This window comes from the organism of the source record quoted next, unplaced genomic scaffold, assembly GCF_019419815.1.
Source record: "Pyrus x bretschneideri cultivar Hongxiangsu unplaced genomic scaffold, Pyrus_bretschneideri_v1 Contig3, whole genome shotgun sequence".
NCBI classification, from domain to species: domain Eukaryota; kingdom Viridiplantae; phylum Streptophyta; class Magnoliopsida; order Rosales; family Rosaceae; genus Pyrus; species Pyrus x bretschneideri.
In genome coordinates this window covers 9,778,240-9,888,363 of record NW_025999612.1, presented here as the reverse complement: position 1 = coordinate 9,888,363, position 110,124 = coordinate 9,778,240, and the positions used below count along the sequence as shown (strand labels likewise).

General features: G+C 36.8%; 13 protein-coding genes, 1 non-coding gene and 1 pseudogene across 19 annotated transcripts; 11 read left to right on the top strand and 4 right to left on the bottom strand.

The window, feature by feature from the left end:
• Nucleotides 1-5,928: 5,928 nt before the first annotated feature.
• Nucleotides 5,929-12,579, bottom strand: LOC125479653 (transcription factor bHLH162-like). Its single transcript, XM_048589279.1, has 3 exons — nucleotides 10,748-12,579; nucleotides 6,295-6,651; nucleotides 5,929-6,161 (listed from the first exon to the last, which is right to left on the bottom strand). Exons 1-3 carry the CDS (start codon nucleotides 10,883-10,885, stop codon nucleotides 6,093-6,095), a joined length of 564 nt encoding a protein of 187 aa, XP_048445236.1. The 5' UTR covers nucleotides 10,886-12,579; the 3' UTR covers nucleotides 5,929-6,092.
• Nucleotides 12,580-28,966: 16,387 nt separating this feature from the next.
• On the bottom strand, nucleotides 28,967-31,213 carry LOC125479844 (annotated as a pseudogene).
• Nucleotides 31,123-48,590, top strand: LOC125479843 (protein EXECUTER 2, chloroplastic-like). Its single transcript, XM_048589928.1, has 12 exons — nucleotides 31,123-31,147; nucleotides 42,840-43,206; nucleotides 44,085-44,201; nucleotides 44,287-44,352; nucleotides 45,207-45,313; nucleotides 45,384-45,465; nucleotides 45,674-46,372; nucleotides 46,858-46,984; nucleotides 47,067-47,233; nucleotides 47,316-47,390; nucleotides 47,908-48,000; nucleotides 48,135-48,590. The coding sequence occupies exons 2-12, from the start codon at nucleotides 42,859-42,861 to the stop codon at nucleotides 48,234-48,236; spliced, it is 1,983 nt and encodes a 660-aa protein (XP_048445885.1). The 5' UTR covers nucleotides 31,123-31,147; nucleotides 42,840-42,858; the 3' UTR covers nucleotides 48,237-48,590.
• Nucleotides 35,191-36,496, top strand: LOC125479708. Its single transcript, XM_048589431.1, has 3 exons — nucleotides 35,191-35,297; nucleotides 35,696-35,935; nucleotides 36,382-36,496. The coding sequence occupies exons 1-3, from the start codon at nucleotides 35,191-35,193 to the stop codon at nucleotides 36,494-36,496; spliced, it is 462 nt and encodes a 153-aa protein (XP_048445388.1).
• LOC103953039 (E3 ubiquitin-protein ligase SIS3) lies at nucleotides 37,495-40,772 on the top strand. Its single transcript, XM_009364760.3, has 10 exons — nucleotides 37,495-37,723; nucleotides 37,825-37,863; nucleotides 37,958-38,024; nucleotides 38,114-38,187; nucleotides 38,296-38,434; nucleotides 38,528-38,620; nucleotides 38,716-38,781; nucleotides 39,122-39,241; nucleotides 39,768-39,881; nucleotides 40,200-40,772. Exons 1-10 carry the CDS (start codon nucleotides 37,695-37,697, stop codon nucleotides 40,608-40,610), a joined length of 1,152 nt encoding a protein of 383 aa, XP_009363035.2. The 5' UTR covers nucleotides 37,495-37,694; the 3' UTR covers nucleotides 40,611-40,772.
• Nucleotides 48,591-50,127: 1,537 nt separating the features above from the next.
• LOC125479872 (CASP-like protein 4A3) lies at nucleotides 50,128-52,128 on the top strand. Its single transcript, XM_048590006.1, has 3 exons — nucleotides 50,128-50,871; nucleotides 51,122-51,257; nucleotides 51,676-52,128. The coding sequence occupies exons 1-3, from the start codon at nucleotides 50,279-50,281 to the stop codon at nucleotides 51,868-51,870; spliced, it is 924 nt and encodes a 307-aa protein (XP_048445963.1). The 5' UTR covers nucleotides 50,128-50,278; the 3' UTR covers nucleotides 51,871-52,128.
• Nucleotides 52,129-59,447: 7,319 nt separating this feature from the next.
• LOC103953036 (serine/threonine/tyrosine-protein kinase HT1-like) lies at nucleotides 59,448-63,413 on the top strand. Of its 2 annotated transcripts, none has more exons than XM_048589799.1 (3): nucleotides 59,448-60,536; nucleotides 61,078-61,533; nucleotides 62,199-62,453. In XM_048589799.1, exons 1-3 carry the CDS (start codon nucleotides 60,180-60,182, stop codon nucleotides 62,247-62,249), a joined length of 864 nt encoding a protein of 287 aa, XP_048445756.1. In that variant the 5' UTR covers nucleotides 59,448-60,179; the 3' UTR covers nucleotides 62,250-62,453. The 2 variants fall into 2 exon arrangements, with proteins under 2 accessions (XP_048445756.1, XP_048445755.1); XM_048589798.1 differs by lacking the exon at nucleotides 62,199-62,453 and adding an exon at nucleotides 62,983-63,413 and having other exon boundaries at nucleotides 59,491-60,536.
• An 865-nt stretch (nucleotides 63,414-64,278) lies between these two features.
• Nucleotides 64,279-64,358, top strand: TRNAL-UAG. The gene has a single exon. It is a non-coding gene; the product is annotated as a tRNA-Leu (tRNA).
• Nucleotides 64,359-70,261: 5,903 nt separating this feature from the next.
• Nucleotides 70,262-74,423, top strand: LOC125479689 (protein KINESIN LIGHT CHAIN-RELATED 3-like). The gene is made up of 3 exons (XM_048589404.1): nucleotides 70,262-70,586; nucleotides 71,451-73,474; nucleotides 73,862-74,423. The coding sequence occupies exons 2-3, from the start codon at nucleotides 71,496-71,498 to the stop codon at nucleotides 74,073-74,075; spliced, it is 2,193 nt and encodes a 730-aa protein (XP_048445361.1). The 5' UTR covers nucleotides 70,262-70,586; nucleotides 71,451-71,495; the 3' UTR covers nucleotides 74,076-74,423.
• Nucleotides 74,424-75,744: 1,321 nt separating this feature from the next.
• On the bottom strand, nucleotides 75,745-78,524 carry LOC125479742 (pentatricopeptide repeat-containing protein At4g21065-like). 3 transcript variants are annotated; one of them, XM_048589528.1, is made up of 4 exons: nucleotides 76,886-78,524; nucleotides 76,605-76,802; nucleotides 76,289-76,448; nucleotides 75,745-76,129 (listed from the first exon to the last, which is right to left on the bottom strand). In XM_048589528.1, exons 1-2 carry the CDS (start codon nucleotides 77,990-77,992, stop codon nucleotides 76,794-76,796), a joined length of 1,116 nt encoding a protein of 371 aa, XP_048445485.1. In that variant the 5' UTR covers nucleotides 77,993-78,524; the 3' UTR covers nucleotides 75,745-76,129; nucleotides 76,289-76,448; nucleotides 76,605-76,793. The 3 variants fall into 3 exon arrangements, with proteins under 3 accessions (XP_048445485.1, XP_048445483.1, XP_048445484.1); XM_048589526.1 differs by having other exon boundaries at nucleotides 76,605-78,524; XM_048589527.1 differs by having other exon boundaries at nucleotides 75,745-76,124; nucleotides 76,605-78,524.
• On the bottom strand, nucleotides 78,094-79,305 carry LOC125479707 (pentatricopeptide repeat-containing protein At4g35130, chloroplastic-like). The gene has a single exon (XM_048589430.1). The coding sequence runs from the start codon at nucleotides 79,303-79,305 to the stop codon at nucleotides 78,094-78,096; it is 1,212 nt and encodes a 403-aa protein (XP_048445387.1).
• Nucleotides 79,306-79,486: 181 nt separating this feature from the next.
• LOC103953055 (putative exosome complex component rrp40) lies at nucleotides 79,487-82,617 on the top strand. Its single transcript, XM_048589530.1, has 10 exons — nucleotides 79,487-79,648; nucleotides 79,748-79,822; nucleotides 79,920-80,006; nucleotides 80,102-80,158; nucleotides 80,258-80,350; nucleotides 81,219-81,291; nucleotides 81,434-81,509; nucleotides 81,656-81,746; nucleotides 82,032-82,155; nucleotides 82,257-82,617. The coding sequence occupies exons 1-10, from the start codon at nucleotides 79,598-79,600 to the stop codon at nucleotides 82,259-82,261; spliced, it is 732 nt and encodes a 243-aa protein (XP_048445487.1). The 5' UTR covers nucleotides 79,487-79,597; the 3' UTR covers nucleotides 82,262-82,617.
• Nucleotides 82,618-86,279: 3,662 nt separating this feature from the next.
• On the top strand, nucleotides 86,280-88,418 carry LOC125479625 (transcription factor WER-like). The gene is made up of 3 exons (XM_048589170.1): nucleotides 86,280-86,738; nucleotides 86,810-86,939; nucleotides 87,909-88,418. The coding sequence occupies exons 1-3, from the start codon at nucleotides 86,618-86,620 to the stop codon at nucleotides 88,342-88,344; spliced, it is 687 nt and encodes a 228-aa protein (XP_048445127.1). The 5' UTR covers nucleotides 86,280-86,617; the 3' UTR covers nucleotides 88,345-88,418.
• Nucleotides 88,419-96,714: 8,296 nt separating this feature from the next.
• On the top strand, nucleotides 96,715-101,408 carry LOC103953030 (peroxisomal membrane protein PEX14). 3 transcript variants are annotated; one of them, XM_009364752.3, is made up of 14 exons: nucleotides 96,715-96,866; nucleotides 97,006-97,037; nucleotides 97,393-97,631; nucleotides 97,716-97,755; nucleotides 97,853-98,049; nucleotides 98,204-98,393; nucleotides 98,536-98,625; nucleotides 98,785-98,855; nucleotides 98,966-99,008; nucleotides 99,106-99,173; nucleotides 99,713-99,757; nucleotides 99,852-99,920; nucleotides 100,392-100,945; nucleotides 101,104-101,408. In XM_009364752.3, the coding sequence occupies exons 2-13, from the start codon at nucleotides 97,013-97,015 to the stop codon at nucleotides 100,905-100,907; spliced, it is 1,593 nt and encodes a 530-aa protein (XP_009363027.2). In that variant the 5' UTR covers nucleotides 96,715-96,866; nucleotides 97,006-97,012; the 3' UTR covers nucleotides 100,908-100,945; nucleotides 101,104-101,408. The 3 variants fall into 3 exon arrangements, with proteins under 3 accessions (XP_009363027.2, XP_009363026.2, XP_009363025.2); XM_009364751.3 differs by having other exon boundaries at nucleotides 96,716-96,866; nucleotides 97,390-97,631; nucleotides 97,856-98,049; XM_009364750.3 differs by having other exon boundaries at nucleotides 96,716-96,866; nucleotides 97,390-97,631.
• Nucleotides 101,409-105,020: 3,612 nt separating this feature from the next.
• LOC103953028 (1-deoxy-D-xylulose 5-phosphate reductoisomerase, chloroplastic) lies at nucleotides 105,021-109,584 on the top strand. The gene is made up of 12 exons (XM_009364747.3): nucleotides 105,021-105,275; nucleotides 105,667-105,848; nucleotides 106,166-106,252; nucleotides 106,425-106,550; nucleotides 106,631-106,693; nucleotides 106,954-107,103; nucleotides 107,288-107,355; nucleotides 107,811-107,922; nucleotides 108,037-108,141; nucleotides 108,267-108,388; nucleotides 108,734-108,880; nucleotides 109,063-109,584. Exons 1-12 carry the CDS (start codon nucleotides 105,185-105,187, stop codon nucleotides 109,229-109,231), a joined length of 1,422 nt encoding a protein of 473 aa, XP_009363022.2. The 5' UTR covers nucleotides 105,021-105,184; the 3' UTR covers nucleotides 109,232-109,584.
• The last annotated feature ends 540 nt before the right edge of the window (nucleotides 109,585-110,124 follow it).

Below are 110,124 nucleotides of genomic sequence, written 5' to 3'. Positions count from 1 at the left end.
ATAGCCTTTTGCTAAACTGGATCCTTGGAAGCAACTTTATAAGTTTTTGGCTCATCACCATCTGTGATAGTTGCTAATAGGTTTATCTAGAAAAACTAACATCATGTTCATTAATAAACAAAGATGCAAATTCAGAAGGACACTTAATAGAAGGGGTAGGCACTAAGGTATCAGACACATAAGCAGAATAATCTTGCCTAGGCATAACTCCAGACCTTAATTTGGTTTGCATTGGATGAATATGTGATGCATTAATCTCAGAAGCATTAGATGCAACAATAGATGAAGTAGATGATGATTCAAATGGTAAGAGTGCCTGGAGTTGATCTGAATCTAGGACAGGTAACAAGGAAGGAGACTATGAAGAAGTAGAATTGAAATGAGCTATTGTGTTGACAGAAGCCTGTGAAGGATTTGAAGAGATAGATTGAAGTGAGGGAGTCGAAGACACTGCAGGAGCCACTGTAACTAGAACTTGAGGATTCAACCTGGTAGATGTACTTGGAGGACAATATCGATATTTGGTTGCAGAAGTAACAGGCTAGTTGTTGGATATTCTTGGAGTTGGATATGATGATCTTTATGCTCAATTAACTTATAGATTATAGAAACCCATCATGCTTAATTTGGTCAAACTCGTCATACTTAATTATGAGACATAAAGTTGTTGCTGAAAAGTTTTAGGCAGAAATCACGATGCTTATAGACTAAAGGCGAATTGTGTCGGATTCGATTTATCCAGATTAGGAAACAGTGTTGGCTGTGCATGTTTTTTAAATACTAATTACTGCCCTACGTGATTCACATTGATACATACAACATGCATGCCGGAACAACATAAAACTATTAGAGCTAGCTTTCCAAATGATGTGAACAAGGAAGCTACATCGAATATTTGCTATATATTGCTGATCGATTTGGGCTCCAAATGCAGCACGGCTCTGCTTTGTTACTTACACTTTACACCAAACCAAATAACAGAGAAGAGCATCACACGGCTATTCTCTATTGGCCGCCATCAAAGAAGCAGCAAACAATAAAGGATAATACTTAAGTGCTCATTATTTTATGTAATTCATTTTTTTTTATTTCGCCTATGTCATCACTTAACGGCAAACTTAACAAATTTTCTAACGGTTTTATGAAATTGAAATAAAATTATACTAAATGCATGAGACTGAAATGTTTTGAAGAAGTTGTATGAGGTTACAATTACAATTAAACCTGATGGGACCCTCAAATATGTGTTAAAATATTATTAGACAAAATCAAAATGTGCGTACTTGCTAATGAGTGCCCATGTATTTTCCAACAATAAATACACTATCTAATATTAGTAGACCAACTGCCACTTAGCCCCTCATGTTCAGTGTTATATCTTCTAATAACTTTGAATAATACTAGGTAGATCAAAATTTTAAACTAAATTTATAAGTAGTATGATGTGTCACCAATATAAATTAAACACATTAATCAACACTTCAATAATAATCCAGTCATTAACAATCGCATCATATAATTTACAAAATTTAATTTAAAAAATTAATCTCCCTAGCATTATCCATTAATATTTTATCAACAACAAACACTAATTAAGGTCTTACCAGACATGATTTGGCTGGATGTGTTACTTGAGTCAAGCTAGACTTTATAAATAAGCCTTTAATTAAACGTTAATAAAGGCTTTTAATCATGAGCCTTATTCATGATATCATGGCTTCCAGATGCAGCCCTTGCAGCAAACTTCTCTCTCACGATAATTTGCTTTTGTAACACAATTCGTTAATGGGTCCACCTGTTGAATTTGAATGTCAATATTGTGTGTTATAGAAAAGTAATGTCATGTATCTTATGGATCAAAGTGTTGCCAGCAACAGGTTTACGGGGATAAGACCACGACAGATGCTAACCTAAATTCTGTGCACTTGACTATTTAGTATTAGTCCATTCTGGGTTTCACTATATAACTGAGATTTTTTTGAACTGAGACATATTTTCACAAAAATATATGGTCAGATGGTCCCTCCCAATTATTATTCTTTATTTGACAAATTAGTTCTCTCCATCCGAAGACTCGGCCTTGATTTTGAAATATTAAAAATGTTATAAAAAGGTGGAATAACCTTTTTAATGGTAGGTGCAAGGTAGATGTAAAATGCCACACTAAAACTATAGCACAGACAGATAACAAATAAAAGCAGAGAAAATAGATGATGTTACTGATATTTTTCTCTTGTTCACTTCTTTTTTTCTTTCCTTGTAACTTAAAAACATGCGGAGTGCTCTATTTATAGAGCAACTCCAAACTGATGCAGTTAATGCATTTTGAAATTTTACGACACTTCGTCTGACTATACAATCTCTATGTATTCAACTTTCACTTTGCATGGGCATTGAAAATTTCTGCCCATGCTGAAGACTTTTGCTAACATACTGTGTGGGCATTCATTGCCATCAGACTTTTCAACAAAAAAATAATTGTAGGGAAATTTTTTGTTATATGAGTATATATTTAAAGAATTCTTTTTGAAAATATTTTTAAAATGATTAAAATCGTTTTTAGAAAAAAAAATGTGTTTGCGTTTTTACTAAGGATTTAGTTCTAAAAACATTTTCACCAAAAATGTTTTTATTTATTTTAAAAGTGTTGAATTCCACATCGGCTAGAGGAAAAGGAGAAGAGCAATTGAAATAAAATTACCACACTCTAACTAACACCGAGGCATTTTGTGATAAAACTTCACACTTGACGGATTCTGCAGGTGGTGATTACCAAGTTAGGAGATATTTTTCAGTGTGACCGGGGTGGTACACCACGTGTCATTGTACAAATTGTGGGATATGTGTGTTAAAATGTTAATAACTTAAATATTAAAATTCTTCACTACTTATATAAAAACACGTGATGTACCACTCATATTCCGGTCGCATTGAAAATTTCTCCTATGTTGAGTACAATATCGATGTTGTTGAAAGTGGCCCATTGGCCTGTTTCTCTAATAATTCTACATGGTATCAGAGTCAGGGAGGGGGCCCTTAATATCTTAACTCCATTTTAACTAACACCGAGACATTTTGTGATAAAACTTCACACCTGACGGATTGTGCAGGTGGTAATTACCAAGTTGGGGACATTATCGGTGTTGTTGGAAGTGGACATTTGACCCGTCTCTCTGATAATTCTACATGGTATCAGAGTCAGGTAGTGGCCCTGTACTACCACGTGATGGGTGGGTCCCTTTGGCCCCGCGCGATGATGGTGGGTCCCTTGGCCCTGTGTGTAGGGTAAGTTCATTTGGCTCCACGTGGTTGCTGATGTGTGGATCTTCACATATCTTTATTTCAATAGCATGAGACGCCACAATGGTGTACCAGTACCATGTAATTAATTGTTCTTCTATTAGTGACTCTTATCTGCTATTATTCGTAGATGAATCATTGGAGATTGATCTTCTTCATATTCGTCATTATTCAACAAGTTCTTCTTGCCTAGATCTAGCGTTTAAAATATCAACAGAATTGTCGATATTTTCGTCGAAATATCTGAAAGTCAGGGATTGATATGGAAAGGGGGATGAAAATTGGGTGAAATGCAAATTTCACCCTATATCGGCGATATAGAAAAATCAATGAATATCGATGATATTTACCGATTCAATACACAAAATGTTGCTTGAATCATTGTAGATTCCAAACTTGTAAATTTTTTTGAGAAATTTTTCTCTAATTTTGTCTAAATCTGAACGAATTGGTATACCCATTGCAAATTTCCAAATTTTTTGTTAAAGGTAACGGATATCGATATATCCATTGATAATTCTAAAAATTTGCATATCACTATTTCAACCTATTTGCTATTTTAAACACTGCCTTAGATCCGGTGGAATCTATGGTGGTGTACTTTTGATTCATGGTGGTAGTTATAGTGTAGGGCTATGATTCAATATGGTGTTTTGGGCTGTGTTGATTTGAACATGAGTTATGCTAAATTTTGGGCTATTTCAACCTATATTGCCATTTTAAACACTGCCTTAAATCGTGAATAAGATAACCCGTGTAAGCAATCCCCTATATCATTAATAATTGGTCCCAGAGGAGAGAAATCTTCCTCCTTCTTTTGCATGGCTGCCATGGCCATGGTAGAGTATCCCTCAATATGCACCCCCCATCTCCTGCAATATGGTCTTTCACAAACATCACTGCTTGCGCAGCCAACAACTCTGTGTGCAACGGTGATGACACCCCAACAGTCTGACCGGAATATGTAGCCAAAAATTCACCACTACAGTTTCTGATAATCACACCCACACCACCTCTTTTCGTTCTTTCCTCCCACGCTCCATCAAAATTACATTTAACCCATCCTAATTCTGGTTTCTGCCACGACTGCTTCCTTCGACTTTGTTTCACTGCCCGTGCATTCTGCCACTTCTGAAACTCTATCAACCAAGCTTCAGCACGAACTCCAATTTAAAATTTAGGAAAAATTATAATTTCTTACAGTTTTTTTATATCATTTAGATTAAATATCTGTATCTTTTTAAAATTTGATTAAAGTATGTTGACCAATAGTCACATCTATTTTTTTAAATTTAAATACTTTTTAAATTTATCCTTTTATCTGCATGATGCACTTTTTCTTATTTAGTGGAGATATTAGTAATTAAACTATATTTTCTCTTCTTCCAAAATATGCTTTTTCGATCCCAGTTTTTTTTTTTGTTATGCAAACATTTAATATTATTTCTTTTTCCAAATGGTTTTTTCTTTTTCAAATAGTTGGTGATCAACATAAAACCTCCGTGTAATTTTTTCAATTTTTTTGTGAAATTATATATATATATATATATATTTTTTTTTTTTGCTGTTTTTTTAAGTATAGTTGTTGACGAATTATTATTAGGTACAATACATTACGTATATATTATTTGCGAGTACATTTGAATTTACAAAAATCATTAATTGGTACGTTTATTGGCAATTTTTGTACGTTTGATTTGATACATATTGTTAATATTAGTAAATTATTTTTATTTTGGTACGTTTATATTATTCTCAATCCTATTTTCTTTTAACGTACTAAAAAAAACTTATTTCGGTACGTTTGATTTTGGGGGATTTAAAATATTTTAAACTATTTTGGAAAGAAAATATCTTAAATCGTAGATAATTATTGCTAAAATATCTTAAATATCTAACAGAGGAGAGTGTAATCAAAAGGCTAGATTATAGGAAATTTGTTACAATATAATGTGCATATAGCACCAAAATTATGACAAAAAAAAGCTTAATCAAATCACTAAAAGGCATGAATTTTCTAGATCAAACATCCATGCCTTTTAATAAGCAATATTATCTACACTATGCTATGAGGGTGGGGGAGTAGGCTAAGCCTCACAATGGGCTAGCAATAATATGGTTCAAATTCGCCTTTGGCTAACTCTTTTTAATACAATTGCAATTTTTGAATTCTTGAGGGACAATTTATGGTATTTGAATGCTTCACCATTTTAGGTGCTCCCTTTGTATATAGATAATGGACGTTTGCACTGTGGTTACACAGTTCTACGTGGTATAGGTTTGCCTCTCTGCTGCACAAACCCAAAACCCTAGCTTTCCTTTCTTCTCTCCAACCACGTTCCTCCTCTCAAAACCCTAAACTTCACTTCCTCTATTAATGTAAGGCAATGACTATATATAGATGCGAGTTTGAAACTTGTTTATGATCATTAATTAATCCTTATTCCATGAGGAAGAATATTATGCTGTTGTAGCATCATTAAGGATTCAACACCCTCTATGTGTAATCTTGTGTGTAAACATGAAATTATCTAATTATTTTCTAAAAAGATGGTTAAGAATCAATACTTTGAGACCAATTTAGAAAAAGGACAATAAACAAAAAATTAACACTAGATCACATCTATATATATTAATAGATTCATTGATTATTAACTCAATGGCTCGCCCAGGAAACAGGGAACATCAATTTCTGTATCCAAATTACGCCTCTCCTTCCGGAGCTCTTTCATGATGCAGTTGCTAAAACATTATCTATAAATCTTCAGTTTTCAAGAGCTAAAGCTAGCTACTCAGTATAACAAATTCTGTAGTCTCTGCCATACCATTGAAATCTCTACTCCAACTCTAGAAATTTTGACCTACAAAGAAGCATAAAAAATAAAATTGATAAGTCCGTTTCATAATGACCTTAATTAATTGTTTTGGTACATTTTTTTAAGATTAAAATAAAGGATTGGACGATATTAGCTTCTCGGATGATTATTTTAGTACCTGAGCATGCACCGAGTGGAAAACTTTATCGCCTACAGTGGAAAAGCTAGCGCTGACAACTTCAGCTCCTTGTTCCTGAAGAACACGGATGACTTCATAAAACATGAAGTTCTTATTCAACCCACTAATCAGCATAACTTCTATGCAGGAACCCGATTCTCGTAATACAAGAACTGGTAATCTTGATCCCGTCATTACAGCATTTTCGGCAGCAATAGCACCAATGTCAGAATTAGAACTGCCTAATTGTGACCTCATTGCTTTCTCCTTCCGCTCCTTCAAATTCTCTATTCTCTCTCTCAGTTGCTTTATATAGGATGCTGTAGTATCAAGCTGATTTTGCATTGACACAGTATCCTGATAAATGGGAGAAAGGCATATTGCAATTAATAAAGCCGATAATGAAATTTGATTTTTATTGAAATATATTTAGTTAAGGAGTAGCGTTCTCTTGTCCTAAATGTTTGATATGTTACGTTACTAGATTATTGAATGGGTTCTTTAGATATAGGTCATTGAAACTCCTATTTTTCAAACACAAATCTACTTAATTTTAAACATTCAAATAAAACTCAAATTTCAAATAGACTGCCATGTAGACAAATATATAACCAACTATTACAACACATTTACAATTTATGCACAAAATCCTAATTTGGTCAATAAATGTTATTACTCATCCTAATTATGATGAGCAATTAAATCCATATGGATATTTTACCTTTCTTGTATCATAAACATTAGTAACATATATAAATTAATTTACCGTATTAAAAAAAAATATACATATCTTGTACAGAAAAAAATACGGTAAATTACATAAAATTATCTCAACTATGGGTCGAACTATAATCTCATACCTAATGTTTTAAAAATGACAATGTCATACCTCATCTTACGAATTTGTTACAATGTCATACATATGTCAGTTTGTCTGTTAATTTTTCTGTTAAGTGCTGACGTGGCCTGAAACATGATCCACTCTCTAGCTAAGTAGATAAAAATATTAATTAAATATTAATAAATTTAAGATAAATTATTTTAATATTTTTATTTAAAAACATGTGGAACCCACCCCTATAATTTTCTCCTTTTCTTCCCTTTTTCCTAATCCGTTCCAACTCTCCCTTTCTCCCCCATACCTTCGCATAAACCCTAGGTTCATCTCACCCACCGCTGCCAAATCCATGGACCCAAAAGCCGTGAAATTGGAGCTGGTCCTGATTCTCGACTATGGCTCCCAATACACCTACCTCATCACCCGTCGAATTTGATCCATTTCCGTCTTCTGCCTCTGCATCTCCGACACAAGCCCTCTCAAATCCATCATCGACCTCAACCCCCACGTCGTAATCTTCTCTGGTGGGCCCCACTTAGTCCACACCCTAGACTCCCCCAGCTTCCCGGCCGAGTTCACCGAGTGGGTTGAAGCCAGCGGCGTGTTCGCGCTCGGCGTTTGCTACGGGCTTTAGTTGATTGTGCAGAGGCTCGGTGGCTGCAATCGAGAGCCCATCCATGAGGTTCTATGGGTTGCAGACTTGCAGTACCAGCCAGAGGTAATTGGGTTTGGTTTGAATTTTTGGTTTAATTGGATCAGGAAAAAAAGGAGAAAGTGAGAGAATTATCGGGGTGGGTTCCACATGTTTTTAAATAAAAATATTAAAATAATTTATTTTTAATTTATTAATATTTTTATCCACTGGGCTGGGGAATGGATCATGTCTCAGGTTACGTCAGAATTTAATAGAAAAATTAACAAACAAAATGATAGAGGTATGACATTGTAACAAATTTATAAGGTAAGGTATAATATTGTCATTTTTAACTCATAAGGTATGATATTGTAGTTCGACCCATAGTTGAGGTAATTTTATGTAATTTACCTAAAAAAATAATATTGTTTGAATCATGTAATTACCTACATATAAATTAATTTACCTACTTATAAAATATTATACCAATTTACCTGCATTTAAATTAATTTACCAACTTATAAATTAATTTACCTATTCCAAAAAAAAAAAATAGTGATATTGGATAATGTGTGAATGTTGTGGGTTTGTGCTTTTAGGCAATTAAAAAACCTTGAAATCTAATGCACGTAAATCATGTAGGTAAATTAGACCATTTTGGAAGTAAATTAGATCCTTTAAATTTTGGTTTGATGGAATAGGTAAATTAGACTATATTGTAGGTAAAAATTGTGTGGAACATATAGCTTTTGTTTTGTGCATTAGGGATTGGAGTATATATGCAATAGTGGAAGCTGTTTTAGGTTAATTTATTGTTGTAAGATCTCACATAGCCTAGGGGTGAGGATCTTGTAAGTCTTATATGTATATTCTCATTTCTACCTAGCACGAGGCATTTTGAGAACTCACTAGCTTTGGATTCCATCGGAACTCCGAAGTTAAGCGAGTTCGCGTGAGAGCAATCTCAGGATAGGTGACCCACTAGGAAGTTCTGCTCGCGTCAGAATTATTAAACAATGAACTTAAGCTATTTTTTTTTTCTTAAATTAATTTAAAAATAAATAAATATGTAGACTATCGTAAATTAATTTTATGACCATTTTAATCTAAAAAAATTTAAATTTCGATAAATATTGAAAAATCACTAAATTTTCCACAAAGCAAGCCTTCAACTTTTACCAATCTTTCAACCCTGGGCTAACTTTCAATTCACCAACCATTCAACAATTTGGAAATGGAAAGAAATGGTAGAAAGATAAATTGGAAGAATTGTAAGAGAAAATTGAGTTTTGTATGGATGTTTGAACAAATACATACGTATTTATAGAGTATTTGGGTGAATTTTGAGTTAAATAATTTTTTTAATTATTTTAGCCGTTGGATTTAAATTTGGACCGTTATATCTTTTTTTTACCGTTAGATTTGATTATATTCGATATCAGCCGTTGGATTCAATGTATTTTAAAATAACATATTCTAAAAAAATTTAATTTGAATATGGACCGTTGGATCAATCAACGGTCCTTAAAGCCCAGCCATAGGATCAAAATAATAGTCGTTGGGTTTTTGTGGATGGCCGACACACGCCTGACAGCGGGGCCCACCCCTGTCGGGAAACCTTTGCAAGCGTACCGTATGGGGCACGCTAGAGCGTGGGCGGTCCAAGACTGGCCCAACAACCCACGAGTCCACTTGCATGGGGAGGGAATTTGGGGGGGTATTTGGCCCAGCTTTAGCATTGGGCATTTAGCCCAAAGTTTTAGCGTGGGTTGGAGAGTGTTTGGGAGGGGAAATTTGGGGGGAAATTTAGCATTTAACCCACCATTGGAGATGGTCTAAGGGTTTGAGCTTCTGGTTTAAAACCTAAATTTTCTGGGCTAAAAATTTTAGGTTTTAGGCTAATGGTTGAAGATGGTCTTAGTCAAGAAAACTAGAGAATATGGGTTTTAGTTAAGGAAAATATAGTTTGAAAGGAGGAAAAGGATCCTCATTGGATCTTTTTCCTGGGGATCCTAGGGTCGTAACCATTCATCGTACATTTTGCGGTCAATTTTCGTTAGGTACTATTTATATTTAATTTTAAAATTTAAATTTTGAAATGATTTTTGACCGCATGATGTACGATGAATGGTCACGATCACAGGATGCCTAGGATCCCTAAGAAAAGGATTTGGCGATGATCCTTTTCCTTCAAATGGTAATGTCAAATTTAAACTTCAAACTCACAAACTAACATGTCCTAAATGATATAGGGAAATTTTATTCGAACCTATGTTTTGTATCTCTACTCTCAACTTACTTTCTACGCATAAATTCTTGGTGATTTTTCTATCATTATCTTTTTACACCTAATATTAATTCATAAATTATCCTCACTTATGAAAACCCAATCCAATATAATTTCTGTTTACACCCCAACAAAATCAATTATTCAAAAAATAAAAAACTAAGAAGCAGTCCCTCCATTGATGGTCCCTCTAGAACAATATGAAGAAAACCGAAAATAGGGTAAAACTCTTGAGAGAACGACGGAAATCGAAAGCTCCAATATTCGTATGTTTCACCAGATCTATCAATTATATAGAGAGCTCAAGTATATTTATACAACTGAATCTAAGTAAGTTGGACTAGGAATATGAATTTGACTTACTTAACTAATACATACGTTCTGGAAATTAAAAAACCTAATACATACATGTTGCTTCTGCTCTCTCTCTCTGACACACACAATTCATTTCCTTGAAACTAATCTTGTCACAATACACAATATTCATTTTCATTTCCGTCCCGTTTATGGTTATGCCTTTATATATATATTATTAACTGTTTCTGATCTCTACCTCCTTTTACAATAACCAAACCCTAATTTGTAACCAAAATTACAGAGACTAAAATAGACAATTTATATCTAAAATTTAAGCTAGGTGTAGAGATAAAAAGAAAAGGGGTTCTAATAAAATTTTCCAATGATCTATATGTACCTTGGAGTTGGTGGTTTTGAAGTGTTGGGGAGGGACAAGTGAAGCAAGCCTGAAGCAGAGACTTTTCATTTGAATTCTTCTGTTTCTCTCCACTGTCTTCCTGTCCGGTTTGGAAGAAGACTCACTGCTACACTTCATCCTCTCTCTCTCTCTCTCTCTAAAAAGAAACAAAGCTCACAAAACCCAAAATCCAAGCAAGCATGAAAAGCAAGAAATAGAGAGCAATTTAATGGAGAGGGTTTGGAAAGGAGGAGGAGCTTGACTGAAACTTTTACGCTGATATATAGTTGAAGCTTCGTGCCCAGCCGAAATGAATACAGGCGAAATAAGCAAAAAACGGGGGCCCGCCCTAGCATATATTCATGTGAAGCCGTTGGATTATTTGCTGAATCTTGACCTTATGATCTGTTTGCATCTCTTAGAAACCATCGCTTTCACCGTCTACTTTTCATGTTATGCACATTTTTAAAATGCCTGTGTCTCTGTTCAAGTTCATATTGGAAACAACTTTGGATTTTGCATTCACAAACAAAATACCTTAGATTATTGTATTTTGCTTCCAAATTATGTTTTTGATTGTCTTTTCTAACACCGTAGCTTAGAAATTGGGTTATTTTATCAATAAATTAAACAAACGAAGTGGCAATCAATAAAAAAAAATAAAAAATAAAAAAGTGATTGGAGAGATAGGTAATTCACCCATTAATATGTTATGTAGTAAAGCCCATAAAGCTGGGAGCAAACAAATTTTATGATTTTGGAGAGGTTATTACAGAAATAGGTGTAGTTTAAAAATATTTTTTACTAACTTAGTTATTCCTTCATGAAAGCTGGATATTCTAAATAGAACTTCGTAGGTACCCAAGTATTTTATTTCTTACACATATGTACTTTATTTACTTGTACTCCTTGGAGTTGTTCTTTAATGCCCAATGTCCCATTGTGTATATAAAGGGTGTTGAATACATTTCATTTTTTCTCTATCAAATCAGTCATGTCCACCCAAGGTCAATATGAAAATCAGTTAACTAAAATTGTTAGTGTTGATTGTGCAAAAAAGAAAGCATCAAACCCCAACTGGAAGCAAAAATTATAGCTATGTGGATGTGTGTTTCCTTAGATGGAATCAAGAAAAATTATATCTTATTATAGTATGGAGTTTATTTCTATACATAACTAGTCCCAACTTAGGACCATAATTTGTTATGACTTGAGGTTATTTCTTATATATTATTTCTTTAGAGAGGTTTTAATGTATATTTGTTGCTGCCATATTCTGAAAGTTGATGTTTTGGACTTTTCAAATTGTTCAAAATTAACGTAGTTTTAGTTTTGCGTTACAATTTTAGGCCCATAATATATAGATTCGAAGAAAACTACAAAATTTACAAGGCTCCTTGCTTAAAAGAAAGGATTTACCAAATAACTTTCAAGGTTAATAAAAAATTGAAAACAAAATGATTATAGACTCTAAATTTCTATACTATAAGAAGGGAACTTAAATGGAGAGCAAAATACGCATTTCTCTAGCCAATTTTATTAAGCCCATATTCTGCAAACCTTGTTTTTGATTATCAATTCATGCAAAAAGTTTTAACTTTGTTATGATCGAGAAGTTAGTTTTGTTATGATCTAGAAGTGGTCTTGTTATGATCTAGAAGTTGGTTTTGTTATGATCCCACTCAATTTCAATTTGGACGACATAGTATATATGGTGTTATATGATTAGTTTAACATTCACATATATCAGTTTCAACTCCACTAGAAATAAAATATTTAAGATTGACTTCCTCAACAAGCTTGGCTTAAAAATATATATTCTGACTTACCTTTCAAATGACGAAGTGCAAGGATGAAATTAGTGTCTTAAATAACATTGAGTTTAGTTACTGTCAAGGATCGTACTTCGGGGAGGATGTTTTTGCGGGGACAGGTTAGAGATGGTTTCTATCCATTGCAAAGTTCTAGTCACTCTCCTCCTTCTTTGCATTCTGCTTACCTGTCCCCGCAAAAGCATCATCCCCGAAGTACGATCCTTGACAGTGGATCCATAAGGGTCAAGTGTCAATGAACAATCATTATCCTTAAGAAATTGATAAGCAAACAAAAGATTATGTGCCATGGAAGGAACATGAAGAACATTCCGCAGCTTAAAAGAATGATGAAGAGTATGTAGAGAAAAAGAACCAACATTATGAATGGACAAACCTTTACCATTTCCAATATACACTTTGTCCTCTCCAGTGTAGGGAGTGGGAGAAGAGATATTTGCAACACCATTGGTGATGTGAGATGTTGCACTAGAATCAATTAACCAAGGCTGAGATGATTTAGCAGAGTGATGCACACACATTGCAGCAAGTTTAGCTGGAGGAATACGACCACAGATATTCGGATTCATACGATCGAAACAGTCAATAGCCTCATGACTTGTAGAACCACAAATTTGACAAGGGACTTTGAAGGTGGAAGAACCTTGGTGATTTCGCGAGCCTTGATAGGTCCGATTGCCACGATTTGAAGTGAAGTTGCCACGATGAGGTTGAAAATTGCGATTGCCCCGATTAGAAAAGAAGTGACCCCGAGGAGACTTGCCACGATTGGAGTTGTATCGAGAGGCAGATTGAAGAGGTGAAGACTGAGCAGCAAAGGCAGAAGGAGTAGAAAGTAGTGAAGGCTGAGATTGCACCGAGAAAGCCTGAAATGGTTCAACAGCAGAGGTTGAGGTGACAGTCTTCCGTCGAGCCATAAAAAGTTCCTTGGTGAGTAAGAGACCGTGGAGCTCATCAAGAGACGTAGAAGACAAGCGAAGCATGATAGAGTCAATGAATGACTCAAACTCATTAGGCAAACCATGTAAAGTAGCAACAATAAGATCACGATCGGAGACGGAAGCACCTGCAGCATGTAATGAATCTGCAATTTCCTTGATTTACTGAAGATATACAGAGATAGAATTGGAGCCTTTCTGAACCGATTGAAGGCGCGAGTGCAATTGATGAATGTTAGCCTCCGAAACACCACCGAAACGCTGTTCAAGCTTCACCCAAAGCTCGCGAGTGGACGAAACCCCAACCGTGAACGAAATTATCTCTTCAGAAAGTGTGGAATTTAACCAAATCAGGAGATTTTGATCTTTTTCATACCATTCCTCAAAAGCAGGATTCAGCGAACGATCAGGCAAGAGAGGCGGTGGACAGATCTAAGATCCATCAATTATGCTCAAAAGCTTGTAGCACCTAAAAATGGGAGCAAACAACTCTCACCATGGAAGATAGTTGGAGCTTTTCAGTTTAATCGGCACCATACTTCCAATTTTGTGAATCGTAAGAGCAGTATATGAAGTCAGAGAAAGGGGATTAGAAGAAAAATTAGGGTTTTGAATCGGAGAAGACGATCCAATCAGAGGCGATTCAGAGGGAGAAGCCATGACCCAAACAAGAACAAATCAACGAACAGAAGTGAGATCGGAGAAGAAAAAAAAAAGCTGAAGAATCAAAGTTGAAACAACAAGAAACGATCAAGAGAAGATCGATCAAAGCGGAAGGTGGAAACGATGCTATGAAGCGAAATGGCGAGATACCATAAAGAAAAGTAAAACTTCTTCTACAAGATTGTATTTCATTGAATGAATAAACAATTACATGGATGTAAATATATATAGCTTTTGGCTCTTTACATTTATACCCTTAACTGCCTTAACTAAACTTTAACCATTCTAACTAATCACAACAAATAACAAAACTAAGCACATTTAGTTTTTACCAAACTATTTTTCATTAACAGAAATGGATGACTTATCATCTTCCTCAATAATTTCGTCTTTAATCTCATTTGCGGAGCTAGAGGAGAAGGAGCTCGAGGCTTGCCGGTGGATGGGTACTTCGTTACTTATGATAGCTGGGGGAATAAAGAAGAGGTATGATTTCTCAGACACATTTGAATTGATATGTTTTTACAAATGAATTCCTAGTCTTTGTCAGACACATCGATTTCTCAGTCTTTGTCAGTAAGACATTCTTCTTTGAATTGTTAGGTAGTTGTCTCTAAATCTGGGCTAGGATATTTATTTTCTTTTATTGAATCATACTTTATTCCAGTACAATGAAGTTTTATCTGGTCATAGAACTGACATTTTGAATAACAAATGAGTGATGCTATTTGGATTCCTAATAAACATTTTTTCCGTTTCCTAAAGACATTGAATGTGCTTGCAGAGGCTTTCGAAAAGATTGATAATACTTTAGTGATTGCGAGCTTTGGGGCTGATTGTTCAAGCTTGTTATGTTCGGAGCTATCGAAGCAGCTGCAGTGAATCTGAGGGAAATAGCAGCTGTGGGAAAGGGCCTTAAGATCTTAATTTAATCCTCTGGAATTTATTTATACTCCACTGGAACATGTATTACAAAATGGCTGCAAGCTTTGTTTTCTTAAAGATTTTTTTTGCTATTGAAGAAAAAAAAAAAAAAAAAAAAAACCAAACCGAAAAAAATCGAATTTTTTTTTAACTGAGCTGAAATTTCAGTTTGGTTTCGGTTTTGGTAAAAAACCGAACTATTTTGAACCGAACCCAGCCCTAGCACTAAGTGACATCACTGTTTATATGTTAGAGATACTTAGATTTAGCCGACCAAATTCTATTTTTTAAATTTTATTTAGACTGTTTGGTTTTTAAAGTTTTTAGACCAATTTTTTTTATTGAATTGTGAGTGCAAAAAGGACGATAATATTTAAAAAAAAAAATGACTGTGATATTTTAAACGTATCAATGTATTAAAAAAAAATGAATTGTGAATTAGTCGGGGCTTAGACTTTTAAACGCGTTGAATATTGTTTGAAAAACACCTTAAACTAATTCCCGACAGTTCCAACATCGTATTTGGAAAATCAAATTTCGGTTACGACCATATTGAATGTGTTATCAAAATTGTACCAGCTGCCTGTGTCAAACTGAGAGTTTCTAGACATTCGTGCTCTTCAATCTCCCAATCTCCCTTCAACCTATCTTCAACCAAATACATAGGTATTATAAATTGATGGCTTTTTAGTTAAAATGATCATTGAAATTGATATAACTCCTCACATTGGTTTCTGAGATTTGAATTCGATAGAAGTGGTCCCTAAGTTTGTCCACCATTAATTATTTTGGTCATTTCATGAAAATTTTCCATTAATAAGGACCAAAATGATAAAATACTCTCAATTTTTTGTCAATTATTTTGGCTCATTGTTTATTAAATTGAGGGTATTTTTGTTATTTTCATCATTTTGATCTTTATTTAACAAAAAATTTCACGGAATAACCAAAATGATTGATGATTGACAAACTCATGGACCACTTATATTGATTTCAAATATTAGAGACCAAAGTGAGGAATATTGCCAATCCCATGGACCATTTTGGCTAAATTTAGACCCTTTGATCGACTTGATGTTGGTAGGGATTATGTATTTGTACTCAAGAGTGGAGCTAGAAAAAAATTTATAACTCCACCCTTTCTGTACTTGTTGCTGGTATTATGTATAGCTTCAATGGCAATACATTACCAGAATGATATATGATGCTATGTATGAAGTTGGGAGATATTAGGTGGTCTTTATTTTCCTCATCAGCTGTGTAGCAGATTCATTGGTTTAATAATGGTGGCTCACTTCGAAGTGCTTTTATAATGAATGAAAGCACTTTTAGAGAAAATATTTTTGGGTTTCAAAAGTACTTTTAAGTTTTTTCTGCAAGAAGCATCAGTTATGTGCTTTTTCAAGGAGCATTTTAAGTGATTTTACAAGATTTACTTGTATTTTTACTAAGGATCAATTCAAAAACAGTTTCAACTATTTTAAAAATACAAAGACCACTCATTATCTCCCAACTTCAAACATAGCTTCGTATCTCATTCTGGTTAATGTATTGCCATTGAAGCTATACATAATACCAGTAAAAAGTACTAAAAGGGTGGAGTTATATAAAAATTTCTAGCTCCACTACTCTTGAGTACAAATACATAATCCCTACCAATAATGTATGGATAATAAGATTCAATTTGGAGGACAATATCGATATTTGGTTGAAGAAGTAACAGGCTAGTTGTTGGATATTCTTGGAGTTGGATATAATGATCTTAATGCTCAATTAACTTATAGATTATAGAAACCCATCATGCTTAATTTGGTCAACTCGTCATACTAAATTATGAGACATAAATTTGTTGCCGAAAAGTTTTAGGCAGAAATCACGATGCTTATAGACTAAAGAAGGAGATTTGTGTCGGATTCGATGTATCCAGATTAGGAAACATTGTTGGATGTTTTTTCAATACTCGATTTATCCAGAGTAGGAAACATTGTGGCTGTGCATGTTTTTTCAATACTAATTACGGCCCTAAGTGATTCACATTGATACGTACAACATGCATGCAGGAACAACATAAAACTATTACAGGTAGCTTCCCAAATGATGTGAACAAGGGAGCAACATCGAATATCTTTATATATAAAGTCAACAACTCATTTTGGGGTCACAAGCTTCTCTAAAAATATTTAGACAAAAATGCCCTCAAAACCAAAAAAAAAAAAAAACAACCTAAAAGAATGCACAAATAATGCAAGGGTATTTTTGTCATTTTAACAGTGTTTTTTTAATAATTAATTCTTTTGTACAATTTTTTTATTTTTATTTTTAATTAGTACCTCACACTAGGTTAGCAATAATGTGATTCAATCAGTTGTTCATTAAATATTATTTTCTCTATTTTTAAACACGTTCAAAACATCTTAAGCGGCGTGTAATGCCGGTTATAAAAAAAATCTTTCACAGGCGCATTGTGACATCCCACATCGTCCAGGGGAGTGATCCTTATATGTATATTCTCATCCCTACCTAGCATGGGGCCTTTTGGGAGCTCATTGACTTCGGGTTCCGTAGGAACTCCGAAGTTAAGCGAGAAGGGGGCTAGAGCAATCCCATGATGGGTGACCCACTGAGAAGTTGCTCGTGAGTTCCCAAAAACAAAACTGTGAGGGAATGGTAAGCTCAAAGCGGACAATATCGTGCTACGGTGGTGGAGTGGGCCCGGGAAGTGGTCTCGCCCGGGCCAGGATGTGACAAATTGGTATCAGAGCCTAACCCTGGCCGCGTGTGTGCCGACGAGGATGTCGAGCCCCTAAGGGGGGTGGATTGTAACATCCCACATCGCCCAGGGGAGTGATCCTTATATGTATATTCTCATCCTTACCTAGTACGAGGCCTTTTGGGAGCTCACTGGCTTCGGGTTCTATGGGAACTCCGAAGTTAAGCGAGTAGTGCGCGAGAGCATTTCCAGGATGGGTGACCCATTGGGAAGTTCTCGTGTGAGTTCCTAAAAACAAAACCATGAGGGCGTGGTCGGGGCCCAAAGCGGACAATATCGTGCTACGGTGGTGGAGCAAGCCCGGGAAGTAATCCGCCCCGGGCCGGGATGTGACAATTTGTTATCAGAGCCTAACCCTGCCCGTGGTGTGTCGACCAGAACGTCAGGCCCCTAAGGGGGGTGGATTGTAACATCCCACATCGTTCAGGGGAGTGATCCTTATATGTATATTCTCATCCTTACCTAGCACGAAGCCTTTTAGGAGCTCACTGGCTTCGGGTTCCGTATGAACTTCGAAGTTAAGCGAGAAGGGGGCTAGAGCAATCCCATGATAGGTGACCCACTGGGAAGTTGCTCATGAGTTCCCAAAAATAAAACCGTAAGAGAATGGTAAGCCCAAAGCGGACAATATGGTGCTACGGTGGTAGAGCGGGTCCGGGAAGTGATCCGCCCCGGGCCGGGATGTGACACGCATAATAATGTGATCAAATTAATTGTCAAATGATTGTTTTTTTTTTTTTTTTGAACAAACGATATTATCTACATTAAGGGGGAGGGGTTGGGCTTAGCCTCACAATGGGTTAGCAATAAAGTGATTCAATCAGTTGTTTATTAAATATTATTTTCTCTATTCTTAATATAAATTCAATAAAATGTAGATGGAAATTGAAAGACCGATTTTGTTATGTGAATTCAACTGTTTTCATTGGTTCGTGAGATTTTTTTTAGCATGATCTAAGATTATTTATTTACTTCAAATATTTGAATTTCCTTTTGTCAATTCACGCATATAAATACATTTAAAACGTGTCAGTTACGCGTAACACGCCATAATTCAAAAAATATCTCCTACATGTGCTTGAGCACGTGCATGAAAGCTAGTTTTCTATATATTGGTGATCGATTTGGGCTCCAAATGCGGCACGGCTCTGCTGTGTTACTTGCACTTTACACCAAACCAAATAACAAAGAAAAGTATCACACGGCTATTCTCAATTGGCCCCCATCAAAGAAGCAGCAAATAAAGGATAATAGTTAAATACTCACTATTTTTTGTAGTTCCTTTTCTTATTTCGTCTACATCATCATTTAACGATAAACTTAACAAATTTTTTAACAGTTTTATGAAATTGACATAAAATTGTACTAAATGTATGAGAATAAAATATTTTGAAGATGTTGTATAAGGTTACAATTACACTCAAACCTGATGGGATCCTCAAATATGTGTTAAAATATCATTAGACAAAATCAAGATGTGCATACTTGCTAATGAGTGCCCACGTATTTTCCAATAATAAATACACTATCTAATATTATAGTAGACCAGCTGCCAGTTAGCCCTCATGTTCAATGATATATCTTCTATTAACTTTGAATAATGCTAGGTAGACCAAATTTTTAGGCTAAAATAAACACGTTAATCAACATTTGAATAATAATTCAGTCATTAACAATCGCATCATATAATTTACATAATTTAATTTTAAAAGTTAATCTCCTTAGCATTACCCATTAACATTTTATCAACAACAAACACTAATTAAGGTCTTACCAGACATGATTTGGCTGGATGTGTTACTTGAGTCAAGCTAGACTTTATAAATAAGCCATTAATTAAACGTTAATAAAGGCTTTTAATCATGAGCCTTATTCATGATATCATGGCTTCCGGATGCAGCCCTTGCAGCAATCTTCTCTGTCACGATAATTTGCTTTTGTATCACAATTCGTTAATGGGTCCCCCTGTTGAATTTGAATGCGAATATTGTGTGTTATAGTACAGTAATGCCATGTATTATGGAGCAAAGTGTTGCCAGCAACAGGTCTACGGGGATAAGACCACGACAGATACCAACCTAAATTCTGTGCACTTGACTATTTAGCATTAGTTCATTCTGGGTTTCACTATATAACTGAGACTTTTTTGTACTGAGACATATTTTCACAAAAAATATGGAGGGAAGTTTTTTGTTATATAAGTATATATTTAAAGAATTCTTGAAAGTACTCTTAAAATGATTAAAATCGTTTTTAGAAAAAAATGTGTTTAGGTTCCAAAAGCTATTGAAGTGCTTACTAGAGAAGCACGCAGTTTGAGTGCTTCTCCAATACTCATTTGCATTTTTACTAAAGATTTAGTTCTAAAAACATTTTTACCAAAATTGTTTTCAGTTGTTTTAAAAGTGTTGAATCCCACATCGGCTAGAGAGAAAGGAGAAAAGCAATTTAAATAGAATTATCACACTATAACTAACACCGAGACCTTTTGTGATTAAACCTCACACCTGACGGATTGTGTAGGTGGTAATTACCAAGTTGGGACAATATCGATGTTGTTGAAAGTGGGCTCTTGGCCTGTCTCTCTAATAATTCTACATGTTATCAGAGCCAGGGAGCGGACCCGTATTGTACTACCACGTGATGGATGGGTCCCCTTGGGCCCGCGCTATAATGATGGGCCCCTTGACCCCGTCTATATGGTGAGTCTCCCTTGGCTTCACATGGTTGCCGATGTGTAGACCTCCCACATTGACGGTACTAAAAGATAAGTAATAGTTTAAATATCTTAACTTCACTCAAACTAACACCGAGGTCTTTTGTGATAAAACCTCACACCTAACGGATTGTGCAGGTGGTAATTACCAAGTTAGAACAGTATCAATGTTGTTGGAAGTGGGCATTTGGCCCATCTCTCTAATTATTCTACATGGTATCAGAGCTAGGAAGCGATCCCGTACTACCATGTGATGCGTGGGTCCACTTGACCCTGGCCCTGTGTGTAAGGTGAGTCCCTTTGGCTCTACGTGGTTACCGATGTGTGGATCTCCACGTGTGACCCACAAAATGGGATCTCACGTGCTGGGGCGTGTTGAATCCCACATCGGCTAAAGGGAAAGGAGAAAAGCAATTTAAATAGAATTACCCCACTCTAGCTAACACCGAGATCTTTTGTGGTAAAACCTTACATCTAACGGATTGGGCGGTGGTAATTACCAAGTTGAGGACAATATCAGTGTTGTTAGAAGTGAGCCCTCGGCTCGTCTCTCTGATAATTCTACAAAAAGTACTTTCAAACGAACCCTAAATTGCTCTTCAGCTATAGCAACATACTATTTGACTAATTGTAGAGATTTTTGTTATATATGTGTATTCAATCATTATTATTCATGAGATTTAAATTCGGAATATTTCTTCTAACAAATTAATAAAGTTTAGAGGGAGATTGGTTGCTCTCACTGTCAGCTGCTACCGGTATGAATTTATGTAGGAACATATAGATCACACACTAATAGAAATTGGTGGCAACGTGATTGGAATCTTGGTAGGGCGACACACAAGACATAAACCTTTCGAAGTAAGCCACAAAGTATATATAACTTGTTTTACTATCATTAGCTAGCTATTAAAATAATGGGTAAATTACATTTTACCCCCTTAGGTTTGAGATCGATTGCAACCTCATACAATATCTTTAAAACATTTCAATTTTATACATTTACTTATCATTTTATTTCAATTTTATACATCCGTTAGAAAATCCGTTAAGTGATGACGTGGCAAATATGGGATCTACATTTGTGTTGACGTAGCTGCCAAATTTGTGCCACGTGACAAAAAATATATATGCATTTAAAAAAATAATTAATTAAAGAATTTATAAATAAAAAATAAAAAAACCCTAAAACCCATGTCTTCCCCGACCCACCTTCTCCCTCTCCTCCACTTTCTTCACCTCCTCTCCCTTCTCTCTCCCCAGAGACCCACTACTTCCTTTTCACCTCCCCGAACCACCTTCTCCCTCTCCTCCACTAGTCACCTCCTCTTCCTTCTCTCTCCCTAGATCAACCTGCACCCAACCTTAATCCCAAAAAAAATTAAAAAATCAAAAAAATTAAAAAATGGACAAAGATCGGCCATTTTTGGGGATGAAGGTGAAGGCTAGACAAAGCCCATCACCTTCTCTTCTCCTCCCACTGCAACATATTTTACCTTTGGTAACCCGCTCGCACGCTGCCCCCTCCCCATCACCATTGTAGAGCTCTTTCGTTTCCAGTTTTCAATACTGGAAATAATCAATAAACCAAATTAAAAATTTGAAAATGAAAGAAAAATATGTAAAAAGCAAAAGGTAGATTTGTAATTGCAGATCTTCAATTATAGCCTTCAACCTACCCTTCCACCTAACATCTTGTACCCTTCCCCATTTCCTTCTGTTCCCTCCGATCTCAATGAGCTCTACCATCAAACGGATATGTAGCTGGTCGCGCCATCGCTTACGCCGGAGCCGCCAGAGAGGAGGTTGTGGAATCTAAGGACAAAGAGGGCTCCAGTGGGCGACGGCGGTGGTGCTAAGGAGGTGAGAATCGAGGAGAAGAAGGCAAATTAGTCCTCGTTAAGGCGTGAGCATAACAATGGCGTGAAGTCGCCAAAGCTGGTGAGAGAGGCTTCGGGTCCGAAGAAGAAAAAGGAGAAGGAAATGCCCTAAGTTCTCATTGACGCTCACCAAAAAAGAGATTGAGGAAGATTAGAAGAAAGATGATCGGACGTTGCAAGCTGAGAGATGGCGTTGATGAAGGGGAGAAGGTGGTTTCACGTCGACGGGGAACATCGGTTTGTCTGAGTCGTCTGGGTGGGTCGGGAAAATCGTCAGAGAATACTATGAACAGTGGCAACAACCACTGCATTTAGGGCTATGCGAGATGGTGAATTTTAGAGAGAGAAAGGAGGGAGAGAGATAAGTTGGGTGATTTTGTTTTGGGGTTTTTTTTTCCTTAAAAACTATGCTTTAATTAATTATTTTAGGGTAAATTATTATTTTTTAAATGCATAGAATTGCAACGTGGTACAAATTTGGTAGTCACGTCAGCACAAATACGGATTTCATATTTACCACGACATCACTTAACGGTTTACATAATGGATTTTTTAACAGATATATGAAATTGAAATAAAATGATAAGTAAATGTATGAAATTGAAATGTTTTAATGATGTTGTATGAGGTTGCAATCGACCCAAAACCTGGGGGGGTAAAATGTAATTTACCCTAAAATAATAGTCGACATACAAAGAACCCCAACATGATTCTTTCTGGATTCTTTTGGTGAGGATTATAGGGATCTGTGAATCGTATCCGTTCATCGTACATCGTGCGGTCAGTTTTTGTCAAGTATTGTTTGTGTTTAGTTTTAAATAAAAATATTTAAAATATTTTTTAACTACACGATTTACGATAAATGAATACAATTGATAAATCTTTAAAATCCTCACAAAAAAGATCTAGCGAGAATCCGGATTCCAAAGACTCAATTTCATCACAGAATAAAATATACTATACAATTTTTAGCACATCAACACATTAATCAACAGGTACTGGCAATGATGATATCCAAAATGCATGCTATGCTAGTACAAAATAGATATGTGTCAAATCATGTTCATACGTTCTACAAGTTCAGATTTCAGAACGATTCTCTCCATCTCATATCTTTTTCTTCCCTTCAACGCAAAGTTCAAAATTTTGTTCTCTTTGGCGGAACATATAGCAGTATCAAATAGACTAATCCTCATTAATCCATAACACCTAATTAATTTGCTAAACCTTCAGAAGTGGGGCGGCAGCCAAGATAGAATTATAATCATGATCAACCTTCACAATCATGCTAAACCTTACTATGATTCATAAAACAATTTATTAAAATCAGTTCTCGATGACTTTTTATAGTCTGCGATCTTCTCATAATCACATCATTATTAATGTTATAGAAGATGAATTGATGAAGGCTGTATTGTTTGTCAATTTAGAAAATTGTAAATTTAATGTTATGAATTACCTAATTGACTCGTTGATTCAAAAAAGAATTCCAAAGATGAACCGATTAAAGTTGTATTGTTGTTGTTACTGTCTTGGAGTTGGAGACGCAAGGAAAAACTCTGAATGTTTAATGATAATTTATTTATTTAGCTTTTAGGTTTGGTAATTATAGTAGTTTTTTAAATATTATAAATATTTTAAATAATGAAAAAGGACAAAAAGTAAGAAATAATTCTATCATTCTAGGATTCCACGAGTCAACTAACAAGTAGGGTTGAAGTTTTAGTGGAGCCACAAGGATAAAAATAGGAACCGGATTTCCTCCAGATTCAAATAAATTAAGTTTAAGGATCAAAGGATTCGAACGGTTAAAATTTAATTCAACGGTTATAATTATTATAACTTTTAGAGGACCCTCATATTTATAGCCGTTTGATCAAATTTCAACGGTCCAGATCCTTTACTCAGGAAGTTCAGTTTATTTAGGTTCAAAGGGGATCCGGTTCCATAAAAATATAGACATATTGTATATAACTAATAAATTATTATATAACATGTATTATCTTAATGAGAAATATAAAAAGATCCTCTTCAAATTTCTATGTCTGGAACTAACGGACCTGAAAATTTGGATCGTTCAAGAGAGAGAGATTCGGACCTTTCAAGGGGTTGGTTTTGTGTGGGAAAATCCAGTAGAATGGGCTAATAAGGACTGTAAAATTTAAAATTAGTGATCTGAATTTTCGAGTCCATCGACTCTAGACATAAATTCGAAAAAGATCTCAATTCTGTCAGATGACCATTGTGAGCCCATATTAACTCTACCTCTAAATGACTTGTTTGTTAATGGATGACTAGCTAACGGGTCCACCCGTTTTAACCCTAACTCATTAAGGGTTAAACTCAAACATTTAAATTTTTTTATCCTTTCATGTTATGTTAATGAATGATGTAGGATATTGCCATATCTGGTTAGTGGGCCTGGTCGGTCCCGACATTGGCTTCTTATCATGCCACAAAGGCCAAACTGTGCCACGGCCACCAGCAGCAGCTAGCACTTTGAGTATTTGATGCAAATGCATGATGGTGCAGTTTTTTTTCTTTCGGTGCACACTCGAAGGCCAAAAAAAAGCTGCAAAAGTTTGCATGCGAGGACAGCGTATATATCTGCTTTTATTTTTTATTGCATCGCATGCACACTCAAATGTTCTCAACACGCGCAATAGTAGCAGTCTTAGAGTGTCTAGACTGCTACCTAGCTCCTTCAGCTGTCTTAGCAAACTTTGAACCGTCACTAGCTTGGAGAGTTCTAGAGTGATGGGGTAGAGATTTGTCAGTAGACTGGGAATACAGCTCAGTACACTAAGGTTATTTCTAATCGAAAGTTGGTTAGAAGGTTCGTTTTAGTCATTTGGGAGGCATTTGTTTGCCCTCACTAAGTTGGACTGGACTGGACTGGACTAACTATTAGTCCAATACTGTGTTTGTTCCATGCTGAGACTAACATTAATGAGACTAAAGGGGACTAGCATGGACAAAACCCTTCACTAAGAGGTCTTAGCGAGACCCCCCAATAACCATGGGACTAGCTAAGACTATCATCTCCGGTCACCTAGATCAATCATTAACTTTCCGACTCTCTTTCAGATCCATTTCACAACCAACTTTCATACAAAATATACCAAATTGAAGCTGGGAGTGACAAGATTACGATTTTACCTAGATCGAGGCCAAAATGTGGTCGAATGTGGCTGGAAAATGGCCTGGAAGTCTCGGCCTGTTTGGGCTTCTTCAAATCCATGACAGATTCGAGCATTCAAAGCTAAGATCTCGGTCCAGGGATGGTGATGAATTTTTTGGCGGTGCTAACTTCATCCAATTTAACGAGGGTTGGCCGGAAAACACATTGGGAAACCTGCAACTCGTCGAGAAAATTGGAGCCGTGAGGTCCCATTCGAACAACGCATAGCTAGAGAGGGAGGGAGGACAGAGAAATAGAGACTGGAATCAATAAGGAGTTTGACCAGGAATGAGAAAGAGACATGAATTGAGAGGTCTAAGAGGAAAAAAAGAGGGAGAGGGTGGGACGATGAGAGAAGAGGAAAAGAATGGGACGGAAATGGTAGGAAAAAATGAAGAAAAAGATAAGATCATAATAAAATATTAATAATTTATATATTAAATAATATAATATTATAATTTGTTATTATCCAGCTTCTTAGTCCAATACTGCACCAAACGCTTCACTAAGTTAGTCCAGTTTAGTCTAGTCTAAGCCAGTCCAGCTTAGTCCTTGAAGCTAATCCAGTCTGAGATAGTCCGACGCAACAAACGCCCCCTGGTTCTCCAATAAATTAATATTTTAATGAATAGTACAGAGTCATATTTCTTACCATCTGCAACCGAGGGTCAAAAGGCCATAGGGCTCGTTTTAACACAGTCACAAAAAACCTTCTTCAACCGAGAGCCAAACATAATTTATTATTTAAATTTAAAAACTACAACTTATATTTAAAAACTACAACAACTTAAATTTAAAAACTACAACAATTTAAATTTAATATCTAAAATCATCATTATCTTCATCATCCGCTATTGTAGGAGTATAGTAGGAGGTAAACAACTGCCGCCAAGTCATAATTTCTTCTTTTTTTTTTCTATCAAAATAGGCCTTACTCATTGGAGTGTAATTCGAAGTGTTCCTTTCCATATTCTTATCATCCATCTATTCTTTTATTTGTTTGGCCCGTTCATCATGCCTACAGTTCCTTTCTTCTGCAACAAAGGCATTTTACTCCACCATTAATCACAATGAGGCCTGCCACTTCCTGTTGAGCGGTGTAATCATATGTTGCCTTGCCCTTTTCCTTCAACCTTCGAGCCTTGTTTCGTCTCATAACCCTAGGTATAGAACCTTCACTCGAAGACAGATTTTCTACCTTTGTTTGTTGAATGGTAGGAGATCCATATTCATCCATATCTACAACTGAGGATGTAGTTCCTATCACCGGCGTAGGACCTACTCTATGTTGAGGTGGATCTTTAAATAACACCCACCCTTTACAAATTTCCCAACAACTGTGAAACTGAAAGGGTTTCGAGCTGCCTTCCATATACAATTCTTTCGCTTGTCATAGCTAGAATATATAATTACAAAAATTAAAGGAAATTAATTTACGAAATTAAATGTAATATAATTAAATATTTAAAATAAATTGTGAAAACACTTACTTCGTCGTAGCAATTAGCACCGCTTTCATGTCTACTTACGGCTGCTAACAGTGCTTGATGCCATTTGTTCAAACTTGGCTGAAGATGTTTCTTCCATCTTGATGAACAACTCTCATGGTTTCGAGTATTCGGTGGAGTGGTGTCTTTGTATAACTCTAAGTATTTTTTGGACACATGAGTCCAAACACCTTCACTTGTTTCAGAACTCCCCCTCACACTATCTTCTGACACCCATCTATAAGCCCCGCAAAGAGCTTCATCTTCTTTTCGGGTCCAAGCCCTACCTTTCATTGCAGATGAGGCCATTTAAAAATTATTGAAAAAATTGAAGGAAATATTATTGGAAGAGGTAAGAAAATATGAGAATTGAAATAGTGAAAAATTTGTGACGAATGGTGTAGGAATGGTTTAAGTATTTATAGGAAAAAATGAGAATTTTTTAGAATTTTTTAAAAATATTTTGGCCAAAATAAAAATAGTAATAAAAAACCAACGGTAACAGACGTCAACTAGCCGTTGGGGTTTGAATGGGAGCCCGGCCCGGGGACGGTTGGCCCTTTTTTCCAATGGAGCCCACAAGCCCTTTGGTTTGGCTCTCGGTTGGAGATGATTTTCGAGCTATTTTCGACCCTCTGGACCCTTAGGTTAGAGATGATCTAAGTACTCCAACTAATTATATTATTATATTTAATATGCTAGGCTGTGTTCCTGACGCACTTAAAAAATTTCTCGTGATGATACGTAGAATGTGGCACATATATACCCAGCAAAGATTTTGTTCCTTCCTTCCTTGAGATCATATTGATCTTCATTCTTCTATATATCTTTTGATTTAGTATCTCAATCTCTTCTTTATAAATATCTGTCTACCTCCTTTATTTATCTCACCCCCTTTTCGCTCCTTTTTCTTGTTGCAACTCTCTTTTTCCTTTGTGTTTGCACATGGCTTGTTTATATTACTTTTTATTATGTAATGTCAAGGTGTCGAAAAATTTTTAGGTGTACCGGGTACACCAAATTTTTTTGGTGTACCCTCACTCATTAGAATTTTTTTGGTGTACAAAAAGTGAGGGTGCACCAAATTTTTTTGGTGCACCCTCACCATTATGAGTGAGGGTACACCAAAAAAAATTGGTGTGCCGGGTACACCGAAAAATTACTCCAAGGTGTCCTAGCTCAGAATGCATATAAAATAATTAGGCAACATGATATGTTATGAGATTTGAGTATAAATACAAAGTAAAACATCTCTAATGCACATGAACTTTAAAATTTAAATATGAGTTCTGAGATAAGTGAGACCCAAATTTGAGTTTTAAATGAGATTTGAGTTCAAGCTGGCGCTCATACTAACTAGGAAAATGTTATTCAACCAAAAAATTGAGATTTGAGTTTTAAGTCCAATAAGCTCCAATGCACATAACCAAATTGTTAAATCCAAATATGAGTTTTGAGTCCAGCATTTTCTCCTCTAATGCAAAGACCCAAATTTAGGTCTCACTTTTACCTCAAAACCCAAACATGAGTTTTAAGTCCCATATGCATTGGAGGTGTTTTGCCTTATGCTCTTATTCGTAATACACACACTCAATTTTACCTATCACACACTCCCTTCAATTTTCAACTGATCAAATGATTTAAAGAAAATCAATGAACAAAAATCAATTATCTATCTATGATTGCCCGGTTTGGATGAAAGCATGAATTCAAACTCAATTAAGTATTAAGATTTAAGAGCCAAACCTAGCTAGCTAACTCGATCGATGATTCGTGTGAAATCAAAGCATTTGTCTGTTAAAAATTAAAAGCAAAAGAAAAGCAGACATTGAACCAACAAACTCCCAAACTTTAACCATATATAAAACAAAGAAATCACCGAACCAAAAAGCTTCTTAATTACCACAATAAATCTCAGTGTAACATGGAAGACAAAACAGTGTCATCAGTCCTTAATCCGCAATTGTCCATGTCATATCGTTCTCGAATATCCAGTGGCAGACTTCAATTTTTCCCGGACTGGACCCCAGTGCCACGAATGCACCATGTCCCGGACTCCACGATGACGTGTCAATGTGACAAATGGCAACACCGTGGTTGATCTTGCTCTTACTCTCCACATCAAGGATATCAGCCTCATAAACCCTAACCCTAGGCACGGAGTGGCAGTAATACAGTAAGTAGGGATACAAACTTTGATGACACGAAACCGATTTGGTTATATTTCCGCCGTTGATTCTACTGACTGCTCCGATCATCACCTTCCGCTTTGATCCGCTCACATTTTCAGTGGTCCGAACCACCACATTGCGGTCGAGGATCGAGACTGCAAAGTCAATCATGTCCTCGACCGATCCCACGCACCGCTTGGTTTCGCCCGGGCTCGGATCCCTCTCACATTCGGCCAGCGCGTTAGTAAGCACGCGCTCCATGGCGGAGTTCTCCGGTGCGTGAAATATCTCCTTAATCTCCGACATCCTCAACGTCGAAAAAGGTAATTTCGACAAAATCCCCCGGGGTAAAAACGACCTTTCCGGCATTCGGTCCCTAATGTCGGGCATCACCATTACATTCCCCTGCCTCAACATTGATTCCCTGAAGAACTTGCCGGGCTCAACCCACTTATTTACAGCACTGCCACTAGACTCCTTTTCAGTCGAATGGGCTCCCACCCTGCTCAAATCGTTATACTCTGCAAAAGTGACGCCGTTTTTGGCATACTCTTTGAAACTCCGACCCAAACCGTACGTTTTGAACCCGACGGTGGTCCGACCCTTCGACCCGGCTCCGTACTCTTTGAATGAGTCGTTTCCAGGGTTGAACGATTTCCCGTAATTCGAGAATCTCACTTTCCCGGAATTCGATTTTCTCGCATACGACTGAAACGTATCGTCGCCGACATTCGCCGAGCTCCGGTAATTGGAGAACCCATCGAGCCCGGCATTCCCGCCGGCGCCGTAGCTCTTGAAATTGTTATGTGGGTTATTACCGGATTGTCCCATACCCTGTAAACGAATCGTTTTGGCCGTTCCCGGACTCTCCGTAACCCGTGAAACCCGACCCTATTATGTTCGAACCTTCGGCGTACCTGGTGAACTGGTTCGGGTTAGAATTGCCGGATTTTCCGTAGCTGGCGAAAGATTCAGAGCCCGAGTTGGTGTCGTGGCCGTACCCGGTGAAGGAGAGACGGTGGCCGTTGGTGTTCGAGTCGTAGGATGTGAATCCGAGCCTAGGGACGTTGACTCGGTCGTCGTAGCTGGTGAACTCGCCCGAACCACCGCCCGAGTCGGCGCCGTAGCTGGTGAAGTTGGCGTTTGCGACGTTGGCATCGTGGGCGTAGGACGTGAACTTCTCCGAGTGCGAATGGGAGCCCTTGCTGTACTTCTTGAACGAGTCTCGGGGCGAGTTCAACTCTTCCGAGTAGTTCTTGAACGAGTCGACTCCACCGAGTTTGGAGGAGCCGTAGTTGGCGAAGTTCTTGTCGGCGTAGACGGCAAAGTTTGCGTTTTTGGGGTGGCGGGTGGCGATGTCTTGTTGGTGGGTTTCGGCGGAGGAGTCGAAGGAGCAGCAGAGGTTGGCTAGGGAGCAGAAGGAGGTGAAATGGGAGGAGAGTGAGTTTTGAGCGGCGAGTTTGGTGAGAATCGTTGAGTTGACTGGGTCGAGTTTGGACGCTTTGGCGAAGAGGAAGGCGGGTTTTGGGAGGTTGTTGGAAATGTGGGTGTCCCAATAGCGGTTGAGTGAGGCTTTGGGAGTGAAAGGGTTGTTTGTAGTTTCATTGCTTGTGCTCGCTACTGAGACCTGCATGCACATGCAAAAATGAAGTTAATTAGGGTTTGGAAGATGTATGTATGTGTGTATATAAATTTGCATAAACATGCATTATAAACTGTAAGTGAAATATGAATTTTGTTGTTTGCAATAGTTTTCTTACCTGGAAAAGTGAGAATAATAAGAAGAAGAACAAGAGGAAGATTTTCATGTTGTGGAGGGAAGAGAGAGAGAGAGAGGAGTGAGAAATAGGGTTTTTCAGTGAATATATATAGCTGAAGAGGTACTACAGTGGCTTGCTTTTTCTGAGTGCTATATGCTTTGCTGTGGGCAAACGTTTGCTTTATTACAAAAGCACTTATGCATATAGAACTGGACACATATCCAGCAATGTATAAGTCTGCACTCTGCAGATAAAAGTGCAGATAAAGAAACGGTAGATGTGACATTACTAATTTGAAATTTTGAATATGCATATTATATGGAAAAGTACAAGCACATATGAAGTAGAAGTGTTGGTTTTTCTTTTGGGAACAGTTCTCAAATATCACTAGGGGAGTGATTCCCAATTTCTCATTTTTCGTACTCACTTTCTTTATTTTTGTCTATTGCTTTATTAATGTTAGAAAAATAAAATTGAATGAAAAAAGAGAAGAAAAATTCAAGAGGAAGAGGGGAGGAGAAAACCCCTCATTGTTCTTGTTCATATTTTTCGTAATAATAACTAGTCTCTCGTGGGACTTGATCTGAGTCTTTGCCAGTTTTCAATTCACAATCACTTCTTTTTTGTTCTGACCTAAAAAAAAAAAAAATGGGTCACCTCCCTGCTCATCCCTCATTTTCATCATTCTCCAAAAACGCTTTCTCTAAATTTCCACCTCAAAGTTGAAGGACTTCATTATGATTTGCCTTTGTGATTTTGGCCAACCTTGTTTGATGATGACTCTTAGCTGCTATTAGCGGAGGACGCACTTATATGACACAAGTATATCGTCATGTAACATTCCATGCAAAATGAAACACATACTGGACAAATTAAAGTTAACAACTTACACATGTCTTTATTTCATTAGCATGGGACGCCATAATGGTGTACCTGTGCCATGTAATTAATTGTTCTTCTATTAGTGACTCTTATCTACTATTATGCGTAGCTAAATCATTGGAGATTGATCTTCTTCATATCCTTCATTATTCAACAAGTTCTTCTTGCCTAGATCCAGTGTTTAAAATATCAACAAAATTGTCGATATTTTCGTCGAATTAAATATCTGAAAGTCAAGGATCGTTATATGGAAATTGAAAATTGGGTGAAATGCAAATTTCACCCTATATCAGCGAGATATAGCAATGAATATCGATGATATTTACCGATTCACTACACAAAATTTTGCCTGAACCCATTGCGGATTCCAAACTTCTAAATTTTTTTGAGAAATTTTTCTCTAATTTCGTCTAAATCTGAATGAATTGATATACTCATTACAAATTTCCAGTATTTTCGTTAAAGGCAACTGATTCGATATATCCATTGATAATTCTAAAAATTTGCATATCACTATTTCAACCTATATTGGTATTTTAAACACTGCCTTAGATCCGGTGGAATCTATGGTGGTGTACTTTTGATTCATGGTGATAGTTATAGTTTAGGGCTATGATTCAATTTAGTGTTTTGGTTGTTTTGGGCTGTGTTGGTTTGAATATGAGTTGTGCTAAATTTTGGTGTAGTGAATTTTTTAGTTGCTTGTGCTGGTGTTGTACGAATTAGTTTAGTCTTTTGAGGTTATTAATTTTGCAGTCATGTTAAAATATTTGTCTTGTGTATGACTTTGATGTGCTTTTCGAGCTTTATTAATCAAAATATTAGAAAGAAAAAAAAAATGAAAGAGCGCTAAGTGAAAAAAGAGACGACGACAGTCACTTTTTATATCACCACCAGTATAACAACAACATATTGATTATTTTATTTGAGACTATTTGCTATCAATAAAATAAGACACTATTAACAACTTTTGAGTTGAAATCGATAAGACTATTTTTCATTCAAATAGTAATATTTGAAGATTACGTAGTGTTATTTACATATTTTTTTTATTTCTAAAATGTTATTGTTAATTTTTATTCATTTAATCGAACTGTCAAAAAATAAAAAAAATATGTAAAAAATATAAATAAATGTGTGAACATCACCATCCTATCTAAAAACACTCTCCCTTTCATGTTTTCCTAAATTGAAGAGTGAAACCTGGAAAAAGGTGTAGCCTAGTTCATATAGAGTTTTAGGAAAGCAAGAGCATATACATTTAATCTTGTGCATGTGGACAGGAGCAACTGGCTCGTTTCAGATAACCATATCATTGTAGTGAGATTTTGTGATCGAAATACAGAGTGGTACATCATGTGTTACTATACAATTAGTGGAATATTTGTGTTAAAAATTTAATAATTTAAAAAATAAAAATTCTCACCACTCAAAAAATACATGATGTACCACTTATATTTCGGTCACAATAAAAAATTTCTTATCATTTTGTCTTCACGCTCGACAGATCTCAGCTATGGAAAACAGGAGTGAGATTTATATAACCATATTCAAAGGGAGAGGGACTCAAACATCGAAAGGATAGCTGCAGCCTGGAGCTAGCTGAACTAGATAATGTTTAAGTATGGGTTTGGTAAAATCCCAGAGCTTCGAGTTTATAATACTACCAAGGCAAAGATGCTTCATATTTTTGGCCTCTGTAGCCCCACTAATTTTGTGCAGCGTGCATTTCAGTTCCTAGTCCCAGATATCTAGGAACTCATTTGCTGGCACTATGTATATATAAAACATCAATAGCCAACAAATATATCTAGTTAATTAGAAGCTGCAGCTACAAATTCTTATTATTTTTCTTGTTGGATTAAGAGGCCAGTACTTTGTTTTTTGTTATAAACAAAGGGGTTATTCACTTGGCAATTTCTATGAGATCATTTCTAAAAAGTTGTAAGCAACAAGTAGCCACTTTTTTAGTACATTCAATCTGTGTTTTTATAATTAGAGAATGAAAGTTTTCTTTTATTACGAAGTTCGAGCTAACAGAAGATTTGGCGCAAAATTGTTCGCAATGATATTTTAGAATTCATATACACTTCACTTAGTAGGATAAAGCTTAGTTGTTGTTGTCGAGTTTGATGGGAAAATGTTGACTAGATGCACTTTGTTTGCTAGGAGTTCAAATATTCTACACTTATTTTGTGTGTAGTTTCTCTTTGGCTTCTATCATTAGATGGAAAAATGTTGACTAGATGCACTTGGTTTGCTAGCGGCGCTCATTCATGTGGTGGTGGTTTTTAGGTTTTAATTAGGATGTTTTAAGTTGTGTACGCTGATAAGAGATTAAACTTGATTATTGTCATGTAGGTTTTATAATTGTTAATGCAATTTTTGTTTATGTTAATTTTTCCCTTGTGAATTTGTTGTTTTTATTTGCCATCGTCTTGTACACATGTTTGGTGTACTTTCACAAGTTAGTTAATAACATTTGTATCTTTTGATTAAAAAGACTTTAAATCCGAACAAATGGAAACAGATGTCACAGATTAACATGACACGAACCTTTAGATTAACAGGTCCAAACGTTATCAATAAGACTTGATAAATCCTGACTTATACACCAAAGAGTTCATGCAATTTCGTATCGTGTTAACGACTTATGTACAATATCGCATAGATCTACATGTTCGAGGGAGACAAAGGCAGTAGTGGGCTGAGCTGGAGACTTGGATGTTTAGGACCTGGGTTTTTAAGGCTTGGTGCTGACAAAATATTGGGCTTGGATGTAAACTACATGTCGTACCAGATCCAATTGGTCGCGCATATGGGCTTGGATTTGGTTGGACGAAGTGAAAACTGTCAGAGAAATAGAGCAAAAGAGAAAATTTTCATTACGATGGGAAGAATGATGGTATATCACATGTTTTACGTAAGTGATGAAAAATTTTATTTTTTAACTTATTAATTTTTTAACACACATATTCCACTATTTATATAATAACAAGTGGTATACCATTCCGATTCCAATCATACTGAAAAATCTCTCGGAACAGAAGTGGCTGTTAATTTAGTTGAGACTCACTTTGGTCCGCCCCCAATATACCCGCCAAAAATGCTAGCAACATCTTCCTCCATTAACCCCCGCCCTCCTCCTACTCCTCAAAATCCATCGTCAACAACTCAAAACCCATCAAATGATTCCACCCATCAGCCGCTGCAGCCTCCTCGCCGCCCTCACCGTATCCATGGCCGCAACCCCTTTTGCACACAATTTTCTCAGCCCCATGTCAGCACAAGAAGCAGCCTTTGCTCGCGGCCTCTTCCAGATGCCCCCAGTTCGGCTCACCAACCAGTATTCAGCAACCCATGTTTTGTTTGTACTTGAATTGCTGTTCGGTTTCTGAGAAAATTCAAAAAGTTGATGGAAAACAAGTACTGTGGGTTGTATTGCTATTTGTTTCTAAAAAGCTGAAAACTTTGACCCCATTTTAGCCTTACTAGTGATGCATCGTACATGATGCTAAGGGTAGTGATTTTCATGCTTCCGTTTTCTCTTTTTGCACTTGTTCATTTGTTTCTCTTTTTATTTATTAAATAATTAAGGCTTGATAATAAAGAGAAAGCGCATGAGAAGCAATAGGGTGTGCGAAAAACATATCCCGTGATGCTAATATATAGCCATGGTACTATTGAGTTATTTGTTCGTTGATTGCTTTTTACTCTTGTTTTTTGTGTGTATGAAACCGGAAGGTATTTTCTGGTGAGGGCATGGGAGTTTGAGTATGAGAGCATAGGAGTAATCAACAAGAACCCGGTTGCAAAAACTTCTGTGGATAACGGGTTGTCGGAGAAGGGGAAGAAGCAGGCAGTGAGGTCGGCTTTCGATTTGAATGAAATGGGGGCCTGTGACAAGAACTGTTGGATATGGCCTTCTATCACTCAGAGAGCTTACCCGGCGGCAGAGATCATCGCTAATGGGTTCAGTCGAAGGTGTGCAAGTTAGTATTAATAACTGCGAAATCTAGTGCTTCATGTGGCAGTACTAAATTTACTTGAATGCTGTATAAAACCGCTTTTTGGCAACCAAAAGTGCTTATGAACATGTTTGGTAGAATAAAACAAAAGGGCTTTGTGAGGTGCTACTTCAGAAAACACTTGGGATTTTTAATAAAGTTTTCGACTAGTTGTTAATTCTAGTAAAAGCGCTTATGCCAGTTGCATTGTTTCCTTTTCTTATTGAGCTATCAGGATGAGGCCTTCCCAATCAAACTCATTCTCTCTAAGCATTTTAACCCGAATTAGTACCATGATTGTCGAATTTTCAAAGCCAATTCAGAATTATACAGCCATTTGCCAAACCTACTGATTAAGTATACCTTCATAAACCTGTCCAAAGATGTTAGCTTGCTGCAATCATCATGTATTTTTGTATGCAGTTATATCGTCCCAGAGTATAGCTTTCTCGACGCCCGTGGATTGGGAGCTCATGAAGGAAAGAACCTGGAAGCTGTTTCAGAAGTAAACATTTCCAATTTACAACCATATCTTTAAGTCATCAAGATTTGTTTTCTTTTCCACCAAGTAGCAAAGTATGATCATGTCTTCTGCTAATGCACATCAGGTATATGCATCAGATACTCTTTCTCCAAACGAAAGCGTCTCAGACGTGTTCGTTCGGGTGATACAACTCATATCCATACTCAAAACTTAGTACTCTGAATACACTCTGATCATTGTCTCACCACGCTGGACAATTTGACAGTCCTGCAAGCTGGTATAATTGGACTCGATTATCGTATCGAAGGAAGCATTGTAAGCGCTAAGGTGTTGGTAATTCTTTTGAGTTTCAGGCACAGGGAACTTTCTTTTGCACCAGAAGTCAGATTTGTTGATACCAATAGTGTCCCCACTTACAAGCAACCTGCGTCAGCTGTATACAAGTGCCTAAGGCCACCAAATTGTAACTAACATAATCATCTTTACAAACACAAGATACTAAAACGTGCTATTTTATCCAATACGGGATAAATCTTGCACGATAGTTGTAGAATGTGAGTGGTCGGTCGGTGGACTGATCCTTCAAGATTTGCCCCCACATTGGAGTATTTTTTACTCAATGTTATGTTGTGTTATGTTCAAAGACAACAAATCTTTAATAAAATAAGGATGAACATGGCAACAACTAGAAAACAAAAGGGTTTATTCAATTTAATAGCTTGAACTTTACAGCATTTGAAAGAAACTTGTATCTTATTTGGTTAAGAATATTCACTTCTGCATAGTAACATTCGAAGTCATTGGTCCGATTCTCCTCTCCTTAATTTTTTTTTTTTTTTTTTTTTTCAAATCGCACATAGCGTCGGTGTTAAAAAATACATTGCGCATGGAAAAAGACTAAAAATAATAAAAGAAATAAATTAAAATTAACAAAAAGTAAACGGTAGTAAACTCACGCCCGTCATAACGCCGTCAAGTAATTGGGAAGAAGGGAGATTGCCAGTCAGCAAAAGTTCACAGTAAGTCCTTGTCAGTCTCTTACTCTCTCTCCTTCTCTCTCTGTCTGTCTGTCTCTCTCCCTCTCATCAGTCTCTTTCTTGCTCGCCAGCTTTGTTCTCTCCGGAATCTCCCTCCTCTCAATCTCTGCGTACGAGAGATTGCAAGAATTTATCTCTTCAAATGAGCATCGTAGGGTCTTGGAATTCGCCGTCGTCTTCTGCGTAGGGTTCTTCTGCACAGCTCGCCGTCCGTCATGGCCATCCGAGGCGTCGATTTCAAGTGGTAAGTCATCTTTCTTTCTTTTCTTTCAATCCGCCTCTCGATTTCTGTGTGTGGGTTTTAGGGATTTTGATGTCGAATTTTCCACGATTTTGCATTTGTAGGTACGATGGGTTCTTCTTGTCGATGCTCGCGACGAGCGTGTATCCTTTAATTTCTTGTAAATTAGGGTTTTTATTTTCTTGCTGGAATCCCAATTTTCCCAATTGTTCGTTTCTTTAACGGGTATGGTGACAGAGTGATTGTTGGAATTAATTGGAAGCGGTACCATACTTGTGCATACCCGTTGCACATATGGATCGTGGTAGGTTTATAGATATTTATATAAATTCTCTGAATTCCAAGCAATTTTGATATGGGATTATTTTGAAATATGTTTGCCTTTAATCTCAGGTTGATTACACTACTGTGTTTGTTTTTCGGATGTTGATGTTTGTGGATAATGGGCTTGCCTCTGGAATGGGTTTGTAAGGCCATTTCTTTAGTTAATCTTTCTCTGCTACATAGTTTGTTCAATTTGTAGTTGAATGGTTCATAAACCCTTGTCGTTTCCCTTCGAATGGTTGTGGTTTTAGGGATTTTGGGTGGCAGCAAAGATATGCTCGTTTCTGCGGAAGAGTAGTGGTCCTTTCAATTCTTTCTCTGCTGCTTTATCCATTTCTTTGGACTTGGACACTGCTTGGTACACTGTGGTTTCACAAATCGAAGGACTGTGTAAGTTATATTTCTTAGTTCATTGGCAGAACAGTGGTGTTTTAAAGTTTAAACAATCTTAGTGGCGGTGCTAATGCATTTTAATGCTTGCAGTTGCCTGAAAGTGGTCAGAAGTGGGGTTTTCTCATTTGGTTACTTTTTAGCTACAGTGCTCTACTTTGCATTGCTTGCATGTCAATTGGGAAGGTTAGTGGCGCTTTGTCCATTTTCTAGATTCAACCAGGACATTTTATTTCGAAGTTTGATGTTCTTATCCTAATTTTCAAACCCCTTTTTTTCAGTGGTTGACACGAAGGGAGGCACACTTACTGCGAGCTCAGCAAGGGATTCCTGTGTCAGAATATGGGGTAAACACTGAAACGTCTTTTTTTGTTTTCCCATTATGAAAGTGTCCTTTATTGTAATATTTATTAACGTATATTAACTTGTAGTAGTACAAATATAATATGATTGCTATGGTTGCACACTATTAAGCCTCTCATTGGTGACCCGTAGTGTTTTTATTCCTCATTTTAGCGCATGCCAGTATTGCTATTGTACCAGATAGACATTATATGATAATGCTGTTTTGACTATGTAACACGCCCACTTTCTGTTGATTGCCAATTAAGTGTTCAAAGTTCTTTTCTTCTGTGTTGATCCAGTTCTTCCTATCATTCATAGTAATGATTTCTCCTCATTGTTAAGGTTTTGGTTGATATGATTCGGGTGCCAGATTGGGCATTTGAAGCTGCCGGTCAAGAAACAAGAGGGATGGCCCAAGATGCTGCTGCATTCCAACCTGGACTTTACTTGACTCAAGCACAGGTAACATCCACCCCAAAATTCTCCTGTTGAGGGAACTGCTTGCCCTTAGATTCACACATTTGTTCAGTTTTGTGTCTAATTGTTATCTCACTCTTTTTACAACATATTATGTATAATAATAATAAAGTTCTATGCAGATGTTTGAAATCATGATAGTAGTTACTCAAGCTATTTAAGCAGTATCATTTTGGATGAATTCTATGCTTAAACTAGCATTGGCAAAAGCAATGCCTAGAAAATAGAGATAACGGATTCTACTGGGTGTTGCGGACACATATGCCTGCATGTATGTGAACTCATTACTCTGTCTCAGACTCTCTCAAGCATGCTTGAACTTTAGAGGCCTAGTATGAAAGTGTATTAATTGCTGTGCTTAACTGGTAACAAGAGGATATACTAAAAAGAAATATTAACCTCTTCAATGACAGTTCCTTTTTCCTTGTGAATTATTTGTTGTCTATCAATTCACTATTGATATTTTAATTGTTGGGTTCTGATGGTTGACGTTCTTGTGTGGGTGTTACAGAGAGAAGCAGTTGAAGCACTCATTCAGGAGCTTCCAAAGTTCAGACTGAAGGCTGTTCCAACTGATTGCAGCGAATGTCCAATCTGCTTGGAAGAGTTTCATGTAGGCAATGAGGTAAATTTTCTATGAATATCTATCCTACTTTAAACACCGCATCGATCTTAATTATTCCATGTCTCTCGGGTAGAAGTCAAATCTATGTTTCACTACCAAATTGTTTATCTAAGAATTGGATCAATGGACCCCTTTGGTTGCTCTCTGTAAAATGTTGAGAGAATTTTAAGAAAATAGGAATCAAGTGCATAGCTTATCAGTAAGCAATGCAGACTACCTCTCCCAATTTCACGAACAATTCCCGTACATATTTGACCTTCTGATAGTGGCTCAGTTATTGCAAAGTTCAACAACAGATTCTTACTGGAAGTTCTGCAGGTTCGCGGCCTGCCTTGTGCTCACAATTTCCATGTAGAATGCATCGATGAGTGGCTTCGACTGAATGTGAAATGTCCCAGATGCCGTTGCTCAGTCTTCCCAAATCTCGACCTCAGTGCTATATCCAATCTCCGTCCTGACTCTGAGCGTTCACCTCTCAGTGTGTTGACAACCAACCGGTATGTGAGAACCCAACCTGATAGTCAGAGGCATTTGTTGAGGTTGCAGGGAGCATTCCGTCCAGTCTGTACAGAAAATGCAGGTGCAGGCAATGAGGCAGACGCTGCTTTGGAAACTGCTGAGGAAGGGGGTATTGCTCATTCATCTACTCGGGATCTTTCAAGCCCAGGGGCGGGACCTTCCATTGAACATATCGTCGTGGTCGAATCCGCCTCCCGGCAACAACAATAGACTCTTTTCCTGGTTTACATTACCCAAAATCTAACTCAATTTTCTAACCCACATGCTGAGGGAAGGTTGCTTACTAAAAGTCTAAAGCTTTTTGCCATGGTTTCTGCTTGTAACGATGGATATACATATTCATGGATATGAGAACTGGATGTTATCGGTTAACCAATGCAGATCAGATTGTGTCTCATGAAATGTACCTCGTCTTGAGGACTTACATGAAACAAGGACGCTAAGTTGCCGGTGTCCAAAACCAGTCATGCTATCCTAATGTAAGAAAGTTCAAACTCACGGCAACGCATGATAGATTTACGACACTGCAACCTTAGCATTCTCCGTTTCATACAAGTATTTTCCTTCTCATCTGAAAGATCGATTAATATGAAGTGGGGTCCTTGGTCCCCGGGCCAACAGGATCCTCTCCGAATCCTCTTTTGGTGAGGATCTGTGAATTGTGTTCATTCATCGTATATCGTGCTGTCAGTTTTTATCAAGTATTGTTTATGTTTATTTTTAAATAAAAATATTTAAAATGATTTATGATCACACAATGAACGGACACGAGTCATCTTCGAGATCTTTACAAAGACGATCCGGCGAGAATCTTGACTCGTCTCCAGGCAGGTTTCAAGCCAAGTGGCAATACACGTGGCATATTTACAGCCTTTATCGAAAGCGTGTAAGCCTAATTTTGTAGTCCACTCATCCAATTTTGCCAAACTGTCATGCTGTATTTTTCTTGCTCGCAGCTGTGACACATGGCGACCAGCGGAGAGAAGTGGTGGGTCAAACACTCATCCTTTAGCTGCGTATTTGGTTGAAAGAGGCATATTCTTATCTCATATAACACATCGCTATTACGCGTGTTTAACTTATCTAATAACAGCCTTACAAACGAGAACTTTTTTAATATTTCGAAAATGCTGTTTGGTACAAGCGGTTGAATATTTTTAAATATTCAACTACTTGTATTATGATACTGAATGTATCAGATCGTGTATTTCGCACGTTAAAATTTTCTTTTTACAAACTACTCATACTTTGGTTAGGGTTACATACTCGTCTTTTTACACTTAAGTTTGAATTTTCCAACAAAAGTGACAAGTTTATACATCACTCTCGCTTTGTACGTAAAACTAAAGTAAGAGTCGCTATTGATATTGTTCGACTTCTTACTGTTTATCAACAATCACACAAATAACACATATAAGTAAATAACTTATTAAAATTATACTAATGCACGCACATCAAATTGCAAGTAATGTTTATACGTGTCAAGTACCTACCGGAAAGGAATTGAAGTTGAATCGAATTGGGAGAATCAAATGCCACCAAATCTAAATGAAAATTTAATCCAATTTGTAAGAATAATACAATATTGCTTCTTAAAAAATGAGCAGGGTGTGCTACTCAAAATTGTTTGTTACCGATTCATAGAATTTTGTGTTTATAATCATAATCGTTCATATTATAAATCATTTTTTAAATATCTCATCTGTAAAAAATAATTAAAACTAAGGTTGTTTAGTTTTACCAACCGCAATATTATAAATCAAATTGTATAAAAACAGATGAACGGAAATTGTAAAAGCATTACGAACCATCTATGTATTTACTACAACAAATTAACTAAACGGCTTTACTTTTTAATTCAATTTTTTTTTAATTTTTTTATTTTTTTGCAGAAATGATCTTTACAGAATGATTCAGACTACGAACGATTATGATCATAAACACAAAACTTTATAATTCAAACACAAAAAATTTTACGTGCGAATTTATGATTATCCTTGAACAGCCAAACAATGTGCGATTAGTAATTTGATAATGTAAGAAAAAAGGAGGCAGATTCTCTGCCATCCCACTTTCCGTGTCCTCTCGTGCCTTCTGTTTTGTGTGGTCACGGTTAAATCACGTCAATATTTTATAGAGATAATAAGATAAAAAGAAATAGTAATATAAAATATTGACGTGGCTTAACCATGACCACACAAAACAAGAAGGTACGGAAAATGAGAGGGTAGACAATCTGCCCCCAAGAAAAAAAGGGGACCCATAAATCTAGTGGGCCTGGTTTACCTGGAATTGTAACAGTTACCCGGGCGATTCTATCCATATCTCTTCCAGTCTTCATTTTCGTCTCCAATTGCACCATTATAAACACAGAAAACTCGTATAATATTGATTTCTCAAATTCCCCACAAAATCCAACACACAGAGAATTGCGGGGAGGAGAGAGAGAGAGAGAGAGATGGCGGTGGCCAATGGATGGGGCGTGGGACAAGCAATCCCACTGCCCCAATTCGGACCCAATTGCTGCTCCGGCTTCTTGCCCAACACCAAGTCCAAATTCAACACTTCCAATAAAAATCTGAGCGTTGTTCTCAGTTGGGGCTGCTCCGCTCAGGCCAAGCTTTCATCTTCTTCGTCTTCGAGTAGTAGCAGGAGTCGGAAGAGCTCGAATTTGTGCTGCCGGTGCAGTGAGAGCGACAGTTACGGTGAGGACTGTGTCGGGTCGTCGTTGGAATGGGATTGGAATCGGTGGAGTCGCCATTTCTCCGAGGTCGAACAGGCTGAGAGCTTCGCCTCTGTTCTCAAGGTATGTGGGTTTTCTGTTTTTTTTTTTTTTTTTTTTTTTTGCCCAGTTGCTGAATTTTAACAAAGTTTAAATTTTTGTCTACTTGATTCAGTAAGAGAGCGTTAGTTTTTGGGAAATGATATGATTTGTACAAAGCACTTTTGCTCATAAGTGCTTTTGGTTATATCGCTTAACTTATTTGGATGGTTACTTCTGAATTTATTTGGAATTCTGTTGGTTTTCAATGTAGAGTTCCCAGTTGCTGAAATATTACTTTATGTTTAGTACTCTATTAGTTGAACTGCAAAGTTCATAAATCCAAAAGTAAGCTGAATTTACTTGAAGTTCGTAGCTTGTGATGATTATATATCATTGATCAAGCTCATCAATTTTTCTTTACTTTGAGCTTTATAATTGTTTAAATCCGTGCGCCTTTTGCTACCATTTCTCATGGTTTTATAGAACATAATTCACCCGTTCGGATCCTTTTCTAAGACAGCTGTGAAACGTAAAACAAATTTTGGAACTTGGTTCTTGAGAATTTTGAGATTTACTTTGCGTTGTTTGAATTGCATGAGAAATTTGGGAAGATGTGGAGAGTTTGTTACCCTGTTCTCCGGCAGATTAGCAAGTTTCACGGAATTCTTAAAGTTGCTAAATTGTCAAATGGCGGTGAACATTGACGTTACAAAAGTTGCTCCATCGGCCTTTTCTTACTTTCACCTGAACCATGTACCAGTGCAAAGATTGATGTTTTTTCTGTAGTCTTGGTTGCTTAGGGCGGTTCACCGTTGGTAGAGCTTGTTTACGTATAAAGAATAAAGCTCAACTGAACTTAACCAAAAATAAAGAATTACAAGTGCTTTTGATTATTTTTAAAAACTTGCTGCTACGTGCAGTTTCAACTTGAAGATGCAATTGAGAAGGAAGATTTCGAGGAAGCTGCAAAACTGAAAATGTCTATTTCAGAAGCTACATCAAAGGACACTGTTGCTGAGATCATGTCTCAATTGAAGGTTAGTTGAGCATTTATACTATTATAATTGTGTACTTGCTCACATCAAAATTTGTTTCTTTACCTGGTCTGTTGTATGTTTGCAGAATGCAATTGAGGAAGAGCGTTACCATGATGCTTCGAGATTGTGTAGATACACAGGAAGTGGACTGGTAAGCTTCCCACATGCTACTGGCTTATATATTCAGATTCTTCCAATTTTGAACAACACGTCTTGTCAGTTCAGTTATCTTTCTTGGCTGGAACAGGCAGCCTTTACTCTTCTTTTCTTTTCACACTTATTTAAAATACTACAAGTAGATTCCGTTCAAAAATTAGATATATTATGGTTTCCTTTGTACGTGAATTTTAATGGCAGTCATGGCAGTTTTTGTCTGCCTCCAAAGTGTCGAGGGGAGGAAGTGATTACATTTATCATATATTAGACCTTTGTGTCTGTACCATCACCCATATGCCACTGCCTTCCCTGTTTTGCCCTACACATAATAAATCCTTGTGCTTTTCTCTGCAAAAGTCGAAACATTCCATTTCCATTTGGTCCACACAAATATAGACTTTTGTGTCTGGAGATTATTTGGACTGCAATGACATTGAGTTCTTTTATGTTTATTATTTATGACATGAATGTCACTTATATATAGTGTTTAATTAGCCTTTTCAATACATTTACTGTAATATAATGGATTAGCATGTGGTTAAGATGGTTTCTGAAGCTGATGTAATTCTAATGCTCGTCTCCTGCTTGGTTGAGTCAGGTTCATACGAAGCTATTTTTATCATTTCTGATTTATGGATCATTAATTATATGAGTCCTTGATTGTAAATGGATAACTTGATAGATTATATTGCCTATGGTTCATGAAACACGAGTCAGAAAAGTGCCTAGTTTTCCATTTCCTGGCATCTTTAAGATGTTTTTATGAATTTGATTGTTAGGCCTTATTAATTAGGCCTGCTTTGTGTTTGATTTTCGCTGTGTCCTCAATGATTCTGTCTGTATCTACAGGTAGGTTGGTGGGTTGGCTACCCAAAAGATTCAGATGATCCTTTTGGAAGACTAATACGAATAACTCCTGGCGTGGGCAGATTCGTTGGGAGGAGTTACAGTCCAAGGTAAGATCGTTTAGGTTTTGAATTATTTTTTATCCACTGGAGAAAATTACTGATTTGTTATTTGTTGCAGACAGTTGGTTGCATCATCGCCAGGAAGTCCCCTATTTGAAATTTTTGTGGTAAAAAATGCTGATGGGACATACGTTATGCAGGTGAGTACAGATGCGTGTAGTAGATAATAATAATAATATTTCATCTGATATATGTGCTTGCCATTTAAATTTTGTAAGTGTTGAAGATTGCCTTGTGGACCAGATCTTTCAATTGAACTATCTTTCACCTGTCTAATGCAGTTTGTGTGAAATTCTCTCTCTCTCTCTCTCTCTCTCTCTGGTCTTCTGATATCATATCTGTTAGCAGGTAGTGTACTTACACCAACCCAAAGGCAGTTCAACAAACTCCGGTGTTACACCGTCCAAACCTGAAAAAGGCTCATCCACTTCCGAACTTGAGAATGCAACCCTAGTAGATGTTCAGAAAAATGAAGGTAAGGCCGAGAGCAGCGAGGAAAAGGGCCTTAATATTGAGGGAGCAACTGAGGAGGGAATAAAAAGTGTGTTAAATTTTCTTAAGAAAAAAATTCCTGGACTGAAAGTTAAAGTCATGGATGTTGATATTGCTAAGGAAGTGATAGAGGATGACAATTCTGCAAACCAATTGATGCAAGAAAATAGTGTCTCGTCAGATTCTGATGAGAATTCTGAAGACGAAGTGGATAATTTGGATGAAATTCAGCCTGATGAGGTCACTCTAGGAGAAGGTAGCGATAATATAGAAGATGAAAAGGATTTGGATATGAAACTTTTTATTGGTGGGGTTGTACATAATAATGAGGATGCTCCTAGCAAGGATGAGTATGTGCGTCGGCCTGCTGAAATCAAAGATGTGGAGAAAGATTCTTTTGTGCTGCATATTCCGGGGAGAAGCCTAGATCATGACACTAGAGAAAGTAAAGCATCTAAGTTCAAGGTGGCAGCTCTAGCACCTAAAAGTGCCGCTGAGCTCATGCCTTCTGAGGTTGCCAAGGCATTTTTTAATTCTGACAAGCTTTCTTCAAAGGTCAGTTGAATGTGGAATTTACACAGTAAAAACCTAACTCTTTCAATTGGTATAAAAGTAATTGGGTTCATGAATAAAATCATTTGAGTTGGATACTTTTGTTGTACGTGGTAGACTCATGGCATATGAGGGTTTTAGCATCAGGAATTTCCAAGGACTACCCTTTCTTGATGTCTACCTCTTTCCTTTTTCTATTGTTTTACTTTTATAGATGTAGTAATTCTAGGAAACTTGCATCATGGCCAGAGTTTGGCTCAGCTATAAATTATGTGGGCAATACCAAAGGTTTGGGTTTATATTTTAATTCACATAACTGGTGGAAGGTTTTGCAGTTTTAGATCTATATTTTAGAACAGACTGATACTAACGAGTTACGGTTGAAAAATCTATCAAAATCCTCATTACCTCTGGGCGCAATGTTATGTTTTTCCTGACAGTGATGTGATTTGCTTATAGTTCGTAGTTTTTCGTTAAATTATAAACAGATGACAAGGAATATGCGTGAAATAGTCAAGTTTGCTGTTAGTCAAGCTCAGAAGCGGAATAGATTATCTGAGTATACAAATTTTAGTCGGCTCAACACCTCAAGAGGAGATCTGGATCCATTTGAAGGTCAGTTTTCTTATCCTCCACTTTTTACTTTTTACTTAGAAAAGGGACAATCTTCTGAGGAATTCTTCTGTTTGAAGTATAGGCCTGTATGTTGGTGCATTTGGCCCTTATGGCAATGAGGTAGTGCAACTTAGGCGTAAGTATGGACACTGGAATAGTTCAGAAGGCAATGACTCTTCAGATGTGGAGTTCTTCGAATATGTTGAAGCAGTTAAGCTAACTGGGGACCTGAATGTTCCTGCTGGCCAGGTTTATAGCTTTCTAAATTTCGTGATAGTTATGCTACTACATGCTAGGTGATGTTGTACTAAACCAATTTTTGCATATCCAGGTGACATTTCGTGCTAAAATTGGGAAAGGGAACCGCCAATCTAACCGTGGATTGTATCCAGATGAGTTAGGAGTGGTAATAATACTATGAAGTTTCTCTACGTATGTGCATGTGTTGGTTCGTTGTTATTATTTTTTCCTCTCTTTCTAGAGTTCTAAGACCAAAAACTCAAGGAAGCATGTTCTGCTTAGTACCATGGAAACTAGGAGATGAACACATGCCTAACAGTTATAGAAAACCCTTTCTGCTCGTTTTGCATAAAACATCAAGAAAATTTTTGCTGTTCTTAATAAAAAATATTTACTGGCGTGTACAATTGTTAATACCCTTTTTTCTACTAGGGGCCTTTCTAAAGTACCGTATAAATACTATAGGATCATGAACTGCGCGCCCGTGCCTCATGTTTCGTGAAGAAACACGATGATTTATCTTGATATCATTTCAACCCACACAAGGAATAGTGTGAAGTAAAAGTTGCATATACCCTTTTTTGGCATCATAATCATAACGGATTGAATTAAAGAATGTCTTTTAGGCTGCATCGAAATAAAACTCTGGATATATGCTGCTGATTAGGTGTTCATTTATCCAGGTAGCAAGTTACAAGGGACAAGGAAGAATAGCGGAATTTGGGTTCCAGAATCCACAGTGGGTTGAAGGAGAACTTCTCCAGCTCAGTAACAAGGTGAATAGACTGGTTCAGTATACCTACTAGCTTTACTTTATACAATCTGATTAGCCAGAAAACTCTCAAAGAACCGGCGTTGTATCTTCCAACATTTTCCTTCTTTTGCTTCATGTTTGCAACTTCGTGTGCAGGGCATTGGACCATACATCAAAAGTGCAGATCTTGGTTTTCTTTACATCATCCCCGAGCAAAGTTTCCTTGTACTGTTCAACCGCCTGAAACTACCAGAATGAACCAATGATTCCTAATCTTTTCGAGTTCTTACAACTTCGATATGGCAGACAGATGTCAGAGAAGAGTTCTTCAAGTGTACCGTATCTGAGCAAAGAAGTTAGCGCCGCCTACTTAAGTACGCACTCTGGAGTTATTGGTTTCTAGTTTTTTGTTTTCCTCCCATGTTCAACTTCCATCTGCTACCCCCATGTAACTCCATGAGCTTTATATCATTTTTGCTGACCAAATATATATATATACACGACCGGTACTGAAACTACGATGATGCTCCAGGTCGTGAACATTTCCGGATACTGCCCGGTTTCTCTGTGTTGACTGTTAATGTTTTATCGTACAAACATGGTTTATTATCATGACTGGTTGATGGATTAGACGATGGTAACTCATCAAAACTTGATGGAGAAATATCTTGTGGTTGCTTAAAGGGAAAAAAAGCAAACTTCTTGGTGGTGCTTTCTTTTTGTTAATTTAAACCGTAAAGCCAACGTGATCAATAAACATGATACACAGACCGAAGTGATTAAAAGAGATGCTTTTCTTGGTCGTTTTGCGCATAAAATTTCTTCGAAAAAGTGTTTTGCCTAACTATTGACCATGATCTTTGTTTGACGATTTGATTCACGGTGATTAACATAACACGTCAGACTATCTTGTAAGAGAGTATTATCAAATATTTTTCGTACAACTGTGTTTTATTATCGAATTGTCTTCACAATTTTACATGAGGCTGAGGCGGATGTACATTGGGATCAAGGTGGTCCCATGACCACCCGGAGTATAGGAAACGATCTTTCGGGGATCATCTAAATGTTTGATGGTTTCCTATTGTGCTTATCAAGTGTTTTATGTAATATTTGTTATGCATATTTTAACGAGTACGTCAACATCACTCAACAAATTTTCTGAAAACATATGTCGATATATGTTGACATATGTGCAACATAGTTTGGCTGACGACAACAAACCAACCAAGTATTTTACGAAATCCCTTAGTGGGCGAATTGAAAATTTTTTGTGCCGTTCACGCTCTGTTTCTCTCTGAAAATCTTGTACTTTTAACACTAAAATTTCTCAAAATCCTGAATTCCCGAGGAGGAATCTTGGATGGAAGCAAGATGGAAAAGTTGGGGAAGGAATTTATGGCTTTAGGTGACGAAAGATAGCGCACTAGTGAATTAAAGAAAACTTTACATAAAGAAAGCTTTTACACTTAAAAGCTACCTTGCTTGGATTTTCTACCATTTTATTTGTTTTTCTTGCCTTTTACCTTTGCCATGCAAGTCTTCCTCTTCAGCCTCTTAAAGCTCTTGCCTTTTTCTTTTTCTTTTTCTTCCACCACTATTAGCACTTAGTTTTTAGCTATAATTTTGATATATTTTTTGTTACAAATATAAATCAACACGATAATCATACACTTATGAAAATATCATGTTTGTAAAATTCACCGAAGTTGAAAAACAATTAATCATGTCACCGTAATTAAATAAATAAGCAAACAAATCAATGCCAATAAAACGATAAGATGTTCATGATAACAATCAAATTACTCAAAGAAATTCGATTTTGGTGAAAATTTTCAAGATTTATATTTGAGTGAGGACTAACTGATGCACGTTTCGAAACTTAAAATTACATTATCATGTAAGTCAAATGAGTAAATGACATTACATAAACATTAAACGTTTGAGTAGATAAAGAACTGGTGTGGTAATACGTTGGTATTTTGACAACTTAAGTAGTGCACTGATCAACTGACTTAACTCGCGTGACTCGTCGTTTGGTAACTTTGCTTTCCGCCGTGGCATTTGCCAGTTGTAAACGAGGCAGGTAACGACGTCGTATGAATCAATCAGCTTCTCGCTTTAGTAAGTAGTAAAGCGGGAAGGAAAGCTTTCCACGTGGGCCAATTCCTCACAGCGCGAAAACATCAACTCAAAGACTCCGGAGTCCCACCGCCATCACTTCTCTTCTCACTTTCTCAGTTCCCAAACACTCTTTTTCCCACTCGATAAATCTCCCGAGAAAATTTTATGCGCGCCAAATGGAATCCCAACCCCAATCTCAGAAGCCCAACCACCACCACCACCACCAGAAATCCAATCCCAACATGAAGAAGTCCTGGTCTTTGACCTCCGACGACTCGCCCCTCCGATTCCACTCCCCGATCCGATCCGACGCCTTCGACCCGCCCGACAGCCCGCCGTACCAGTCCCCCGAGAACTCGCCGGAGAAGCCGGTCGACAACTCCAAGGCGATCATGGCCGTCGACAAGTTCAACCAGTACCCGCCGCTCCGGCATCAGAAGCCGCCGGAGAACGCCAAGGCGCTGTCGCCGGTGGTGGTGTACAACCGGTCGGTGAAGGAGGAGGTGGCGCCGTCCGTGTCGAAGGTTGGGCCGACCGCCGGAGTTAACGGTGTTGGAGGCGGGGAGGAAGGCGGAGTCAACGGTGGGAGATCCAAGGGGGTGACGAATTCGATTCTGAGACGGTCGAAGAGGGGGGAGATGATGAAGACGGCGGCGCTGGGGTTTAGGGTGAGTGAGTTGGTGTTGTGCTTGATTTCGTTCTCGGTTATGGCGGCGGACAAGACTCAGGGATGGAGCGGCGACTCCTTCGACCGCTACAAGGAATACAGGTTTCTCCTCCGCCTCAATTTCAATTTAATTTCCATTTTAATTTTTCCTTTTTCAGAAAATTATTAATCTCGATTATCTGATTAAGTCAAATTAGCAACAACACTATCCCACTAAGTGGGGTCTCGATTGTATGAATCTTAGAACGTCACTGCGCACCATTTGCATTGACTGTGAATTGGGTTCTTGAATTTTTGTTTACTTTTAGAGGTAATGTTATGATGAATTGAAGATTATGTGCTGACTTTGCAGGTATTGCTTAGCTGTGAATGTAATTGGATTTGTATATGCTGCCTTTCAAGTCTATAATCTATCCTACCATCTAGTCACCGGGAAGTTCGTGATCCGCCACCATCTCCGTCATCACTTTGATTTTTTCATGGATCAGGCAAGTTCCTCAGCCCGCCCATCTGTCTTCATCGCTATTTAACATTTCTATTGTTAAATGTATTACCTTATATGTTAGTACTGAGTGGAATATGATAAATTTTCTTTAGGGAAAATTGTGCTTGTATACTTTTGATTCGGAAGGTAATGGTCATCACCTAACGTCTGTTGTTTCCGAAATAGGCTTCTGTTTTTTTATTATGCTTCAGACCGAAGCGATGCCATTTTAAGATTTAGGGTGTAACCGTGTAAGCATTAGGGATAAAACTTGAATCGTTGATTTGTTGTTGTGTTTGTAGTTAGGCCTTTGTTTTAAGTTGACTACAGTTCCGTTAAACTGCCTCAACTCGAGGGAAGCTAAAGATTTGTGTACGGATAAGTAATGCATTGTGCTTTTGTGGTGTTGATTCACTTTGCAGGTGCTGGCATACCTTCTCATTTCTGCGTCATCGTCTGCAGCCACTCGGGTCGACGACTGGCAATCGAATTGGGGGAAAGATGAGTTCACGGAGATGGCCACTGCTTCGGTTAGCATGGCTTTCCTGGCTTTTGTTGCCTTTGCGCTTAGCTCCCTCATATCTGGTTACAACCTCTGTACCCATGACTCTGCGTAATGTATCCTACAACCGGCCGCCCGTGGACTCGGTTTTCGATTTCTCGTGTTGGCGAGAATGTTGTTTTTACGGAATGTGAATGAAAGTTATTTTTTTCGACGTTTGTACAGCTTCGAACAGCATGTTTTCCGCAGAGCAGTTCTGCCGTCGCTGTGTTCCGGCTTTAATGTTATTAGTATAGCAATTTATGTGTAATTATATACTTAATCATAATAACGGTGAAATCTTGAGTTCTTAATATATCAAGGCAATAACGCACGGCTATATGTTTCAACTTTTTCACGTAATAATGCCTGATTGGTTTTGAGATACGACCATAGGGGCGTTTCTTGTTGTAAGGAAGTTCTCGATGAGATTACAAGCTCCTTCACTATAGCCTATAGGAAAACATTTCTTCAGTATCTACAAGTTAGTTATATGCATATGCGTAAGATAAATGGCAGAGTCATAATTTTAGTTTAGAAGGAGCCCAAATGTCTCAATATGAAACGCTTTCCTAATCTTACAAAAATTACTCTGCCCTATAGTTAGCAATCGGTTACTGTGTTTGGATTTGTTATGGTGTCATACTCATCATCATTTTCGCTAAACCTCAACTTGAAGCCTCTCTAACTGTCTTCCTCTCTCCCTCCTCAAAGTTCACAAGCAATGGATTGTTTGAATTCCACAGGAACCACCAATCTCAAATCAAACCCGATAAAAGAAATCAAACTAAAACGTCGGGTTGCGACTCTTAAGCCTACAGAAAAACCTTGAATACCATAAGCATAACACTAAACATTTTTGCATGAAAAAAAAAAATGCCAGGATGGGCCTGAGAACATCATGGTCCCTCTGCGAAAGACTTTCAAGTTAATCACGTTTTATTATGTGAAAAGGTTAAAAACTAACCGTGCGTAATTTGCTTGAGATGTTATTGCTTGCATGCATATATATACTTCGATGGTCCGACAAATGTACAAAAACAGTTCATTAGAAACATGATGAAATCTTTCTACACATGTTAATTTGCAACTGAGACAAGAAAGAATCTCTTTTGGGTCTTTACCTCTTAGGGAAGAAGCCAATTATTTTTCTGTTTTCTTTTTTAAAGAGAACGAAGTCCACATTTCTCCTTTTGTTGGTGTTGGACAGACAGACACAATGGGCCTCCAATAAATGGTTGCGCTTTCAAAATGATGAGAAATCAAAACTGACCCCCCTTAACGGCCCATTATCTGATTAAGATTTGGGGATTGTGATTTCGTTTTGTCAAATGATATATTTGTTATATTAGATGTTAGATTAGTGAGCCGACAAAGTTCAAACCCATGTTGTGATGCAATACCTCTCAACCACTGTCGTATAAGGTCACTTGCTTAGTCAACTATTCATGGTTAGAGGCGAATTGAAAGCTAAGTAGTGGTAATTTTAAGGATCTCCTGGGAAAAAAAGAAGAGATGCCTCCTACATGACCCGTAATATGTGGAAGTATCGACATAATTTTATAGAGCCATCAGTTTGAATGCCACATAAAGAACATAAGCCAAATGAAGGAACGGGAAGACCTAGGACGAACTCTCCATGGACTCTCAAAATGGAAATTAACGTTAAACTGTGAGGTGATAAAGAATTTATAAAGAATTCCGCTTTTGAAAATGTTCCCGTAACATTTCTCATATAATTATATCGTACGACAGAATTTCTAAGTTGCAGCAAAAGATCGAGATAATTGTGTAATGCAAACATCAAGCGTGTTAGGTTTAGTTATCAACAATGGTGAAGTCTCAGCATCAGACTACTGGCAACAAAACATCAGGCATCGATTTAGACACATCATGTCTCATATCCAAACAACCATCATTATACGTCTCATCTCTGCTTTTCACATGCTAATCCAAGCTTATCCAAACCCCAAGAAATATATAAACTAGAGCCACTAACTTCAAACTTCATCGAAGAGTACCATGACCCAAAAACCCTAATGACGTCATCAGTGACGGAATCAGAAACTCGACGTTATAAGATTTATGATCATAACCATGAAGGAAACAAATATCGATTAGTAATTTTTTATCTTTTTCAGCATTTAATCATTTTATGAAAGATTACGTGGCCAAATTAGCAAATTAATGGAAGAAATTAAAAAAGGTGTTATTAAGTGATTTCATTGTTGCTTCGTCAGTGATTCTATGCACGTGTTTATATATAATTATTAATTTAATTGACAGTTTGAGAACATATATCAACTGTTCATGAGAAGAAACAAAATGTTTTAACGTGAAATGAGAGTTGAAGTTCTCCACGTGATGTCCACCATCAGCCATGTTCATGCAATGCACAAAATACAACTAGGTGACAAACGTTCCCTCTCACTCCCGTCTTCCTCCCTTCACATCCACTTGTCCTCTCTCGTACTACACTCATCACTACCGTCCATACACGCACGACGAATCTCAGCCCTCCGATTCGTAAATATCCCACGAATAAATACAAATCCCATGCAAACCCTAGCTAGCCATAATATCTAGGTTTGATAATTTTTTGCACAACAAGTTAATCTAACACAGATCGATGTGAAAATAATAGTTTTCGAATCAATTTGTTAACGAGTCGAGTCGTTATCAGGTCACCTGTTAAGAACCTCTTAACGAGTCAGGTCATTTTCGAGTCACATGTTACTAACCCGATGAGTTATCGTTTGTCTAATTTCAATATTAGAGATACCAATTTCTTGCATGATCCGTTAAACCGATACAAAACGACACAATCCGTTTACGAATCAGGTCGTTATCACATCACCTATTAAGAACCCATTAAGATAGTGAGTTAGACACAACACGAGCTGTAAAGATAACGGATATGACACGAAAAGACACGACCTGTTAATTAATTGAATTGTTATCACGTCACATGTTAAGAACTCGTCAAGATAATAGATTAGACATGATACGACCGGTGAAGATAATAGATATGACATGAAAACAAAGTTTGTCGTGCCTAATAATATCATCATATACGATTGCCAAAATAATTACGTCTGTATATATAAGGCTCACTCTCAAAGCAATATGCTTATACTTTACTTTACACCTCACTAAAATTTTGTCATTAGCGATAATTGATATTCTAATTAATCATTCTTTTAAGTCATCTAATCTGATTAGCCACCAACTATAAGTTGTACGGCCGTGGTGTTTTCATCAATGTTTCCACGGTACACTAGCATGTGCAGCACCCTTATTTCGTGCTGCTTCGTTTTGGTAATTGCAGCCTCCCTATGATGATAATAATAATTGGCTAATCATTTTCACGTTCTCGTCTTCTTCTTTCTACTTATCTTCTTGTTTTCATTTATTGATTCTCTTTTTACTTATTCAATTCAATAACTAATAAAAATAAGAGAAATGCTAAGGGAATTCTATCAAAATGATACTTTTTACGGATTCTTTAACATCTCATATTTTGACACACTGTTTATATTTAATGTTGACAGGAAATTAACGTTAAATTGTAAGATATGTTTATAGAGAGTTATTTAAGAGAGTCCTCTTAACATTTCTCTAAAAATGAAAGATTGTAGATGGAGAAATAAGGATAATGACTTTCAAACTCCAAATTTACCATTTTGCATTCCTTCCCTCATTTTTGTGTTTTCATTGATTGATACAATGATGGAAAAAGAAAAGAAATTGGCGAGAAAGAATATATAGTGTTTTTTACTCCAAAAAAAAAAAAACCCATAGAACCACAAAATAAGTAAAAAAGTGAAGAAAGTTCAGTTTCCACCAAAAAACCAATTAACAATATGAAGAGTATAACCCAACTTACTTATAAGTTCATGCAAAATTCCTCCTCTCTCAATGTAGAATTTATACTTAACAAAAAGATTATTTCTGCAAGAAAAAGAGAGTACGAAAGTCGCTACTCTGATAAATAATGCAAGCTTTTCCCATACAAGATTAAAACTTCCCCGAAGATTCTTTGCAACAAAAACTATTAAAGAAAAGGTTACCTATTTGATATTGTGATACTAATATACTATCAATATATGGGCAATCAGTTTGTAATATTGACCCACTGACAAAGAGTGGACACCTAAAATACTCAAGTAGCAATTGAATAATAATACACAGATTGAAAATGCATGGTTTTGGGATTCCTTGCCCACTAAACTATCAACTGTATATGCATATGCAAGTTCTCTCACAAGATTCCAACTCCTGATTAAGAAATCAACCAACCTAATTAACAATATCTTAAGAGATACTGATCAACGTTAATCATCTGCTACACAGCATGCCAATCTACCAATTAATGCAAAATCGATCTCAATGGTGGGCAGATCTTTCTTTTTTCTTTTTTCTTTTTTCAGAAAATAGTTGGTGGCTTTTTATTCAAAATTATCTATGAGATTGTCATAACTCCTCGTATTGGTTTTGAATTTTAAAATTGATGAAGCGGTCCTTGAGATTGTACACCGTTAATCATTTTGGTTATTTCGTGAGAAATCTCAATTAAATTGAGGGTATTTTGTCAAATCAACCCATCTTCTTGAATTTGTGGTTTCTTCAATTTAACGAAGATTTTTCAGAGAAAGATCAAAATGATTGATGGTGGACAATCTCAAGGACCACCTCTATCAATTTTAAATCTCAGAGACCAAACTGAAGAGTTATAATAGTCTTAATGACCATTTTAGCTAAAAAATGAATGGTTTTGTAGATCTTGATGATAAGGTTTAAGCCTCAAAATAATACGTCATGCAACATCTAACATGCCTTGCTTGATCAATTTGTAAACACTACTTGATAAAATCTAGAAATCATAACGTCGACTGATTAGATGAAGTATAACAACATCACAAATATCAAATTGTATGAAGGGCAAAACGTTTTTGTCCATGGGTTATTATAGAAGATTGATTAACCAATGAATTGCCTCAAACATGTTTGCATATAACGTTAAAGTTATTTGATCATGTTTAAGTGGGATATCCAGCCAAGCATAAATGATAAATCTTGGTCGTCACCATGATCTGTCGACATACATCAACGAGTAAGAATCACCCACTAGCTTATCAACAAATGATCCATACTTAACTCTAAATCTTTAATTGGTAAGACGTTGATTACTGTGATATAAACTTACATACATCAACAACTGATATTTAACCATTACAATATAACAACAATTGATCCAAACAAAACTTTTAAATTTAACTGGTAAGCCGTCGCATACATCAACAGTTGAGATTCGACCACTCGTGCATGAACAACTGACCGGAAGCACAACACAAGGGAGGAATTAATGATGTTTTAGACTTGTTTAGATTGGTAATCGGTCCAGCAGGCAAATTAGGACCCAGCCAAGTCGTAGTTGTAAATTGTTTGCATGCTTTGTAGGCCTTGTACCTTGTGGGTGCAATTTGGGCTGTACCTCTTGTCTGTGTGAACCCAGACAGAGTCAGTTGGCCAAGTCATACGGAGAGTGAAACTTTCGTGCTCCATGAGCGGATCAGTTTTCTTTCTTGTTTTTTCTTTGTTTTATTGGTGATTTAAAACAAAAGAAAATATTATCACTTAATATTACAATTTAGTAATAATTTTTTTTATTTGTAAGTAAGAAGTTTTAGATTTGATTACCATCAAAGACGAATCACATTATGGCTAACCATTGTAAGGCTTACATACTCTAATCGAATAATGTTTAAAAGGAAAACTAGTAAATAAAGTTAAAAAAATAGTCACTCAGTCTAGTAGTATTTCTTTTCACTTGGAAGTGAAAAGTTTTAGGTTTGAATCTCTTGGATGACGAATTCGATACCAAATTAAGTTATCTATTACGTGGCTTAACCAAATTTCTCATTTTCTAATATAAAAATATCAATATACTAAAAAATAGAAGTTAAAAATTAAAAAGGAATCAGAGAGGTAGAGGGGAGAGAGAGACCGTATACGGAAGAGGACCATACGACTTCTCTGACACTCCCACGGATCCCTCTGTCCTCTTCGGTTACTGTTACAAGTTTTGTAACGTACGCCCTGCTTGATGAAATGACTCATATACCCTCGAGTGAAATTTTGAGGGACTAAAATAGCCTTGGTGTTGGTGCCTCTCTGCTTTAGAAGTTTTGAGCACGGTCGTTAAAGCTCACTTTATTTTCGGAGTTGGAATGAGATATTGTTTCCCCGTAAAGAAGTTATTTGTACCGTACTTCATCGATCATGAAATCACCGAGTGTTTTGTATCTTCTAAAATTTACTAAAAGATTCTTGATGAGTGATGAGGTATCTTTACCGAAGCACACGAGTTCCTCTCTAATCACTAATTCTTTACTCAATCTTTAGATAGGAAAGTGCACAATGGATAAGATTTTGATTCTAATTTATCGGATCTCAATATTGAAAGAAATTACAAGTGTGTGATAATTTCAATGTTAAATTATTAACACTTTTAAATTCGATCAAATCCAACTTCTGTACTTATTTTAGGGCCAATAAACATTATAATTACTACATTTAATGATTGTTAATAAAAAATATTGCATAGGGGCTTTTAACTTATTGAAGAACAAAATTTGAGAGGTAAAATGCTTTAGCAAGTGTTGCCCACAATCATGTTTTGCTTATAAAAAATAAGTCATAGTCAAGATATTACCAAATAGTAATCTCTTCCTCCAGTTGTGTACACAATGAAAATTACTAATAGTAATCATTAATGCCACCACTCTTTAAAAAATATTTAAAATTACTCTTATAGTTAATGCTACCACCCTTTAATCAATGACATTCCTAGTGGATTATGACTATAATTGAAATTGGGTATTTGAAAAAATTGAGGTTTTATCACAAAATTAATTCGTATTATGGAGAGTAATTAATTTCTTTTAAGCGTTATTTTTTTCTTTCGATGTGGAATTAGTTCTTTCAATACGTCCTCTTACGTGTGGCTAAGTTTCAAGCTAACAATTGAACGACACAAATCAGGATGACGTGAAGCAAGTGTGATCGTTAGGCTTCACACGCGAGACAACCTGCTTTAATACCATAAAGAAAGTTGAGGCTTCACTGTAAAACTAACTAGCAATATAAAACGTAGCCCAATTACTTATAATCACGTGCAAAAAATTTCCTTGGTAGGGTGGAGGTTCTTTGACAGAGGATTTGGATCCCATCCGGATCCAAATTGTAGGGATCCTCGTATCTGAGTCATTCATCATATATCGTGCGGTTAGAAATAATTTGAATTTTATTATTTAAAATTAAAAACAAATAGTACCTAACAAAAACTAACCGTATGATGTACAATTAACGAATAGGATATGAGGATTCTTAAGATCCTCACAAAGAGGATCCGAAGAAGATCCTCATCCTTTGAAAAAATAAAAAACTGACATGTCAAAATGTGAAAAAGCTTATGATGTATTAAGTACTTACAACCGCCAATTAACGTTATTCATGCTAGTTTGCTCATTCCAAGAGTAACAAAGGGGCAAGGCAGTGGCATTTTGGCATTGAGATAAAAAGGGCAAAGAGGGAAAATCAGATAGGTAGAGGTCAAAATCAACAAGGTTGCAGTTTGTCTCCTCAGAAGTGGATCTTCGCACGTTCCTGTTCATGAATGGAGTTTGTACAGAGTAGGAGCTGTGAATTTTATGGAGAGAGATGAGATGATGAGACAAGTACAGCCAGGCACCTCCCGCCCATAGCATATGCTTTTACTGCACCACCACCACCACCACCAACTTCCCAACTCATCTCTCAACCGACCCATTCCTCTGTCTCTCTCTCCCTCTCCCTCTCGCTGTCTCTCTCTCCCTCCTGTTTTTGTTTCTAGCTTCACGTTATTACAAGCTTTCAACCTTTTTCTTCTACTTGAACTACTGCATCCCTCACCACCTGAGCTCTTTCTCTCAACTTCTCAAAACCCATGTGTGGTTTTGGGCTTGGAAGCTCGAAAACCATATTTCCAGAGCTTCTTTTGGTCTTTCAAATGGTGGGTTTCTCTCTAAATATGTAGAAATTCAAGGTTTCTGACCAAGGTTCTACCTTCTGCCCAGAAACATGCTTACTGCCTTGAAAATTATCAACTTTTTTCCCAGCTTCTGCTTAATCTGAATCCATTATCCACCAGCGTTTAAATGCACAGAGATTGATGATTTCGAAATGTAGGTGTCCGAAAAACAACAATTTAATCATTCTGGGTCGTCTCCAAATCCAAGTTTTTCTGCAAATTTGGAGGCTTTCTGCTAGTTGAGGAGTGAAAATACCAAAGGGGTTCTGAGTTTTTCTGGTTTTTTTTTTTTTTATGAGTTTTGGCGCCGACCCATGAAGAATTTCCACTGGTTTAAGCAGATTTCCAACAATGGCAAGCTGGAGAGGAGGCTCTCCCTCGGCGAGTATAACCGTGCAGTCTCATGGTCCAAGTACTTGGTGTCCTCAGGGGCTGAGATTAAAGGGGAAGGAGAGGAGTGGAGTGCTGACATGTCACAGTTGTACATTGGGTGTAAATTTGCTTCGGGAAGGCATAGCAGGATTTACAGAGGGGTTTATAAGCAGAGGGATGTGGCGATTAAGCTGATCAGCCAGCCTGAGGAAGATGAAGGGTTGGCTGTTTTGCTTGAGAAGCAGTTCACTTCTGAGGTTGCTTTGCTCTTTCGTTTGCACCATCCTAATATCATCACTGTAAAATCTCTCTCTCTCTCTCTCTCTCTCTCTCCTCCTGTCTTGGGTTTAAGGTGGTGTTGCTTGCCTTTTCAGTTCTGTTGGAAAAATTTTCAAGGATGTGGTCCTGGTTGATGTTTTGTTGGAAATGCAGTTTTTGTTTTTGTTCTTTTTCAGGTTTTCTTCCTGCTAACTTTTGTGATCTTTTGGTCTGTATAAAACCCAAACCCAAAACCCCTTATAACCCTGCATTTTAAGATCTTACTGCAAGAAAGCACTCGAAAATGGAACCAGAATTCTTCGGCTCAGTGTTTAGGAAATCTGTTACTGTTTCATCATTTAGGCATTGATTGATTGTTGCAGATTCCTTACTTAAGAGTTTCCATCCTTATAATTCTATATCTGACCTTAATCTTTTTTGATATCTCGTGTAATCCGAAAATTGTAATCAGTTGTTTCAAGAATTTTCACTTTTAGAGAATCATGGTAGTAACATTCTGATGTCGAAACAATAGCTGCCCTTGATGTTTTTTGACCTTCATGTACCAAATTTATTCTGCAGTTTGTTGCTGCTTGTAAGAAACCTCCAGTGTTCTGCATTATCACTGAGTATTTAGCTGGGGGATCATTAAGAAAATATCTTCATCAGCAGGATCCACATTCTGTTCCGCTTAGCCTAGTTGTGAAATTAGCCCTCGACATTGCTCGTGGGATGCAATATCTCCATTCTCAAAGTATACTTCATAGGGATCTCAAGTCAGAAAATTTATTGCTAGGGGAAGATATGTCTGTGAAAGTTGCGGATTTTGGAATTTCATGCCTAGAGTCACAGTGTGGCAGTGCAAAGGGATTCACGGGCACTTACCGTTGGATGGCACCCGAAATGATCAAAGAGAAACACCATACAAAGAAAGTTGATGTTTACAGTTTTGGAATAGTTCTGTGGGAGCTTTTAACGGCATTGACACCATTTGACAACATGACTCCTGAACAGGCTGCATTTGCAGTATCGCAGAAGGTATTTTTCTCATTGTACCCGTGATAGTACTTGCCCTGCTCTGCGGTTAATAATTTGTATCAATACGTATTAGTTATCATTGAGGTGTTGATATGGTGATACCTATTATTGACACCGGGATATTATCATAGCAAGCTTTAGTCTACGCATTTAAATGAGGCCAAGATATCCATTCTTGAAATATTGAACTCCGAATAACAGGACTAAAAAAATCCCGGTACTACTAAAAATTGTTTTTGTCACCCATATGTTTCTGACTGTTCAAAACTGTTAGAGAATCATGGAAACAGAGAATGATGGTGTTCCTTCCTGAATCATTTTCTTTTCCGCATATTATATTCCCATTTTAGCACACTAAGATACAATTTAAAGCATACAATTTGTACGTGCCTCCTAAACTGACTGCTTGAATAACTCTCACATACAGTGATATTTTTAGTCTTAGAAAGATCTTAAGTATCACCTCTTCTACTTCACAACATTTGATAAACTTTCTTGAATTGCCATCCAGTAAAAGTAATATGCCATTAAGGAAATTACAGTTTATCTGTTATCGTTCTTAGTTTCTATCTTCGTGATGCATCTATTACACCAGTATGTTTCTCACATGCATCCTAAGTGGGGTGAGAGACAGTCATTTATATGCTTGTCTTTGTATTATCCAGATCATGTGGGGACCTGCTGCATTTGGCCATCCTTATCTATGCAGGAAATGACATCTGCGAAAATCAGAGAAATATATTAAATCCTATATCTTTTTCTTTGTTGATAAGATATTTTAAAGCAGTGGTAGTCATGCACTAATACATGTAGACATCTGAATTCTGAAGGATGTTGTGGAGGGTTGCATTTAACGTTTGTTTAATTCTGCCTCATAATGATAGTATAACTTCAGCGATTTCCTAATTGCCTTCTACCAAGGAGCAGCATACTGGCATCTAACATTTCGATCTGTTTCAGTTTTAGCGGTTGGCATCTTCTTGCACCTGTTAAGATTTTGTGGAATAATTGGGAACCCTGTCTGTTTTGCCACCTTGAACATTCAACTTTGTTCGTGTGGTTGCACTATTCTGAATAACCCCTTGAATGTATGGCATCAATATGCGAATCAATTTACTTGGTTGCGCTTATGATTCCCGTAAACATGAAAGTCAAATGTTCTGTGTAAACTAAACCACATGAACGGGAAAATGTGCTGGAAGTTGTCGCAAAAGCCAGAATTTGGCGATTCACAGCTACAGTTTGCCATTCAAGTTTGGTTGCAGGAACTGAAGATGAGATGAGTCCTAATTAGTTGAAACTTTGTCGGGTTGATGCGGTTTTTTGTACGAACACAATAGACTAAGTATCCTGCAGTGGTCTTAATACAATGATAAGGTGTTACTTTCCTTGGTAGAAAAGCTTATTATTCCGTTATATGTAGTATTATATCTGCTTGATTTTGTGCAGAATGCAAGACCCCCATTGCCGTCCACATGCCCTGCGCCATTCAGTCGTCTCATCAGCCGATGTTGGTCAAGCCATCCGGACAAGCGGCCTCATTTCAACGAGATAGTGCACATTTTGGAAGGTTATGCTGAGTCCCTTGAGCAGGACCCGGATTTCTTCTCTTCTTACGAGCCACCGGAAAATCACGCCCTATCGCGATGCTTTCCGAAATGGACGGGTCGCCGGTAGATCTGCTTCTGGAAAGATTTAGGGATTCTTTTTTTCTGGAATCAAAGTTTTGATGTTAAAATGTAAACATATGCTTTTCTTGTCAAGGTTCCCCATGTTCATATGAATTATGATTTGTGAACATTTTTGTTTCCTTTCTGTCTTGTTAACCTTTTTATCCTTTTATCCTTTTATCTTGAATATAATGGGATTAATAGCACTCATAGTCACTGCTTTTATTGGTATTTTAACTTGTGATGCAAACAATTGTATTATCCTATTAATGATTGATATATGCAATAATGTGCATATTAAATTCTTTGTTTATTTGTTTTAGTCAAATTTGATGTTAAATGTTGAAGGTGACAATTTTTTTTTTTTTAATAAGGGGGACAACTGGTGATAAGTTACGGTTATCCATCCCTTCGGGGTCCGGAGAGGTTATAGGGAATTTCATCTTACCCGTGGTCACAACCAAGCAGACTCACTAGGTCGGAGCATCGAACCCGTGACCTTCCACATTTTTTTGTTTATTAGGAAGCTGCAGTATGCGCCCTTACCACTAGGTTACTTGTTGTGGTTGAATGTGATAATTTCAATAGAAGCACTTTTGAAACTTACTCTCCATCATTCCTAAAGTGCGTTGCCACTATTAGCCTAAGACTTGGATATATATGAAAGTTTATGGTATACGTCGGTTACATATCTATAAAGAGATTTTATTTCAGCTTTGTACGTTATCATAGTATTTCAAATTAATAATACAATATCATTGAACAGATGAATTTGCATATTGGAGTCAAGGTTAGTGATTCTCATTATCCTAATCCTTTGACCATGTATAAGTGAGTTTAACATGTATGTTGTCATGCAAAATTGCTTCCAATTGTCCACCCAGTGACTTCTTTCACTCTAACTTACAATTTCACTTGTAATTAGCTGTTTTTTTTAAACTAATTCATTTTATTTTGCTTTCTCTTAAAAGGAGTAATAAATATAGCTGAAGAAACACCAAAAGAGAAAAAGACAAAAGACCAAAATATAGTTAAAGATTACATTTATAACGATCTGTGACATTATTTAACGTTCGACGGTTTGGCCGAGTGGTCTAAGGCGCCAGATTTAGGCTCTGGTCCGAAAGGGCGTGGGTTCAAATCCCACAGCCGTCAGATTTTTTATTTTTATTCTCTTTTGCTTTTACAACTCCATCGAAAAAAGGATTGTAATGGGTCCCGCTGTGCCAAAAACTTTCTGCCCACTCTTTGCCTGCACTTTGGTGAGGACAAGAGTCTCTTTGCTTGATTACAAGTTTTTTTTTTAATTTTTTATTTATTTATAAAAGGGTACAATATTCATTAAGATGTCGACAAAATACTTACAAAATGTTTAGAACATAGAAATGATGTGGACTTCTAGAAAAAAATCCTTACCGAATAAGGGAGAAAAAGATGTAATCACTCAATAGAACTATCCTCAATCAAGATGTCCGCTACCGCGCCGGTGGTTCACCAAGCCACCTCATGTTGCTCTCCAGTTCTTGCTCTTGCAAGCCCATGTGCTGCTAGATTTGCCTCTCGTCTAACATGCCTAAGTTTGGGTTGAGAGAAAACTTTAAGGAATTAACGAATATCATTAATTATATATTGGCCCCAAATTAGAGGTATCATCACCTTAACGTTGCATAGCAGCTAGATAAGGTCACAGAGAATCAAGAACTCTCTGACCTGTTAACCCTTAAACAGCAAGCTTACAATCGAACACTTTTACACAATGAAATCACAGATAATTAAGAAATAGTCACAGATTTAATTCAGTGAAAGTCACAGATAATACTTTTATACAGTGGAAGTTCTTATCAGTGTGCGAGCCCTAGAGCAGCTACAACATTACATTTGCATTCCAAATGCACGACAGAAAAGATGATACAAAATAATCACAACTAACTGCCCTTATCAAGGGTCGCTAAAAGATTGAGGACCAAGTAATTGGGTTTGTTTTAGATGGTGGTTCTTTCGTCGGTGCCCGAAAGTGAAGAGGCGTGTATCGTGGAATAAGTTTGCCTCCAGTACATGTCCCCATTGATGCATACACATTTCTGATGCAGCAACGCCAACAAAGTCAGACGACCAAAAGGAAGATCATCGATATCTACTTCTAATGTCCTCCATGAATCCGTGCTCAGTGTTGAAATCTTCAACCCAAGCCTTGTCTCTCCGGACAAGGCGAAGTTTGATAGACTCTCCGGTGCAGCAGGGGTAAACATCATGTGAAGCACATACCAAGCCGTTAATACGACATCAACGAGAGTCGGATTCCCTTGTTGGTCTAATTGGGAGGAGAAGAAGTGTTCCTTGCATTGAAGGACGGGGTAAGTAGTATTCGTTTTATCGTTGCAGTGAAAGTTCTGGTAGGCGGTGACAAAGGAAGGGCTGCGGAAGAGAGAGGACCAAGACTTGCGTACGCACCTTAGCTGCATCAGAAAGCCTTGACAGAATTTGATAGCATGATGTCCTCTGGGAGGATTACGGGTGATGATCATGATCACCTTACGTTACCAACTGGTTAGCGCTTTTATATATATGACGAGATATATCGAATCTAAACAATACAACTGGAATCAACAATCAACGTTGAAGAAAACTACGATTCACAATCTGAAGTTCTCGACTTCGAGTGAAAAGCGATAAAAAGAAGCGACGATAGAAGGCCACAGATTAAAATGGGAAAGTTTGATTAGATCGATTTTACCTAGTCTCCCTTGTCCGGCTACCGAAGCATGCATGAACCTTCGACTTTTTCAAGCCAAACAGTCTTCAAACGCCGCAAAGGCCAGTGAACAGTGACTGCTGGTAAAGTACGTGGCATGCAAAATACAAATTAATTAGTTGCTAGGGTTTCTCTTGTAAGTTATAACTCCATTGAATAATAAAATGGATCGTAAATTTGGAAATTGAAGGTTTATTTGTTTACTATAGGAATGTACAACAAGTATTTCTCAGGTCACTCCGTGTACAACACATGTCTTTTCAGGTCACTTTGTATACAACACATGTCTTCTCTTATTTCTCAGGTCCACCAAGTTCTTCATGTTGTGCATGTGATTAGATGCAAATTAATTGGGAGGCAATATTGATTATGGGAGTCCCCTAAACTAAATTATCTCCAACAACGTGATTCATTTCCTTTCTTATAGGTCCACAAAGTGACCTATCACCAACGAGGTCCATACCATGGACCACAGTTTTTTTTCATCTTCAGTTGCAATGAATTCGTGATTAATAATTTTATGTGGAACTTGTTATTAGTGAGAGTTAAACTAAAGACATCCAACCTTTTCGGGCTGCATCACCCAAAGTGGTTGATCTGTACGTTTGCTGCCTATGCCGCCACTGCAAGAGGAGGCTTCAGTCTGTTTTGATCGATCCATCGATCTCCCTCCTGTCTCTATTTCTGATTAAGGCCACCACATTTTAAACCTCGGATGGGATCTCATCGATCTCTTTTGAATGACCTGTCAGACAGCACCAACATGCCCCCCATGGTGGAGAAGGAGAAGAGACCTCATAGTCCTACACTACATCTGTATTCATGGTGATGAGCTTTATTCTTCTCCCATGAACTATCTTCTATGACGTGCAAATCAATCAAGGAGGAAACATTATGGACCACCTGAACCTGTATACAGATTATCACGGTTGTCTTTCTTTATTCATGTGGCCTAGTGATAACGTTTCGTTCTTCTTTAAGAAGAAGAAGCTGCTAATTGCTAAGGTTGCCTAATTCGTTTTATCATGGAACAACGGAGTTTTGTTTCAAGATTCTTTTTACTGAAAATATGACTTTAGCCCCTATAACTTAATTTTTTTCTACATAAAACCCGACATAAGTTTTTTTTTTTGAATAAAAATCATTGACTAGTAGATTCCACATCAGCAAATTCATTAATTATGTTTGACTTCACACATTAAAAAAATTTCGGATGCCTAAAATACCCCTATTTGATTTTTTTTTTAATTTTAATAAACCCTATTTGAATGTTTGATGTACATAATTAATGCCATGCGGATGGATGGTAAGGGAGAATTAATGATTTTACAAAAAAAAAAAAAAAAAAACACTAATGTTATAAATTCGTAGTCTAATATATAATAACATAAAACATGTCTAATATATGTTATTATACATGCTTAATTAAGTCAATAAAATTATATTTTACATATTAATGTAGGTAAATTATTTCACACACACACACATAAATGTCTGATATATGTAAAATTTATGCAAAATAATTTACCTACAAAAAAAACATTTGATTCAAACAGTGCACCTACTATTAAAATTTTAAAATGTTAGATTGCTTAAAAAAAGAAAAACAATATAACTAGTATATGTAAAATACATGAAAAATAATTTATCTACATGATAACAAACCCATATATGCAAAATACATAAAAACTAATTTACCATATAAATTCATTGTTTTATTTTTAAAAGAAACAATGTTTTTACTAGTTTTTTTTTTTTTTTCCCAAACATAAAGTACCTGTTATTTAATTTTTACAAAAATTGTGTACCTATTGTGTAATTAAAAAAAAATTACACATTGTTTATTTTTTTATGAAAACAATGTAACTATTGTTTAGTTTTTACAAGAAACAATGTATCTACTAGTTTATTTTTACCTTTTTTTTTTAAAATTTTCATAAGTTAATATATCTTACTTTTTCAATAGAATGTATATTGAACTAATTAGATTTGGATTAGGCGATTTCGCATAAAAGAAGAAAATAACCTTTTTTTCTTTAAATTAAAAGCAAAAAAAACTTAAACTATTTGAATGTTGTTGACAAACAAAAGACAATAAATTAAAAGTCTACAAAAAAAATCGTAATGGCCATATTAATGTGGGTGGCATGGTGTTGTACATAAATTTTAATGTATAAACATCTTTTATCATACATGGCATCAAATTCAAAATTTAGGTCTTATTTAGATGTTTTAATATAGGTGAGTTTATGTCTAGAGTTCAACAGTTGTAAGGGGCTAAATCTAAAGCACCCTTCTTTTTAAGGAAGGATTCATCATTTTGTGATCATAGAATGATAGGATCACCTGCATTTGATCTTCAATGCATAAGACCTCCCTGCACTTTCTCACAAAAAGTAAGGAAGTAGCTTATGAAATTAAGAAACTTGCATTCAAATTTCAATCTATCAAAATAACGTAAAAAGAGCTCATAAGGTATGTCACGTTGAAAACAAATAGTCTGACTTTTTAAACAATCTTCTCTTTAACTTTTTAAACTACTTAATAGTTCCAAACTATCAAAGAAAATTGATTTTCCAAACTTATATTGTATTTGTATATCATCGTATATTATTGGGGAAACAGATCATTTCTAGATCTCTTCCTCTAAACTTCAAGGATCAAGTGATTTAAACCTTTAAAATTTAATTCAACGTTTAAAAACAAAGAAGTTAGTAAAAAATTATTTTAAAAGCTATAATAATTTTTAGCTGTTGGATTAAATTTTTAAAAACCTGAATTACTTGATCTTTGAGTTTTGGAAGAAAAGCTCCGAAGAGGATCTCTTTCCTATTATTGGTAGTCTGGTCAGAGACTCAGAGGACATAACCTCCCCTATAGGTGTTGATATTTTGACCCATGAGTCATGACTTATGAGTGGGTAAATTGTACTTACGCCCCCCCCATTTGGGAGTATTCTAATTATCCAACCTAGAGCCTTGTGAAACTTGTTTGCCTCAAATCCAATGATTATTTCAAAAGAAGAGGATTTTCTACCCTTCTAATTTCTTTATTTTTACATATCTTTCTATTTGAACGGTCACGGTTAAGCTACATCAACATCTTATATTAATTTTTTTATAGAGATAATAAGACAAAAAATAATGTGTGAGATGAGGGGATGGAAGAGGATGAGAATAGAAGGGTAAAGAATCCTTCTCCTATTTCAAAAGCTAGATGCACCTTCATCAGAATTCCCAATTTGTCTCATCACGAGATTATTTTAGAACTTTTGAATGAATCCAATAACTTCAGTCAACCCAATTATAATTCTCTTACAATACACCGGTGTATGAGATGTATTGATGTTTAAAAGTGTAAATTAAAACTATTAAAATGCAAACATGTAAATTTAACCGTCTAATGCATTAGTGCTCTATTATATCGATACATGGTAGACTTGTACTTCTTTTAGATTCAAACTTATGGGGTTTATCATCACCCATAAGTGAAAGAGAAATGCAAAGTTAAGTTTTAGATTCAAACTTAATAACAACGTTAAGTTTTATTATTAAGGATAGGAACATTAGTTTCTCCTATTGTCCCAACATGTTAGAGACCACCTTGATGATCAAGTTGAGAAGAAGCAAAGTAACTTCAAGACCAATGACCCTTTGTCCATAAAAAAAACCAACATCCCACCCAAAAATTAAAATGTAAAAATAAAATAAAAATAAAAAAATAAATAAAAAAATTGTCTTTTCAAATGATACTAATATTTTGCCACAAGCTTATGAGAAATTTTTCTATGTGTCGAGAATAGGGTTCGGTACACAAGTGTTATAATACAAATGGTTGAAATTTTTTTATTTAAAACAACCACTTCTAAATTGGTTGTGTTTCTACTACACTGAACAATCTTGTGCTTTCGTGTGTGCGGCATGAGAGTTGTTTTACTCTTAAATTTTTATTAAAATTTATTAATTTACTATTTTACCCTTTAATTAGTAAGTTTTTTTCCCCTAACATTAGAGAAATTTTTTATTGTGATGGGAATATGAGTGGTACATCATGTGTTTTTATGTAAGTGGTGAAAAATTTTACTTTTTAAATTATTAATTTTTTAACACACATATTCTACTATTTGTATAATAATATGTGGTGTATCATCTCGTATATCGGTTACACATATTCCAACATTGATAAAAGGGAAGGGTAGTTTTTGGTATTACGAAAATCTCACAAAATTGACCTATAAATTGTTTTCCACAGACACCGCTATCCGACCGCCACGTGGCGATTTCCGGTTTAAATGACAGTCAGAGAAAACAAAACGATCGGCATTTGGGGAGTTACAGCAGGACGCGCGGGTGGGGAAGAAAGAAGTGGCCATCTCTCTTCCCCTTCGATATTCCAACTCTGCAACTTTCCACCGTTTCCCCTAATAATTTCCTTTTCTTTTCCTCAAAAGATTTCATCTTTTTGCCTTACGCATTTGCTCTTTTCGCCTCCACCGCTGTCGTCCTCATCCCACACAACCCCCACCAGTAAAAGATATATATATTTTGACAATTTATAGATTGCATTTTTATCGAGACCCAGATAGCACAACCCATTTCGTGCCCTTTTGACATGGTCGACTGTTTGTTCAGGTATGGATTTTCCCATTTCTGCTTTCTGCATATTGTTTTTTCAGCTCAACAAACAACCCATTAGTTATTTTCCATTTTTTGGTGTGCTTTTCTTTATTAATTTGAGAGGTTAGCTGCAAAGAACTTGATTTGATTGTTGATGGGTTCATGTTAATCTACAATAATATTAAAAGAAGTTGATTTGATTGTTGATGGGTTCATTTTGTTGGTTTTAATCTTTGGCATGTTCCAATGGTGATATGAGTTTTGTATGGAATATGCGTTTATGTGGGTTGATTGGATTCTTCTTTTTTTGTGAAGATCCGATGAGGGCATTTTGTGTTTTATTTATTTCTCATTTTTTCCTTTGACGGATAAAGGACGACCTTAAGCCAACAAGGCTCCTTAGTTTGCGAGGTTAGGGGAACTTCCCTTGCTTTGCAAAGAGTCTGTTTCCACGACTTGATTCGTGACCTTTCGGTCACAAAGGAGCAACCTTTCCGTTAGGTTTAACTTGATATTTGGTTCCTTGGTTTGTTGGGAAACATACAAAGTTCAAAAGTGAAATGCTAAAACGCAGAAACATGAATGTTTTATGTTTTTAATGTATTTTGATTTGTGTTCGGGAGCAAATGTATGTTGTGCATATGTTTTGGTTATTGTTTGATATTTGCTTATTAGGTTTGTTGGTAAACAATAAACATACAAAGTCCCGAAATCAGATTGCTATAAGGTCCTAAATGAATTTTGGTGCTGTTGCTAATGCATTTTTCTTTTTGTTCAATGCTATTTCAATGTATGGAAACCGTAGGTTTGTGCAGTATGTATGCATTCGGAATTCTGCTAAAATCTTCTGCTTGATTTATTGAGATCCGTTTGTTGCAGATAATTTATTTGGTGTAGAGGTTTTGTTGATTCGGGTACATAGCGATGCCTGGAATTGTCGATGAGGTGGTAAATGAATCACATGAAAATTCCATGCTAAGTAAGGAAAATATAGCTCTGAATGGATCCTGGAAGAGTACTTTGAATCAGCAAATCCCCCGGAGTACAGGACTTGATCGTCCAGTTGATGGGATGGTTGACACCTCGATTGAGCAGCTTTATGAGAATGTGTGTGATATGCAGAGTTCTGATCAGTCACCTTCAAGGCATAGTTTTCAATCGGATGGTGATGAGTCTAGGATAGATTCAGAGTTACGTCATCTTGTTGGCGGAGAGATGAGAGAGGTGGAGATAATGGAAGAGGAAGTGCTAGAAAACCCAGCATACGATTCTCGTAGTGATGCAAGTTCTAAGAAAGGTTCGTCCTCAGATAGAAAATCAGGAAAGATGGTTAAAGCTGCAAGTACAAAATCCGTTTCTTCAGGGAACTCGAAGAAAGTTGCTCACTTGCAGGTGGACACTGAAACTTCATCAAAATCAGTTGCGAAGGGAAGAAGTCCTGACAAACCTCCTATTCCTAGCGCTAAGAATTTCCAAAAACAACATGCGGGACCCTCTCCTGTGAAGAAACGCAGTAATTCATCTGTGGCAGGGTCAAAGTTTCAGAAAGGAACTGAGGATTTGGCTGAATCAGGGTTATATAATCCAGATCTTGGGCCATTTTTGCTTAAGCAAGCAAGGGATTTGATTTCATCAGGGGATAATCCCCAGAAAGCTCTTGAATTAGCTCTTCGAGCTGGAAAATCATTTGAATTATTTGCAAATGGGAAACCTTGTTTAGAGCTGGTAATGTGCCTTCACGTCACGGCAGCAATTTACTGTAGCTTAGGCCAGTATCATGAGGCAATTCCTCTTCTCGAACGCTCAATTGAGCTTTCAGCTGTTGACGGAGGCCAAAATCATGCCCTTGCTAAATTTGCTGGTCACATGCAGTTGGGTGATACTTATGCTATGCTGGGCCAACTTGAGAATTCAATTATGCATTACTCAACTGGATTGGAAATCCAGAAACAAGTTTTGGGAGAAACAGATGTGAGAGTTGGTGAGACTTGTCGATATTTGGCTGAAGCTCATGTTCAAGCATTGCAATTTGATGAAGCTCAGAGGCTTTGCCAGATGGCTCTCGATAGTCATAAAGAGAATGGTTCCCCTTCTTCTCTCGAAGAGGCTGCAGATAGGAGACTGATGGGTCTTATATGTGAGACGAAGGGTGATCATGAAGCTGCTCTCGAGCATCTTGTGTTAGCCAGCATGGCCATGGTGGCAAATGGCCAGGAAGTGGAGGTGGCTTCGGTTGATTGTAGCATTGGAGACACATACTTGTCCTTGTCTCGCTATGATGAAGCTGCTTTTGCTTATCAGAAGGCACTCACCGTGTTCAAGACCACCAAAGGAGAGAATCATCCGGCTGTTGGTTCAGTCTTCATCCGCTTGGCTGATTTGTATAACAGGACCGGGAAAGTTAGAGAGTCAAAATCATATTGTGAGAATGCCCTCCGAATTTATGAAAAGCCCATGCCTGGAGTCCCTCCTGAGGAGATGGCCAGTGGTCTCACAGATGTTTCTGCTATCTATGAATCGATGAATGACCTTGAGCAGGCAGTCATGTTGCTACAGAAGGCATTAAAGATATACAATGATGCCCCTGGTCAACAAAGCACCATTGCTGGGATTGAAGCCCAATTGGGTGTCATGTACTACATGCTGGGGAGTTATTCTGAATCTTACGACTCCTTCAAGAGTGCCATTTCAAAGCTCCGCGCAACTGGAGAGAAGAAAACTGCTTTTTTCGGGATTGTTCTTAACCAAGTAGGGCTTACTTGTGTGCAACGTTATTCCATAAATGAGGCTCAAGAATTCTTCGAAGAAGCCAGGACTATTTTGGAACACGAGTGCGGACCATATCACCCTGACACACTTGGGGTATATAGCAATCTTGCTGGCACTTATGATGCAGCTGGAAGGTACCCTCTATCTTTATCTTTGCCCTTACACTACTTTCATTGTGTCGTCCCCAATTTTCATTACACATGCTTTTGTTCTTCTCTTGGTAGTGTCCTGTTTCGGAAATCCTCAACTGGTTGGGACTTGTTTGTATTCCTTATCACACATGTTCTGTTTTCTGTTCTTTTTCGTGCACTGAAAGCCTGATAAGTTTAAGTACGTACGCGCTATGTGCAGCCCTTGCTTTCCTTTAGACCCGTTGTTTCCACGATTAATCATGGGAAAATATGAACTTATAACGCTCTAGAAATTTGTGTTTTGTTGCTCTTTTGGAGGATAGATTTTTGTTTAGCAAATGTGTTGATTCTTTGACGGTTTTCTGATGATCGTTGTGATCATTAACCCAGGTTGGAGGATGCAATCGAAATCTTGGAGTACGTTGTTGAGATGAGGGAAGAAAAGCTCGGGACAGCCAATCCCGACGTGGATGATGAGAAAAGAAGGCTGGCTGAGTTATTGAAAGAAGCAGGCAGAACCCGGAGCAGAAAAAACAGATCACTAGAGAACCTCCTCGGTTCCAACTCCCACGGTATAAACAGTGATGGAATTACGGTACTGTAAGTATGGTCGAAAATGAATACGATGTATTATAGGACGTATTTACGAGGAAAGAAACATAGAACAACCAAAGAACGAGGAAACGATCGCTGACATTGTCGAAAACATTGTTGTTGTGTAGGGTGAACTAAAATAAACCGAGTCTGGGGGGTTTTGGCTATATTATTAATTATATACTATATATATATATATATATATGTAAGTTTATACGATTTTGTATCCCACTATTTATGTAATTGCAGCTCCAAATCTTGGTAACAAAATTTCATCACAATTTGTATTACTACATTAAAGGTTTATAGATTTGTTTAACACTGATTCAGTATTAATTAATTATTTTTTTGGTGATTAGTATTAATTAATTATTTAGAATATCTCATGATGTATCAATTATTGCAGCTTTACATAGGAAGATCTTTGATGCAATCAGATTTGGGACCCCACTGGCAACCCAGTAGTTCAATAATTGTACTACTGCGCACTTCTAGATTTGTCCTTATTTTCTCAGCTTTTATTATTGCCAAGCTTTTGATCGTTTAGATTTGTTGTCAAGAAATCTCCAAGGGTTTGTTTTCAAGATTCATTATTCGGCAAGGGAGAAAATTTCAGTAGAACAGCCTGATTATATGATTGGTCAAGTCATTCTCACAAAAAAATGAACCGTTTAGTATTTGAATAGTATCGAGGTCCACGTAAGCACATAGCACTGGTGCCGCTCCTTGCGAGTGTCAGATTAGTCAGACTAGTCACTTAGTCAAACAACTTTACTGAAGTTTTAGTAGATAAGAGCTGTTTGGGCCACAAGTTGGGCGGTTCTTCTGTGTACCATCCTTAGGGAGGTCAGGGATTCGATCATCCGCTTCTAAAAAAAGCCTCTTGGGAAGAGCTTTCCGTAAAAACAGCGACCTGGCTCGGAGTGGTAGCCCACTACTACCATTTTATTTTACCAAAAAAAATATATGTGAGAACCTAAAGGCACTATAAAAACTCCAACTCATACAAAGGAATGGACCATTTTGTATAATGCTATCAAGCCCCACACATAGATACAAACTAAAAGCATGGGTGCCGTTTCTTGTAAGTGTCAAACGAGTGACCTAGTTAGACAACCGTACCAAAGTTTTCTTTTGATAAAGTGATAATATATGTAAGAACCTAAAGGCCCTATGAAAACTCCAACTCATACTAATGTGGCTTGACATCATTTTGATGGTATACACACCAAACTTGAAAGGATTTGACATAAAAATTGTTGTGAAATTAGGCATTGGGTACGTACCTAGTTTGCTGTTGTGTTACATCCAACCTAAATATTTAGGTTAGAAAAGATTTGAAATTTAATGTTGGTGGGTCAAAGTGTCCCTCCCCCACACCCCAGCTGTGTGGATGTTGTTCTTCCTTTTTTCTCCAGGCAATCCTCTCTGTACTGGTCCTATTGGAAATTGCCTCGTTACAATCTTTCGAGGGTACCGTCGACTTATCCAAAAACCTTCCATATCACCGATTGTATACAACAGATGTAGTAATTTTGCTCATTCTGATTTTGCGACTTGTATACAACCGATTATACCTAAGATTTTCTCCGGTTTATGATTTTATGACCAAGAACTTGCTTTCTTTCAACCTGGTTTACAAATTGGATGGCAAAAGGCAAAGTGGCAAATGAAACTGTTATACAAATTAGAAATGCATTTCACATAACCGGGATCTGCAATCTTCATGTTTTATGTACAGTGTTGAGCAGGTCATTTGTACATTTTCCGACAGACGGGTTCTTACGAATTTCAGAAAATTAGTCTCATAAACACCCAACTCAGAAAACTATTTCAGCTGCAGACGACATTTTCATGTCTTGAAACTCCAGGCAGCTCCCGACGATATTCCAAAGACTCAAGGTTCTTCCTTAACCATCGCTGCACTACATCTTTAGAAACACGTTTTCAACACACTGGTTGCGATGTAGCATCAGTAGCCACTCCCATTGAGAAAGCTATGACAACTGTCGTAGAGGTTGTGAAACATCCATCGTGAAGCAACAATGAGCACTCAACACTGTCCTGCAGTTGAAGCAAACTAGACTTATTTGCGGTTTTCAAACTCGAATGCATTTACCTAAGATGCAGCTTAATTTTCAAGTTTTTAACTGAGAGATCTCCTCCAACTTGCCCCCTCCCACATCCTGCACCCCAATTTACAAAAGTAAAAGGTACTTTTACCTTGTTTTCTCAGCAGATGATTCAGTTTCATCTGCTTTCAATGGGATGATCACGGGACTGTAAAACTTTACGTTCATCCGTCAGTTTAATCATTTGAATTCCAGAATCCCGCGGAGACTGAGCCACTTGTTGCAACTGGCCAACTGCTCTCTGCAAAACACTGCATCCAAAACACCAATCATATAAATGGAGGAAAAAGGGATCATAACTTTTCTGTCTAAAAGTAGCACCTTTAATTCTTAAACTGAACCGAAATTAAAGTTTGAATATAATATCAAATCGCATCAAATTAATCAGAAATTCATGTTAAACTTACTCTCGAAATGCTTCCATATGCAAAGGCCAACCGCTTGCAAAGATAGATGGATAGGCCTCACTGAATGGGAATATCTCAATCCTCCTCAATCACTCGAAACAGTGAAAGTGTTTCCTCTCTATTAATAGCAACATGGCCTAGCAATTGACTGAGAATCATCCAATCATCAATTCTGCTGAACCTGTTCGGCTATGGTTTCTACTTGCAACCGGAAACAGCAAATCGTCATGTTTAAATGATGAAAGATTTTCATGATTAACCTCATCATGCCGAACACTTACTGTAAGTGATTGAGGAATATATCCTGCCTTCCTTATTTCATTTGTTAAACATTCAACTGTAGCATATATCTCCTCCAACTGATTATGAGACTGATCACCCGCCATAAATACATGAACATTACTATCGACTTCAATCCAACTGCAACCAGGTGTCTTCTTGAGCCCCCTGCCCTTGATATCGGATCTAATCCTGGTAACATCACTCCATTTCCCATACTCTTCATACAAGTTTGCAAGAAGTGTACGGTAACCAATACTAGCAGGATCGAGTTCAAAGATATGATCAGACACAACTTCTGCAAGTCTTTCATCACGGTGAATTTTGCATGATCCGAGCAATGATCCCCATATACGATCATCTGGGGTACAAGGCATTGCCAAAATAATATCGTATGCATGTTTTAAATGGCCAGCTCGGCCTAAAAGATCAACCATGCAGGAGTACTGTTCAAGTTGAGGTTCAATTTTGTAATCCTCGACCATACGTTTAAAATATTTCAATCCCTCTTCAACCCTCCCTGCATGGCTGCAAGCAGACAGTAGAGCTGTAAAAGTCGCATGGTCAGGCTTCATTCCCGCTGCTTCCATTTTCTCTAATAAACCGAATGTTTCATCCGCATGGCCGTGCATTCCTAACCCCAAAAGAATTGAATTCCATGATACTTCAGTTCTTTCAGGCATGCTCTCAAATATAGCCCATGAGCTCTTTATGTCTCCACATTTTGCATAGGTAGTTATAAGGGAATTGCTCACAAGAACATTGGACTCAAATTCTTGTCTTAAAAGGTAACCGTGAACCTCCTTGCACGACTTCATGATTGACAACTGAGCACAAACCGACAACATACTCGCAACTGTCACGGCATTGGGTTTGACTCCATCGGACTGCATGTCGAGGATTGCCTTTAAAGCTTCATCTGGAAACTCATTCTGAGTATATCCAGATATCAAGGCATTCCAAGATACCAAATCTCTAGCGGGTAGTCTATAAAAGACAATTTGAGCTGACTCCATGTCTCTGCATTTCGCATACATATCGACTAAGGCACCTCCGACAAAAACATCTGAATCAAACCCCATTTTGACTACTAGCCCATGGATTTCCATGCCTCTAGGCCTAACAGCCAAGGAAGAACAGGCTCGCAGAACAGCCAATACGATGACAGAATCCACAAAGCCATATTCTAATACATAGTTATGGAACAGATTCAATGCCTCATGAGGACGATTGCCTTGAGCGAAATTGAGATGATAGCTCCCCACATGACAATGTTACGATTTTGAGATCTTTGAAAGATTTCAAGGCCAGCTTTGCTATCACCGCATTTAAAATACATGTCCATAAGAGCCGTTTCAACTCTTGCATCATGGTTCAATTGAATGCTATAATAGAACTTATGGATTTGCCTTCCCAATGCTAAATCCAACAGCTGAGAGCACAAACCTATAACGGCGACCATTGTGGAAGTATCTGGTGATAAACCAATTTCTAACATCTCTAGGAACAACTCCACTGCTTGTGGCAAACGCCCGTTCGCAACATAGCCCGAGATCATCACATTCCATATCACCGGATTCCCAATGATCGATTCTTCATAAACAATGCTCCCAAAAACATATTCCGCATTCTTTACATCACCACATTTCATGTACATATCGATTAATCCACTAACCAAGAACTGATCTGTAGCTATCTCCCTTTTCACAACAAACCCATGAATTTCCCTTCCATGAACTGAACACTGAACTGAAGAGCATGACGAGAGAGCCGAAAGGCAAGCCACCCGGTTCGGCAACACCCAGTAATCATTAACCATCCGACTAAGCATCCTCAACGAACCCATATAATCTCCCCAATGGCAAAGCCCAGATATCATAGTATTCCAAGAAACCAAATCTCTCTCACGCATTTTCTCAAACAGCTGGATTGCATCCTCAACAGCCCCGCACTTCCAGTAAACACCCAAAAGCGAATTGACATCGTAAACATCATCCAAAACTCCTAATTTCAAGACGTGCCCATGAATCTCGCGAGCCTTTCCGGCATCACAAAGCCCCCCGAACGCCTTTATCAAACAGGGAAAGAATCGAAATTCCGAAACCTGCAGACCAAATTCAAGAACTTTGACGTAAATGGTGATTGCATCTTCGAAGTTCCCGTCCTCCACGTAGTCCTTAATCAGCTGGCCGGCCGACGACACTTCGCGCAGCGAACTCTCCCGCGAAAACCCACGTCCCAGAATCGGTTTCCGAGATGGGGCTTTCAGGAATTGGATTCCGGAGCAGAAATTATGAAACTTTGAAGTAAAAGATAGAAAGCACGGCGTACTTGGACATCGGAATTTGTAGTGTGACGCCGCCTCCGATTGTATTGCCGGGTAATGAATTGAATACCAGCCTTGTGGCACTACAAACGCCATCTCTACAACGTCGTAATGGTAACGCGAATTGAAATCTGAACTCGTCGGAGCTGAAGAAGCAGCCGTCTCCCTGCGCCGTCGTAAAAAGCCGCGGGATTATCTCCAAGGAACAGATAAGCAAATTATGCTCGCCAATACGGCGTCGTTTTCGGCTAGGGCATATAAAATGGCGGGTCTTAAATACCCTTATTGCGGGCTTCCCTGCCGCTTACGTTGTCGTCTTCCTTCTACTCGAGCCTGCTGAAAGAGCTTCTTCTTATCGCCGCTTACTCGTCAAAAACCCGGAATTTCAATGGAAGAAAAAGTGTCCGGTTCGCCGGCGAGCTTCATCGACAAGCCAGTGGTAAGAGCTCCTATTTCCTATTCCCCTCCGGTTCGCTTGTAATTTCGAACGGAAAAAGTGTCCGTTTGTTTCTGTAATTTCGAATTTCGTGGTGCTTAGATTCCCGGCGATGTGGTTCTCGACCTCTCCGACATGACTAACCAAACCATCAAGCTCGGCGGCGGTCTCCGCCAGGTCCCTTTCTCTCTCTCCGTCCCCCTCTCTCCCTCTCCCCCTCTCCCTCTCTCCCTCTCTTTGCATTCATTTCTGAATAAAAGATTGAAAATTTCAGGATTTTGATTCAATAGTTGCGATGAAGGCTGGGACTTTGAGGTTTACGAAGCCGAACAAGTATTGGGTCGAAACATCTCAGAAAAGGGTAAGCAATTTTCCCTCCAATTCACTCTTTTAAAATACAAAAGTATAATTTTTTCAGTTGCATAGTATTTCAATTTTGTTGTTTTTTTTGTACAGTATGTGCCCTGTGTGGGGGACTCGGTACTTGGAATCGTGGCGGATTCGAGAGCAGATGTAAGAACTTGAACATGTATTTGTTGCATTTTGATGATTATTGGTTCTTTGGTGCTGGTCCATTGCTTATGAATTTGGTTTGTATTTGTTTGGATTTAGAATTTTCTGGTGGACATTAAAGGACCTACATTGGCGTATCTGCCGGTGCTTGCTTTTGAAGGAGGAACTAGGCGAAACATACCAAAGTTTGAGGTTTGTAAAGTTTAATTTACATCTATATGCGTTGCTATGCTACTCATATTATTGATAGTATACAGAAACATGAGTATTGGTCCAGGGCCAAAGGGGTAGAGGAAGACCTAGGAACTTTTTGGAAGACACTCTAAGAAAAGACTTAGAGTACTTGATCTAACGAAGGACATGACACAGAACCGAGCACAGTGGCATTCTAGGATTCATATAGCCGACCCCACTTAGTGGGAAAAGGCTTTGTTGTTGTTGTTGTTGTTGTTGTCAATACTTACTAATTATGGATCAACTGTATGATCTACATAACATCAGTAGCCTCAATACTTCGCTCGCAATCGAAACATCTTGTTTTAGACCAGTTGTTATTACTCCCAAGTAAAATAAAAGTTGTAAATATATGAGGGAGCGTTTATGAGCTTAAAGTTTGTCATAATCTTGTTATTAGTGACTGATTCTAACTTACTGTAACTTAAATGATGTTCACGTCAAACAAGTAATTAGAACATGATTAGGCTCCAGTGTAGTTAGAAAATGTTTGTTAGAAACAAGTAATTTTCATAAATCGTTTTTTTTTTTCTTTGGGGGTGGGGATGGGAGGAGAGAGAGATAAGGAACAGGGGTGCATCTCTTCAATGGGAAGTTCAGTTTAAAGCTATGAAACCCTAGTTTAAAACCAGAATTGGAATTATGTAGAAAAGCTGCTTGGCCAAATAGCGCTAGGGAATTCTTCCTGTATTGAAGTATTTTCGTTGTTGTAATTTTGGTCCGTAGCAGTTAGCACAATAGTCAATTACTCACTTTCAACTTCAAATTCTGGGCTTTGTTTTTATATTTTGTACTGTTTAGAAATGGCTAATCAGTTACTTGACAGGTGGGTACATTGCTGTATGTTCGGGTTGTGAAGGCAAACCCTGGCATGAATCCTGAGTTGTCATGCACTGATGGTTGGTTTTCTATCTTATTCGTTTTCATTTGGGACACACTATATTTCGATATGTTTCCCCTGTGTATTAGCTCTTGTAAAAGTTGATTTGAATTCCTGTGATGGTTTCTCGACTGTGATTGAAATTGTTGTGTGATTTCTAGCCAGTGGAAAAGCAGCAGAGTATGGCGTCCTTAAAGATGGCTACAATTTTGACTGTTCGACTGGCCTTTCAAGAATGTGAGATGTAGTTCCCTTTCTATGATATATAAGAAGTTCTTAGGGGATAGATACTACTCTAGTCTAAAGCACATAGTCAATGCATAAAACAGGGTTTTTTTTTATTCTCCTTCTATGTTATAATTGACCAGTCATGTGGTTTACAGGTTGCTGAGATCGCCAAGATGTCCAGTTCTCGAGGAACTTGGGAAGAAAATTTCCTTTGAAATAGCAGTTGGTTTGAACGGCCGTGTTTGGGTATACTTCATTACTGCCTATACATACTTTTGTAAAATTCTTTGTTCTTGTTTGGGTTTATGCTTGCATTCATTGTATCTCCGTATTATCTTAGATTTTTTTTCTCGGTATCAATAGTAAAACCTGTTCAAACTAAGATCGTTGCTTGCTGGGCCTGATTTTATTGGGTCTTGGACACTTGCCAAACTTAATTCTCAGTTGGGACATTTTCATTGTTGCAGACTTGTTCTCTACAACTCCCTTTCTGTTTGTAAACATAACTCTTTGGTTCTTTTTAACATTTAGCTCAATGCTGGTTCGCCATCTTTGATCATCGTCGTTTCTAATGCAATCATGAACTCGGAATCTCTGACTGGAGTGAAGCAGAGAATCATGGTGGATAAACTCATTCAGAATTTGAAGTTATCAAGTTAGTCTGTTACGGTGTTACCTATTGATTCAAACCCCAATTATTTCCTCTGAGACTCTTTTGTGATACGAAACTAACTCTCTTTAATGCTTTTTGTGTAGCATAACAATGCAAGACCTGCAAGCTTTGCATCTGTCAAACTCACCCGTTGTGTTTTCCAGAAGACGTTTTGTGACGAGGGTTAAGAAGACGATGAAATCCCGCGATCACAATCTCATATGCTAAAACATTCTCGAGCACGAGCCTTATGACTTGTGTGAACCCGTTAAATCAGTAGATAGTATGAAACTATTCCTTAACTCTTAACCTAAATTTTGTTACTTAAGCAGGGGAATTCGTCGTGTTAATCGATTTTCTGTCTATTGATTCTGCATTTTGTTCCAAATGAAATTCGACTCGTGCCAAGATATTCAAATGTTACAGACGATTTCAAGGTTACAATGATGGTCTTGTTCCTTTTTACCCCTGTGCTCAACGTGACAACACACATATCTATGTTGACGACGAAATTATTGTACTAGTTGTGTCATCTTGCTAGAAATTGGCCAAGCAGTAAATGATGATGTCGTTTTACCCCTTTGCTTTCAAATGGATCAATGAAGTTGTACGGTATTGACCCATAAAAGCTTTTGGGTAAAAAAACAGTTCGAATCCCCGGTTGGAAGCAGATTGAGATGCTCAAAATTTCTTACAGAAAGATCTTGCGGAACTGATTTCTGCACATCTTTTTCTTTCCTTCCCTGCCCATGTTTAGTTGTCTTGAATTGAATAAATCAAAAGAAAAGTATGAAACGCAATTAAACAAAGGTGTCTTTATGGAAACAAGAGGAAATAAATACAATATTCGCCTTGACTAGACATATAACAAGTCGAAGTGGTAAATTAACTCATTGAATTGTTAACAGATATTTGTTAAAATCAATTTAATTTGATATTACCATAATATACATGTGAGATTGATGGTAATAATGATAATGTAAAATGAAATTAAACTAAATTGATCTTAAATGAATATCAATTTACAAGCCAACGGATTAGCTACCTCTAATAACAAAGCTGACACACACACACACAATCAGTCTTGCAGTCTGAATGATTACTCGTTGGCTGCTCTGTTGGAATACAGTATAGACACGTGGCTAAACAGTGGGCCCAGATACAAGCTCTTAACCCTGAAGTATTAAATGCAACTGCAATGAGTCACATGTATGTAACACAAGTTCGAAGTTCTCTGATCAATTGGTGGCCGAAGGTTCTCATTCACTGTGCCTTTGTGTTAATCCACACAAACACAGTCGTACATAATTATGGATCCAACAAGTACGATTCCTTGTTCGTGTAGTCAAGTACGATTCCTTGTTGGTGTAGTCTCACTCTCAGCACTCACACCACAAATATAATAATTATTGGATCTTGTTTTTTGCCTTCCTGGATCTTCTTTTCTCAGATCTGTAATTTTTCTCTTGTTTTTGTTTTAATTTGATCGCGCAATAAGTGTTTCTGTTCTGCTGACTTATGATGATGGCTCGGTTGAATGCTGGCTGGATTCTCGTTTTTGTTTTCTGAAAAGTAGCAACTAGGTCATGCAGGTTATGATCTCATATGCTGCATGCAAGTGAACTTTGAGCCCTTAAATTATGGAAAAATACTTGGTTCCTTAACTCCGTTTCTTAAAAACGTCATTCTTGCTTACATGTGAATGTATAAAATGCGCAAGTGAAATTTTTTATATTTATGTTTTTGATGAGATATTTTTGCGCTAAGCAGTATCCTTTGAATACAAGCTGTCGGGTGGAAGTTAGGGAAAATATGAAGAAAAAAACCAAGTCGTGTAAAAACTATAGAGAGAAACTGTTGTAGTATTATGTGGATCTTTGTTTTTCAGAAAATTTGTGATGGTTTTGTTGTTTTCGATCAGAGGCTAGCTAGTTTCCATTGGATAAACGAAAATACTAGGAGTAATTAATTAATTGTATATCAGCTGGGTTTGGAATCACATACGTACTCTGAATTATTCGATTAATATAAATTATATAATTTCATATATCAATTGTCGCCATTTTCCTATCACGTAGCAGTAAAACTAGTTCAACTCAATCTGTGAATACGTACTACTGTACTAGCCCCAGACTCAGAGACAGTGAAGCCCTATTCTCTCTCTCTCTCTCTCTCTGGGAAATTCTAGGTTGGAAAAACAAAAACAAAATAAAAATAAAAATAAAGAAGGAAAGTGTTATTGGCATTTCAAAAATCTCATTTTATACTCCTCACAAGTGTATTTTTCTTTCTAAATATAGAAAATTTGAAGTGTAGAATGTGAAATTTGGAATGCCAATAACAATTCCTATAAAGAATCTAATGATTTAGAAGTTTTGTAGTCCGCCATCTGCCTCAAATTTGAAATTCTTATTCAATTTCTTTCGCCATGATTTACAGGTCATGCATGATTGGCTAAAGATTTGTGTGCACAATTTAAACATTCACGGAAATGAATATATATATATATAGGTGCCATGAAACAAAAAACAACATGACCAAAATGGTGAAAGTGTGACAAATAAACAAACGAAAATGTTTCACCAATTCATGTATGCGACCAAAAGCCAAACGAAGATATATAAAGACTTTTTTCCCCATTTTCAATCGATGGAAAGAGACTCTAAACGATGGATTTGATCAGCAAAGAACAGTAAACTCATTAATAATGTACCAAGTTTGTTTTTATTTGATAATACATGTGATCGAAAAGTTACAGGTTCAAGCCATGAAAACAGTCTTTTTACAAAGCAAAGATAAGACTGCGTACAACAGATATTCTCTCCTCTTCCTAGCCTTCACAAGCAGAGAACTTTGTTGACTTAAGGTTCCCCTATTTTGGTAATGCATGTGTGTCCTATTGGTTTGTTCATGTATGAACATATATGGCTACATGTATATTTCGTACACGTGCATTGTCCTTGTTTTTATGGAGAAGTTTGAATCTTTATTTTTGTTCTTAAATGTGCTTTGTCCCTATGTTTCTGCCATAAAAACAGGCCAATCTTTATCATGATTTTCACGAGAAATAAAACATGGAAATCTGAGTTTGAAAACTCTTTCTAGTGTTTGAAAGGAAAATATCATTAACTAAGACGTGTTTGATAATTTGATTATACCTTTAAAAACATTTGAAATTATACCTTCAAGCATTTGAATAATCACTTTGAAGATATTTTAAGTACCATTAGAATATGATACTAAATTATACCTTAATTTTTTGTCACCGAATCAAATAAATTGAAGAAGATCAATGGCCAAATATTAACAATGTTGTGTGCGAAGTAAAAATATGTATGTGAATAACACTTTACAAGAATAATACATATGTAAAAAGTTTGTTATTATTCATAGGGGAGGTTAATTTTTTTTCTTTCTTTTCCTTAATGATGAATTGGGATACCGTACTAATATAAAAGTTTCTTGTCATTTGGTTCATGATTGGAAAGCTAAGAAATTTGATCATTTGCACCCTCACATTGTCAAACTGAAATTATGAATTTAGGCACCCAACTTATTTAAACTTTTTATTGATCTTCATTCCAAGACCCAATAAGGGTCCAAAACTTCATTAATTGACTTCATCCAAATTATTGGAGCTTCTTCTACCTCTATGTGTAGATGGCAGATGCACCGCCAGCAAGATATAAAGAGAGACTGAGGAGTTTGGCGCTGACAATGATGTCATCCAATCGATATGATGATATGTTAATGGTCGTCTGCTACAGAAGCCATAGCTTTTTGCTGTCCATACAGAATATATACACACACATACATACATATATATATATATATATATATATATAACATATTCAATCTTTCTACAATAAATACAGTTAAGTGTATCAACGACATATCAACAACTATAAGTTTGTATAAATCTACAATATTTGGGGATATTCCATCCAATGGATTTTTAATTTTTTTGACAATCGTTAGATTCAATCTAAGAATCTAAGTGGCGGTGTATTCAATGCTCCAAAGTATTGTAGTCACATCCCTAAAGTTTATCAAAAATATCAATAATATTAAGGACATATTCACATTATAAAAAGTACAGTTAACTGCATAGTAGAAAAATTCACTATTTTAAGAGTCTAAGTATCTTTGATCACTTTATAAATTTGTATGAAAATGTATATCCGTACATGTATGCCAAGCAAAAGTAGTGCCGATGGCTGCAGATATAGAGAGATGGTGAAATTAGATCACCACCCACTCACTAATTCTATCACACATGAATCACACACTCTCTCCCAAGTCTCAGCACTACTAGCTTAATTTTGCCCATATTATACATATATTCACAAGCACTATTTATACATTTCCATCAGAAAGGCCACCGCATTCAGTAGACTTCCAACAAAAGCTCTCTCTCTCTCTCTCTCTCTCTCTCTCTCTCTCCTGCTTTACAACATCTGCAAGAATGGAAAGTGGGGGGAATGAGTATAAGAAAGGTCTTTGGACAGTGGAGGAAGACAGAATTCTAATGGATTATATCAGGGAGCATGGCAAGGGCAAGTGGAATCGTGTCAATAAAGTTACAGGTAATTACATTTACCACATAATATATAATCATTTGCTTAATTAAGTTCATAACACAAACATTGCATGTTAGGATTGAGGAGGTGCGGCAAAAGTTGCAGATTAAGGTGGATGAACTATCTAAGTCCCAACGTGAAGAGAGGTGACTTCTCTGAGGAAGAAGATGACCTCATCATTCGACTCCATAACCTCCTTGGCAACAGGTTCCTCCATAACCTCCTCCTTCAGAATAATTTAGGAAACAAATTAATGTCGGAGATTTTTCAAAGCAAATGAGCCTACCGGTAAGCACAGTAGATTTGTCGGTAGGATTGAACTACGTAATTGAGGTTCAAGTAAGCGTATGTACTCTTCTTCTGTTCTGTGGTAGGTTGGTGAGAGTCTATGATTTCTGCATGATTAACTTGCTTCTCTGTCTTAAATTTTTCTGCAAAATTTTTGATATAATTGTTGAATGATTTTCAGCAATCACTGTTAATTATTCCATCTTTCTTGGCGTTTCAACGTGGGAGTAGGATTCTCTTCTCTTTTTTTTTCTCTCTCCTTCTCTCTCCTCCTATTTGAATGATCACGGTTAAGCTACGTCAACATCTTATATTAATTTTTTTATAAAAAAAGAAAAGACAAATAAAGAACGTGAAAGAAGATGATGGAAAGAGGAAGGAAGAGAATCTTAATCTCGAAATCCCAACCCCCAAGTCCCAACAAATAATACCGGGCAGTGTCCACTGCAATTATTTTCAACTATTCTTTCCCTAGTGTGGCTGGTACATTGTAATTAATACTAGACAGCTACGGTTGCAGACTTGCCCTAATTTGCCACTCTTGTTTTTACTGGGGACAATGATGTGTGCATACGTATGTTTCCTTGCAATTATACCAATTTACCCAAATCAAAACCAAAAAGAAAGAAAAGCCACTAGGAATAGCCTAGCGGTGAGGATGTGGGTGAGATTAGGTCCCAGGTTCGAGGCCTGGTGTGGGTGGGGTGGGGTGAAAAGAAAGAAAGAACTTTCCAGACAACAAAGCTGTGTGTTAATTACAATTTAGTGCCTCTTTATTATCTGCTTATTGTTCCACTGGTTCTGTTTTTGTTGGGAAATTGTAATTGATTCTATTTGTCTTTTCCAACTTGATATTGATCTTAGATTATTATTGTTTTGTCTAATTAGATGGTCCTTGATTGCTGGACGTGTTCCTGGCAGAACTGACAACCAAGTCAAGAACCATTGGAACACTCATTTGAGCAAGAAGCTTGGTGTCAGTTCAAAGAAAGGAAAGACCAAAGCCAAGACTTATCCTGACTCAGAACGAGCAAAAAAGAACTCCTTCACGCCCTCGTCGAACTCAAACTCCGAGCTGCAGCCACTTCCCAATTCTGATTCCAATTCCAATACATTCGGTGATGATGAAGTTGCAGCTGTCATTAATGGATTTGATGATGAGATAATAAACGTCAAGGACAATAATATTGGCTTTAAAAGTGGGGTTAGTTTTAGCGACATGTGGGAGGCGATGATGATTAGCAATGACCTTAATCTATATGGCTCTTATTTATTGGACCCTACTCTGGATGATCACTACCCTTTTCAATTTGATAATTTGTAGACTTTATTATTGTATTATTGTAGATCTTTAATCTGTATTTTCACTAATTGATAATCTAATTTATTTTTTGTTAATTAGTTCTGAAATACCAGTTGAGTGAAATTTTTGATGATTTGAAGATTCCATGAGCAAAATCTATTAAATCAAACGTGGAGACACAGTCATTCACATCAGGACAAGTCGATGAGTGTTCAGTGGCTGTATAAGGTTCTACTGTCTCTGCCAGAGTCAGTGTTCACCGTTTTGGTATGTGGTCCTCTTCCTTCAACTTTTACATAAAAACCATACACATTACCTTAGTCCCATAGTTTGAATAAGGATATATATTTCCCTTATTAAGATTGACCAATATATATACATATAAAAATTTTACCTTAAGTTTAATTGCATTCTTGATGATATATATAATATTTGAATCAATAACTATAAAGTTAAATTGTCAGCAATATCAATCATCAACAACGTATCTGCTGCATGCATTTAAAAAAAATTCAGTTAACTACATTATAAAAAAATATCATTCGTGCGGAACACAACAAGAATGCAACATGTCCAGTATAGGTAGAAGAAACCTTGGGAGTGCACATCCGGGAAATATTTGGTCACGTGGTGACTACAATAGAGTCATCTTCAGTTACGTGTAAAAATCTCTCGATCATCTAGATATATCACGTGATAAATGTAATAATGATGAAGGTATATATCTTCAACTGCATGCAAGAATCTCAACTTAGAGTAACTTATATCCACTTTCCCATGTCATGTGACTCAGAAAAATTTGCTCCTTTATAAAAATTACAGTTGATCTTAGGAAGCAAAAATGCAAGCCTCGTCTACTTCTCTTGGTTCCTTTGTGCACGTGCGAATAAATTGTTGCACTGTTGAAATCGAACACATAGTAGTTGTCTAATTTCTCTGAGATTTTGCAACCCAATCAAGGTGGGTAAAAAAGTAGGTAAAAGATAGGAAATTTGTGATGGCCTATGGGAATTTGTCCTGTATTACCCAGCTAAAATGACCAAAGAGGAAAAACTGACGACTGCAACGCTTTGTCGAGAGAGGGAGCCGAAAAGCAGAAGGGTATTGTGATATGGCCAAATGGGCTTGCCTTTCAGCCCCTGAGCTTGTCAATTTTTTGTTCCCAAACCCTAAAGCTCCCCTCTTGGAAAGTAGCTGTTGGATGGGTTTGAATTGCCCCACTACATGTAAATAATTGCTCTTTTAAATGATGTAAAAAGTTGCTTTATTTGTCTACTTGAACGTCACTTCCCTTTCAACAACAAAATCATTGGCATTAAGAAAGAAGAGTCCATTACAGCATTTTGCTCTCCAAAGAAGATTTGTTTTCAGGATATAATTTTTCTTTCTTTAGTAATATTTCTTGATTCTTCTCCATTGATTTATATCCCTTTCGGTGCATTTTAAATGAGATTTCGTACCAATGAGAACTCAATCTAATGAGTACTCATTTATAATCGATTTACTTAAATTCTAGTAGAGAACAATAACTTTGTCAATGTAATAGCTACAACTGCATCGGCATTTAGGTACGAATTCATAAGTATAAAAATCCTTGGTCGAAAAAGAAGTGTATTGTGGCTATATATAGTATAAATAAACTTGTGCATCTTTTAAGTAATCATCTGTGGAATCTCATATGCATAAAAAGCTCTATTGTAAACAGTGGATGAACAAGCAGGAAAGCACTAGCTAGTTACCTTTAAGCCATCACTTAGTCTCTACTTTATATTTATCATGATCAGGTGGTCCAATAAATCCAAATTGCCACGTTTTTAGGACATTATTAAAAGTTGAAAAACGCTGCTCATAATCTGTATTGTACGCTGGAAAATAGGTTTAATTGGCACATGCCACAAATGATTAACGAATGCAGAGATATCAGGTACCTGCATGCCTTTCAAACCTCTCAAAGCTGCAACGAATATGTACATAGGGAAAGAGAGTAGGGTTCGTAATCGAATCTCTGTACTCCCCTACAAATTAGTCACAACACAAAGTGCATCATGCATGCAAAGACTTTGCTAGCTAAGAGAAACATGAAGAGTGTACGTGTACAACTAAAGTATTCTTTTACTTTTAGTTGCATGGAACGGATCTTTGACCTAATCTAATTCTAATGCATTTATCTATCTGCTCTCACCATTTAGATCCTAACCGGACTAGCTTTAACGTAAGTATTCTATTTATTCGAATTGGTGGAACTTTATACATGTACTATATGTCACATGTTGTGTCTATTAAATTGGAGGAAATGGTTTGGTTATTGTTTATGTAGATCACATGAACCAAATGAAAAAGCACAAATCAGGCAAGCTTTGCAGATTTGGTCCGATTTGGGTCTATGACTAGCTGTTTCGAATAGAACGGCATGATATATGAACTTTGTAAGCTGAAATATTCTATCGCATACTTTGTTTTATCAATATTTTTAAGATTTTAAGACATTTTTAAGTCATTCAGTACTACACTCTAGTGGTATTCCTCTTTATTTGGAAATGAGAGGCCTTAGGTTCGAATCTCGTGGATGGTGAATTCGATACTAAATTAGGCTGCCCATTTTCAATGTGACCGGTACACGAGGTGGTACACCACATGTCATTATACAAATTATGGAATGTGTGTGCTAAAAAGTTAATAACTTAAAAAATAAAATTTATCACTACTTCTATTAAAATATGTAGTATACCACTTATGTTCTCGTCACAATTAAAAATTTCTTATTTTCGTAACCTCAAGAAGAATCTGAACCGTCATACGTTGTAGGTGAACATGGCTCCGCTCTATTCTCCGTCAACATTAATTCACACATCCCTTTCTCTTGCCTGATTGATTGAATCCAAGTCGGCATAAAAAACAAGAAAGAAAGCAGAGCACCTATTGGATTCGTCGGAGTTTCGTTACGCCAAGAAAAGAAACAAAGGAAGGGGGCCCTGGTTTGCTGGGCAACGTGAAACCTCCAATGTGTTTTATACGATGGTGGCTTGTTCTAATTGTTAAAAAAAAAAAATATTTATTTCAAGGCAAAGTTGGAATTTTATTAAAGGAGTTTTTAAGCTGGTGCAGAGATCAAATAAAATTTTTCGTTTGAGTATTTTGTTGTTTTCCAAATTCGTTTCTTATATGCATCTATAAACTAGGACGAAGAGGCATTTATAAATTGAAAAAAAGTTGTTGGGGTTGCATTATAAAATCAATTAGCTGTATGGTATAAACTTAATTTTCTTCATAGTATTAGAGTAGGTTGTCTCTCGTGTGATGCTTAACGGCCACACTTCACATCACTCCTTTTATGTTGTCCATGTGCTATGCTTGAAAATTTGGCACATATGACAGGTTGTGTTGAGTATCCATCTCACATTGAAGAAAAAAAAATATTTCAAGAGCTTATAAGAGGTTGAGTTACTCTCAGTATTGCCAATTGGTTTTATAGTGGAACCTCAACTTTCTTCATAAACTACCTTTAAGGTGTTGGGTTGTTATATTTCACAGGGTAAATTATATTTGGTACTCTCAAGTTTGAGGGTAATTACAAACCGATACAACATCTTTAAAACATTGTAATCTTATAAACAAACTTACGATTTAGTTGCAATGTCATACATCCATAAGAAAATCTGATAAATTAACTCTTAAGTAATGACGTGGATCCCAACTTTGCCACATGTGGATAAAAAATAAATAAAAAAGGTTTAATTACAATTTTTCTTGTTGGATAAGTATAAATAATTAAATACCATCCCCCTCGTGCCCCTTCCCCTCTCTTCCGATGTCCTCCTTCCCCAGCTCCTTCCTCATAGCAATTGTCGATAAACACCATCCCCACCCTCCTATTAATACTGATGACCACCTTCTTTTTTCTCTCTCTCCTCAGTTTGACTACAATCCGTAACAAGCGAATCACTGATAAGTCGATATTATACTATATATTTTACCCTATTCTTAGTTATAATTTATTAGTTATTTTATGAGAATTTTAATACTTTGATTTATATTCTTAATGTAGGACTTTCGACGTCCTCTGGGGTAAAACGTGGTCAAATGGATGAATTTTGGAGTAATTTCAATTGCAAGATGTTCGTGAGTCTGTAGATTTATTCGTATCAAAGTTTTAGATTTTTCTACCGAGGTGTTTGGCTGTGGCAATGAAATAAAAGCCCAACGCGCAGCTTTCCCAGATTAACGTTTTTGGATGTTTTGGGTATTTTGAATGTCAAGATGACATATTTTGCGGAAGATTACTTCTGAGGATTTGTTAGGGACGTCTCAAGCTTTAAAAATAGACCTTTTGGGACCAAATCGGAGTTGATTTGGTTGGTCAAAAGATGGATCTTCTATGAAGTCTGAATTTCAATTTAAATAGGAAACCTTTTATTTGCTAGTTTATTATTTTATTATGTTTCCTAGTTTTATCTAATACCTTTTATAGGTAGGTTTTATTTTCTAGTAGTATAAATAAGGCTTTTTAGCCATTAGGGAGACGAACGCATTACTTTAGAGAGAAGGCACTACTTTGGAGAGCTTAGTTTAGAGAGCTTTTGACGATTCAAGTTTATTTTCAAGGTGTTTTCTATCCATGTTTTTAATATTATTTTGTTTTATGATTGTTCGTAACTAATTTCGTTTGATAGGGCGAGGCCACGAGCCTTAGTAAGAATATGTAGTTTATTTTCAATTTACTTATGATATTACAAATGCAAGTTTTGAATTGTTAATCACCAGTTAAAACCATCTATTTGTCTTAGTGATTGGCCACCATTAAGATATTTAAAAAAGTAATTTGATGCAATTTTGGTGGAGGCTATCCTTGGAATTGACTAAGGTTTCTTATGGTTAGTATGTGTAACTTCTTAGGATAGACGACACATCTTAAGGGTTGCATGGTTTTTTCAAGAGGCTTTCACAAAACTTAATGAGTCTTGCATATTCACATTCGATCTGGACACCGTGGATGGATTGCATGTTAAATATATGTTCTATGTTGGAGCTTCCAAGTAGGATATACTTTAGGAAAACCTAACCTTCAAAATATGCATGGGTAATTCATAAGTGATTCGAAGAACTGTGTAAGATTGTTAAGGTGATGGCAGAACCCTAGTGCTCAAATTGATTTTCAAAACTATTTTCTTTTGTTTCCTTTACTTTGCCAATTTATTTAATTGTTTTTAATTAAATTCGTTTTTAATATTTTAGGTAATAAAATCAACCTCTTCCAAACTTTGTTTTCAAATAATTAATTAAGATTTGGTATTTACAGAAGTTATTCACTCAATCCCTGTGGAGAACGATCTTATTAGAGCCGACTATACTACAGTTACCTTGTACTCTTACAAGTATTTAAGTGTTTTTATCCTTACTTTTGTAGGTGGTAAAAATCCTAAGCCACCGTTAAACCCCCTCTGCAAAGTTCCACAACATAAAAAATAAATGTGGGTTTATATTTATTATGTCATCACTTAACAGTCAAATAAACAGATTACATTACAATTAAATCGTAAGTTCGAATTTGAAACTTAGAATTGGTTGGCTCTTAATTGCTCTTAATTGATAAGTTTCACACTTGTTTGTAAAACTTAGAATTGGTTGATTATTAATTGATAAGTAACTCGTGGTATAGGTTTCGAAAGAGAGATGGTTTTTGGTCAGATGTTTAGTGGCATTACAACATGCGTGTGTGACATGCCCCATGATGCAAACGAAGATTCTAGCTTCAAGATGTCCATGTCCATTTGGATTATGTGACATGTCCTTTCAAGTTTCAAGCATTTGTCCTTTTTTTTTGGTTCTATTAAGAAAAAGTAATGAATGTGCCCCTCTCACCACAAAGCTACGCATGGATCGATATAAGTCTTTCATTCAATAGTCATTGACAAAACGCGGTCCTATTTTTATCTCTTTCTTATCATGTTAGGTTTCGAAAAATTTGGTACTTCGTTGCGATCAAACAACATAAATAATATTAAAATATAATAAAATATTTCGACGATGATGGCAATTGTGGTCCTAGTTGTGGTGACAATAGTGGTGGCGATAACAACTTTGGCAATTATGGTTGTAGTCAGGGTATGTGAGGTGGACAAAATGTGTCTAAAATAAGGCAAATAATGTCATTTAAAAAAATTAATGAGGGTTTTACAAGAATTCAAAATATTTATTAAAGACTCAACTCAGTTTTTTATTAAAGTAGCTTTTAAAAACACAATCTACATGTTGTTTTTGAAAGTTGTAATCAGGAAACTATTACTCTTATGATAAGCAAGATGTTTTATTTTTTCTAAACAGTTTTTGTTGCTTAACTTTGAGGTAAAGAAGTTTTGGTGAAAAGGAAAAAAAAAAACAATACCAAGCACGACCTAATTATTTTACACTTGCTCTCGTTGGGATAAATCCGACCCCTTCCTTAGCAGGTCTTCAGCCCATCTCAATTGAAGAGTCTTTGATCAGTAATCTCGTACGCATGGCCTGCCCAGGCCCAATGCGGGCTGGGCGACCGTCTGAGGCCCAAAAAAATCGGGGGCACCAAAATTATTTCAGGTGTTATATTCATATATAATTTCATAATATAAATGTATAAAGTTTGGTTAAATGACTAAGAAGTTTAACTAGAACTAGTGGTTTATGTTGTTTAAAATTAATAAGGATGTCCTAGGTTCAAATCACTATATGTTTATTGACTTTTTATAAGGGTATAAATTTATAAATTTTGGTCAAATGATTAAGAAGTTTAACTAGAAGTGGTAGTTCATGATGTTTAAAATTAACAAGGAGGTCTCAAATTCAAAAAATAATGTGTGTTTTTTTATTTTCCATTTTTATTAATTTCTTTGCATAAGAGTATAAATTTTTAAATTTTAGAATTTATTTTCGTAAGAGTATAAACTTTTTAAAGTTTGGTAAAATGATCAAGAAATTTTTAATCAGAAGTAATAGTTTTTGTTGTTTAAAATTAACGAAAGTTCTTAAGTTTGAAATGCTATGTGCTTTTTTTTTATTCTTTTCAATTTTTACCATTTTTGTCACATCCTGGCCCGGGACAATTTGGTATCAGAGCCTAACCTTGGCCGTGGTGTGCTGACGAGGACATCGGGCCCCCAAGGGGGGTGGATTGTAAGATCCCACATCGCCCAGGGGAGTGATCCTTATATGTATATTCCCATCTCTACCTAGCACGAGGCATTTTGGGAGGTCACTGGCTTCGGGTTCCATGGGAACTCCGAAGTTAAGCGAGAAGGAGGCTAGAGCAATTCCATGATGGGTGACCTCGTGAGTTCCCAAAAACAAAACCGTGAGGGAATGGTAAGCCCAAAGTGGACAATATCGTGCTAAGGTGGTGGAGCAGGCCCGGGAAGTGGTCCCCCCCGGCGGGGATGTGATAATTTTCTGTTTGGTTGTTAATTTCTTTTTAATTGCTAGCTAGTAGTTGTGCGGGTTGCAATTTTTAGACATTCATTCCAATTCAGGTCTAACCTTCAACAAAGAGTAATGCGTAGACCAAATCAAATTTGCAACACATATGATGTGTCACTAATAAGAAATAAGCACGTTAATCAACCTTTAAGTAATAAAGGATGCATGTTAGGTATCCCCAGCATCATGCAATTTACAAAATTTGGTTTAAAAATTTGGTATCCCTAGCATTAGCCATCAAGAAATAATGGATGCATGTCTCATTCACTGCCTATATATATCAACTAAATATTCGAAAATATGATTATTTTTTTAATCCCATCTTGACAAGGTTAGTAAATAAGAAAAAACACATCACAAGTTATATAAAAACACTTTAAAAGTTCAGATAGAAGAAAAACAAAAAAAAAACTCATCATCTATCTATTCGTAAGCCCGTGGTTTTTCGGTTCTCTTCTCCCAATACAAAATAAATTAGTTTTTTCCGTGTTTAAATTATTGAATTCGAAATGTTTTTCTAATTATAACTTTATCGAAGTCTTACATGTGAAAACAAATAATTTTTCTTATATGAAGTTAGGGCACATTTTTGAAGTCCCCCCGGACCTCAACAGTCTCAGAACGGCCCTGCTCGTACTCTCGCCGGCTCGAAACACTACGCTATCCATGTTCCGGCTCATCCATATGCTCATCCTATTCATATCTCCAAAACCTGTAATAAACCATCATACCATCCTCTTACAGGAAATCTTTGGATATGAGTTCGAAGAAAGCGAGGAGAAAGAATTAATAAAGGACGAGAATGCTTGCTATGGGCCTTTGGGCTTGGGCCAAGAGTTTCTTTACCTCTTCTTTCCCATCACGGGTCCAAATAAATTCAGCTCATAATCCAAAGCCCAACAAAAGCCCATACTCCCACAAGGCACCGCAGCCGATAGTAAAAACACAATTATCTGCATCAGCAAATCTCCCCTCGCAAAGTTTCAGACTTTTTCTCTTTCCTTCCGAAAACCAATAATTCATAAAAGCAAGCTGCCTTGGGACGAGCAAAAGCCCACCTTAGCTCTCCGCTGACATCACTATTTCCATCGTCTCCTGTAAGTTGTTTCTTGATCAAAATCTCACAATTTTAATTGTTAATTGCAAGCTTTTTATTCAGTTTTTGTTGATTATTTATCCATTTTTTTTCACTGTTTCTGGTACTTTTTTTTTTCCTCTCTGTGCTGAGTGATTCAGTTGGAGGATGGAGGACAAAGAGAAGAACCCAGGTGCCATTTCTCTCCCTCTCTCTCTTATTTTCTCAAATTTGTTTCTTTTTTACTTTAATTTTCTTGTTTATTGTTCGTATAGTTGCTGAGGAAGTTATGCAATTGGAAATTGAATGAACAATTTGAATTTTCTATTAGTTATGTAAATTTTTGCTATTTTACTGAATAATTTGCTTAGGGAAATTTAGTTCCTGGTGGAATTGATTGAATAAAAACCTGGAGATTGGTTTTTATGATTATTGTTTGATTAATTGAATAAATTGATGGTCTATGAAAAAATTCACACTTCTTGCAAAATTAGCTTTAGTCCAATTTATGTGAAAATTATAATTGTGGTTGTTAACTTGAGCAGCAGGGCTTGCTCAACCCACAATTGAGGGTCAGCAAGATGCTGGGGCTGAGCCTGCTAAGCAAAGTTCTACACCGTCGGTGTTTGTGAATTCCGAACCAATGAGGGAGGAACAAGTGCAAAATGCTGTGAAATTCCTTTCGCACCCGAAAGTTAGGGGCTCTCCTGTTGTTTACAGACGGTCTTTTCTCGAGAAGAAGGGTCTCACAAAAGAAGAGATTGATGAAGCGTTTCGGCGTGTGCCTGTAAGTGATTGATTCTTGGTGTTCAAGCTAATTGTTAATTGTCATTGTTTTTCGTGTTTGACATTGTTTGTTTGCAAATTTCAGGACCCACCTTCAGGTACGCAGGCAACTACTGGAAATCAAGGTAACACCGTCACAAAAACATGGTATTTTGGTTTTGAACTGAGTTTGTCAAGTTGTCTACTGTTTAAATAAGTTTGCTTGTATATGCTTTTTTGTAGCAGATGGACAGGTGAAGACATCGTCAAATGTTCAGGCACAAAATACAACTCAAGCTTTACAGCCTGCACCCACTGCTCCCACTAAAGTCATTTCCCCTGTGGGTGCATTATCTGGGTATAGATTTCGCTGGTTTGATGCCGTTTTTGCCATAGGATTCCTAACACTCTCCGGTTGTGGAACAGCTGTATTAATTAAGGTATTTGTACTCAATCTTCTACAATCATGACATGTTAATTTTGTCCTTCATGTTATATTGCTTTTATGTGCTTCTTGACCCAGTTTACCATAGGACTTCTGTCACTCTATAGTTCCAACTTGATTGCTGTCTAATAACATGTTCCCTGTTTTAGAAATCTCTTATTCCTAGATTGAAGGCTTGGATACGCAAGGTTGTATTGGAAGATGAGAATGACATTGAAAACAAAGTTGATATGAAACCAAGTTCAGCAGAAGAAGCTGCGGCAGCTGCTAAAACAGCCGCAGCTGCAGCATCAGATGTGGCAAAAGTAATCCAGGAAATGCTGAATTCTAAGACCGAAGGTGGGATTGTGATCTTCTTTCACCAATCATTGTAACCTATCTCTGTCTTGATTGAATTTATACTTTGTTATCATTGTTGTTTCTTATACTGATGAGTATTACCTTTTCATGATTGCTGCACCATGGTTTATACTTGGGCCAGAGAGGAAACACTTCGTGGAACTCATGAGTTTGTTAGATGTGCAAGTGCAAGAAATGAAGTCAATGAGCAATTCCATACGGAAATTGGAAGGTACTGGGAATACTTTATTGTTTAATCAAGTGGCTATAATTGATAGTTCTCCCGAAAGAACAGTTACATCTCATTTGTTTGCAACCAGAAACTTCTTGTTTGTACATTGGAATCTGATGATGATTATTTGATTATGCCATCTTTCGCCCTAACTATCAGGAGAAACAAAAGCCTCAAGAACCTCTCTTGTCGATCATGAAGACAATCGCATCGCTATCACAAATTCAAAGGTCATCTGACAGTAGGCATAAATTTGAAATTCTTATTGATATTGGAATGCTATAGAAATATGATATCCAGATCTATTCTAAAAATCTGTTATCATGTATCTGTTTTACAGCAACAATATGTGAATGGCAAGGCAGAGTATGACGTGCACTCAGGTTATTATTTTCTAATCAATTGTCAAATTTCTGATTGTTTAATCTTTCTAATGTATATTGATTTCTGCTTCATATTGTTTCAATTTTCTCTGTACAGTGCAATCTTCCTCTGCTGCTGCATCTATAGAACCATCTGCTGCACCTCACCCAAAGTCTTACATGGACGTAAGTAATTTTATATGGCCTTTCCATTGCTTGGAAATGTTATCATAAGAAATGGTGTGTAGTACATGGGTCTATTATTTAGAGCTTCTCTTTTATCCTTAAAACCCATATAATGTTTGAAGGAGTTCTGAGAACATATAAACTCGATGTGATTAAATAATCTAGCAATACTATTATGTTTCTCTCTCAACTTGTGCTTGGACTGTCATCCAGTGACAGTAGATTCGAAGAGCTGGTTTATGGGATTTCCCAGGGGCTATCAGTTTACTCTTTAACTTTCGTGAATTTGTTATTAAGAGTAGCCAAATCTAAGGTTAGAATGGATGAATCATGCATGATTCAGGAGGTCTAAAAGATTATAAGTTGACGAGGTTGAAAATTATGTTTCAGGCCACTTTGAAATTTTTAACCTGTTGCTTGTCTGGTAGTCTTTATCATTCCAACTGCAAATTGAGTTTGCAGATTGTAGGTCTTTGGCTCCAGAGTATTATCATGTATTTAACTTCTTGACCACATTTTTAACTTTTATTATAATGCAGATCATGGCCATGGTACAAAGAGGGGAGAAACCTCCTAATGTCAAAGTAAATTCTTTCAACCTTTATTTTATTTTATTTTTTTATTTTTATTATTTTTTTAATTAAATGCTAATTCTTTGTCATTCTGGATTATATGCAGGACATTGATGATTCACCGCCGAACCCTAATCAGCAACTATCAAATCCTCGCTTGGCACCTAGAGCTAAGGTATTGCTTTCAAGAGTTTTTCACCTTCTCCTCTTTCTCCGTTCAGTAAAAGGAAACGGTAACAGGTTATGGACTAATGTAGACTCATTGAGTGTATTAAATCATTTTAGCTATAGAAAATAATAGTTTCTTCCTCTGAAGCCAGTTACTTGAAATTGGGCTACCAATTTTTGGTTTCCGGTGGGTTAAAAGAGGATTCGAATTGGATTCACTCCAGATTTGTAAACTTTGTTGGACCATTTAAGAAGCGTGTCCTTCAAAATCTGGATTCTGGAAGAAAGGAAAATGGTTTCGTTTTATCATATTCGTAAAGATTATCTTGGAATGTTACCAGAGTTACTTGTAAGCTACATGAAATTAAAGAGAGATTTATTTGACTGTATTCAAAAGTTTGACTAAGTGTAAATAATATTCAGTTTTCATGCTTTGATACTTGGAGATGATTTTTTTACTTTGTGTTTTCTGGGGTAGCCTTGGGAAGTTGGTCAGGTCCAAAACAACTCGAGCCAAGTACTTCAGTCTCAAGTAAGCAGTGAAGGTTTGAATTCCAGCATTCATGACAATGGGCTCAATTATCTGTCAAACGGTGACAGTACAGTGTCGCGGTGGCAGCAGCAGCAGCGGAAAAATCCCAGAATTACTGAGATAGAAAATGAAGTCAATGGAGGGTCTTATGGCGTACGAACTAGAGATCAACCAGTTCAGCCAGTTCAGCGTACATGGGTTCCTCCCCAGCCACCCCCAGTTGCAATGGCAGCAGCAGCTGAAGCCATCCGACGGCCAAAACCACCAGTGCAGAAAGAACAGCTGGGTAACGATCTGCCCTTTGCGCATCCATCAGAAGTGACCGATGGCCCATCACAAGGGACCGATGAGTTGCAGAGGATAACAAAGATAGCTGAATCTGGAGGTGCACCGGAGCAAATCAATGGAAGCTCACCGCTGGGCTCAACAACTGAGATACAAGAAGAGGAAGTGAGCTACTAGTAGTCTTGAGCTCATCTCATTGAATACCTTAATCTCAGGTACTACTCGTATATCTACGTCTGTCATGTACGCTTCTTAAGTTAATATATTTGCACAAGGAATACACGTATGTTTCTGTTTTTGAACATCAGGATTCAGGAAGCCATATTTTTTTCATTTCGTTAAATGTTATATTGACACTGCATTCTCGGTGCAGATTTCTTCACCTTGGGACACCTACCTGAAAATCATTCAAAAGTTGAACTCAGAGTTACAGAAGTAAAATATGCATGGATGAGTTGAGATAGTAGAAGAAGATGTTGACAACTTGACATATAAAATAAGTTGCCCAAAGGCTGAATCCTAAAGTGCTTTTCCAAAAGCTATTTTAGGCTATGGTGGTCTGATAAATTTGTTTATTGAATTTTCTCTTGATGCTTCTTGGGCTTTTTATGGTGGTTGTTATCAACTTATTATATAAAAAATAGCCGAACGCTGAATCAGTTCGCAGTCTTAATGTTATTTGCATCTTTCTATCTCAGTCCATCCTGCTCAAGCCGAATCTTTGTATCAATCTTACAAAGGGATTAATGTGCCTTGAAATATGCGACCACCAAATATTTTGTCGGACTTAGGATCAGTTTGGTATTGTTGTGTTTTTAAAAAAAATTGGTTCTGATGTACTTAAGAATAATTAACGGTAGAATAAAGTGGTCGAGTGTTTTGTCACCTATCTATTTTCCATTGGGTTTTTTTTTTTATTTGTTTGCTTTTTATGTTATATTTCCTTTTTCTTAATTTCCTTGTTTATACAATTGAGCATATTATGCCACTTAACCCTATGATCTAACAATATTCCTTTTCACTTGTAAGTGAGAGGTCTTAGGTTCGATTCTCGTTAAAGGCGAATTTGAATCATATTATTACTAGTCTATTGTGAGGCTAAACTCACATACTTCCTTTTAGTGTAGATAATATCGTTTGTTTAATAAAAAAAATAAAAAACTAGGCATAGTATATGAGATGCCCATTTCATTAGGCTTAAACTTGTTTGAAAAATGTATTTTACTTGCATGAAAATGAAGAAGATTTGAGTTGGTCCAAAAAAAAAAAAAAAAAGAAATCGATTGAATTGCATGCCCAAAAGGCAAAAACATTGTTTGGGACCAAAAACTTCAGGTTGAAAATTTGAAAACAAAATGCAAAATAGCCCATGACCCAAAAAATTGTAATGGGCCTGTATGTTTACCCCAAATCGAACCACATACTGAATTGAATCAAAGTTGAACCTGCACCGATCTGTTCAGTATGAATTTGGTAAAACCGAACCGTACCAAACAAAATTTCAATTTTGGTTTTGGTTCTAGTCCCACCGAACTGAACCATACCATGTCCACCTCTACATTGGGCAACTTGACCCTAGATACTACTCATAATTTCTTGTATAAATCCGCTTCGTGAAGAAATACGCGTACAAGCAGTTGTGTTTTATTGTATTGACGCAGTATTTATTCTTGCCCTGGTGCAGAATTCACACCGTCGGCAGCCTAGTTGAAAATCATTGTGAAGTTTAGAAGGAGAGATAAAATTATCATCCTATAAGGTTCTTTGTGAAACGCGCGTTTTGGTCACATATACAGTAAGTTTTCTGTATAAAACCTGAAGTGGGTTTGTAGAGCTGGACACTTCTGGCCGTCCATCTCTTATTGATAAATTTATTTATTAGTTTTTGTCTTCATGCCTTTTGGGTGGGTCTAGCTTTTTTTTTTTATGGTGGTTACCAACTTTGTGAGCTGTTCTAACAAAGAAGTTAATTTGGTTTTAATTTCAAGTGTACCTAAAAACGAAAAACAGTGTAGACTCGTTTGATAATCATTTCGGGTTTAAAGAATTGTTTTGGGTTTAAGTTTTACATTTTTATTGCAAAGAGAGGAGGAGTGTGTTTATAGATGAAGGGAAATGAAAAACAAACATCTTTTAGAACCTCTCACGTACTTCTGTTTAATCTTAGTTGTTGTTTATTTTCGTGATTTATTAAATTTGATCGTCAAAAATAAAGAATGATTTGTGAGGCGTTAAACGGGTGTGTGAGAGGGAGAAATGAAAACTAGAAAAGAAAACCTACTAGTTTTCTTCACTTTCCCACTTTCAGGCCACCGTCATTTCTTTATCCTTGTTTATCTTCATTTTCTACCTTGTATTTTTATTTTATTTTTAACATAAAAAGTGAAAATTAAAAACTAAAGAGTATTATCAAATATATCCTTCGGTTTAAGATTTTAGCTTTTACTTTTAGTGCTACAAACAAATGGAAAGTATATGAGAGAAATGAGGGATGAAGCAGGCATGAAACAAAAAAGTGAAACAATCTTAAAATGTATTTCAATTTTTGGATTTTATATTGTATATTTCTTCCACATCTCTATTACAATCATTTCTCCAATCTTCATTTATCCTTGGTTTAATTATAACAATAGTCCCTAAATTTTACTCATCGTTTAAGATTAGTCCCTGAACTCTCATTAGTTTCTTAAATTATCGAGCTTAACAATATGTTGTACCACTGACCTTTTTAACTAATGCGGTCTATTTCCCCATTAAATTTAGAGGTATATTAAGAATTTCATTTCACATCATTAAAACTGAATTTAAATATGTACTCTTTATAATAGTTTTTTTTTTTAATCTAAGTATAGAAAATTTGAAATGCACATTTATATTTTGGAAACTCCAATGACTACTCCCATCATTAATATAATGACTATTATAACATGTTATGGTGGGTGGTGGATTCAAGGAGCACTTTCTAACTTGTTTAACTTCTTGTGATTAGGGATCTACTACTCAACCTCGATGCATCAGGTACCTTAATCCTTTGGCCTGACATGAAAATAAAAGAATCGACCAAAAAAAAAAAACACAAGAAAACAAACAAGACAAATAAAGAAAAAAAGGGGATCAAGTCAGCATCTGTGTCTACCCTTTGAAATTTGGACTGGCCCTACACTATACAATTTCTCTTGTTTTTCAATTTTACACAGTAGAGAAATCATACATGGATAAAATGATAAATAATTACGGAATAAAAAAATGAGGCAAGATCCTCCTCTTCTGTCATCTTTGGAGACGGGCAAGATACATTTACGATATGAGTGTGCTATTTACATACTATTTTTTACTTTTTATATATTTTTTTGTTAATTTCTATCATTTATTTTTTTTTAAATTCATTTGATCCAAGCGGCCATAAATTAAGAGAACGTGCAAGATGTAAAAAAATGTGTCTCGGCACATCCTTTATGATATTTGAACTCGGAATTTTCTTTAATAATTTTTGGATTGAATGCCACTAAATTAAATTAAACAGTCTAGTTGGTATTCAAAAAATTTAAACTTTCACATTAATTGTTTGTTGTATCTGTAACATGCGCATTAATTATTAATGATAATATAAACACCTAACAAATTAACATAGAGATTTTTTAGAGTGTTGAAAACACGACGAACCGTGTTTCTAACAAACTAGACCGAATTTCGACACACTGTAAAAGCTTTCCAAATTAACAATGTCATGTAAAAATCAGATGGACTGTGTTTCCAGCATGTAACATATTAACAATGTCATGTAGAAATCTGGAGAGATTTGTAAGCCTTCCATTTCATATACAAGACAATATCAATTCCCTTTTCAGATGAAATGTTTTGGATGGATTATAAAGGAATATCATCAAATGTTATAAGCAGCATAATCTCCCAAGTCTCAGACAATAATAATCTGCTAACACCAAAACGGCGTCGTATGCTAAACGAAGAATCGAATTTACTGTTCATCAGTTCCCCATAAGAATCTGAATCCGTTGCTACACTTTCGTCCTTAGTCATCAGTCCACTCCTCACTTCCCATGTTTTGATTATTTATTTAATACTTTTTTACTAAAAATGGTAAAGCAAAATAATTTAGAAGGGAAAAAAAAAATTTTAATGAAAAATTTTTGATACTGTTTATTTTAACGAAAAATTACATTTTTACACTAAAAAATCAATACGAATACTATTTACCTTACATTTTATTTTATTTTTTTAATTAAAACCCACAGTTTTTAAATGATTTTCATTAATTTTTCTAGAAATCCGATTTCCTATTTTACTAGAAAACCCATTACAAATTACTATAAAGCTATGCGATTTCCAGCACCACAGAAATATTGGCTCAAATCTCTTGTTTTTATTCATTTATCTCAAAGCTGATTGCTTTTTGTTGATTTGAATTAAGAAAAGTTGAATTTGGATTGGATTGGATGGCTCTCAATTTATTATCTCCAGCTGAAATCAAAGCCATCTCTTTCTTGGATTCCACCAAGTCCAGCACCCACCTCCCTAAGCTTCCAGGTAGCAGTTACTGTCCTTCTCTCGCTTTCAACTTTCTGTTTGGTTCCCGAGAAAACGCAGGAAAACTAGCAAGATGGAAGACTTTATCCTTTTCTAGCTTTCCAGAGTGCATGCTGACGTTACTGTTCAAATGGGTTACTGTGATTCTGTTGATTTCTGTGTTTGTAAAGTGATGAGGTCCATCTGCTTTTTTGTAAAATTAAAAGTTCATATGATGAAGTGGATTTATGTGCTTTTGTGTTTAAATTGTACTTGCACGAACTCTGAATTTTGATGATTTAGTTATTGATATAATTTTATGTTTGTTAAGTAGATTTAGTTTCTTGATTAATGATGTTTTATGGGTGGATTGGTAATACCAGTATTAATGATGTTTTTTTTTTGTTGATAGGTGGGTTTGCTTTGAGGAGGACAGATTGCGGAACTGTAATTGGGAGAAGAGTTCAATGCTCAGCTGCACAGACACCTCCTCCAGCTTGGCCTGGACGTGCCGTTGCGGAGACAAGCCGCAGGACTTGGGACGGTCCAAAGCCTATCTCGATTGTTGGATCTACCGGTTCCATTGGAACTCAGGTATCGAAAAGATTGTTTCTTTTCTTTTAAAATTTTTCATTGGAGATTAAAGATACTAATATACTTGTAAGACCTGTATGGAGTTGTTATCAGAAAAGAGAGAATTTATTTGATAGAAGGTTGGAAGCTCAAATATTGAAATAACATGATTTACTTCATTTGTGTGGAGTTGTATCTTGCTGTATAAGCATCACATGAATTAGAAAGTTTTTAACAGTCTATTTAGTGGCGGAAAAGAAGCCCCTTTTTCTTTCTTAAAGAAACAAATTCTGGGAATCACATTAGTTGCTTATAATCGGATTCTGTTGTTTATACAGACATTAGACATAGTGGCGGAGAACCCGGATAAATTCAGAATTGTGGCGCTGGCAGCTGGTTCAAATGTAACTCTTCTTGTGGATCAGGTAATCCATCAGAATAACAGTCCCTGGAACTTAAAAGTATTGTTCATTCCATCAAACGAATAAGTTTTGAATTTTGAGTGGACTCACTCCATAAACTCACCCTGATAATATAGCAACCAACCCTAGTAAACGGGGGATCTGGATTGATATTTCTTATATTTGCATTGTCTAGGTGAAGAGATTCAAGCCCCAACTTGTTGCTGTTGGAAATGAATCACTAGTTAATGAACTTAAAGAGGCCTTAGCTGATTTAGATGAAAAGCCCGAGATTATTCCTGGCGAGCAAGGTGTTGTTGAGGTAGCCTACCATCCAATTGCCTTTGGTTGATGAATTTTGTTTTGTTCATCTTGAAGGAATTCTTATTTTTCTCTTCTCAGGTTGCCCGCCACCCAGATGCAGTCACAGTAGTTACAGGAATTGTAGGTTGTGCAGGACTGAAGGTAATTGCTTTGGCAGTGAAGTTATAAATGTCAATTTTTTTATTGAAAAGAAGCGATACGTATAACTTTTGAAATACATAATATAAAAACTGAAAGACAAGGGTTGTTGATGGGATAACAAAGTTGGTTAACAAATGATAATGACTGATGATTTATAATGAAATTGAAGAAAATATTTTCAGAAAAGAAAAACAGTATTTGACTTAAAAACGAACATAAATTAAGAGACTGAAATTTCTCCTGTTACCTTTTTTACTTAGCCTACAGTGGCTGCAATAGAAGCAGGGAAAGACATAGCATTAGCCAATAAAGAGACCCTGATTGCTGGAGGCCCTTTTGTTCTTCCTCTTGCCCACAAGCATAATGTAAAAATTCTTCCCGCTGATTCAGAACATTCTGCAATTTTTCAGGTATGAGACGTCTTCATATTGATATCATTCTAAGAATTTATGTACTGATATCGGATAAGTCTATTACACGCGTTACTTTTTGTTGGTGTTTGCATGCTGCATTTTCTATTTATGCGTGCCTGATCATTTTTATATTTGTGGATCTCATGTCATAGTGAAGCATAATGAATTCTCCTTTTTTCAGTGTATACAAGGCTTGCCAGAGGGTGCACTTCGGCGTATCATTTTGACAGCGTCTGGTGGGTCTTTCAGGTATGAAATCATAATTCAAGTTTGAATATTAAAACTTTCTATTGAAATCTGAGTAGGGATATTTTAACTTTCTTATTTAGAAAAGGAAGAGGAAACCTTTCAATGTAGCAGGAATTTACCATTTTCCTTAATTTGTAGGATGTATTTAGACTGTGCAGGGATTTTGTACTTCAGTTGTTCTATAGAGTTCGAAAGCAAAAGCACTTCATATAAGCAACCGTAAAACATAAATTCAATCATCAATTTTGTATTGAAGTTCACTTCTAAGAATGATTTAACTTTTGTTGTAACATCTTACTGAACTATTCAAGACACTCTGGATATAATTTTAGTCATTAATGAACATTTGATTCGGCTCGATTTAATTCGTACATCGTCAATTAAGGGATGGTTTTTGTATCTTTGATTATGGCTGCAATGAGGATTTTGACAATTTCTCGTTCCATTAACGACAGGGATTGGCCTGTTGAGAAATTGAAAGATGTTAAAGTTGCTGATGCCTTGAAGCATCCTAACTGGAATATGGGAAAGAAGATTACTGTTGATTCTGCTACTCTTTTCAATAAGGTTTGTTATCGTTTCGAATCTGTGTTCATATGGAAAGCACCACGCTCTGCTCCAATCTATGTAATATTTAACCTGTTAAGAGCTGAATATTAAGTATTCTGTACTCATTGACAGGGTCTCGAAGTCATCGAAGCTCATTACTTGTTTGGAGCTGAATATGATGATATTGAGATTGTGATTCATCCGCAGTCCATTATACATTCAATGATTGAAACGCAGGTTCAACTAACTCAACGTTTATCTGTAGTTTTGGCATGCTAATTTTGTGTTTTTTAATGTTTCTTTTAGTTTGTAAAAACACTGCAAACTCATACATTTTTGGATTTCTGTAATGTTCTTTTCAGGATTCATCTGTTCTGGCACAACTGGGTTGGCCTGATATGCGCTTGCCAATCCTATACACCATGTCATGGCCAGAGAGAATCTACTGCTCTGAAGTAACGTGGCCTCGTCTTGATCTTTGCAAGTAATGAACCGTTTTCCTTATTTTATTTCCACGGGGTCCAGCTTGCATCTTTCTGCTTCTTTTTCTTTTCATTTATGGTGATGTCGAGTCTTCTAAATGTTCCATTTTCTGATAACTAAGTTATGTTATATGAATAAGCATGGATTTCTGACTCTACAGCTGGGTAACTATGTCAAATATTGTCGGAACTTCTAATGATTCAATGGTGGTGTGGTCTATTGTGAATCCCGAATGTTTAGCTTAGTTTAATAGATACCCATTATGTTGCTGAGATCTACTTACAATCATAACGCTGCCTTCTTTGAGAAACTGTCACAGATTGACTAGAAACTAACATTGATGCAGGCTTGGTTCATTAACCTTTAAGGCTCCTGACAATGTGAAATACCCATCCATGCATCTTGCCTATGCTGCTGGACGGGCCGGTGGCACCATGACAGGAGTTCTTAGTGCAGCAAATGAAAAGGCTGTGGAGATGTTTATCAATGAAAAGTATGTGCCCTTTATTCATTTCCCCTTGACAGAAACTGCTAACTTTCAAACTATGACAACTATGGTCACATGAACTAACATGTGCCAAGCACCGGCTGATAGAAAATGTTTACTTTCAATGTTTACTTAAAGTTTTCGCATGCGAAATTCTCAGCTAAGATAAAAGTTTTCCTGTTTTGCAGAATCAGTTATCTAGATATTTTCAAGATTGTGGAGCTAACATGTGCTAAGCACCGGGCCGAACTAGTGGTCTCACCTTCCCTCGAGGAAATTATACATTATGATTTATGGGCAAGAGATTATGCAGCCGATTTGCAAAGCTCTTCAAGCTCAATTCCTGTTTTTGCATGAGCGGTTAGCCTGTCCCCGTTGGCCAACATACCGGTGCTATGAATGGACAGTCCGTCAGCAGGTTGAATTCCCCAAGATTTCCGTAGCTTGTGGGTGGGGGCAGGGGAGTGAATGGAAAATGTGTTCCCACCACCCCCCCCCTCTCTCTCTCTCTCTCTCTCCTCTCTCTCTCTCTCTAAATAGGTAAATGTATGATAAATTGGTCATCTGAAAGTCTTACATTGTACATTGTTTGATTTAGATTCTCTGTTCTCAGTCGTCGTTAGATTCTCTCAATTTTGGGAATGTTACTTCTGTCGGAACACCCATTGTCCGATAAAGCGCTTTAAATAGAATTACACAACTCTAACTAACACCAAGGTATTTTATGATAAAACCCTACACCTGAGGATTGTGCAGGCGGTTAAGTGGGGACAATATTGGTGTTGTTGGAGTGGGCCCTCGGCCCGTCAACTTGAAAAATTCTACATGGTATCAGAGCCAAGGGACGGGCTCGTACTACCACGTGATTGGGTGGGTTCCTGTTTGGCCCTGTGCAATGGGTGAGTCCCGACATGGCTCCACGTAGGCCAAAGATGCCACGTGATTGGGTGGGTAACCGTTTTGCCCCGCGTGATGGGTGAGCCCTGACTTGGCTTTACGTAGTTGCCGATGTGTAGATCTCTACGTATGACCCACAAAATGGGGTATCACGTGCGGGGGAGTGTTAGAACACCCATTATCCCACATTGGCCAAGAGGGAAGAGATAAAACACTTTAAATAGAATTACCCCACTCTAACTAACACCGAAGCCTTTTATGAAAAATCCCACACCTAAGGATCGTGCAAGCGATTAAGTGGGGACAGTATCGATATTGTTGGAGTGGGCCCTCGGCCCGTTGACCTGAAAAAT

Excerpts from the sequence above, each read along its gene's own strand:
- LOC125479653 (XM_048589279.1), bottom strand. The coding sequence starts at position 10,885 with ATGAAGTGTAGCAGTGAGTCTTCTTCCAAACCGGACAGGAAGACAGTG. Across the intron at positions 6,652-10,747 it reads TCAAAACCACCAACTCCAAG|GATACTGTGTCAATGCAAAA; the intron begins GTACATATAGAT and ends CCCATTTATCAG. Across the intron at positions 6,162-6,294 it reads TCCACTCGGTGCATGCTCAG|GTCAAAATTTCTAGAGTTGG; the intron begins GTACTAAAATAA and ends GCTTCTTTGTAG.
- LOC125479708 (XM_048589431.1), top strand. The coding sequence starts at position 35,191 with ATGGCCGCAACCCCTTTTGCACACAATTTTCTCAGCCCCATGTCAGCA. Across the intron at positions 35,298-35,695 it reads CCAGTTCGGCTCACCAACCA|GTATTTTCTGGTGAGGGCAT; the intron begins GTATTCAGCAAC and ends TGAAACCGGAAG. Across the intron at positions 35,936-36,381 it reads GCTAATGGGTTCAGTCGAAG|TTATATCGTCCCAGAGTATA; the intron begins GTGTGCAAGTTA and ends TTTTGTATGCAG.
- LOC103953039 (XM_009364760.3), top strand. The coding sequence starts at position 37,695 with ATGGCCATCCGAGGCGTCGATTTCAAGTG. Across the intron at positions 38,188-38,295 it reads CTTGCCTCTGGAATGGGTTT|GGATTTTGGGTGGCAGCAAA; the intron begins GTAAGGCCATTT and ends TTGTGGTTTTAG. Across the intron at positions 39,242-39,767 it reads TTTACTTGACTCAAGCACAG|AGAGAAGCAGTTGAAGCACT; the intron begins GTAACATCCACC and ends TGGGTGTTACAG.
- LOC125479843 (XM_048589928.1), top strand. The coding sequence starts at position 42,859 with ATGGCGGTGGCCAATGGATGGGGCGTGGGACAAGCAATCCCACTGCCC. Across the intron at positions 46,373-46,857 it reads CTGACAAGCTTTCTTCAAAG|ATGACAAGGAATATGCGTGA; the intron begins GTCAGTTGAATG and ends AATTATAAACAG. Across the intron at positions 46,985-47,066 it reads AGATCTGGATCCATTTGAAG|GCCTGTATGTTGGTGCATTT; the intron begins GTCAGTTTTCTT and ends TTTGAAGTATAG.
- LOC125479872 (XM_048590006.1), top strand. The coding sequence starts at position 50,279 with ATGGAATCCCAACCCCAATCTCAGAAGCCCAACCACCACCACCACCAC. Across the intron at positions 50,872-51,121 it reads GACCGCTACAAGGAATACAG|GTATTGCTTAGCTGTGAATG; the intron begins GTTTCTCCTCCG and ends CTGACTTTGCAG. Across the intron at positions 51,258-51,675 it reads TTGATTTTTTCATGGATCAG|GTGCTGGCATACCTTCTCAT; the intron begins GCAAGTTCCTCA and ends TTCACTTTGCAG.
- LOC103953036 (XM_048589798.1), top strand. The coding sequence starts at position 60,180 with ATGAAGAATTTCCACTGGTTTAAGCAGATTTCCAACAATGGCAAGCTG. Across the intron at positions 60,537-61,077 it reads ACCATCCTAATATCATCACT|TTTGTTGCTGCTTGTAAGAA; the intron begins GTAAAATCTCTC and ends TTTATTCTGCAG. Across the intron at positions 61,534-62,982 it reads CATTTGCAGTATCGCAGAAG|AATGCAAGACCCCCATTGCC; the intron begins GTATTTTTCTCA and ends GATTTTGTGCAG.
- LOC125479689 (XM_048589404.1), top strand. The coding sequence starts at position 71,496 with ATGCCTGGAATTGTCGATGAGGTGGTAAATGAATCACATGAAAATTCC. Across the intron at positions 73,475-73,861 it reads ACTTATGATGCAGCTGGAAG|GTTGGAGGATGCAATCGAAA; the intron begins GTACCCTCTATC and ends TCATTAACCCAG.
- LOC125479742 (XM_048589526.1), bottom strand. The coding sequence starts at position 77,992 with ATGGAAATCCATGGGCTAGTAGTCAAAATGGGGTTTGATTCAGATGTT.
- LOC125479707 (XM_048589430.1), bottom strand. The coding sequence starts at position 79,305 with ATGGCGTTTGTAGTGCCACAAGGCTGGTATTCAATTCATTACCCGGCA.
- LOC103953055 (XM_048589530.1), top strand. The coding sequence starts at position 79,598 with ATGGAAGAAAAAGTGTCCGGTTCGCCGGCGAGCTTCATCGACAAGCCA. Across the intron at positions 80,007-80,101 it reads TCGAAACATCTCAGAAAAGG|TATGTGCCCTGTGTGGGGGA; the intron begins GTAAGCAATTTT and ends TTTTTTGTACAG. Across the intron at positions 81,747-82,031 it reads GTTTGAACGGCCGTGTTTGG|CTCAATGCTGGTTCGCCATC; the intron begins GTATACTTCATT and ends TTTAACATTTAG.
- LOC125479625 (XM_048589170.1), top strand. The coding sequence starts at position 86,618 with ATGGAAAGTGGGGGGAATGAGTATAAGAAAGGTCTTTGGACAGTGGAG. Across the intron at positions 86,739-86,809 it reads TCGTGTCAATAAAGTTACAG|GATTGAGGAGGTGCGGCAAA; the intron begins GTAATTACATTT and ends ATTGCATGTTAG. Across the intron at positions 86,940-87,908 it reads CATAACCTCCTTGGCAACAG|ATGGTCCTTGATTGCTGGAC; the intron begins GTTCCTCCATAA and ends TTGTCTAATTAG.
- LOC103953030 (XM_009364750.3), top strand. The coding sequence starts at position 97,013 with ATGGAGGACAAAGAGAAGAACCCAG. Across the intron at positions 97,756-97,852 it reads GGCAACTACTGGAAATCAAG|CAGATGGACAGGTGAAGACA; the intron begins GTAACACCGTCA and ends GCTTTTTTGTAG. Across the intron at positions 99,921-100,391 it reads GCTTGGCACCTAGAGCTAAG|CCTTGGGAAGTTGGTCAGGT; the intron begins GTATTGCTTTCA and ends TTTCTGGGGTAG.
- LOC103953028 (XM_009364747.3), top strand. The coding sequence starts at position 105,185 with ATGGCTCTCAATTTATTATCTCCAGCTGAAATCAAAGCCATCTCTTTC. Across the intron at positions 105,276-105,666 it reads CCACCTCCCTAAGCTTCCAG|GTGGGTTTGCTTTGAGGAGG; the intron begins GTAGCAGTTACT and ends TTTTGTTGATAG. Across the intron at positions 107,104-107,287 it reads AACATTCTGCAATTTTTCAG|TGTATACAAGGCTTGCCAGA; the intron begins GTATGAGACGTC and ends TCCTTTTTTCAG.